This window comes from Vitis vinifera, chromosome 1, assembly GCF_030704535.1.
Source record: "Vitis vinifera cultivar Pinot Noir 40024 chromosome 1, ASM3070453v1".
Classification (NCBI taxonomy): domain Eukaryota; kingdom Viridiplantae; phylum Streptophyta; class Magnoliopsida; order Vitales; family Vitaceae; genus Vitis; species Vitis vinifera.
In genome coordinates, this window is record NC_081805.1 from 5,780,322 (window position 1) to 5,924,500 (window position 144,179).

At 36.3% G+C, this 144,179-nt stretch overlaps 10 protein-coding genes and 1 non-coding gene across 12 annotated transcripts; 3 read left to right on the forward strand and 8 right to left on the reverse strand.

The window, feature by feature from the left end:
• Nucleotides 1-1,561: 1,561 nt before the first annotated feature.
• Nucleotides 1,562-4,412, reverse strand: LOC100247341 (protein RGF1 INDUCIBLE TRANSCRIPTION FACTOR 1). The gene is made up of 5 exons (XM_059739200.1): nucleotides 3,967-4,412; nucleotides 3,369-3,638; nucleotides 2,307-2,462; nucleotides 1,970-2,199; nucleotides 1,562-1,791 (listed from the first exon to the last, which is right to left on the reverse strand). The coding sequence occupies exons 1-5, from the start codon at nucleotides 3,967-3,969 to the stop codon at nucleotides 1,752-1,754; spliced, it is 699 nt and encodes a 232-aa protein (XP_059595183.1). The 5' UTR covers nucleotides 3,970-4,412; the 3' UTR covers nucleotides 1,562-1,751.
• A 4,022-nt stretch (nucleotides 4,413-8,434) lies between these two features.
• LOC100242205 (protein POLLEN DEFECTIVE IN GUIDANCE 1) lies at nucleotides 8,435-18,598 on the reverse strand. Of its 2 annotated transcripts, none has more exons than XM_002281478.4 (11): nucleotides 17,652-18,579; nucleotides 16,684-16,835; nucleotides 16,200-16,303; nucleotides 14,344-14,432; nucleotides 14,109-14,182; nucleotides 12,078-12,228; nucleotides 11,827-11,994; nucleotides 10,895-10,992; nucleotides 10,681-10,803; nucleotides 9,386-9,454; nucleotides 8,435-9,108 (listed from the first exon to the last, which is right to left on the reverse strand). In XM_002281478.4, exons 1-11 carry the CDS (start codon nucleotides 18,283-18,285, stop codon nucleotides 8,902-8,904), a joined length of 1,869 nt encoding a protein of 622 aa, XP_002281514.1. In that variant the 5' UTR covers nucleotides 18,286-18,579; the 3' UTR covers nucleotides 8,435-8,901. The 2 variants fall into 2 exon arrangements, with proteins under 2 accessions (XP_002281514.1, XP_059595195.1); XM_059739212.1 differs by lacking the exon at nucleotides 8,435-9,108 and adding an exon at nucleotides 9,115-9,285 and having other exon boundaries at nucleotides 17,652-18,598.
• Nucleotides 18,599-20,027: 1,429 nt separating this feature from the next.
• Nucleotides 20,028-23,048, reverse strand: LOC100264487 (G-type lectin S-receptor-like serine/threonine-protein kinase At1g34300). The gene has a single exon (XM_002281487.4). The coding sequence runs from the start codon at nucleotides 22,628-22,630 to the stop codon at nucleotides 20,264-20,266; it is 2,367 nt and encodes a 788-aa protein (XP_002281523.1). The 5' UTR covers nucleotides 22,631-23,048; the 3' UTR covers nucleotides 20,028-20,263.
• Nucleotides 23,049-23,836: 788 nt separating this feature from the next.
• Nucleotides 23,837-26,643, forward strand: LOC100855035 (putative clathrin assembly protein At2g25430). Its single transcript, XM_003631121.4, has one exon. It carries the CDS (start codon nucleotides 25,034-25,036, stop codon nucleotides 26,405-26,407), a length of 1,374 nt encoding a protein of 457 aa, XP_003631169.1. The 5' UTR covers nucleotides 23,837-25,033; the 3' UTR covers nucleotides 26,408-26,643.
• Nucleotides 26,644-27,140: 497 nt separating this feature from the next.
• LOC100254201 (THO complex subunit 2) lies at nucleotides 27,141-89,891 on the reverse strand. The gene is made up of 32 exons (XM_010651016.3): nucleotides 89,521-89,891; nucleotides 88,867-88,992; nucleotides 84,954-84,995; nucleotides 83,919-83,978; nucleotides 83,758-83,820; nucleotides 83,117-83,197; nucleotides 82,496-82,567; nucleotides 82,342-82,389; nucleotides 82,148-82,216; nucleotides 81,860-81,993; nucleotides 79,013-79,088; nucleotides 78,379-78,572; nucleotides 77,454-77,534; nucleotides 77,033-77,240; nucleotides 76,683-76,925; nucleotides 76,505-76,585; nucleotides 76,277-76,396; nucleotides 76,121-76,180; nucleotides 52,763-52,890; nucleotides 41,874-41,970; nucleotides 41,650-41,778; nucleotides 40,327-40,430; nucleotides 39,349-39,529; nucleotides 38,828-39,009; nucleotides 38,098-38,704; nucleotides 37,778-37,882; nucleotides 37,094-37,249; nucleotides 36,910-36,990; nucleotides 36,309-36,776; nucleotides 33,798-34,967; nucleotides 27,952-28,250; nucleotides 27,141-27,528 (listed from the first exon to the last, which is right to left on the reverse strand). The coding sequence occupies exons 1-32, from the start codon at nucleotides 89,653-89,655 to the stop codon at nucleotides 27,459-27,461; spliced, it is 5,670 nt and encodes a 1,889-aa protein (XP_010649318.1). The 5' UTR covers nucleotides 89,656-89,891; the 3' UTR covers nucleotides 27,141-27,458.
• LOC104879144 (uncharacterized) lies at nucleotides 61,066-68,977 on the reverse strand. Its single transcript, XM_010650962.3, has 2 exons — nucleotides 61,207-68,977; nucleotides 61,066-61,167 (listed from the first exon to the last, which is right to left on the reverse strand). Exons 1-2 carry the CDS (start codon nucleotides 62,705-62,707, stop codon nucleotides 61,067-61,069), a joined length of 1,602 nt encoding a protein of 533 aa, XP_010649264.1. The 5' UTR covers nucleotides 62,708-68,977; the 3' UTR covers nucleotide 61,066.
• A 4,466-nt stretch (nucleotides 89,892-94,357) lies between the features above and the next one.
• LOC100259425 (uncharacterized) lies at nucleotides 94,358-103,560 on the forward strand. Its single transcript, XM_002285062.4, has 4 exons — nucleotides 94,358-94,746; nucleotides 94,880-94,962; nucleotides 103,092-103,147; nucleotides 103,247-103,560. The coding sequence occupies exons 1-4, from the start codon at nucleotides 94,575-94,577 to the stop codon at nucleotides 103,323-103,325; spliced, it is 390 nt and encodes a 129-aa protein (XP_002285098.1). The 5' UTR covers nucleotides 94,358-94,574; the 3' UTR covers nucleotides 103,326-103,560.
• A 4,919-nt stretch (nucleotides 103,561-108,479) lies between these two features.
• On the reverse strand, nucleotides 108,480-108,580 carry LOC132254674 (U6 spliceosomal RNA). The gene has a single exon (XR_009466977.1). It is a non-coding gene; the product is annotated as a U6 spliceosomal RNA (small nuclear RNA).
• A 4,144-nt stretch (nucleotides 108,581-112,724) lies between these two features.
• On the reverse strand, nucleotides 112,725-114,564 carry LOC100852659 (U-box domain-containing protein 21). Its single transcript, XM_003631201.4, has one exon. The coding sequence runs from the start codon at nucleotides 114,233-114,235 to the stop codon at nucleotides 112,907-112,909; it is 1,329 nt and encodes a 442-aa protein (XP_003631249.1). The 5' UTR covers nucleotides 114,236-114,564; the 3' UTR covers nucleotides 112,725-112,906.
• Nucleotides 114,565-120,536: 5,972 nt separating this feature from the next.
• LOC100249092 (receptor protein kinase TMK1) lies at nucleotides 120,537-125,377 on the reverse strand. Its single transcript, XM_002281516.5, has 2 exons — nucleotides 122,845-125,377; nucleotides 120,537-121,378 (listed from the first exon to the last, which is right to left on the reverse strand). Exons 1-2 carry the CDS (start codon nucleotides 125,129-125,131, stop codon nucleotides 120,852-120,854), a joined length of 2,814 nt encoding a protein of 937 aa, XP_002281552.2. The 5' UTR covers nucleotides 125,132-125,377; the 3' UTR covers nucleotides 120,537-120,851.
• Nucleotides 125,378-140,347: 14,970 nt separating this feature from the next.
• LOC100854462 (uncharacterized) lies at nucleotides 140,348-141,223 on the forward strand. The gene has a single exon (XM_010649221.1). It carries the CDS (start codon nucleotides 140,348-140,350, stop codon nucleotides 141,221-141,223), a length of 876 nt encoding a protein of 291 aa, XP_010647523.1.
• Nucleotides 141,224-144,179: the final 2,956 nt, after the last annotated feature.

Sequence of the window (144,179 nt, forward strand, 5' to 3'; positions counted from 1 at the left end):
GTTGTTTACACCATTGATAAACTTTCTCACTAGTCCTCCAAAATAAATCTCCTTTAGAAAAATTGGTTCAACACGTACTTGATTACTCATTTTTCTTATGTCTTTGGGTGTGGTTGTTAAGCATTCACTCACCGACTCGATCCACATAGATTGAATTTTCATTCTCTTGGATGTCTTTTTCTCGGCGGCGCTTTTCTCACAAAGACTGTCTTTCCCTTATTATTGGGATCTCGTCGTCTCATTTTCAAAGAGACTGATTTTTCCATACTTTTGACATTGTTTCAGCCACTCAATCCTCTGCCCAAAACCCCATTTGAACATTCTGAACCTAGCCTTCCTATTGGTCGTTTCTGCGCTCCAAATGTGATGTTGCCCATTGAGTTTTCTACCCAAACATCCACACGTCCAACTTTAATTAACAGCCCAACACCAACAAACCTAACAAGAACAAGCTCAAATATAGTGCGTCTCATTCAATTTATCTCAGGTCTCATTCAACACTCTCTACTATAATTATAGTGCGTCTTAGAGCCACCTTTCTTGTTGCTACTTTGATTCTACATTCTTGAATGAATAATCTAATATTCGACTTTCATTTTATCAGGGAAAAAGTTTTTCAAGGAATTCGCGTTATTCAACACATTTCCATCAATGATTAGATTGGAGATATTTCCACGAAGGGCCTCAACAGACAATGATCTCATAAAAGAGAAACATGTTCACAAAATTTTAGACCCATAAACTGCGCAAGCCATATAGCAAGATGCATCTCTCTTCCTTTTCCTGTTGTCAATACCCTGAATTGTAGACTACCCCTCATTTGCACCAGGGTGCACCTCCCTTCTCTTTAACCACCATCAAGTTTTTCATGGAGTGACGAAAATTAGCTATACTACCTAATCTTGGTAGTTTCATGTCTTCACCGCACAAAATGTCAAAAACCCATCTACTTTATTGGGCTCGTAGACTGGCCAGTAAATAGAAGGCATCTGGGCAAAAAAGTAGGAGAATATTCAGAAAAAAAAAAAAGTCGCAAAAGACGATAGTAAACAATCAGCAGAATGGTGAGTGTCACGTGTTCCTGTAACCTTCTCCCAACCCCAAACAGCTGCAGTTAAATATGGAGTTTTTACCCTGAAGCATGGAATGGAGAAATGAGAAACTGTCCAGTCATCCATGTGGAGCACACACATTTGATCCCTATCTTGGATTTGCTGTATAGCTGGATTCTCAGCATCCTATTCTCTCCCCAAAGCTTTGTTGCGGCACTTTTTTGTCTGCCACATTCACGTGAAAACATAAACAACACATTGTTGCCACAACGCAAGGAGGAGAGGACCCAGGAAAACAACCACCGTAAGACCAGACGAAACTGGACGTCATCACAGATCCGACAGTGTTTCCGACAAAGCTCTTAATCTGCTACCGTCCAAAAAAGTAGAAAAAAAAGAAAAGAAAAGAAAGCAATTGCCCATGCTAATCAAGTGAGAAACAAGCCATCAAGACTAAGACCCCAAGATAATCAACACCAATGAATACATACATCTGACAAGAAAACATTAAAAAATTAAAACTTTATTATAATGAAGAATATTCAATTCAACCATTAAGATACAAAAATTCCACCAAAGTTATATCTTATAACAATAGAACCAATCAGAGCTCTCCGGATAAATACAAGGATCGAATATCACCCATCTTCCCTGCCAATATTGCTACCACTTATGCTGTACACCACAAGGATTTAGTCTTTACCCAGACAATGTGAGGTTCCTTCTCCAGCCATCCCAACTAAACTCAAAAAGGCAGGCTACTGAGGAATGAGTTTTCTTCATTAAATTATAATTTATAGATTATTTTAGCTGTAGTTTATCATAATAATACTTTATAAAAGAAAAAAAATTGAAAATAGATAGAGAAAAGTTTGAGGGGAAACAAAGAACGTTCGACCCATTAAAAGAGAGGGGACCTTCTAGGAATGCCTTTCCTTTTGTGCAATTGCTTCTTTGGTTTCAATGCTGAACTTGTCTGGGTTTCAATCTCCATAGGTGAGTCAGCCAAAGAGGAGGACAATTCTTTTTCTTTCAAATTTACTTCCATGTCGACGCTTTCCTTCAAAGACAGGTGAGCAAATTCCTGAACTGGGTAAGGGACAACCTTGCTGTTGTGGTCTTTAAACTTCTCTGCAAATATTAAAACCTGAAATGTACACAATTACTGGAACGGTTAGAACTTCTAGATTCAACAAATTAGACTGCCATAGTAACAGTTGAATGGAGTTTGGCACACACTGTTTTGTGTATTACCTTGCATGCTATTGAGCAGAAGCGATTAGGGAGATCTTGTATATATCTCCCACAAGCTTCACATGATGCACCTCCTTTTGGTTTAGATGCTTTACAATCCTTGGATTGAGGACGAGGATTCAGATGAACAGCTTTTTCACCATTGATTTTATATGTCTGCTAAATCAGATCTATCAGTTAGTACAAGTCCTTAGTCAAAAAGCCAGTAGTAAAAGATAAAAATTGAAGTCATTAATGAAAAAATAGATGAACATGGCCATTAATAGAAGAACAATCATTGGAACTGGTGAGATCAAATACACCAAATCAGCATAAATTTAATGAATTCAACTTCGAAGCAATAAACCAATAAAAATTGAATATGAACTAAATTGTATGATTAATTCATTACTTAAAACACAAATAAATAATTACTAATGAAAGAAGCCCTGATAATTAATTGGAGAACAATAATTAGAAATATTTAGATGAAAATGCACCAATTAAACCATGAAGTTATTGAGTTCAACATCTAATTAACAACCAGGTCCAGTGGAACCAAAATGCATGGTCTATGGATTCAGTAGTTCAAAAAAGTAATCGAGAAATTAGCTATGGAGGTCACATGAGGAATGTATGATTAATTTGGTCACTAATATAAGAAAAAAGCCATAAAAACATGATGAAATAGTTTTAATAAAAGATTGATTTTATCATTATGCAAGCCAGATAATCAAATGAATTTGCACAAATTTTTAGTTTAGCATCTAAGACATTCACAATAAATCAACATAAAACCTAGACGGACCTAATAGATCAAAACAAACTAGAAGAAGTATTCTCAACTAATTTGATGATAACCAAAGAAAGGAGATATTAAATAGAAATTAATCTGAATTTCGTTCGGTATCATATTATGATAAAATATGCGTTCAGAGAAAATCAAAAGAACTTCAAAAATATTCAAATTCTATAACTCATCAAATGAGATGACAATATCTGACCATTTCATGAACACAACAAAAGAAAAGCCATCAATTCACAATTAGACTGAAAATTACGCTTCATAATTGAAAAAATAACCTGAATTTTAGAACAATCAAGATGCTGCTGCATGTCTTGAAGACGAACCACATCATGATAGACATATTTGCAGATCTTAAGGCGCCGATGGAGGCAATGCCCAGAAGAAGTAACACAGTGCTTACAGAAGCAAAGATTACAGTCAATGCAAAACACATTTTTTTCACTTTTCCGGAGATCACGGTGATCGCCGCATGTATCGAAGAACTTGCTATGAAGAAGTGTGCTCAGCCAATCTGCTTTATTCTTTAAAAGGATTCTGCATCCAACCTACAATACCAATTCACAAAACATAAAATAAAATTCAAAGCGTTTAAACACAAATAAATATAGAAAATCAAGAAACCGCAATAAAACCAGTGAATTGAAGTTGAAACGATGAAGAATTCAAGCAACAATCTTGGTTCGTTGCCGAGAAAAGCGGAGAAAACATTCAACTCAGTCTCATACAACAATTTGACTCAGCTGAATTCCAAATTCTCCATTTTCAATGGCTTATTGAACCGAACAACCTAGAAAATAATATTAAATTTGAATTTTCTTTCAACCGTTTTCTAAGCAACCAGACCGATTGAATTCAGAAAAATGAAACTCTCACCATTTTTAAATCTTCAAAGTTTTTGCAATTCTAGTGATTGATAAAGGAAAAACAGCCACAGAGGCACATGGAAATCAATGGCGGCGACTCGCTGAAGAGGAGGAAGAGAACGAAAATAGGAAAAGATTAAAAGAATCAATAAAATAATTAAAAGCGAGTGAAAATGGAAAGAGAGATCTCTCAATATTTCTTTCACGCATGTACTCTGCCCTAGGCGGGAAGGTGTAAACGCATCGCAGCCGTTAAATCCTGACTGACGGGCGGACTGATCGAGGAAGTGCTGACCGTCGATCTCATTACGGGCCCCGTTGAGAAACCTAGGCTCTCGATGAATGACACGTGGTCATCATGGGCCACCTAGATTTCCCGCCAACTTCAGCCAGACTTTCGTGGCCTCAGGAGTCCGTCAGTGAGTGGGCCAGCCGCCGTTCCGCATCTCCCTCAGCGTTTTTAATGTGATGCAATATCATCAGTTACTCCTCTTCTATTTCTGTATTATTATTATTATTATAATATTATGTATGACAACAATTACCAATTTTATTTATTTATATACTCAATAAATTCGTCTATAATAATTAATTACTTCCTTACTTTCTTTCTTCTTCTTTTTTCTTTAAAAAAAAAAAATTAATTAATAGATATTATCTGTCTCCCGTAATAAGAATTTAAAATAACAGATGAGATAATAGGGATAGGGTTCCATCACATCTGGGGTTGACATCAAATTAGAATTTGAAAAAGATCCGTTAAGAGTTTTCCCTATTTAATTTACCCTTCATGAAAATGAAAAACAATTATCCGACTTGGCTATTAAATTCCGGCCAAGTCTGTCAAAATCAACCGACCTGAGTCCATTCACATTTGACCAATTTCCCAATTATAGTTATTTATTTATTCTTTGTAATCCAGTGGACTCCACTTCTATTATTCAATCATAACAATGGCTTATCACAAAGCTTTTTTTCATGTAAGAGCAGTACATCTTTGACTTGAGGAATTAATTTTTCTCCTCTGAACATGCAACAAATACATCAAGCTTTTACTATTATTATTATTATTAATTTTAATTTAACCCACGCCGTGATTCCTGTTATATTGGGTTTTAAAGACCCTTTGATGTCTCACTGTCTCCTCCTGCCTGTGACCAAAAGAAGTAGCTTTAAGGGTGTGATGAAAAGATTTTTCAAATTTTACGGATGACCATCCAATTTCATAAAAGACCTTATCTTCAGTTGCCTTATCTTCTGGAAGCTGTTGGGTGGCGAAAAAAGTAAAATTAAATTACATTTTTTTTAAATAAAGTTTATTTCAGAACTGTTTTTTAGAAGTATTTTTTGTTTTTTAAAATTAAAAATAATAAAAAATATGTTTAATAATAGTAAAATAGAAAAACAAAAACAGTGTCAATAAAAATACAAAAAATGATTAAAATTAAACCATTTCAAAAAACATTTCAAGTTTCAAATATATCTTTATTTTATAAAACATCGTAAAAAAATTCTTAAAAATAAAGTAAGGAAGTAATTAATAATTATAGACGAATTTATTGAGTATATAAATAAATAACGCTTTTTACTTTCACTTTTGGGAGAATGGGGACTATACTTGGGCACGCATTGTTCGGTTGAATTGCTTGAGTGATGTTCAAACTGGCCTCGTATAAATTTTTATTTATTTATTTAATAAAAATAATAACCCAAAGGTCAATGGATAAGACGCGGCTTTTCTAATAACGAGCTCATTAAGGCATTGTTTGTGGCCGTTATTGGAAACACTTTCTTTTAAGGAATAGAAAAAAGTTTTTAATTAATTATTTCAATTAAAAATAGTTTTTTTAAAAAAGCATTATTTTGCGTGTTTGCATGCTTATTGATTTGAAAATATTAAGGCTTAAAAAACATTGAAAAAAACAAATCTTGAATTGGTTTGGTGTTGTTTTCAAAACCACCTCTTGAATAAACATTTTTTTTTAAATAATTATTAAAAATAATTTATAATTGTTTTCAAGAATAAAATTCTATTTTAAAAATTCAAACATAAAATTTAATTTTTTTAACTCATTCATAAATGTATTTCATTGTTTTATATAATGTAAAAGTTTTGAAGTGTTTTTATTTTTCTGAATTGTTAATCAAAATACAACTTCAAATGTATTAAACTTGTTCTTAAAATAACTTGTTTATAGACAAATTAAAAAAAAATAAAAAAATTGTTTTTTTATCAAAGTTAAAATATGTTTTCTTAATTAATTTTTTTTCTAAAAGACATAAAACCGATTTTAACCGCTAAACAAACCCTTAATATTTTCTAATTTTTTTATCTTTTATTTTGTTTGATAAAATAAGATTATATATATATATATATATATATATATATCCTTATTTTTCTACTTATATATAAAAATTAAATAATATAAAATAAATACAATAATTCCTAGATTCTGTTCAAAGTACACTCCACATCGAACACTATTGAAGGAAAAAAAAGAGTTTAAAGGAATTTAAAGTCTTTTATTTGTTATTAAATCTCTTTGGAGACTTCTAATAAAATATTCATTTAGTTTTCTTAGCATTAATATTATTCTTTCATCTTTTATTCTTTTCATTCTTTTATTTTATAGCAGTTATTAGCATGAGCACTAGGAGATAGCATAAGAATATGCGACTAAACTATAACAGAGGAGAACGATACTATAGCAAAGTAAAAAAATCTCATATTTTTTCAAATGTTTCTATGGTTATTAGATTATTAATTTTCATGATATACTCCATACTTTCTTAGAAAGCTATGTAAAAGGAAAAAAAAACTAATATATAAACAAATGTTAAAATTATAGGCTATATTTGATTATGAAAAATACTAAGAAAATAAAAAAATTTATTAAAAAAATGATTTTCTCTACCTTAAAAAATATAAAAGAAATTCAAATATATTATTATGATATATTAGAATATATCATCTATTAATGTAACATATTTGATTTATCAATTTATAAATATTATTTTTAATTAATATCATAATTTTAATTTATAAAAACTAAGTTAATCACTTAATTATAAAAAATTTAAAGAAACATAAAAAATAATCTTATATTATTATGATATATTAGAATATATTATCTATTAATATAATATATTTGAACTATCAATTTATAAATATTATTTTTAATTAATATCATAATTTTAATTTATCATTTTATATATTATTATAATTAATTTTATGTTATTTATAAATGATTAAACGCAAATAATTTATTATTAAATTATTATTTTATAATAATGAATATATATATATAGATAACTCCTAAAGTTAATCTAAATTATTTTATTAGTAAAAAAATTAATTCACTCTTACTTTAGAAATGTTATCTCTTTCCATTCAAGGGGCTTCACCCTTGTAAATTTAATTTTTCAAATAATTAATAATAATAAATAAAATAAAAATTCAAAATTCTTATTAAAAAAGTGATTTAATTGCAAATAATCAAGAGAAATGATACCGATCATTATTAGTTATTAGAAATTAATTTTCAGACGTTAAATTATTAATATTTAAAAATGAATTTTGCTATTGAAAAGACTAAAAATAAGATAAGTATAAACAATAAATTCAAAAACATAGTGAAAAAAAAAATTACTCTAATTCATAGAGTAATCCTAGTATAAAAAACAAAAAAATAAATTGATATTTGAGTTTTTTTAAATATTAAAAATATGAATTTGATTTAGGGTAAATAAGAAAAACATAAAATTTTATATGATGGTATAAAAACTAAATATAGATAATATTTGAATAAGAGATTAAATTATAAAAATAACATCACCCAAGTGCACAGCACATATTGAACTACTGGTAATAATGAAAAAAAACTAATTTTTTTTTTAATTTTCTTTTACTTTTCCTCGGCATTTCCTATTTTATTTGATGATAAGGCTAAATGCTGTTCCAACGAATCACACATTTGAACCTACTCAATGGAAGAAAGCTTTTTTCCCTTCGCAAAAGAGTCCAAACACATCACATAATAAGGCAGTGGAGACTCGTAGGGCTCTCATGCTGTGAATTGGAATCTAACGAATTCACGGTGTAGCTAAAAATTGGAACTCTAAACTGAAATAGGTGGAAAGCAAGGCGAGGAGAGAACAGCAATATGAAAGGACCCTCGTGCTCTCAATGCTTTCGAACATAAATTATAAATTAAAATATGAAAAGAAAAAAAAAAATGAAAGAAGAATATATTAAAATTAATAAATTATTTTTATATATTACTTTAAATTTATTTAAACTTTTTTATATAAAGATTATATAATAATTTAAAAATATAAAAGTTTAATTAATTTGATTCATTTTTTATTTTTCATGATAAAAAGAGAAAATTATTTTTCCTTTTTTTTAAAAAAAAATAAAAAATAAAATTGTAATTCTTTTTTTTAATCTTTACTTGATATTTTCCTAAAACCAAATATTAGGTAAAAGTTTAAAATTCATTGAGTCTGCTGTGGCTACATATATGAAAGAGCATAGAATCAGGTGGGGAAAATTCAATGAAGTCAACTTCCTCACCGTAACTCAGATTTGTTTTGAGAAATATCCTACTGGAGACATAAGCCAAGGAGAGAACCTCAAGCCATTTTTTCTTGTAGGCAGGAGAGCACCTTAAGCCGCAAAATTGTCGGGAATTGTAGCCCTGTAACCTTTTGTATACAAAGAGATGTTCTGGTACCAGCAACTGTAGCAAAATTGGAACGAGAACTGTGTGAAACTAAAAAATTTAAGACCACGTAGCAGGGAAAGCTCTGGCTTTAGGTTGTCAACATTTCTGCATCCTGCTCCAGGTCGAACATGCTGATCCCATGGAGATTTTGCAAGGAGGGGCAGCAGAGAACTGGGGAATCAATTATGTCCAGCTAGATAATGCATTTCTATCTTGTTTTAGTCACTGTGAAGATGGTGTTTTCGCTTCCGACATCTATTTACATACCAAGTGGCATGTTTTCTTAGGGCCAAGCCTATCATCATCTTGAGGCTTGCAAGCATGACATAGGTCATTGCAGATAAGAGGAGAATCCCAAAGACCCTCCATCGGAGGGGATTGTAAGGTAGATGAGCAGCATATACAGGAGTCAACACCCGAATGACCTGGAAGACAGCAAAATTTCAGTTTCAACTTCAAACGAACTGATAGAAAACATGATCAATGCAGAGACATTTTAGATCTGCCAATTCTGGTGAATGTATAGCCATTTGTAAACACCATTTTCTTCTACACAAAGCATATTTCTGACTTTCAGTACCTTCGTTCATGAGAAAATTCCTCTTTTGGAATACGAGGGGAGTCTGAATCAGTGGGTAAATAACAAAAAATGCAAAAGGAAAAGGGAGAGAGAGAGAGAGAGAGAGAGTGATTAGTACTTACCACACAAGCTGGAGCCAAAGGAATAAAAGTGAGGCTTTTCTTCCCACCATCAGTTTGAATATTCAGAGTCTGAGGGAAAATAAAAGGATCAGATATATCCAATATGTAGAGTATCCAGAAGAAAAGCTTAATGGATGTTGTATAGCCGGTACGAACAAGGGCAGTATACATAGATAAGCAACCATGCCACACAGCTAAGAAATCATGATAAATATCATTGGTGGCACCATAATAAGAACCATCATGAAACGAGATCTGGAAAAAGGAAAGTTGCTAAAAATAGACTTAACCACATTGATAAATTTATCTTACAATTCCCATTTATAGTTGTGTTAGTCACTTGCTTTTCACAAAGCACAGTGAAACAAGATCATGACAAGTATCCTTAACTGCACCATAATAAGAACACTAACAAGAAACAAGAACTGTGAAAAAGGAGAGATGCTAAAAAATTGATGACTTAAAACAACATTGATAAGTCTACCCTATAATTCCAATTTACAGTTGTTTAATCATCTGCTTTAGGCACGTCATATCTGCTTCTTCTTCTTCGGCATGCATTTAAACTTGAGCACATACAAACTCATCAATCTTTCAAACAGAAACAAGTCAATCTCTGATCTTCACACAAGAAGAATATATATTTCCATGTGTGCAAAGTCCACATGTAGTCTGAAGTGTATATTTATGTAAATTTTGTCCAAGGGCCCATCACTAGGGGTGGACTTTTGTAGGGTGTTTGGGAAAACTTAATGCTTTCTGATTTAAATAATGCTGAAGTCATTAAGTTGATTTGCTATGCCTTCATAGTCATTTTGAATTTTATGATGTAATATTAACTTATTTTACCAAATATACTTAATAGGCTTAAGGACTTAAGTTAAATCATTAAATTAGATTAAGTCATTAGGTTGATTTACCAAACACGCACTTGAGCCATCCAAGTCAGGCTCAAGAGGGGCATGCTCTGTTTTCCCGGCAACTTATCATCTCACACCCAGCCAATGGTCCCCCCAACAAGTAAATATAAATAATAAACTCCTAATTGTTATTTACTCTGTCCTTTTCCATTCAGGCAAACAAATGTTTGTAACCATCAAATGTTTGTAACCATCAAATGTTACACAGGATGCAAGAGTAACTTTGGTAATAAAGAATCAATTATTTTTAGAAAATAAAAACTAAGCAAAATAATGGAACCACAATCCAGGAACATGAGAAAGGGCAATGCTTTTACCATAGAAATCAATAGAAAATTTGCAAAGAAAAATAATACTCAATGGCTGGTGAGGTACCTGTTTGCAAAGGTCTTCAAGAAATTCAGAATAAGCAATGGGCTTTATGTCATTGAATTTGGCAATGAATGAATGTTTGATGATATCAATAGCCATTTCACAAATGTAAACCAGTAGAGCATTCTACAATGAGAAAATATATATATCTATTAGCAAACCAATAGGTTATGCAAGAGACATTTTTTATTTTAAAAATCCTTTCAGCTAAACTTACAGAGAGGAAGCTTTCAAACCAGGGACCCTCAGCCTCTAGAATATTTTGAGCTAAAACAAAGAGGACAAATGCTGAAATGTGGAATCGCTCCACTGAATCTGGTAGGGAGCAATTGCATAACAAAAATTATATGAGAACAAATGTGCAATAAGAGGCAATAAAAACAATTAAAAGCAAAAGCCTATAAAACAACAAATCATTGTAGCAAAAGTTGCATTTATGAGCTCTCAACCATTTAGTCAAATATTAGTTACAAAAAATTCAATAAGGACATTATCCAGTGCATATCCTGTTCCCACAATTCTCATCACATCAAGTAATGATTCCTCAATTATAGAATATTAACAAGAATTTAATTCAAAACCTAACAATTGTAACCCTAGTACTAATAGAAATATGCAAGTAGTCACAGCCACGCCTTAAAGGAATTATGTGGTCTTACGCTCACACCTGAAAAGGCTCACCACCCATTGAGTTATGGAGCACTAGATTCTCACAAGAAAACTGGTTTTCAAAATTTATATTTTGAACTTAAAAGGTTTTTCTTTATTTTAACACTTACCAATTATTCCACTGTTTGAGATATTAAAAAGGAATTGTGTGTGCAATTTACATCCTTGATCAAACTGCAATAGGGTGTATAGGTACAATATCAGCTAACAGAACCAAGAGTCAATATTGGATAAACGTGAATGATTTTTATGCATCCAATAAATTGGATAGTACCAATATCAGTGTCCAATTACATGAATATGTCTATTTATCAACACTCGAGGTGATGTTAAACAAGAGCCATTTGAATGAGGAAAGGTGACTTTATTTTAGTCATCAGAGAGTGTTAGACATTTTCAAAAGATAAGACACTGCAAAGAACAATATCATCAATTTCTCAGGAAGGCTTCATGAGAAGAAGTATAGAAAAGCCAACTTACCATAGTATACGATGCTGTGGATGTTATCTTTACTAAAACGTTTAAACACGTTGCTTTTTATCTCAGCAAAGTTATTTGATACCAGCAAAGCCAGCAAAGCATTATTATGAGCAATGATACAAGTTGATAAAGTAATTGCCTGAGCTAATAAGATGAATGAATGAACAAGTACTAATAGTTAAGGAGCCAAATGTGAAGATAATCTAGATAACAATGATAAAGAATGAGGATCAGTGCCAGACTAAGGATATTGGAAGCAGCCACTGCTAATGCTTGGTCAGAAACGAATCTCCAGATCCAAAATCTCATGTTTTCTGGTGCAGAATTTGCAAGTCCCTCTGCAGTATTGAATAGAGTCTGCAACACATCTCCACCAAAGCTTTGGCACAGTTTATCAAATATCTGTGACAGAGGTACAGAGAGCAGCATATATAAATTTTTAGCCAGGTTCTGTGAAACAAAAGTACAGATTGATCAAGAGATATAGGAGAACCATCTATTCCAATTCACCACAGGTGATATAATCAGTATGTGGATAGTGGAAAATCATTTTACCAGCAGAGAGGCAATCAGTGATTTTCTTTCAGGTCAATGTAGGACCTTCTCTAACAGGCGCTTATTAGGTGGCTTAGCAGACTATCAATTTCATGTTTATGGTGACAATCTTTTGTTAATTATGGCTAGAAGAAGGTAAAAGGTTCTGGCCTTGAATAAGCATAAGGAGAAGGTTTTTAAACTAGGATACCATAACTTTTAGGCACTTGTTAGAAACTTTCATGCAAGATTATTTAATTTCTAACTTGCCACTAACTTTATTTATCCTGCTTTCACAAGGACTGATAATATACCTGTTTGCTAGTACATAGGCACTCAAAGCAATTCTCTAATAGGGGAGCTACAAATTTTTAGTAATATAAGAATTGTTTAAGAACTTTTTAGTAATTGGGAGGTGCTCCCTTTCAGGTATAAGAGGTCCAAAATTTAAGCGTGACGCTTACCAGATACATGGTACTTGGGGAGAGGTGTATCTTTGATCTTCCATCTAGCAGGTCTCAATTTTATATATAAATGAATAAACAAATTGCCACTAGTTTCATTTTGTAATCCCACTTCTATTAGGAACGGTAATTTTTTATATTTTGATTTGGGTTCAAGACATCTAAATTACTTTTAGGCTCCATTAGGAACTCAGAAACAACCAAGGGAAAAACAAAAGAAGGGAAGAAATCTTAAATACTATTGTTTAGTTGTGATGGAAAAGTCGAAGTAATATGAAATATAGTAAAAATTGTTTGAAAACTTGAATATTTTCAAACCTTTCGTTGTTTGTTTTGAAAAGTGAATAAAGTTTGACTTGGGGTGTGTTTGCTATGTGGAAATAAGAGTGAAACTAGCATGGAAATGAAATTGAATCATAATATCATGTGATTTTTATCTATAATTAATACATATTTTTTTTCTAATTAAAAAAAAAATCATAATACCATGTGCAAGGTAGGAATCAAAATCCTAGTAAGAGTGGGGTTTTGTTTTCATAACAACAAAGTTTCTATTTATATTCTTATTTTAAAGAATAATCCAAATACATTAATGAATATGAAATAGATTTGGTTTTTCATTTCCATTCTTTATTCTGATGCTCTGAACATGAAATTAGAGTGAAGAAGAAAAATATTTAGCTCAAACTTGCCTATTTTTCTTTCATTTATTTTTCCCTTCCCTTGTCTGCTTCTTCATATTTTCAAAGATTCAAATGGAGACCTACCAAGTTATTTTAGAGAGCTTTAGATCACTAGACAAAAAATTCTTAATATGGTATAAGGCTGATGATCATGTAATCCTTGTCAATTTAAACCAATTTTAGGTTTATAACATCAATCTTTTCTAGAAAAGAAAACACCCTCCACTATAAAAAATTATATGTTTATCTGGTTGAAAATTTCAAATTTAAGAAAGTTGTTCATTTTAACTTGAATAACAGTCTTTTTGTTGCACACCCCTGTGAGTATATTATTTTCAGTTCTGGTATAAATTAATATAGTTCCTGTCTTCTTCAGAAATCATTCTAGTAATCCTCCTAATGTTCATTCATAGTAGTAAGGTAACACTATTCATTAAGCATTCCTCCTAAATATGTAACAGCAAGAATATACTATACATCAGTTGAAACTGAATGTTAGTTTCAGTTCTAACTTCAAAATGACTTCCTAGAAATCCAGCAAACAGTTAAGATGTTCCTCATACTTATTCATAGCTCAAAATCATGCAACTTAATTCCTTACCTCCAACACATTGTACACCACGTAGAGTTTCACTGTTCCTTGGCCACGAATCATGTGATATATAAGACTGATATCTGACGTACCAAAAAATCAAAAGGAAGTTAATATACTAAATTCCTAGACAAAATAGAAGCATATCATATCTGTGCTACCAAGCTATCAGACATCAGAATTAATGAAACAATAGAAGATGCAAAGCATATATATTTATAAAAAGCACATTTCCTTACTATACCTGTTTGTGATAAAAGAGCAACTCCACAAGCCATCACAACAAAACAACCAAAATCAGACAACTCTGCTGCAGAAGGCCTCTTGAACTGCCTGCCACAAGCATAGTTAGGTTATTTTGTAAATATTACAAGTCTCATGACTCAATCACACACTCAAATAATAGGTCATCAATTTCTCACATTCCTACAAGTAATGAACTCTTCCTCTATAAAGATTTTGACATACAGAAAGAAACAACAAATACTACCAGACTACCCAACCCAAATACATAAATAATTAGGGACGTCAGGGAATTCAAGCTATGGGTCCTTTCATTTAACATAAAGGAATGTCAATCCATTGCAACTCTTTTATTAAACATTCCAAAATCCAATTTCACACTGTAAATATTTAAAAAAACTACCACACCCTATATCAAAATCATGGATTCTTTCACCGGCCTCCACAACATTGTGAATGCAACCTGATATTGCCATCTTACAAGGTGACACTCTAGCTTGGCTAAGAAACAGGCTCCCTAACACACCAAATGTTTATATATTGGAATGCAATATACAACCATTGTTAAGATCTACACGCTCAAATGCTGCTATCATATATGGATGCTAAAGGGCCATGCCATCATCATCTTTCTTCAATTATTCAAAGACCATAACTTTTGCCACAACCTGCATCAAGTTCTTTCCTCCTTTTTTTGTCAATAGGAGATCATCAAGTGGAATACAAACTAGATCACTACCCTATTGCACTGCAAGCAATCAAGGAATTGTTGTTCAGGAATTACTGAAGCATCCATGTCGAGCATCCTATACCCATTTGGATGACATTCATGTGTCTATCCTCAATATAAAGGAGGAAAAGAATGTCTGATTGCTTACTATCTTCAACAACCATTAAGCATCTCTAACTATTAGCAACTGATATCAATTTTTCACAAGTGCAAGACTCAAGAAAAACACAAACCCTTAGTGTCTCTCCAAAAAGTACAATTAAATTATCGACTTGCATGACACAGCTTCATCAACAACATAAACCACTTGCATTTTGAACTTCCTCTGAAATGAACATGGACTCAAGATCATGTTTACCCAACCACCCATCAGACCTATCAATGATTTCACATTTTTGCCTAGCATCCAGCTGGTATCAAAATGGAAATTAGTAGTGAGCATGGTAAGAGGATTCAACTGGCAGTTCAAGAAGTCGGAACTCACAAGTAGATTAACCTGCTATTACTACACCTTTTTAGCTATCAGACTGCTTCAGTCTCCAGATACAGAATTTGCAAACACACCATTCTCCAAATCGTCAGAGTTCAAATCCAAGGTTTGACTAAAAATAAACATTTTTTGATAGGTAAAGGAAAATTTCATTAAAAGCCAAAGAGGCTAAAGAGTATACACGGAGTATACCACGGAACAAAAGAACAAAAAACAACAAGGCAACAAGTCTGTCCCTTACTTGGTAGCTAACCAGTCTACAAAATCAATCAAAGAGAAAGTGTGTTCCTCTATATACATCCTACCCCAATTCACAAAAGCGTACAAAATAAAAAAACCATGTCATACCTTCAAAGAAAAAGTATAAAAAACAAGCTACTACTCAATATAGCAGCTTGATGACATCTTCAAATCCCTTATTTTTATCCTAAAATTCCCCTCATAGATCAAAACTAAAGATGTAAAGATATATTCCTGAACACTCCAAATTAAATATTTCATATTAAAAGATTTTTTTGTTCCATTTGTTAAGTTTCCACATTGAGAGCACAAGTGAGAGATTCCCACAGAACTATTGCACTAACCAAATAGCACTTGCATCAAAAAATTCAAAATACTTTGGAGAAAGATAACTAACCTTGCATTTAGAAGCCTCCAGAGTGCCATCAGAATCCTTGTCGGCATGATAGTTAGCAAAGATAGGAATGAATCCAAGCAGACAAAGAAGCCAACATCTATAAGCTGCAACAATTTTATCACCTTTTGAGAATCTCTATTGCAAGAATGAATAAATGTGTGTGTGTGTGTGTGTGTGTGTGCACGTGCAACCTCAAATACACTACTCAATCAGTAAATGGTATTCTATATAGGAATTTCCTCCCCAAACTTCAATGACACTTCATATACTTAAAAACAAAGAAGGGCAAAGATTAGCATAGTGATACTATTCCTTGCACCATTGTGGCAAATAAAATAGGTCAAAACCCTGAGCTCCATAAAATTAGTCCAAATGAACTACCTAATGAATCAAACAAAACACCTATACACAAGAATAATGGACCATTCATGCATCAGGGAAGTTAACTTTCTCCAGAAGGCTATGAAATTAGATGAAAGATTACCAGTTCACATCTCCATGGCAGCCGGAAGATGGTATCATATACTCTTTCCCGTTCTTTCTCATTGCCCAGAGTTGTTGTGCTTTGTAATGAATTTCCACTGTACATTTCTTCCATAAAATACTTCAATGGGGACTTCTCCAAAGAAGAGGAGTCTGACATCAAAATGTATAATCAACAGTGAATGATGAAATATGAGAGAAAATTAACATTTGTGTTAAAAGAGGAAAACAAAGCCAAATATATGGGATATATAAAGGATATGTTCTCTCAAACTATCCATTTTGGTTGATAAGAACTTGTGGGAAAACAAAAAAAAATCTTAGAATTTTCATTTTTGGGACCAAACCAGAAAAAGTGTACGTTCACTTAACTATCCTTAACACAACTATTGGCTTAGATTAGTTGAGCTATTCATCTTTGAGGAACAAAAGATGCATAAAATAGAAGAAACACTATTTTATTTTATTTTATTTTTTTACTTTTGCTATTTTGGAACAAATAAATGAAGAGTTTAATTTTATACTCTTATTTCATAAATAAAAAATAAATAAATAAAAATAGAAATCAGGACACATTTGGTTGGTATTTCTTTACTAGAGGCATGATCTTAGGAGGACATGACTTCAATGTATTACACACAGGATTTGAAGGTGCATATTCATCATTCCCCACAGAGCCAATAGATAAATTTGAGCCTACAACCAAAACTGATAACATAAGAAGAGAGTTGAAGAGTTACAAGAAAAAAGGCATTAGTTCCACCTTTTTACTAGCTTTTATCAGCAAGACTGCCAATTTTTTCTATTGGCTCTATTACTTTGTTCATAAACTGATATTTGAGAACTTCAATTTCCATGGTACAGCTTCATGCCCTTAAACAACTACCAATCTTTAATTTCTAAACACCAAACACCACATACAATAATGTACTAAAATCTAAATGTAATAAGTAAGATTCATGTACTCACAGGTTGGATCCTCCACCATGAACCGCTTCCAATCCAAGGACTCTGCAGAATCCAATTGCTTAACAATGCCTCCATTTGGCTCGCCCCTTTGTTTCCCCGACGAACTCACCTCTATACCACTCTCCTCCGCGACATTCACATCAACCTGCGATCCCGCCACCTCCTCACCTCCACCACTTCCATTCACACTCCTCTGCCTCAACTCCGCTAGCAAATGTCCATCCCCACGCAAATTCTGAAATTCTGATTCCGGGACTTGGAGCACCGTACGGACACTCTCCTCCAACACCGTAACAACACTCTGCATGCTATAATTCTGATAATTTACGTCAAATCCATTAGGACAAGAGCCGTTTTCAAATACCACGCGTGCCGGATCATCAAAAACGGAGTCAATCCCTTTGTCAGTTACCGGATCTTCATCTATCGGACATGTGATCGTCTTCTTCTTCTTCTTGGAGCCTTTATTCTTTCGTTTCCTCCGATTGGTCCTCGATTCAGATGGTGAAACTCCTGCGTCCTCATGAATTGGATCTGAGTTTGATCTGTAAGACAAGGTTTCCTCGTCTTCAATGGAGTTGCTGGCACTGAGAATCTCAAACGATAGTTTTCTCCCGCCCCTTCTCAAGTCCATGGCTAGAGAGAGAACTAGGGTTTCAGATTCAGATGTTTTTGAACATGGGGAAAGTTGCAGTGGCTTGAGACATGAGTTATGCCGGTGTCTCTCTCTTCGTGATTTGTATGTCACGCTTCAATTTCTGCGCTGCGTTACATTAGGCGACAGTGGCTAATCTCACCTGTTGTTAAGAGTGAGTGATGCAACCCGGCGAATTATATGATGACACGTTGGCATCCCATCTTGTTGGCTGCCAACTTTTCCAATGAAATTAGACTACGACATGGGCATCTCCACGTGTCAACCTTGCCATCTAATACACGTCTCCCTTTTGCCATTCCACTGGGTGATCGAGATTTCCATAAGCTTCTTTGAACCCGAACCAATATAATAGTTTTTAAAAACTAATTAAATAAATTGAGGAATTGAAAATTTTGTATTAACTCAATATTAAAATTTTTAAAAATAATTTTTTAAGTATACAAGGAAAGTATTTTTATATAAGAGATTTTTCCTTTTTAAAGAAATTTGAATTTTAGAAAATGAAAAATAAAAATGGTATTTTGATAACTTTTGGCAATGACATTTAAAAATAAAGAAAATCACTTAAAAGTCAACACAACCACTCCAAGTCAGACAATCACTTTTAGTGAGTTGCTCTTAATATATATATATATATATATATATATATATATTAAAAACACTATCACATATCAAAACATTATGTTTGGCTGTAAAATTTTTGAAGAAACATAAGAGGGACAAAAAAAAAAAAAAAAAAGAGAAAAAAATTTTAAAATATATGTTTAAGCTCAATAAATTAATTTATAATTTATGTTAAATTTGTTTAACTTGTTTTAATTCTTTTTATATAAAAATTAAATAATTTAAATATAGATAAATTTCTTTTATGTTTTTTTTAATAATAAAATCAAATATAAGTAAATATGATCTATAACCATTCTTTTTTGTGATTAGCTGCTCTCCCAATATCTTCGTATTTTCATAGGAAACAAAAATAAAAAATCTTGGATGATAAGTTGAGGGAACAAGACAAGTATGATATATCTATAATCCCTAATATCGTGTTAGAGTATTCCAATTATAACATGGAGTTCGCATGTACCGCCATGAACTTAGTCTTAATTTGAATGCACTCTCATTTTTTTATTTTTAAAATAATAAATAACTTACTTGACATGCTTTCTATACTTACAACACTATATAAATAACAATATACTTTATATACTTACAACACCTTCAAAATTCTCATGTAGCAAATTCGCATACTCATAAGAGGTTGAGTTGGGGTCGTATATGAGCCTTAAAAACCTCTTTCTAAGAAAAAGGGTTTACCTCGATGTCTGTCTTATATGAGCAATTTAGATTGATTGGAAATTCAATAAAAGAAAGTGTGGCAAGTAATTCAATTGAAAGGGGTTGAACTTCACACTCAATCACATGTCATCTTATAGAGGACAAGGTTATGAAGTAAATTTGAATATTATTTCTATTTTTTAATTTTAAAAATATAAATTTTTAAAATGATTTTTTATACCTTAATTATTGTAAACAGTTTTTAAGGTCATTAGTTTTAAAAATTACTATGGTACAAAAAGCTTTCCGAAAAAGCCACAATTATAAAATTATGGAAGATAATGCAAGAAAAAAAAATTAATTTCCTTGTATTTGTAGAAAGTAGAAACACCCTAAAAACATGTATGTGAAAGCAGGGGAAAAAGTACCTTAATACACACGTGTGAAAGCATGTTAAGGATATTATAATTAAGTGTGGAGGAAGAGGAAGGATTTTCTTAAATTCCACTTATTTCTTCTAAACATGGTGATATAACGTAGGCTGACATAGTGACATGTCACAGAAACATGCCTAAATGAAAAATTACTAAGGTATCGTTTTCACAATTAAGTGGTCCAGGACCCCAAATTATGTGTCTATATATATATATATATGGAAAAGGACAACAAGGGTGGACCTCTAGTCGGCTAGGAAGAAAATGGTGGGCTTTTTGGGTTCCATCATCTCCACCGTTCCTTCAAGCATCTTAGCAACCTTCCCCATGGAAGGCCGCATCTCCGGTCGGTCCTGAAGACACCACATCGCCGTCTTCACCATGCGATCCACCATGTCAAAGTGCAATCGACTGTCGTAACAGTGGATGATCTGACTGTCCAGAATGTCCTCCACCCTCATTTCCTTGAACACCTTGTCGAAAGCCCACCTTGGGAAATACCAGTCCTCACTCTGCGTGAGGGAATCTTGGATTTCGTTATTCCTTCGCCCACTTACAATTTCCAGAAGCACCATTCCGAAGCTGTAGACGTCAGCCTTGGGGGTAATGGGATCCATCTTCACCCATTCGGGCGCCATGTACCCGCGGGTCCCTCGGATCCTTGACATGCTCACCATGTCTTCCTTCTTCTTCAGTTTCGCCAACCCAAAATCTGAAATTTTAGGGCAGAAATCGTCTCCCAGAAGTATGTTTTCCGGCTTGATATCGCAATGGAGCACCCACTCCAGACACTCCTCGTGGAGGTATGCTATCGCCCTCGCCACGCCCAGTGCGATTCGATAACGGATATTCCAATCTAGCATCGGGGGCCTACTCGGGTCCAGCAATTCATCCTCTGCATAATCCTCTTCGGATTTAAGGATTCCACGCGCGGGGAAGAGGAACTTGTCCAGAGAACCCTTTGGGACGTACTCGTAGACCAGTATTCGCCGGCCCTTCTCGGCGCAGAAACCCCACAAGCGGACCAGATTGAGGTGATGCATACGGGCAATGATGGTGACCTCTGCCCAAAACTCTGGGTCCCCGCCCGTCACATTTTTCAGGCACTTCACAGCGACGATGCGGTGATCAGGCAGTTCCCCTTTGTATACGTCGCCGAACCCGCCTTTTCCGACACAGTCGGAGAAGTCATTTGTCGCGGCCTTGAGCTCCGCGTACGTGAATCGTTTGGGGCCACCTGCGGGAAGGAATTCTAGGCCGAGGGTTCGAGCCATGTCTCTGTATTTGATGTATTTCTTGAGAAAAGCAGAGAAGAAAAGAACACCGGAAATGAGCTCCGCCGCGAAGAGAGTGCATATAATGACAATGTTCCGCGTCGTGGTATTGGATTCTTCAGGCGGCAGAGGGAGGCTGATCCGGACTGGGCATGTGGTTTCAAGCAAATCCGTCATGCCAGTGAAGTTGCTTTGATCAGATTCCGAATTGTCCACCCGCAGATACATGGCGGTCTCGGTTCCCGGAGACCAGTATCCATATAACAGCCGCTTGAGCTGAAGTACGCAATAACCCGATCCGTCATATTTGAATCCAAAACCTAGACAATCCCGGTTGGCTAAGCATTTGGATTCACAGATGGTAAAATTCTGAACACCCAGATTGTTTTGGTCGGCCCCGCCGCTGAAGTTGACGTAGTCAAGCCGGAGAAACTTTGTGTTTTGCGTCATCTGAATTTTCCTGTCGCATGAATCTCCCCTTTGCTGAAAACCGGGAGGACAAGTACATCGAGTAGAATTCCCACCATCGTTCATACATATAGAGTTAGCACCACATCTGCCATAAATTGTGCATATTTCTGGTACAGCCAGCCAAACAACAACCCACCCATCCACACCTCCTTGAAAACTGTAAACTCTCAAATTCCCATCATTGTCAAGGGTCAATCTACGCAACCAGGCAGCACCAAGATCCGAGGAAATTTGCTTCTCTCCATTCTCCTGCCACACGTTTCCATATTCGTCCAACTTCTGGAACGCATTAGCCGTACTCCAGTAGCTATCAGAATCGTTGAAAACCAGTCTCATGGAGTTCTTAAATTTATACTTACCGTTCCTTGAGACGAGCCTTGTACCATTTATCTGCTGATTTGGAAGAATAGTATCGGTCGGAGAACCAAAACTCGACCAGTCCCCATAAACCAGTACACCATCGTTCCTGAGGACCAGTTTGGTGGAGTTTGGGTTTCCCGTAGCGTTCCCCGGCCATAAGTTCTTGCCGGACGAATCAACAAGCCGGAGCTCACCGGAGGCAGTAATTGAGACGGTACCGTTGCCACTGACCGGGGAATTGGCGTTGGCGGACCAAATATCGGTGTGTACAGAGATATTGAGGTACCAAATTGAGAAGATATAGAGATTTGGAGAAGTGGGTGTCGGCCAGAACCCGGCAGCGAAGGTGGAGTTGGGAGAGAGAAGAATCTGGCCTTGGCTTGGTCGCCATGGGGAGTCTGAGGAGGAGAAGTTTGAGATGTTCTGTTGCGGTTGGGCCGACAACGGTGGAGGGTTACAGAAGAGGAAGGTGAAAATGAGCACAGAGCAGAGGAAGGGGAGAGCCATGGCTTTGGTTGGTGAGGTTGAGCCTGAGGAAGTTGTGTTTGATATTTAATGGCGGCTTTAGCGAATTTTATTGCATTGGCGACTTAGGGTTGACCTATGCTACCTGGTTTTCACTTCTTTTCCATGGGCTTTCCAACTTGGAACAGACAACCTTGGCAGGACTCCATCCAACCAATGGACTGAGAGGGGAAGAAATTTAAATTAAGATTTTTTTACCTTAAAATTCCTTTCATTATTTGTTTAATCTGCCAAATAAGATTAAATTGCCGGTTTGTTTTTAAGATAATGATTTTTTTGGTCAATCGAATTTGCCTAATTGGCAAAGGCCATACTAAAAAAATTGATTTGCGGTTGTACTCTTCCACCTAAGTATTTAAAAACTCAAAATATGAAGCTACTTGATAGCTCAATTATTGAGTAGATTGATGCCCTAACCGAAATTTGTCTTGTTGACTGCATTTTCTATCCAAACATGATGAAGCTGCAGGCAGTATACCCTTGGCCACACGGCCCTCTTCAGTCAATGAAATCAACGACTACTATTCACTGCGTCCGCCTCTGCGTGAAGGTAGGTGTAATCAGTTCAAAGAAATAGTTTTTATTTCCAATTCCAAGCTCCCACTCTATCTTGTCAATTTTTCTTTTTATCGTATTTATTTGGATCCCGCTATATTACTTGGTACGTATCGACATGATCAATTAAAAAATATCTTAGTATATATTTTGGATCTAAATTTTATTTATACCTTAATTTTATTCAATAATCTAAATTTTATTATATACTTTTAATAATTTGGATTTTTTTTATAAATATTAAATTAATACCTTAAAATTTTTCTTGTTTGTTTCCATCTCTCATTCCAAATTTAGTCTTTGATCAATCCAAAAAGAATGACATCATTTTAATATTGAAATTTGTTATGAGAAGTGAAAAAATATTAGTATTTAGAAAAGGGAAAATTTGCTTCTAAATATCACACATCTCTCAGTCTCATCCCACAAATGCTATGAATGGTAAATGGAAAAGCTATAGTGTGAATGCAATGAGAACCTTCAAATATACTTGTCATTTATGAATCAATATTTTTGCGGGGGTCTCTTTCAATCGTGTGTCTTCTAGACAATCCAGTCATTGACAATTATCAATCAAACTTTTTTTTTAATGGAAATCTACAAGGAGACCATAAAGAAAGTATTGATCTTCAGTAATGTTGCTCTGAAGTTTAGGATAAGTCATTAAATTGACGTTGGTGGAGGTTTAATTTACCTTCATTGAGTACTAATTAGTTTTCTGACAGAACAGTACAATTTAATTAAATCATGATTTTAGGCTCAAATCATAAGAGCATTATGTTGGGAGAAGGATTATTGTAATGCAACAATATCATTTTCAATAATAAAATTAACCCGATTTCACATAAGAAGAATGAGCTCAATATAATGAAAATCAAAATTGAGAGATGCTTAGAAGTATCAAGGTGATTAAAGTTTGACACTTTTGTCATTTGAAAATTATTACTACAAAGTTTAAGGTTATTTATTTATTTATTTTTAAATATTCTTTAAAGGTTATTGAATCCTTTAGGGTTCATTTAAATTTCATATGATTAATTCACGGAAAAATAGATAAATTAAAGTATAGAAATGTGGGTGATTAGGATTTAATAAATGAGGAGATCCTGCTACATTGGGAAATCCGTGGGTTCGATGTCTCGTTGGAACAGGATAAGGGAATAAAAGTGGGTGGGACATTCCACCATGAGTTGCTTGTACTTATGTTGCCACGTAGAGTAGAGACAAGCCTCTCTCTCGCATATGTTGCCTCAAGATCCACTAAACCAAGGATTAAAGTCGACTTAGGAATGATTCTAGTAATTATGTTTTCAATTTGCACTATCAAATTGAGCATCATACAATGATTGTTTCCCTTTATTAGATTTGATAATGTGAATTACTTGAATCCGGCTGTTTAATTTCGAAAAGTATGTTTGATTTACTTGTATCATCGTCTAATGAATATGAAAATTTTGATTGACGTCCCTTCAATATCTTAAAATTTTTGAAGGAGTCCTATTGAAACAACAACGTGAGAAGTGGGATTGAATGGTCAGGATTTGGGTAATAGTTGTGACATAAATTTTGGTTGTGAATTGGTGTTTGTGGATAAGCGTAACGCTCATATTCTTGATCGTATTTTTTTAATAGTGGGAGTGAGAATTATAGAATTCCTCTCCAAAATTGGAGTTGGTGGAAACAACTCTTTCTTGTAATTGTAGCTCCGATCCCACCAAAGCTCCACAGCTTCACAAAATTTTTGTCAGCAAGCAACTCTGTGGCGTTGTTATTTATGCTTCACACCGCCGAAGTCTCAGTTGCCAAATCCCAAAAGACTTGAGTCTCAAAATGCAGAGGAGAATCCGGCAAGTTTTCACTGCTTTGAGAGAGCAGGGCTGCGTGGGTCATGCTAAGGTTGCTACCATAGGAGGGTTCTGTGACCTCGATCTTGTGATCGTGAAGGCCACGGCTCCTAATGACTTGCCACTGTCGGAGAGATATGTTCATCAGCTTTTGAAAATCTTCTCTATTTCTCCCGCATCCTTCCAAGCCTTTTCACACAGCTTTACTCGCCGCTTTGGGAGGACTCGCTGCTGGAGGGTGGCGCTAAAGTGTCTGCTTCTCCTCCATCGCTTGCTTAGAATGGTGCCTCAAGACAGCCCCTTTCGGGCTGAACTCCTCTGGATTCGATCCAACGGCTTGCTCTCCCTCTATCCCTGTCATTTTAGGGACACTTCCTCCTCTTCTTCCCAGGACTACACCGCTTTCATCACATTCTATGCTCAACTCCTGGATGAAGCCATTGACTGCTTCTCCATGGATGATAAGGCCACTGAGAATGGATCAGAAGAGTTCGAGAGCTTATCGGATAAAATGAAAGAAATGGGGCGAGTCCTCGAGGTGCTGCCGCAGCTCCAGAGCCTCATCGATCGAGTGATGGACTGCCGCCCGACGGGTTCAGCTTCTCGTAGCTTCCTCATCAAGTCAGCAATGAAACACATCATTAGAGACAGTTTCACCTGTTACAGCACATTCCAGAGGGAGATTGTTGTGGTGATGGACAACCTCTTTCAGCTCCCATATCGCAGCTGTATCGCAGCTTTTAATATTTACAAGAAGGCAGCCGTACAAGCCGCTCAGCTCTGTGAGTTTTATGATTGGTGTAAAGCCGGAGGACTCTGTGGATCATACGAGTATCCCTTTATAGATAGAATTCCACATTTACAGATTCGAGCTCTGGAAAATGTCCTCCATGGAATGTGGCAGCTAACGGATTCGTCTTCATCCAACACGTCGTCATCCTCAATGTTGGGGTCTCCATCTCCATCTCCATCCAGTTTCACGGAAGATGATGGCGACAAACAGATGGTACGGACGAGGGAGATTGTGGTTAGCACTCGATGGGAGAAGTTTGAGGAAGATGAGGAGAAGCCCCTACTTCAGTTGGAGGTTAGCAATGCGAGCTGGGAGGCCCTTCTAGAAGAGTCCATTGTAGTCTCTCATGTCCCGCCAAACTACTTGTTCTGGAACTCCAATGGCTATAGCCATGTATACAATGATCAAATCAAGGACCCGCACGAAGATTCGCAATTGATGGATGGATGGAAGATGCAGATATATAATCCTTTCTATCACCCTCAAAACATGATAAATTATCATGGGTTGGAACGGCAAGTAGCCCTACAGAACCATGGAGACAATGAGAGTTCAGAAAAGGTCTAGTTAGGCTTACGATATCGAAGGCTGTTTCATTTCCATGACAATGGAATGGTTTGTTTGGCCAGCAACTAGCTAGATGGATGGCTTTTCTAGGAATGTGTTATACTGCATTTGTGTGTGAGCATGTGTACCAATTTTATTGATTAGTTTTTGGCACATATTTCCTATGTTCTTCTCCTCTATTTGAATAGTTTGTTCCTTTTGCTCATCTTCATGAGCAATAACAGTACATGATATATTATGGATTGTACCACCGATGCATTTGATTCTACAGCCAGTTTCCAATTTTTAGGTAGTGAGAGTGAAGCAGGTGATGATGCTTGCATCTCCTCTTGATTTCTGAAAACTCGAACCTCTTTTCCACTGTCACCACCTGATTTTTTTTTCCACTCTTGAGGCTAGCATTCCGTAGAACATACAGTCAAAAACTGAAGATACAGAAAATTTTCGTTAACCATACAGAATCTTTGAGACAGGAAACCAACTGGCACGCGTTATCTGCACAGCATTTGAGAAAACCCAAGTAAAAAATCGACCACAACCCACACAAAAACCCAAAACCCTGCATTTTCTTCCATCTTCCCCTTTTTGTTACCAATTCACGCACTGGCATTTGTTCAAGGAAAATGAGAATCCCCAGACAGGGAGATGAAATGACTACACATTTTCTGTTCAATGAAGCAGGAAAGCACTCTTACAAATATAGGACCAAATAAAAAAAACAAAAAAAAACCACTTCAAAACTTTTTCTTTACATTTTTGGTTCAATTCCTGCATCATACCACAAAAGAATTAAACATCCTCAAAATTTACAATTTAAATTAAATATTGGTACACAGGCAAAAATCAGTTCGATACTCCCCAACGAATCACCCCATAAATGGGCACCAACAGTGTAAAAGCTGGAACAAATAAACTGGATAGAGTTGGGAACATGGAAAGGAACCCCACAATAAGATCTATGCGAACAGCAAACAAAAGAATTTGGGGCAGTACCACAAATTCAGCAATTCAACAAGCAACTGGACATGAACAGAATAATCTCTTTCAAACTCTATTTCCGATGCCTCCGCTTTTGTTCAGCTCTCTGCCTCTTCTCATCATCCCACTCTCGGTCATACATCCTAAACAATGGAGATTAAGGACATGCAACATGCTAACATGATTGTCACACTACGAACAGAAATCAGATTACACTACGAACAGAAATCAGATTAAAATGGTCCTGCTTAGCCCTTCTCCATTTCACTTCTTTCCGTCAATCAATCGCACCACACAGCATTATAGAGGGACTTTAATAAAAAGCAGGGGTATATCAGTAACTCAACTGCTTTGCCTCTAAATTAAAAGCACCAGACACCCCTCTATAATGTCATGTGGCACGACCTGATTCTTTGAATCAAAAACCAAGAAGGCACCTTAAGGAGATGAGTCAAACTCTTCTAAAGTAGATAAATTGATTCGCACATCAATTTTAATTAATTCTCTGGTGTTAAATGTGTTTGTCTAATATAATCTGTGTATGCATGTATTTATTTTGAGGATACTGGTCAGCATCTCGGCGGGCCATCTTGCCAGTTACTTCTTTACCATGAATCCTCAGGCCTGGTTCATCTAAGTAACCTGCACGCTGGACCATGGCCCCTTTTCTATCTCCTCTTTCTCTTCCATCATATGCTTGTGACATGCTAATAGCAGGGGGAGGAGGTGGTGGGGCTGCTGGCGTATACTCCCCAGCTTCCCCTGATGGCATGTGCTCCCTTTTGAGTTTCCGTCTCTTAGAGGCGGCACTTGGATCCATATCCTCTTTCAAAAGACTTGCTTTCTCCCTCTCTCTGTCCTCTACCTACATATAGAAGTGAAAAATATAAGCCATAATCAGTGAGCCATACAAAAATCCACCACGGTTTGAAACTTAATATTCATATATATCCTTAACACAGGTGATACACATTGATTTCAGTAGTAGCAGCCCAGCTAACAGTGGCTATGAAGACTAAGATATAGCAATACATTCTAGAAGGTCTAAAATTTGAATGTTACAATATTATGCTGGGCGATCATCCATAATGTCATGTAACATTCTGGGAACTATAAGTGAGTATAATATCATTGCTAATATCTTACAAAAACCAGTCTATATAACTCGACAGTTCAAATTAATCATACCCAGTACACAGTATCCAATTTTGACTATTCTCATAAAGGCATGGAATGTTACATACAAAACATGTAGAATTGTTGGACCAGTTTAAGTAATTCCCAACAAAAATAATCTTGAACTATTATTTACCAAAGAGATAATTTACCTCAACGTTTTTTACAGATTCAAGGGACTATTAACCCATTTTATTTAACAAGTTCTCTTAGATTAGAGAGCATTTATGGGTTGGCTTTTGTTCAGTGTCAGCTCATTTACAGAAAAGGCATGTTCGGTGCTCAATGTCCAAAGCTATTTCTCACTTTTTCCCTGATGAAAGGTCTCTTTATTCAGGCCATTATGTTTATAAAAGAGGCTTGCTAAGGAATGGAAGACTAATGGGGTTAGCTTTGAGGGCTCTGGTTTTGGTGATAGGAAGGGATCTCTCTCGCTAGCATTTCGACGTTCAAAGATCATCGACAAAGCACTCTTGGAGGAAGCCTCCAAGTACTTAGCTTCCTCTCCTCACTTTTTTTTTTTCCTTTTGGGGAAGCGGGATCTTTCTTCTTCTTCTTCTCTTTGTAGGTTGGAAAGGGAGCTCACTACCACTGGTGGGGGGTTCGATCGTGGTTGTGGTATAGAGGTGGAGAATGTGGCCGCACTAGATTCGATGAGGATGATTTTGGTGGATGGGAGGGAGATGGAGGGTTTTGGCTCTTCGACTTTAGAGCTAAGGGTTGTTGAGGAGGCAACGGGGGTCCATTCGAAAGGGGAACTATGAGGCGATTTGGAGGAGGAAGCGGTAGTGGCTCCACTCTGTTGATCTTCTAGTTGTTTGGCTAAGTTTAGTAACTACTTAGGAATGCCAACGAAGGGTTTCGAGGGGGAGATTTTGACTTAGTTGAAAAGGACAAAAGAGGGGAAAGAACATAAGGGGAAGTTGGATGGTAGGTGGAGGAAAAAGTCCACGTTTTCAAGGTTTGAAAAAGAGTTGAAAAAACTGGAGTGTACAGTGAATTACCTTGGAGCAAGAGGAGAGGGAAAGGTAAGGTAGATTTAGTATGTTTACAAGAAACTAAGATCCAAGAGATGTCATGTGGTCTTGTCCGTAGTCTAGGAGTGGGGAGATCCTTAGACTGAGGAGTTTTGGACTTGAGGGAGTAGTTGGAGGTGGTGTGGTTTTTTAGGATAACAAGGTGTTGGAATTGGTTGGAATGGAAGTAGGAAATTTCTCCATCTCTTGTCAGTTTAAGAATTGAGAGGATGGTTTCAGTTGGATCTTTATTGAGGTTTATGACCCAACTTTAAGGATTGTTTCTAGGGTGAACGGGGGGGGGGGGGGGGGGGGGGGGGGGGGGGTTTATAGAGGGACTCTGAAGTGACCGTTGATGTGTTGCAGGGGATTTTAATATGATCAGGTTTCCTGGAGAGTGTAGTAGAGGTGGGAGTTTGAATTCTGAGGTAATTGAGGATTTAGAGTTGAAAGATATGTTGCTAATGAGGGGTCCCTTTACTTGAAGTGGTAGGTTGAATAATCAGTCAATGTCAAGGCTGGACAAGTTCTTAGTGATTGAGGGGTGAGATGTCGCTTTAGTGAGTTGATACAGTGTGTCCTTAAAACTTGTGTCTAACCACTTCCCTTTGATTCTAGATGGCAGAGGTCGGAGGAGAGGCCCTTCTTCTTTTAGATTTGAAAATATGTGGCCAAAGGTGGTGGGCTTTAAGGATATTCTAAAGTCGTGGTGGAAGGGATACAATTTTAGTGGATCCTCAAGTTTTATTCTGGCTGCAAAATTGAAGGGCTTGAAGTCAAATCTAGAGGATTGGAACAAAGAAGTTTTTCGCATGACAGAAGTAGGAAAGGCCATGGCTTTGAATCAAGTAGACTATTGGGATACAAAGAAGAAGACTGGTACCCTGTCCTTAGAGGAGATGGAAACAAGAAAGGAAGCCAATGAAGAAGGAGACACAAATACTAATTTTTTTCACAAGATGGCTAATGCTCATAGAAGGAGGAATTATGTGGACAGAATTACGATTAATGGTATTTGGATTCAGAGGAGAATGCTATCAAGGAAGGAGTGGTTAGAGTCTTTCAGTCTTTTTTGTCTGATCCTGGGGATTGGCGTCCCACTTTAACTTGGCTGTGGTATGAGATATTAGAGGCTCAAGGTACCTTAAAATTGGAGAAGTCATTCTCAGAAGAAGAGGTCTTCGATGTACCATTGGGCTTCAGTGGGGATAAAGCACTAGGACCTGATAGGTTTTCTATAGCCTTTAGGCAGTTCTCTTGGGACTTCGTAAAAGACGAGGTGATGAGCTTTAGTGATTTCCATGAGCATGACAATTTTGTTAAAAGCTTGAATGCAACCTAATTAGTCTTAATCCCAAAAAAATGGAGTGTTGAAGACTTAAGGGACTTTAGGTCTATTTGTTTGGTAGGAGGGTTGTACAAGTGGTTAGCCAATAGGTTGAAAAAGGCGGTTGGAAAGATGGCCTCTAAGGCCTAAGGGGCGTTTGTGGAGGGAAGACAAATTCTAGATGCAGTGCTTATTGCTAATAAAGCCATTGATTCGATCTTAAAAAATAATGTGTGGTATTTTGTGCAAACTTGATAAAGAGAAAGCTTATGATCATGTAGACTGGTATTTTCTTCTTGCAATTATGCAAAAAAAAAAAAAAAAAAGGATTTGGGGATAAATGAGTTGGGTGGATCAAGTGGTGTACTTTCACAACAACTTTCATTGTGTTGGTGAATGGCACCCCTATAGGTTTTTTCAAAGCTCAAGGGGCTTAAGGCAGGGGGATCCTCTCTCGCCTTACTTCTTTGTGATTGAGATGGAAATGTTTAGTGGCCTTTTGATGAGGGCAGTGGATGAAGGTTTTTTATCAGGTTGCAGGGTGAAGAGTAGGTATGGAGAAGGGGTTAAGATTTCTCATTTGTTATTTGCTGATGACACCCTGGTGTTCTACCAAGCCTCACAAGATTAGATGGCCTATCTTTGCTGGTTGCTTATGTGGTTTGAGGCCATCTCGGGGTTGAGAATAAATTTGGATAAGAGCAAATTAATTCATGTGGATAGGGTGGAAAATATTGATGACCTTGCCCTCGAGTTTGAATGTAAAGTGGGTAGCCTCCCGTCCACTTATTTAGGCCTCCCTTTGGGTGCTCCGTTTAAATCAATGGCAATATGGGATGGTGTGGAAGAGCAGTTCCAGAGAAGGTTGACTATGTGAAAGAGACGATACATTTCCAAAGGAGGAAAAACAACCCTAATTCGAAGCACTTGTCTAACTTGCCTATTTATTTTATGCCTCTATTGAGCATGTCAAGTCAAGTTAGACAAAGGCTAGTGGAGATTCAAAGGGATTTCCTATGGGGAGGTGGAAATTTGGAATGGAAATCACATTTAGTAAGATGGGAGATTGTGTGTTTTGATAAAAAGAAAGGGGTTTGGGGTCAAGTTTCTTTCCACCCTCAATAAGGATCATCTTTGCAGATGGAATTGGCGATTTGCAAATGAGAGAAGGGCATTATGGAATAAAGTTATCAGAGGGAAGTATGGGGAAGAAAGTGAGGGGTGGTGCTCTCAAGAGGTGAGAGAGGTGTATGGTGTTAGGTTGTGGAGAGGGACAAGGAAGGACTAGGATCTCATTCTCAGTGGGTAATGGGCGGAAGGTGAGATTTTGTAAGGATAAGTGGTGTGGGAACTCTCCTTTGTGTGCGTCTTTCCCATTCTAGTTTGCTTTAGCTGATTTCAAGGAGGCGTGGGTGGTAAATATTTAGGACTCCTCAGTTGGAGTGGGGGTGGGGGATGGAATCCTTGCTTCTCTAGACCCTTTAATGATTGGGAGGTGGAAAGCTTTTTGGTGCGGTTACATGGGAAAAGAGTGAGTGGAGATGTGGAGGACTTGGTGCTATGGACCGACACAAAGAGTGGCAAGTTTTCGGTCAAATCTCTCTACAATGCCTTAGAGTTGGGCGACTCTTTTTCCTTCCCCTCAAGTTGCATTTGGGCGACTCTACGGGTGCAGCCTATGATTAGCTTCTTTGCTTGGGCGACAACATAGGGGAAAACTTTGACATTGGATTTAGTTCAAAAAAGAGGTCGGGCCTTAGCAAATAGATGTTTTATATGCCATGAGAATGAAGAGACTATAGACCACCTTCTTATTCCTTTCTTTGGTCAAGGTGTCATGGGTGCGTCCTTCGTTGGTTAGAGAGACTCTTCTTAGTTGGCATAGTTCGTTTGTGGGCAAAAAACGCAAGAAGGTGTGGAGAGCAGCTCCTTTACACATCTTTTGGACAACATGGAAGGCAAGGAATAAAATGACCTTCGAAGATGACTTACTTTCAATCCAGAGACTAAAATATTATTTTATTTATCCTTTAACTTTAGTTAGTTTTCTTGATTAGTTGAGCTCTTTTTTAGGTTGTTTTAGTCTTATTTGCTTGGATGTTTCTTTTCCTCTTTTGGTCATTTTGACTGTGGGTGTATAGGTATTATATATCCTAAGTCATTTCTTTGGTGTCTTTTTTTTAAATAGATCTTTCACTTTACCTATAAAAAAAAATGTTTATAAAAGACTTAAAAGAGTTTGCCTGGGAGTAATTTTGAGAGAGGTTAAAAGCTCTTCCTAATGCTTGGAAACATTTTCTTACAAAAATTAGGTATTTGGTAGACTTGAAGTGATTTCAAGACAATCACTTAGTAGGCAATCCTTCCAAAAATCCTTTTTTTTTTTTTTTTTTGGTTATACAATTCATTACAAAAAATAATATCAAAGCACTTTTTTCAAGTTTATATCCCAAAACTAAGTGTCTGTTTGGATACGCTTCTTGTTTTTTGTTTTTAAAATAAAAAACTTCCATATAGAAGTAGAACATCTAATATAAAAATTATAAATTTATCTTATGTTTTAAAAATCACTTTAAAAAACTTTAAAATTTGGATACCTCAATTTTTCTTAAATAGTTTTTCAAATCATTAATTTTTCAATGCAAGTCTCTAAGAGTTCTTATATCTTATATAAAAGTTACCATTTTTTATTTTAGAAATAGAAAACAGGAAGTGTATCCAAATGAACACCAAATGATTTTTTCTTTTAAAAGCATTGTTAATCGAAGCACAACAAATAAAAGCACTTTAATGAGAATCACTCCCAAACAAGCTAACATCCTACATAATAAGCTTAAATAAGTACTGGCAATTCTCCCTAATGGTCATTGGGTGAATAAGTATCAATATGTACCTTTATTGATAAACCTTCCCGTTCTTCTCGCTTTCTCTCTCGAATATCATCTTCCCTCCTGCGTTTAGCATCATCTTGTGAGATCTCCTCAGATCGCCTTCGTTCTTTCTCTTCATGTCTTGGAGAAAGCCTTTGAGCATGTCTAGCAGTTCCAAACCGTCTATCAGCATCTTCATCCCTTCTACTAGCAGTAACAGATTGGGGGACCATATGAGGAGGTAAGGGTGGTGGGGGAGGCAAGCTTTGCCCATGGAACCGATCATCTGCATGAGATTTTTCTACAGATGTTTCACTGTAGCGCATCTTACCTCTGTCATCCTTATTTCTTTCATCCTTAACTTTATCAGTGAGTCTATCAAAACTTCTTTCACTGCTCCTCTCTTGCACTCTTTCAACTGAACGCTCCCTTCCATGTCTCTCCATTGACCTATCTCTTGATTTCTCTGCTATCATTTCATCTCCACGGGACTTATCAGGACGTTCCAATCTTTCCCGGTGGTCCCTTTCATATCTTTCACTTCCCTTATCTTTTAACCTATCTGAAGGCTTATCAGTGGCCCTACTGATACCTTGTTCATCTGTTCCTGATTTGTCTAGATCCACAGCATGACTTTTGTCTAATCGAGGATCCATGGACCTCTCTTTGTCAGAGAATCTAACTTCACCTTCGAAATCTCTCACTTCAGTGTCCCCTTTCCGCCGTTTATTTACTCTTTCTGGCTCTTCAGCAGGACTGGTTCTTTTCTGCTGTTTATCACCAGACTTTATAGTGGCAGAATTATCGTGCCTGGGAGAATGAATTGGTCGAGAAGAGGGGGCCCTATCAGAAACTTCATTACCATCATCTTTGACTGCAGAAAGCCTCAAATCAGCAGACTTGGAAGATCCAGACTCTGGTTTAGATTCACTACCATGGATATCTAATGATGTTCTTGTCGATTGGGTTGAGCCTTTACCCACGCTACCATCAGCCGTACCTGCGGAAGAAACATTGGTCACCCCACTTTGCCTGCCCTCTAACTGGTGAGCAGGGAGATCTCTGTCACTGGTGGAAGAGCCAGAAGTTCGGCCAACGCCTTTTCCAGATTTACTATCATCTTTTGCAACATCAAGTTTTGGTTGCTTTGTGAGGGAGCCGGAGGGCAGTGATCGCTTTCCTGTAGCTCTCAACTGTCAATAAGAAAATAAGAAATAGTAGAGAAAATAGAAAGATTAGTTAAAAAACAAAAATGTTACAAGAAACAACATACAACAATATTCATGATTCAAAAAAATTTAGGCCACAAAAGACCAAGAGGAAACATGTGAAATACAGGTTCACATATGGGAGATACGAGTCCTAAATGGTCAGGAATCCATATCAATACTCTACCAAGTTCAACTACAGGAACAATAAAAAATCCATTGCTTTCCAAAATGAAAACTGCAAATAAGCAAACCCATAGAAGCAGCAGAAATGAGAAATATGGGACGAAGAGGATAAATTTTCAGCATTTCCCATGATATCATAACAATTTAGCAGCTACACAACAAACTCAGACAATTACTAATGTAAATTTTCTTTTACTGAGATTCAAAAGTAATATTTTTACTTTGGGTCACAGGACATCTGACATATCCATTAATCGTTTTTGTAGGATCACAATAGTTGCCTGAGCAAGTAAAGGAAGCAGAAAACAGAAGATGGGAAGCAGAAGCATGGTTCCATAAATAGGGTAAGCAAGAAATAGACTAGGATATGTCAGAGAAGCATATTAGAAAGTAGCATTACCATACTATGAGAAGCATGTAGGATATTTGATATGGTCCATTTACCTATTTTTGTTTGTCCCCTGTTAAATATCAGTGAATAAACTTCTCAACACTAATATATTAGAAAAGGTTTAATGCATTTTGAAACTCCTAACCTCACAACTCAACCAACAAAATTAAGTGGTGCCTCATCAGTCATTGAAACTACTTCCCACACTGCCCTGGAAAACCCCAACCCTGCAGCTAAACCAGCCACTCCTCTGCCCACTCTCAATAAACATGGGGATACAAGTTAATGACGGTACACATGGAAGATTGAATATAAGTACAACTACAGCCCCAACAACTATCATGAGGGTCATCCAAAAACACATACTATACAGATGATTTGAATGGAACTTCGAGGGAAAAAAAAAAAGACTTTTGCTTCATATATTAGGCAATCTTCTTCTACTTCTTTTATGAGGGGATGATGATGAACTTGGAAAGTTAGAACATTCAAGATAGAACACACAAAGTTGGACATGGCACACACACTGAATAAAATGTAGTTTGTCAGTGGTTTGATGAGTTTCATTTCTTTACATTTGTAAATTAATGCACAATATTATCTTAAAAGAAAAAAAAAACAGAAGTTTTGATTGTCAAGTTGCAAAACTAGCTGCAAGTGGTGCCACTTTTATCAGAGGAAGAACTGAATGAAATAAGCGCCTCTAGTCATACAACATATTGTGTAAACAGAAACAGTCCAGAAAATACCTCGGATTCAGTTGATGCCCTTGAAGAAACTTTCACTGTGCTTTCATCCAATGTTCTATTTGTGGATTCATCCACCGGTCTTTGATTTTCCCCTGATCTGGATGTTCCTGTATGTGAAGCAGCTGAGGGCATGGATTGCTGAATATCTGAACCATTCACTGATGAGCCACCCTTAACTTTTGCATGCACTGGATCAGATTTCACAAGTGAAACACTTTCTGTTCTCTCCAACCTCCCATCTACAGTTTTTGCTCTTAATACCTGCTCCTTGACTGAATTCCCAGCATCTAAATGTTGGGTTCCAGATGCAACTGTTCTTCCTCCAGATGATTCATTCTGAAAAATGTTCAGGCCAGAGCCATTTGGGACAGCTACCAAATTACCAGCTAAAGACTTTGAAGCAAGCGATGGTGCAGGCTTCAGTTCAAGATAGCCCATGCCAAATTCTTCGTCTGTAACCCATGAAGGCTGCAAGTATGGAGGAAGTTTTACTACAGTCATGAAAGAATATATGCAAACTATAATTTGATTTGTTTATATTAAAAATTCCTATAACATATACAGGTTTTTTAGACACATTATTGTTTATAAACAAAGTTACCTTCCTCGCAGCTAAAGCTGCAGCAACACCTGTAGCCAACACCTTGAGATCCTCTCTTTCATCACTTTTAATTTTAGCTACCTAAATGGCAAGGAAAGAAAAAATAAGAAATGAGTAAATGATTACTTGGCACAACAATATAATATTTCAATTTAAAGCTGACCATTTCAGAAACAACTTTTACCCGTTTTTCAAGGTTAATTCCACTCTTTCGTGTAACAGGGAAGACGCTAGAAATTTTAGTTAACATTATAAGAGCATTTCGAATTTCCATGTACTCAGTTGATTCCAAGCACTGAATCAATAACCGTGTGATTCTTTGACTCCATTTCCAGTGTACCTTTCAGCAAAACAATAAATGAAGAGAAATGTTGAGCCAAGTGCTAGACAAGAAGGAAAAAACAAAAAAAAAAAATCAAGTTTAAGATTACTGGTTAATCAAAGTAATGGTTGTTTCACTATCACATATGGAATGAAGGAGCAAGAAGGTTTAATATAAATAACAAGCATGTGCAGCATATTTCATACACTATCACAAAAAGGTGCATGCAAACAAAGCTTACAGGAGTATACATTATAGACAGGACAACCTAGGTCATAACAAGTACATTCCAAGCCAAATCAAGAACACCACCACATGCAGCAAACAAAATCATATGACAACTTGATATGGCCAATGATGCAGCAAGAACTTAGTTCTATGGTACATATCTGGAAAGTTGGAAATTTTCATTTTAATTGCCATCATAAGGCTAACAATTATTAGGGAATCAGAATGTGAAAATGAACTGCTAATGAATCTATTCAATTCAACAAGGAAATTTCACAAAGGCAATATCGACTCTTAAGTGTCTAGGGGCTCACTCACCTTAATAAACTGGCCATATGTGACACGCTGACTGTTAGGATATCTATAATAGACAGCAAAGCCTGGCATGTTCCCACACTCCCGTTCATATATTGATTCATCACTCTGATGAAAAAATGAAGTGTTAGTCAACATGAAACTATCTTAAAATCTGCACCCAAAAAAAAATGAAAAAGCTACTCAAGTGATTAATTTCGTTAGATACTTCATTAACTTAAAAAATTCCAAGTAATACAAGAGATCTTAAATTTGCATAAAAATGACACAGAAAAAGGAAAGAAAATACAACTAGGAAAGAACAGTGTAAAATGGATAATAACCTTCCAATAGTAAGCAATCTTCATAGTCTCATACAGAAACCTCCCAAGTCTACCAGCTTCATATTCAGTACAGCAGCATATCATAGGTTGCAAGGTTTTACATATCAGAACATCAATGTGGTTGACTGTGTTAAAGAATGGTGTTCCAAGGGAATGAAGAGTGTGTACGAACATAGCACAATACACAGCATCGGGCATACTGAAAGTACAGCGAGGAAAGATACAGCGCTGAAGGAACTCCATGTTAATCTTCAAAGTATCAGGACAGGAACTCAACCACTTGTCCTTTTCACGGGCAAGCCGTCTACGGACAGATGCTACATTCTCCTCATGCTTCTGGAGTTCACTAGTTAAACGATCTAGAGATTCTTGAATTCTTTCCTTGTCTTTCTTTCTTTTGGTAATTGCAGAATTTGAATTATCAGAAAGCTCTTCTAGAGCTTTAAGAGCAGAATGCTGCTTGGCAATTTCAGACTCATAGCGATGTCTAGGAACATAAAGATCATAGAGTGTGAGACCCCAGAAAGTAGCATAGAGATCAGGAGAGAGGCTATTCCAGGCTTTTGATGGCAACATGGTACGTGCAGTATCAAGAAGATCTGACCACCTGCATATATTGATATATGCATATGAAGTCAAAATAGAAACAATCAGTTGGCAAGTAGAAGCAGAAAAAATTGTCAGATAAAAGCATTTCGGAATCTATGTTCATGAAGGATAGGAACATTACACAATAGGCTTCCAAGGAGGGCCAAGATCAAGAATCACTTCACCAGAAGAGTCTGTAGGTTCAGACTCCTTTTCTGCAGTAGACATATTTGTAGATTCAACATCATCTAAAGGCCAGAAGATATTAGAACTACTCCGACACTTGAACAGCCTCATCACAGGCCGATAAATTAAAAAGGCCACCTACATCAAGGAGGAAAAAAGAAACACATTATGAAGAAGATGCTATATTACTTCTTTTTTAATGGACCAATAATAGTATATATAAAAACACTAATATGAAGGATAACCCAAGTATATGGGATGTGCAATTAAGGTAGAGGCTAAAAGGAAGAATAGGAAATTAAAAGGTCAAAATATGAAGACGAACTGCTAAGGATAAATTCCCCTCAAAGAATCAATAGACCATGGGTAAAAAGACTTGATATAATAGAAACAAGCCACAAATTATTAGTTAAGTATTCTTAAATGCACACGGGCAGGGGGGAAGAGAGAGAGAGAGAGAGAGAGAGATGGATGTACCTCAGGATCAAGGTGGTACATGTGGACAAGTTCCTCCAGTGGGGGAATCAGCTGAGCATAAGCTGTTGCTGGTGTCACTGCACTACAAAGGAATTCCACATATTGAAGAAGGGTTCCATGGCATCTATCGAACTGCTCACTAACCATCTTAATGTATGGAGCATCCGCATTTATGAGAACACTGCATGCCATAATATGATCAGATAGTGTTTCCAATGGCTCATCAGCTTAACAGTAATACCATTCTCATAGCGATCAATTGGGCTGGTAAGCAACCAGATCCAATTACTTGGCAAATCCATATCCAGTTCATAAAGTCTATCCCTACTTATGAGTGACCACTGTCTTGTACTAATGCAGTAAATACTCAAGAAGATTTGTTAATAACAATTCTGTTCAAGCATAGATGGAAACTTTTACTATACTTCTTTTATTGCTACTCCTCCATTGAAACTCTTATTTTATCACATATAAGAAATTGCCTGAATTCTTTGGTAGCTTTTATAGAAGGAATTTATAAATTTTTGGTGAGGTACTGTCGTGCATCAGAGCTGTCCCCAAAAGGAAAACAGTGCTCCTCTTTATACATGTTTATTCTACTTAAGAGAACAAAAGAGAATTTCATGTTTGTATGATTGTATGTATGTCTTTGAGTATGTTGCATGTATATGATTTCCTTTTTCTAGGTCTTATGATTTTGTTAGTTTCCTGAAGGTCAGGATGGAGTTCAAGCCCCTAGGAGGACTTGATCACAGAAGGATTTTAATCCTCTCAACCATCAACAAGAACAGGAACAGGGGAAAATTGAAACAAAAGAAACATTAGAAATTGGATGTAGGTCTAGGTAGACCAACATCCAACCAAGAATCAACCAATGACACCCCTACAATTGACTCTCTCTTTATGTATACTTAAACAGGAGAACTCGTTAAGTGTACACCCACAAAACTCAGTAACCAAAAAAGTTATAAAGCTTACACAGAACGATGCTGAGCAATGAGCAATAAAAGGGGAATTGCCAACTTTGGTTCTTCTTTTGGAAGCAATGAATCCCTTAGTCTGTTAGTCGATTTGATCAATGCCTGCATGAACAGCTAGACATCAACATCAACATCTCAAAACCTCATTGCATGTCAAACAATAAATGATGTATCTAAATTTTCAAACTCTATACATATAGTACAGACCTTATGCCACATTTTACTATCATTGAATTTCAAAAACTGAAGTACAAAAAATAAATAAAAATGAAAAAGACATCATAAATTTGACTAGAGATGTCTTTTTTTATCATACAGACAATGAGCATGATGACAAGCAAGATATCTTACCCATAATATTTCAAATCATACTGCCAGAAAAATAGGATTCAGATTGTCACATATCTGATGAAACAAAAACAGAAAGGATGCTATGTGCTAAATTTTGTTTTTCAAGGCAAAATTCACAACAATGGGAACGTGGTACTTTAGTTCAAAGTACCGAACATTTTTTTAAAGTTTGGTGAACATGATTTAATTTGTAGAAAATATAGGGAATGATGGAACTATCAAGCATCTAAGAATTTCTAATAATTAAATGACCTAAACTCAAGCATACTAGGTACCTATTGGCAGGTAGAACAGAACTCCAAAAAACTATCCTACTGAGACACATTAGTTGATAAATAATTTAGACGTGCCATTCATTCACCAATAATTAATTTCACTCTTTAATTTTGCAAGCTTTGAATTTAGTGCTTCTTTGGATGTAGTTGGTGTTTTCTATTTCCTGTTTAACAGTTTATGTTAAAAAAAAAAAGCTTTTTTAAAAACTATAGCAAATTCCTGGCAAGCAATAGTGTTTATGGCACACCATTCAAAACCCATGCCAACAAAGTAAATAAAACAAGGCAGATAGAGTTAACCATGATAACAGAGGTGGCTGATGCAAATTTTTTTTTCCTTTTCCAAAATTCTGTTTTAGTTATTTCTCTGATTTTTTGCCCCTGAAATGCACAATACCAAATGCAGCTTATTCAAAATGAAAATTCTTTCTTTTTAAATATTTTTATGCTTCAAAACTGCATCCAAACAAAACCTTTGTTATTCAGAAAGGGTCAAATCATTTTCATTGATTACTAAATGATAGAAAAAACCAAAAGAATATCTCAAAAAATGAATAATACCTCTTGGTTAAGATTGATAGGAATAATGGGATTCAAATAGTAAATTGCAGGTTATTTCAATAAGAATGTATAAACTAATTTAATCTCCTTGAAAATCTGTTCAGCAACAATTAATAATCTAAGTTTGCAAGCACCTTGTTGTTTCTGGTTATCCCAAAAGAAGTAGCCTGATACCGGAGGGTCTCACTCCCTGCCATAGCATCCAACTGTTCCTCAGTCAGGTTCTCCGTGTACTGAACATTTGCCATCTGTTGGATCAGTTCCTGTACCAATCATGAGATTCCAAAAAATAACTGCAAAGTTTAGGGCTTAATGAGGTCTGATAATTGGAATAATCCAAATGTACAACAAGAAATACCTGCAAGAGTAATAGCTCAATTCCTTTTCCCTTTTTCAACTGATTCACAAGATACTGGAAAAGGCCCCTCAATTCCATTGATGGGTATTTTTTACACCTACAAACAACATAACGGCTTCATTAAATTTCAGGAAAGCAATAATTACAGGTGGTATATTTTTTATGAAGTATATATTTCACATTTAATATCCTGAAAAGAAAATGTTTATTGCTCAAGAGAACAAGTTTCTGGAGGAAAGTGTTTGCATGAAAATGCGGAATTGAGAAAGAGGTGGTTTTCAAAGGAGGGAAGAGGCAAATATATTGTGAACTAGGTAAGAGGAATAAGAAGAGGTTTGGGAGACATTACTAAGTCAGTTGCCTCAGCAGTGGGGCCTGATAGTACTGTTATCTTAACATTATGTTTGGAGTGAGGACTCGGCTATTTTTTTGATATGTAAAATATCGGTTTTAAAACAGCACCTACAAGAGGGGCATAAAAGTATACACGATGTGCACAAAGATGCCAAAAAGGCCAAAAAACAAGGTGAGGGGAGCGCAAAAAATTGCAACCACGCCTTACTTAGAGCCTAACTACTCCAAAAAATCTAACATGGACAAGGAGCAATCTCCTACAAACACCCTAACCCATTCCAAGAAAAAAAGCACACGAATGACTGTTTAATAGCTTGGTTCTCTCCCTCAATATTCTTGAATTTTCCTACTTCTCTCCCTCCATAATGTTCAGCATAAGCATAACCAAGCCTTTTTTCTCTTCTTTCCAACGAAAGACCCATGCCAACTCAAAAGGGGCACCTCTCACCAAGAATGCATCGCTCACTGCACACCCATAAAGGGCATAAGATCAGCTGCCACAAAATAGTTACTTTCAGGCAATGAAGGAGGATGCGATCGGTTGTTTGTTCTTCTTTGCACATATAACATCTATTTGGAATCATCAAACCTTCTTTTCTGATCTAGTCCAAAGTAAGGATCCTGCCTTGCATTACTTCCCATGCAAAAAAACTAATCCCTGATGGTCCCCAAGAATTCCGAACGGTGCCAAAAGGAAACACTTCCTCCACCCTTCCATTTGAAAAAGAGGACTTAATTGTAAAATTGTCACTCTTCATGTTCAGCCAAACCAAATTATCTTCCATGTCCCTCCCAATTGTCTGCTCATGCAGCAACCCAAAGAACGCTTCCACCCCCCTCTAACTTCCAATCATGAAACCATCCTATGAACCTAAGGTTCCAGCTGCCCCCCTCCCACACCTCAGCTATGCAGGCATCTTTAAGGGAGGTTATTTAGAAGAGTTCCAAAAATAATTCCCTCAAGGAAAAGTCATCACACCACTTATCCTTCCAATATTTCACCCTATTCCCACTACCCACCCTAAAAATCCATTCTACCCTTAAAAATTTCCCGCCTCCTCCCAATTGTCTTCCACACTCCCACCCCATAACCTTCCTTGATTCCTCTATGACTCAGCTATAGCAGTTGCTTTTCCAGAATGTTCTGATCTGTATATCAGCAAAAACCCTATATTCTTGACTATAATTGAAGGAAAACAAGATGCACTAGAATACCTAAATTTTCAGTCTACAATGGAATTTGAAATTGGAGTTTGTAGGAAATTTGATTGATTTGCTTCATGGGGGAGTATCATAAGGGAGTTGAGAAACCAAAGGAACTTCCTTTGGGGTGGGGGGGCCTTAGAGAGGAAGTCTCATTTAGAAAAGTGGGTAGTGGTTTGTTCCAACAGAAGAAAGGGTGGCTTGGGTGTTAGATGTCTTTCTCCTCTCAATAGGGCCCTTTTGTGCAAATGGAGTTGGCGTTTTGCAGTTGAAAAGGGGGCTTTTGGAAGCAAGTTATTAGTAGGAAGTTTGGGGCAAAAGAAGAGGGGTCGAGTACACGAATAGTTAGGAAGGGGTATGGTGTGGGTTTGTGGAAGGAAATTAGGGAGGAATGATTTTTAATGAGTAATAAAATTGGGTTCTTAGTGGGTAACGGGAGACTCTAAAGAGTGAGATTCTGGAAGGATAAGTGGTGTAGTGATGTTGTTTTGTGTGATTCTTTCCCTTTTTTGTATGTCTCGGCAGACTCTAAAGAGGTGCGGGTGGGGGAGGTGTGGGATTCTTTGGGTGAGGAGGGAGGATGGAATCCTCGTTTCTCAAGGCCTTTCAATGATTGGGAGGTGGATTTGGTGGAGCGGTTCCTTTCGACAATTCAAGGGAAGAGGGTATTTATGGACTCAAAGGATAGGATGCTTTGGAAAGAGACTAAGAATGGGAAGTTTTTTGTTAAGTCCCTTTATGGTGCTTTGGAGACAAGGAATTCAGTCCCATTTCCGTGGAGAATCATTTGGAGCCCTTGTGTGCCTTCCAAAGCGGGCTTTTTTGCTTGGGAAGCTTTGTGGGGTAAGGTCTTAACCTTAGATCAACTAAAGAGGAGGGGTGGACTCTAGCCAATAGATGTTTCCTTTGCCTTGTTGAAGAAGAGCCTATAGATCACATCCTAATTCATTGCTCTAAGTCTAAGGTATTATGGGAGTTATTTTTGCACTCTTCGATGTGACGTGGGTGTCAAAGGACAGCTGTCCACACTAGGACAGCTTTGCTGGTCAAAGGACAGCTGTCAAAGGACAGCTTTGCTGTCCACTCTTCCTTCCTTATTTTAGCCCACACTTGCTGTCCACACTTCTTTCCTTAATTTAGCCCACCCTTCTTTCCTTATTTTAGCCCACAATTGTTTCCTTATTTCTTCATTTATTATTTTGTACAGTTAGCATATATTTTTTGACAGATTATAGTTTACATGTATAGGGCTAGAATCATGCTGGAATTTATTTGCTTTTATTTTCTTTCCATGTAAAGCATCCTTGTAAAGTCTATATATAATATACAAAACTCAAGGCCAAGTATTCGGTCATTCACACAATATTTTGACATGGTATCAGAGCAAGGTTGCTAATTTTTCTTCCCTCAAATTCTTTTCTGTCTTTTCTATTTCGGAGGTGCCTCTCGTGTCTTTCGGTCAAGTCTGTGTTGATCCGTGCTGCACTCAGTATTTTTGTGGCTGTCGTGGGTCAGTTTTCTTCTGGGATTTTTTTTTGGTCCATCCTTTTGTCTCGGGTTCTATTTATTTTCTATGGATTCCGCACCTCTGTGTGTTAAGTTTACGGGCACAAATTATTCTACCTGGGCATTTCAGTTTGAACTTTTTCTCAAGGGAAAAGACCTTTGGGGTCATATTGATGGCACGGATGTTGAAAAACCATCCACTTTTGACAAATCTCAGGATGTTGGGACTTCTCCTTCATGGGCTGTGCTTGATGCACGCATCATGTCTTGGCTTCTTGGTTCAGTGGAGCCTCATATTGTCACCCACTTGCGGCCCCATCGCTCCGCTCAATCTATGTGGGCTTATTTGAGGAAAGTTTATCATCAGGATAACGATGCTCGTCGCTTTCAATTAGAACATGCGATTGCCATGTTTCAACATGGTAGTCTTTCCATCCAGGACTACTACTCGGCATTTCTGACTCTTTGGCATGAATATGCTGATTTGGTTACAGCGGATGTTCCTATTGCCGCTCTCTCAACTATTCAGACTATTCACGCGACTACCCGGCGTGATCAGTTTCTTATGAAACTACGTCCGGAATATGAATCTGTCCGCTCCTCTTTACTGAATAGATCTCCTGTTCCCTCTCTTGATATTTGTTTTGGTGAGTTACTTCGCGAAGAGCAACGCCTTAGTACTCAAGCTATTTTGGAGCAATCTCATGGCAGTTCCGGGACGACAACTGTAGCTTATGCTGCCCAAGGATGCGGACCACCTATGCATTCTAAAAACTTGCAGTGTTTTTGCTGCAAGGAATATGGGCATATTGCTGCCACTTGCCCTAAGAAGTTTTGTTCTTATTGCAAGAAGAAAGGTCACATTATCAAAGAATGTCGTATTCGCCCCCAGAATCGTCAGGCCCAAGCATTTCAGACTTCGGTTATTGTCCCTCCTGTAGCAACACACGACTCTCCTTCAGCTCCGTGCTCTGTTCCTGCACCTCCTGCACCAGATTACTGCACCCCAGAAATGGTGCAACGGATGTTAATTTCAGCATTATCAGCAATGGGGTTTCAAGGTAACAATTCTACTAAACTCTGGTACGTGGACTCGGGGGCCTCTAATCACATGACTAATAATCCCACCGCTTTGTGTCATGTTCGGCCCTACGCTGGTCACTCTTCCATTCAGACTGCCAATGGCAGTTCTTTGCCCATAGCTGCTATCGGCGATCCCTCTTCTAAGTTCACTGATGTGTTTCTTGCCCCTCAGCTTTCCACGAATCTTATTTCTGTTGGCCAATTAGTTGATAACAATTGTGCTGTTAATTTTTCTGGTAATGGTTGTGTTGTGCAGGACCAGGTAACGGGGAAGCCGATCGCGAAGGGACCTAAAGTGGGGCACTTGTTTCCACTATTTTTACCTGTTCCAGATTTTACCCCACGTTCTTCTATTAAGTCTTTTGCTTGTAATAATGTTTCAGATCTTAGTATGGTGTGGCATCGTCGTTTAGGCCATCCCAATACTCAGATCTTATCTCATGTATTGAACTCTGATTTACCTGGTAATAAGGATCGTTATTCTTTATCTCTTGAGTGTGATTCTTACAAACTTGGTAAAAGTAAAACTCTTCCCTTCCCTTTGCATGCAAGTAGAGCATCTCACTGCTTTGATCTTATCCATAGTGATGTTTGGGGACCTTCCCCAGTTAGTTCACATGAGAAATTTAAATATTATGTGACTTTCATTGATGATCATAGCAGATTTACTTGGGTCTACTTTCTTCGCTCTAAATCTGAGGTCTTTCGTACTTTCACTGAGTTTTTAGCGTATGTTGACAATCAATTTTCTACTTCTATTAAGACATTACGCACAGATTCCGGTGGTGAGTATTTGTCTACTGAGTTTCAAGCATTCTTGGCTTCTAAGGGTATTATTCATCAACGTTCATGTCCCTCTACTCCTCAACAAAATGGAGTTGCCGAACGCAAAAATCGTCATCTTTTAGATGTGGTACGTACTCTCTTGTTAGAATCTTCTGTTCCATCCATGTTTTGGGTAGAGGCTCTAAAAACTGCTACTCACTTGATTAATCGTTTACCTTCTCAAGTCCTCCATATGGAGTCTCCCTATTTCCGCTTATTTGCTAAGCAACCTAGTTATGATCACCTTCGTATTTTTTGTTGTGTATGCTTTATTCATTTACCTCATCATGAGCGACATAAATTATCTGCTCAATCTGTTCGATGTGCTTTCTTGGGATATAATATGTGTCAAAAGGGATTTGTTTGCTATGATCCTACATTACATCGTACACGTATTTCTAGGAATGTTATTTTCTTTGAAAATCAACATTTCTTTCCTGTATCCTCTTCTACTGTGTCATCCTCTTCTACTGTGGTCCTTCCCTCCTTTGAGCAACAGTTCTCAGATCTTCATCCAGTCAGTTCTCGCTTTCAACCAGGTATTGTGTATACGAGACGCTCCCGCCCACAGTCTCTTTCGGTGGCTCACCCGATATCTGATCCTACCACGCTCCAGATGCAGTCAGTTGCAGCACCTTCAGTACGTCGCTCTTCTCGAGTGTCTGTACCTCGGAATAGGTATGGATTTCCCTCTTCCAGTTCTGGAAATTCTATTTCAGCCCTTACTGCTACATTGTCCAAATTTGATATTCCCACATGCTACTCACATGCTGCTAAGCATGATTGTTGGCGACAAGCTATGCAGGAAGAAATTGCCGCTCTAGAGGCCAATCACACTTGGGACATTGAGCCCTGTCCTCCCACTATTGTTCCTCTGGGTTGCAAATGGGTTTACTCAGTCAAGGTCCGATCTGATGGAAGTTTGGATCGTTACAAAGCTCGGCTTGTTGCACTTGGGAATAATGAGGAATATGGTGTCAATTATGAAGAGACCTTTGCTCCTGTGGCCAAAATGACTACTGTTCGTACGATTCTAGCTCTTGCTGCTTCCAGTGATTGGCCACTACATCAGATGGATGTAAAAAATGCTTTTCTTCATGGGGATCTTAAAGAGTGTATTTATATGAAGCTACCCCCGGGATTGTTTCCCTCTCCGACTTCACATGTGTGTAAGCTTCGTCGCTCTCTTTATGGTCTCAAACAGGCTCCGAGGGCCTGGTTTGATAAATTCCGCACCACTTTATTACAATTTTCATTCAGGCAGAGCAAGTATGACACTTCCTTGTTTCTTCGGAAATCAGACATGGGTATTGTTGTTCTTTTGGTTTATGTTGATGATATTGTGATCACTGGTTCCGATTCTGCTTTACTTGGTCAGCTCAAAACTCATCTCTCCGAGTCCTTTCATATGAAAGATCTTGGGTCTCTCACATATTTTCTTGGTCTTGAGGTGCATCATAGTCCCTCTGGTATTTCCCTCAATCAACATAAGTATGCGAGTGACTTAGTGGCTACAGCTGGTCTACAAGGGACTACTTCTGTTGATACTCCCATGGAATTAAATGTCAAGCTTCGCAAAGAGGAGGGCGACTTACTTGCTGATCCCAGTTTATACAGGAAGTTGGTGGGTAGCCTTGTTTATCTCACCATTACTAGACCGGACATTTCTTTTGCTGTACAGCAAGTCAGCCAGTTCCTTCAAACTCCTCGTCATCTTCATTTGGCTGCTGTTCGTAGGATCATACGCTATGTTCAAGGCACTTCTACTCGTGGCTTGTTCTTCCCTGCAGGCAATTCTACTCGCCTTGCTGCTTATAGTGATGCTGATTGGGCTGGTTGTGCGGATACCCGTCGCTCCATCACTGGTTGGTGTGTGTTCTTAGGAGATGCATTGATATCTTGGAAAAGTAAGAAGCAAGACAGAGTCTCTAAGTCATCTACGGAATCTGAGTACCGGGCGATGTCTCTTGCTTGTTCTGAAATCATTTGGCTTCGAGGTTTGCTTGCGGAGTTAGATTTTTCTGAGACCGATCCTACACCTCTACATGCCGATAATACAAGCGTTATTCAGATCACGGCCAATCCTGTCTATCATGAGCGCACAAAGCATATTGAAGTGGACTGTCACTCTATCCGTAAAGCCTTTGAAGCTCGTGTTATCACTCTTCCACATATTTCCACCGACTTACAAATTGCTGATATCTTCACCAAGGCTCTCCCTCGTCATCGACATTGCTTGCTAAGTAGCAAATTGATGCTTGTTGATCAACCTGCATCAATTTGAGGGGGGCTGTCAAAGGACAGCTGTCCACACTAGGACAGCTTTGCTGGTCAAAGGACAGCTGTCAAAGGACAGCTTTGCTATCCACATTAGGACAGCTTTGCTGTCCACTCTTCCTTCCTTATTTTAGCCCACACTTGCTGTCCACACTTCTTTCCTTAATTTAGCCCACCCTTCTTTCCTTATTTTAGCCCACAATTGTTTCCTTATTTCTTCATTTATTATTTTGTACAGTTAGCATATATTTTTTGACAGACTATAGTTTACATGTATAGGGCTAGAATCATGCTGGAATTTATTTGCTTTTATTTTCTTTCCATGTAAAGCATCCTTGTAAAGTCTATATATAATATACAAAACTCAAGGCCAAGTATTCGGTCATTCACACAATATTTTGACAGTGGGTCCTTCCTTTGTCAGATAGAGGGATCCTCCTTGGTTGACATGGTTCCTTTGTGGGCAAGAAGCGTCAAAAGGTGTGGAAGACAACCCCCTTATGTCTCTTTTGGACAGTTTGGAAAGGAAGAAACAGGATTGCATTCAAAAATGAGGAGTTTGCAATTCAAAGGATGAAAAATTCTTTTGTTTATAGTTATTGGTCTTGGACTAAGATGTTTATAGACGAAGGACCTATATCTTTAATCGACTTTTTTGATTGGTTGAGTACTAGATAAGGGTGGATGAGTTTTTTTGTATCCCCTTTTCTTTTTGGGTTATGCCTTGAGGTGTCTCTTGTATACTCCTTATATGCTTTGGTGTGACTTTTGGGCGCCCTTTATTCTTTATATATAATATACTTTTGCGTTTTTATTTATCAAAAAAAAAAAAAGAGAGAGTTGAGAAACCCATCCTTTGGAACTGATAATACAAGAAGGGTCTTTTTTTCACTTCTTTGATTGAGGGTGGAACAGGTATCCTATGGAAATTTAGTGTGCCTCTACTCGTACAATGATGTCTCTAGTTGGACAATGATGCCAAATAAAATTCTTACAATTGATAAATTGGTGAAGAGGAGTTGGTCCTTAAAAAATTGCATAAAACGTGTAAAGATGAAAACAATAATCAGATTAAAAAATAAAAATGCAAAGATAGAACTGAAGTACCAAATAGAGACATTATAAGAGAAAAGTAAATATCATCACATAGCATAAAAATTTATCAGCATAACTACCAATGAATGTTATCATCGCAAAGCCTAATGATGAAGCTCAGGTTAATCCTTTGATTAATCCCAATTTTGCTCATAAAAACAGCTGTAAAGTGAAGAAGAGTGTTGTGGACCCGGGCTCCAAATAGACCATATGTTGACTCATGAAATTTATAAATCTAAATAAAGTCTGAAAAAGTCACTAAAAAACCTAAATGTATCAAATAGAAACAAATAAAACATTCATTTCAGAAAATTTAAGAAATAATAAAAAAGTAGAAAATATTTTTGATAGGACTTAACACCTAAAGTCCTAATTTGAGACAGGGTCATTTATATTTGGTTAAGCTTCAAGGTGTACAATTCAGACATGAGACAGGCCTTAACACCTAAAGTGACTAAAAGCCCAAGTTTGTCACAGGACAATTTCATTAATTCCATCATGTAACTCTCAACCTTTCCAGCATCACCATAACCCTCAAGGTGTAAACCTTAATAGTCATCTGAAAACAATGCAACAAAGGCATCAAGAAAGAAATATCAGGGAAAAAGTAAACAAGACCTGGACAAACTCCATAATAATCCTTAAAATTATAAAAATATCATAATGACATGTTAAATGAAATGTGACATGGACATGCTACTTCAAGACAAGCTAAGCATTAACTTCAACAATCTCTTTATGTTTACAAAGAGTAAGTTTTATTACTTATGTCAAAAAGCAATTGGACCAAATAGTGCATGAGGTGTGATGGTCATTGTGAAATGAAGTAAAGCAAAACTATTTGAGTTTCAACCAAAAACAAAAACAAGAGTTAATGTACACTGAGTAGTCCTGATACCCTTGGGAACTTTGGCAGATCAACGTCAAGAAAACAATGCAGCTCTCTATCTTCTGAGTGTTGGCTCCACAGAAATTTTGATTCAAAAAGTCATCATTCTCACTTTCTATACCACACAAAATAAGGCAAACGAAGAAGCATCCTACAGCACCTCCTTTCACCAAAAGGCAGGCTGACAACAGCCATGAATGGATTGCACAATCATGAATAAGGCAGGATATATGAAACAACCAACATCAGCTTAAAGAAGCTAGAATCAAACTAAGAACAGCACCATCCACCTCTTCTGATTTAATAGTGCACATCTCATCACAGTACAATCACTTCTCTTCAGCTTGATGGATGCTAAAAGTTTTACCAACAAGAGTCGATCACACCAAAATATTTTTCCTGGAATCTTCCAGGATGAGCAATTACTAACAGAGAGGAGCACCAAGAAGAAAGAAAAGAGTACCAACAAAAATCCTCTACTACTTGGGAACAACCACCTTCCATTGCCATCCACCCACCAAAACCTAAGCTCTGCATGGAAAAAGTAAATCTTCAATTCCTAGTCATTTAGTTTCCAGCAGAAAATGAGCATCCAGTCATGTAGTCCACAGTCCAACTGCAATATTTTTGCCAAAGGCAGTCTTACTCCAAAGCATAAGTTGTCAGAAAATTTCACTGTACCTCTGTTTCCCACTACCAATTTCACACCCATTATAAAATCATAAATACACGCATGCCTCTCCACAACCACCTTCAGTACAAACAGGTCACTAGATAAAGTCCAACTTGTTCCCTCCATGGTTTTGACAGATGTGCACACCATACTCATAAGCTATCCATCTCTGTACTGCCACCTACCATTTAGAGTCATGTAAATGGCCCCAGAAAACCTTCCATTTTTCATATAGAAATGATCTTCCACTAAACAAGTGATATCATTTAAACATTCTAAAGGTGCTTTTTCACCATCAGTAAAAGAATAATTCTGATGAAAATCACTTCCCCCTCCTTTCTCTGATAGACATTGCCTTTTCTAACAATCTCCTATCAAAATTGTCAATGGATAACATATAGATATCTAACTGCAGCCTGGCCCAAATGGCAAGCGAAGAGAAGACACTGAGCGTAATCTGTCCTTCCCAACCAGGAAATCTCCAAAATCTGCAATCTCCATAACATCTCAGTTCCAGTCATCCTGCTTATGGTGAGGCTAATCTGCAACCTGGAAACTGGAATAAAGCACCTAAGAAACATACTTCTAGTTCTACAGACCATGGATAAAATGTGCATAGTAACTCCAAGACACATCAGTACTTTGAATATACATGAAAGATTACTTATGTAAATATTATGAGACAAACAAAGGGGAAAAATGAGGAACATTGTAATAGATGCCTCAAAGGAATTAGTGCAAATATAAACCTACACAGAAGGACAATAAAGCTTAGGAGCCCATGATTGAGAACTCATAATATGCGTATAAAATTTTAAACAAGTTTTCTAAGTAGTACAAGAATGAAAACAACAAACAAGGAAATAGCACATACGCATATAGACAAATGCAGGATAACGAATAATTTCCAATATTAACATGTTGAGGTGGATATGACAAATAATATGCAACAACACAAGGTCTTGCAAAAAAACAGATACATACAAGTGACCCCAGAATGAAGCCAAAGATTGAAGCCAGTCCGACAAATTAAGTCCGTCATCCTTTAGTTTGTCACGACCACCTTGTGCCAGGCGCTCAATCACGACATATTCCAGAACATCATACTCAAGCTGTAGGAACACATACATTTAGTGCAAAACAACATAAAGATAAATAAAAAATGAATAAAAATAACAAAAAGAACAGGCATGAGCTGGAACCAGTCATCCCAAATAAAATTAAACATCACAATTACAAAGCTTGTGCATGGACAACTTCAAAGAATGTCATACAGCATGCGCATATTTGCAATTGATCAAAATTTTAAAAAATAATTGCATAACCACAACCGCAGAACAAAAAACTAAAACATGATCTATACTTTAGAAGCTCCTACATGAAATCTAGTGAGATAAAACCTTTTTTTTTTTTGGAGGAAAGTCTCAAGATGATCCCAGCTCCAATGAAATAATGCAACCAGGCAGTTATATCAGCACTAAAATGAGCCCAACTGTATGTTGATAAGTATCAACTTGAAAATTCACCAGTTGAGAAAATTTTGTGTTTTTCAACAGTAGAACCACATGTCCCATTTGTACAGCTAGCATTAAACTCCATTGAAGTTTTTGAAAATGTTTTATCTTACTGTTTCACAAGGATCCCATCTTGTAACTTCTTCAGTAAACATTCATACAATTGATCTCCTAAACTACAAGATGATTCTGAATTTAAGGCCTGAAATGGTAGAAAATTAAGATGAATATTGTGCACATAAGCAGTAAATTAAAGATGAATCTCTGTATATGGGCAGTAAACTGAGATGAATTTGTCTATATGAGCCTAACCAAATCAGACATGGAAAGGCATTGTTAACTACTGAATTCTTGAAGTGTAGACAGATGGGAGAGAGTGAGCGAGAGCGTGACGGCGAGGAGGGTGAAGATAATGCGGTGCGGTAGTTCGAAGAAGAAGAAAGGGGAGCAGCTTCGTAGTGGAGTCCAAGGTGTTCAAGCTCGCTTTAGAAGAGAGAAAAGGAAAACCCCAAGTCTTCATCATGGAGAGAAAGAGAGGGGTCTCGTCTTGGGTCTGGCTGGGTCCGGAGAGCTTAGAGATCTTCTTGGAGGGTCTAAATCATTGCATTAAGGACAAGAAAGAAAGAAAATGGGAGGTCTTATTCCCTGTTGCGAGGTGCGAATAAAGCGGGGTGCTTCCTCCAATTAGGGGTTGTCGATTCGGAGAGGAAGTGGTACAGTATTTTCATTCTGAAAGGCAGAGGAGAAAAAGGGGGATGGGTTTCTATGGCGGAAAAATTACAACTAATGGGAGGACCTATAGGCAGAAAAGAAAACAAGCAGGAAGAAAGGGATTTGGGGAAACCTACATTGGAGAGATCGTACGCGGAAGTGGTGAAGAGACCGAGAGGTAGTGATAGAAACTCAATCAGAGTGGAGGTACGAAGGGAGGAAACCCACAGAAACCTACGGAAATTGGAACATTGTATTGTTGGGAGTTGGAACCCTAGGTCAGTTAGAGGAGAGGATTTGGAGAACCTGGGGAGATTATTGGCAAATTCTTAGGGGTTGAAAGGAAAACTAGGGTTGGCAAGATTGGAGAAGAATAGGGTTTTGTTGGAGTTTGAATTTTTGGATGAAGCCAAACGCGTTCTCTCTTCAGGGAAGTGTTCGATGGGAGGGCTCCATTTGGGACTAGAGCACTGAAGTCCTAGGACCCGCTGTCGGGAAGAGGAGGAGATAAGAAATGCAGCCTGGGTTAAAATTGTTGGGCTCCCAATTTCGTTGTGGGACCCGACCATTTTGAGAAGAGTGGGGGAAGAATGCGGTGGTTTCATTGCAATCGACCCTCAGACGGAGAAGTTGGAGGAGGAGCTTCAATGGGCTCGGATCTTAGTAAAGAAGAACGGAGAATTCTTGCCGAGTGTGCTGGAGATTGGAGTTGAGGAGGACGTTTACTCCCTTGCTCTTTGGTGGGAGCTCAGACCGTCTTTGAGGAAAGCCATGGTGGACAATCGTGAAACGACCGGACGAAAAAGTGGTGAGGTTCGAGGTGATGACTCCTCACGCGCTAGTTCGCGCGTGAAGGAAGAGTTGGGAAAAGCACGGCTCGAGGCGCTGTTGCTGCCAGTTGATGGGATGGGTGCACAAGAGAGTGGGTTGGGCCGAGAGGTGACCGCAAACTGTGCCCAAGGATCGGCAACCCGAGCCTCCTTTGAGGCGTTAGTGTTTGGGCCTCCATCGTCAGGCCCAATCATGGGCTCAAAAGAATTGAAGAGGGCTGGTGGGCTTTTCGTGCAATGTCCTTCAAAGGGCCTAAAGCTAAAAGGAGTTGTGGCTCACACTGCTGGGCCAAAGGCTGGGCCGTCGACCAAGTGGGGTGGGCTGTAGATGTGGACTGTCCAACGCATGTTGGGCTAGCTGATCTGGATGAGGTCAGCCCAGTTAAGTCCACGTCCCAGGCCCTAGACAGAGGCCCTCAGGAGAAGGCCTGTCTTCTGGACTGCAAAATAACCAGAAGAGAGTACTTCTCAGAGGTAGAGCCTCTCGTTTCCTGGGAGACAGAGAATCTGAGGAAGCAACAATTGAAAGTTACTCACTCAGTGACAGACAGGGCTCTTGTCGAGGAAGCCTTGAGGTATGGGTCCGTTCTAAATACGAGGGGAAAAAGGGTCTATGGGTCTTCTCATCTTACTTCTTTTTCTTTTGATCAGGCTCCAGAGGGGGAGTATTACGATCATTCTGGGGCTTTAGGGGAGGAAATTCGGATTGAGAATCAAATGCGATTGACAGCTGAAGATGGGCCTGAAGAAGATGGCAATGGCTGCTGGGATTTGGTAGAATTTAATGGCGTCAGTAACAAGGTTAGGGGTGCGGAGTGGGAGTTAGCTATGTCCGAGCCTCAAGATTTTAGAAACGAGAAGGAGAATAGATGGGAGGAAAGTAGCCTGGCAAAGTTCAGCCACTTTTTAGGTTTTTCGACAAAGGGTTTGGAAAAGGAAATTCTGGGTTTCTTGATCAAAATTAGAAAGAGACGGGAGAGGATTCATAGCAAAGAGCTGGTGGAGAAGTCAAAATTCGAAAGGGAGTTAAAGAGGTTGGAGTGCTCAATCAATTATGAAGGGGGGAATAAGCAGAAAAGCCCCTTACTGGGCAAAGGGAGTCAGATTGCAGTAGCCCAATGAAGCTAAAGTTGTTAAGTTGGAATGTGAGGGGAGCAAATGATAGCTCCAAAAGGAAAATTATCAAGACTTTCATAAGGAACCAAAAGGTTGATTTACTATGTATTCAGGAGACAAAAATTCAACCAATGTTGGAGGGTGTGGTCAGAAGCTTAGGCTCGGGGAGATTCTTAGATTGGAGGGCATTGGAAGCGGATGGGGCTGTGGAAGGTATCTTGATTTGTTGGGACAAAAGGTCTTTGGAAATTTTGGATTAGGAGGAGGGCCAATTCGCCTTATCTTGCAGATTCAGGAATGTGGAAGATGGGGTTGTCTAGGTGTTTACGGGAGTCTATGGGTCGTTCACCAAAGAGGAAAGGGAATGCTTGTGGGAAGAGATTTGGGCGATTAGAGGAATTTGGGAAGAGCCCTTGTGACTTTAATATCACCCTCTTCCAAAGAGAAAGGAGCAAACAAGGGAGAACAAATTCAGCAATGAGGAGATTTGCTCAAATTATCGATGATTTAGGGCTGTTGGATCTTCCACTGCAAGGGGGAGTGTTTACTTGGAATGGGGGGCTCCACAATCAGTCCTGGGCTAGACTGGACAGGTTTCTTGTGTCTCCTAGCTGGTTAGATCAATTCAGTGGTGTTCTCCAAAGCAAACTGCCTCGGCCCATCTCTGATCACTTCCCTGTCCTTCTAGAGGGTGGAGGGCTAAGAAGAGGACCCTCTCCCTTTAGGTTCGAAAACATGTGGCTTAAGGTTGAAGGCTTTAAAGATCTTATTCAAAGTTGGTGGAGGGGGATTGAGGTTAGAGGCAGTGCTAGCTTTAGATTGGCTGCAAAAATGAAGGGGATTAAACAGAAATTAAAAGTTTGGAATAGAGAGGTGTGGGAGGTTGGAGTGCAATAAAAATTCAGCTCTGCAGCAAATGGAATTCTGGGACTGGGTGGAAAGTGAGAGAGGTCTGATAGTGGAGGAAACAGAATTAAAAAAGGAAGCAAAGGAAAGCTATAAGAAGTGGGTGTTTTTGGAAGAGACCCACTAGACACAACTCTCAAGGGAGATCTAGCTAAGGGAAGGGGATAGAAATATGGGCTTTTTCCATCGTATGGCAAATGCCCATCGTAGAAATAACTCCCTGGATAGAATTAAGATTAATGAGGAGTGGCTTTCAGAGGAGTAGGAAGTGAGGGAAGGGGTTGCTAATGCCTACCAGCAGATGCTTTCTGAAGATTCGGGTTGGAAGATGGATATAGGGAGGCTACAGTTAAATTTTTTTTTTTTTTTTTTTTGATAGGAAACGACAAAGGAATATATTGATAAAAAGAAGGTACAATTAGAAGGATGAGGAATCCTCCCAACAAAGAGAAACAAGACTACAAGTAATCAAATATAAGAAAGTACAAAAAGAGAAAAGTAGACACTCTAGTTACACACCGCTAACCAATCAAGTTGTAATATCTTAAGAGGAATCCCCTTAAAAACCTTAGAACAAAAAGCCCAAAAAGAAGTAAGAAAACAAATAGAATCCCAAAGATACTCAGAATTCCTTACTTTATCCTCAAAAATCCTTGCATTTCTTTCCCGCCACACCACCCACATTAACGCGATGCACGCGTTTTGCCATAAAACAATCCCTCTCTTGGAAGATCCAAAACCATTAAAATTACTAGATAACATGTCAGAGATGCTCCTTGGGGAAACCCAATCCATTTTTACTGATTGAAATAATCTATGCCACAACCCCATCGTCAAAGAGCAATGAAGGAAAAGGTGATCTACTGTTTCTCCATGTTTCATACACAACTTACATATGTCAGGACTAAGTGCTTTGTAGGGTCTTCTCAATTGTAGCAAGTAATTAGCATTAACCTTCTTGTGAGCCACCAACCAGACAAAGGACTTGACTTTGAAAGGGACTTGAGCATTCCAGACAAACTTGGTAGGGAAAACTGGAGGCGACTCAGAATATTGGGATAAGGCCAGAAAGAAAGATTTGACTGTGAAAAGACCTGAAGGAGATAAGGACCAGGATCTCTTATCTGGAACCGAAGGTGATATGTGTAGACGATCAAAAGACCGCATAAGGCCCTCTAAATCTTCTATCTCAGAATCAGAAAGATTTCGAAGAAAATTGAAATTCCAAGAGAAGGGGCGGGTATATCCAAGAATTGATGAAATAGGAGCATTTTTATCCGTGACTACGCTAAGTAATCTTGGATATTGGACTCCCAAAGGTTGTTCCCCCCACCACAAGTCATCCCAGAACCGAATTCTATCCCCATTACCTACCACAAACCGAGTAAACTTGGAAAACTCTTGGAAGACTAGTGCAATGGCCTTCCAAGGACAACGATGAGACCATCTAACTATGTTGTTGGCATCCCAGCCATTGGAGTGTGATCCATAAATGCTTAAAATAACCTGATGCCACAAAGTTGAACCCTCCCTAGGATATCTCCACAACCACTTCCCTAAAAGAGCGACATTCCTTATAGATATCTTTCCAAAACCCAATCCCCCTCTCGATTTCGGCTTACACACTACGTCCCAATTAACCAAATGGTCTCTTTTGCCTTCCCCTACGCCTGACCATAAAAAATCTCTTTGCATTCTCTCAATTTTTGCTGCCACAAAGGCAGAAATCTTAAACAAGGAGAGAAAGTAACATGGCATATGGGTGAGACAAGATTGAATGAGGGTTATTCTGCCTCCAAAAGATAAATATCTCTTCTGCCACCCATCTAATCTCCTTGATATCCTCTCAATCACAGGATCCCAAAAGCCACACGCCTTAGGATTCCCTCCCAAAGGAAGACCCAAGTAAAGTATAGGCCACCCAGAAGCCTTGCAGTCTAGCATCTCGGCCAACCTAGAAAGGTGATTCTGCTCAAGATTAATACCATAGATATTGCTTTTGTCAAGATTAACTTTCAAACCGAAAATATGCCCAAACACTAGCAGGACATTCTTAAGGGTCATCATATCCTCCTCCCGAGATCTGGAAAAGAAAATGGTATCATTTGCAAATTGTAAATGGGAAACCCTTGTTCTGTTCCTACCCACCCTGAAACCCTCCAAGACGTTTCTCTCCTCAGCTTTCAATAACATCCTACTCAATACATCTGCCACTATAGTGAACAAGAACGGTGATAAAGGGTCTCCTTGTCTTAAACCTCTAGATGCCTTAACCCACCCTTTCGCATTACCATTCACCAGGACTGCAAAAGAAACCGAGGACAAGCAACCTCTCATCCATTTCCTCCATCTAAGACCAAACCCTTTCATCTCCAACACATGATCCAAAAAATCCTAACTCACATGATCATAGGCCTTTTCAAAGTCAATTTTGAATACAACTCCTTCCTCCCCTGATCTTCTTTTCTCATCCACTATCTCATTGGCTATGAGAACTGCATCCAAAATTTGTCTCCCTTGAACGAAGGCTCCTTGAGTAGAATGGATGGTCTCGTGAAGTACCCCTCTTATGCGCCCTGCTAACACTTTGGCTATTATCTTGTAAAGACTAGTGATCAAGCTAATAGGTCTAAAGTCTGAGATTCTCCTTGACATGCTTTTTTTGGGTAACAGAACTATAAAGGAAGCATTGGTGCTTTGATTAATAATTCCGCTCCTATGAAATTCTGCAAACACTTTCACTAGATCCTCCTTTATCACTTCCCAACAATCTTGAAACACTACAATGGTAAAGCCATCCGGGCCCGGAGCCTTATCCCTGTCCATCTGAAAAATAGCCTTAAAAATCTCTTCTTTAGTAAAGGGGGATTCCAACCTAAACGCACTCTCACCGGATATAGGGGACCAATCTAAGCCTTCCACTCTCCAAGGCTCTCCAAAAGGACTCGCGTAGAGCTTTTCAAAATACCTTAAAATCTCCTCTTTTATGCTCTCTGAATTATTCATCATTAGGCCATTTTCATTCTCCAACTCCTTAATGAATTTCCTATTTCGCCTGCCATTGGCCATCTTATGAAAAAAATTTGAGTTACAATCCCCTTCTTTTACCCATTTCACCCTAGCTTTTTGTCTCCAATGTATTTCTTCCCTCAAAATCAACTCCTCTAGCTCCTCTTTTCTTAAAGCTCTTTGGACTAAAAGTTCATGGGATAGGCCCCCTTCTTGCTCCAAGGAATCAAAGTTAACTAAATCAGATAAGATATCTTTTTTCCTTTTACTTAGCTCTCCAAAAGAAGCCTTATTCCACTCTTTCAATTTGGCTTTAATGAACTGTAATTTCCTCATGAACTTGTGCCCTTCCCACCCATTTCCTTGAAACTCCCTCCACCATCTTCCAAAACTCTCCTTAAAACTAGGATGTTGCAACCACATATTCTCAAACCTGAACGGCGTTGGACCCCACTTGAACGGATTAGTTTCCAAGACAATCGGTCAATGATCCGATGTCCATCTTGGCAGTACTCCTTGAATACTTTGACAAAATACTTGTTCCCACTCATTTGAGTACAGGAAACAATCTAATCTCTTGCATACTGGATTCTCTTGCATGTTTGACCAAGTAAATGATGCACTCCTTAAAGATAAATCTATCAATTCGCAATCTCTTATGAAATCATCAAAATCCTTCATGCTTGGGGTTAATCTAGAACCGCCCAATTTTTCTGAACTTCTCCTTATGACATTAAAGTCGCCGCCCACGCACCAACGCGGATAAGCAAGCCCAACAATGTCTGAAAGCTCCACCCAAAAATCCTTCCTGAGAGCTGAGCTGTTTGGGCCATAAACTGTAAATAGCCACAAAGATTCACAACCGTCCAATGCGAACTTGATTGAGACCGAAAAAGAACCTAACACTACCTCCTCCCTGCACAATTTTTTAGCGTCCCATATGATCAAAATCCCACCCGAAGCCCCACTTGCCGGAAGGGCTGCCCAATCCTTATTTCTGGCTGTCCAAACACTACCCACGAATCTTCTATCACACACCTCCTTTTTTGTTTCCTGAATCATCACTACATCCGGCTTTTCTGATCTTAGAAAATCCTTAACCACCCTTCTCTTTTTCTTTGAACCCAAACCCCTGGTATTCCAACTGATTATCTTCATGTGAAACTCTCTGACCCTAATCTCCGAACCAAAACCAATTAGCCTCACAATCCTGTGGAGCATCTGCTCTTCCTCCTGGAATATACCTTGATATCCAGAGTCTTTAAAACCTCACGTACTTTTGCCATTTTCCTAGGGGACAGTCCTTCTATTTGGAACTCGCCCGAAGGAGAGCCCGCAATACCTCCCAAGTTAACTGTAGCCTTACTGGACTCCTTGAAAGGTGATCTTAAATTAGCTGAGAGAGAATTGACACTCTCAGACATCTGGTAAGGACAAGCAGGCTGGATCACCTCCATTTCCATTTCTAAATTAGGGATATCAACAGGAATTTGACCTTCATCGTTGACTTTTTTGAAAAAAAATTCAGAGTTTACTCGGTTTTCCATAGGTACCAGAGATTGAGAAACTGGGTCGGGAAGCATGGGGGTAGAGGGACTCAGAATGTGGACGAAAGGATTCAAGAGGGATTTAGTGAAGCCACTAGAAGGGGGTATATATGGCTGGGTGGACTGAAAAAGTGAAGGCGTTACCTCCAGAATTTCCGCAACCATCGAACCACAGTTCCCCATCAAGCTAGGCCCTTTACCTCTGGTTTCTGGCGAAGAAGGCTTAACCATGACTGCTGAACCACGAGAATCAGACCCCACTCGGCCCAAAACACCTTCCATATCTTCGTCGGATGAAAAATTGTTCAGATCCGCTTCCTTTCTCGGCGACAAATCCCTTTTCCCTAAATTCTTCTTGCGAAGCCTTGGAAAACACGGAGAAAAGAGAGGGCTTGCATTTAATCCTCTGTTCGCCTGAGATTCGGCGCCTAAATCGTCTGTCTTTGGGTCCTTTTCGCTGTCCACCTTGATTTTTCCGCGCGAAATGGGCTCGTTGCTGCACCGGATACCTTGTCGGTGCTCTGAGCTTGGTGGAAAGAAGGTTGACCACAGCTTCCTTGAACCGTATAACACCTTCTTCTTTGCTAACCTGCTTGACTGAAACTCGAAGAGTCCAGGAGCTGATTTCCCTTTTTCGATTGCAGAAGATGAGTCTTCTTCTTCCTTGCGTAACGTTGCCACAGTCTCAACTGGGGTAACCTCTTCTGGGCTTAGGCCCAAGCCCAGCGGGCCTTTAAGCTTGCAGCCCATTATAACTGCACTTGGATCAGGCTTTGCCAGCGACTGGGCCTCCCTCTCACAGGCCCGACAGCCCACATAGGCGATAGCCTCATCTTCTCCGCCCCAATCTCCTCCTGCTTCTCCAATCCCGTCCATCCCATCTGTTGACTTATTTGAATTCAAACGAGACTGCAACGGGAGCTGGCAGCCCTTACCCCTTTCTCCCTCCTTCCTTTGTCTGCTATCTTCCCCGACACGATACCTTCCCTCCGCCGTTGATCTGCCACACTCCCCTCGTCTTCCTCCACCTGTCCCCATGTGAGAAGCGACAGCCACCCGAGTCGACTCACCCTTTTCGCTGCCTCTCCGTTTTTCTTCGTCTCCGACCACTACGACGACGACTGTAAACACCCAATCCCCATCAGTCACCTCTAACATAGCTGGAAGGATTGCCCTATCCTTCATTACGATCTTTAACCTCGCCCTGTTGAGATCGAATAACTTCAGCGTACGACAATCTTCTTCAGGTGAACCTCCGACCATAGGTGAAATGGCAGCCCCGTTAATTCGATCCATCCTTCTCTAAACTTCCCGTCTATTTCCGCATTTTCCTTCGGCGACCATCTTCGCAACTGAATAATGTTCCTTTCCCTAACCCTTAACTTCCTCAAATCATGGAGAAATATGGCTTCCTCGATTGTTTCAACGAAAAATACACCCTTTCCAATTGAAATGGGTACGATCATTACAACGCCATTCTTCCCTAAGCTTCTCGCCACCAATCTTCCAACCTCAGCCCAATTCTCCCTGTCAAACTTGCTTTCACATACCACAGCTCGCACCCACCTCCCCACTGGAACTAGACCACCTCCTCTTGGTCCTTCGTCACTGTCTTCGCATAGGATCTGTGCATCGAGCCCACTTTATTGTGAGGCCAGCTTTCCCCTCTTATATTCCTTCCTTTTTCTACTGCATTCAAATAAGGGACCACCAGCATTGTAGCTAACGCTTTTTTTATATTCTCCCAACCTCTGCCCTTGTCACCCTCAGGAATGATCAGAACGGAAGGTTTTCTGTTGGTAGCAAACTCCGAGATCCTTATGAACCTTCCATGGTTGTTGAAGCCAACTTCCAACAGATGAGCCCTGCATTTTCCCCTGAATTTTTTGTTGAAACCCATATGACTCTTCAATGCTAAGGCTTTCGTCAAGTATTCAACCAACCACCCAACTGCTTCCTTTTCAAAACCTAATGCAAAAACAGAGCCTCTACTTATCTCTGTCATCGAACACCATTCACCTCCTGCTCGCCTTCCAACCTAATCAAGAAGGTCTTCCTCTCAATCAAGACCTTCACCGTCTTCCTCTCCACCATTCTAGCTTTTGCGATTTTTCCCCCTGTAATGAGATTCTTCATATGGTAGATTTCATTTCCCTGACACCACAGGGTCAAAACTCAAAGACAAACCATATGACAAACATGCATATGTGAGGCTACAGTTAAATCAAATCAGCCAACAAGAAGCAGAGAATTTGGAGATTCCTTTTCAGAGGCTGAGGTTCATTCAGCTTTGATGGAGATGAATGGGGACAAAGCCCTTAGACCGGATGGCTTTACTGTGGCTTTTTGGCAAAGCTGTTGGGATTTCGTTAAAGAGGAGATCTTGGAAATGTTTAAGGAGTTCCATGAGCAAAGCTCTTTTCTCAAGAGTCTTAATAACACATTCCTGGTTCTGATTCCTAAGAAAGATGGGGCTGAGGACCTTGGGGACTTTAGACCCATTAGCCTATTGGAGGGGCTGTATAAATTGTTGGCTAAAGTGTTAGCTAATAGGCTCAAGAAAGTGTTAGGAAAAGTGGTCTCCCCAACCCAGAATGCCTTTGTTTTGGGAAGACAGATTCTTGATGCTTCCTTAATTGCAAATGAGGTGATAGACTCGTGGGAGAAATGAAAAGAGAAATGGCTCATTTGCAAATTGGACATTGAGAAAGCATATGATAGCATGAACTGGCAGTTTTTGTTTAAGGCGTTACAAAAAATGGGATTTGGATCAAAGTGGTTGGGTTGGATGTGGAGCTGTTTATCTTCAGCCAAATTTTCAGTCCTGGTTAATGGGGTTTCCAGCTGGTTTTTTCCCAAGTACTAAGGGGCTTCGCCAAGGAGACCCCCTATCTCCTTACCTCTTTGTGTTGGGGATGGAAGTGCTGGATGTTCTTATTAGGAGGGCTGTTGCTGGGAGATTCCTCTCAGGGTGTTGTATCCGGGAAGGTAGAAGGCCCACTCTGAACATCTCCCATTTATTCTTTGTTGATGATACAGTTGTGTTCTGTGAGGCTAATAAAAAACACTTAACTCATTTAAGCTAGATTTTATTCTGGTTTGAAGCTACTTCAGGTCTAAAGATTAATTTGGCCAAAAGTGAAATCATTCCAGTTGGTGAGGTGGATGAGATTGATGAGCTGGCAGTGGAGTTAGGATGCAAGGTGGGCTCCTTGCCTTCTCAGTATCTGGGTCTACCTTTAAGGGCTCCAAACAAGGCTCATTCTATGTGGGATGGGGTGGAGGAGACTTGTGCTTTGGAAACGGCAGTATATTTCCAAAGGTGGAAGAATCACTCTCATAAAGAGCACATTGGCTAGCATGCCAATCTATCAAATGTCTCTTTTTCGGATGCCCATGATTGTTGCTAGAAGGTTAGAAAAAGTGCAAAGAGATTTTCTTTGGGGAGGGGGAAATTCGGAGAGGAAAGCTCATCTAGTTAATTAGGAGGTGATTTGTGCGGCTAAGGATAAGGGTGGGTTAGGCTTAAGGAAGCTAGTCCTCTTGAACAAAGCCTTACTTGGTAAATGGATATAGAGGTTTGCTTATGATAAAGACAATCTTTGGAAACAAGTGATCATGGCGAAATATGGGCAAGAGGGTCTTGGTTGGAGGACAAAGAAGGCTAATGGGGCGTTCGGAGTAGGGGTTTGGAAGGAGATCTTGAAAGAAACTGAATGGTGTTGGGATAATATGGTGCTCATAGCTGGGAAGGGCACCAAAATCAGATTCTGAACTGATGTTTGGTGCACTGGTACAGCGCTGTCCCAAAACTTCCCTCATCTCTTTGCAATGGCTGTTCATAGGAATGCTATGGTGGAGAAGATATGGGACCAGAATTTTGGACAAGGAGGCTGAAACCTAAGATTTTTTAGGGATTTTAATGATTGGGAGTTGGATATGGTAGGGGACTTGCTCCATGGTTTGAGGGGTCACAGGCCTTCCTTGGAGGAAGACTCGGTTTTTTGGAAGGGAGGAAGAAACGGACAGTTTAGGGTTAAGGAAACGTACAGCTTGTTGGCCAACCCCAATGACACCGCATTCCCGACTAGTTGTATTTGGGTGGATAGAGTTCCAACCAAAGTGGCGTTCTTTGCTTGGGAGGCTACGTGGGAGAAGGTGCTTACTCTTGACAGGCTCTAGAAAAGAGGATGGCAGCTCCCTAATTGTTGTTTTTTGTGCGAGTGTAAAGAAGAAACTGTAAATCACATTCTTATACACTGTATAGTGGTCAGAATCCTATGGGATATTGTCCTTGGGTTATTAGGTGCTCAGTGGGTCTTTCCAGAAACTGTAAAGGAGGTCTTAACTTCCTGGAGAGGCCCTTTTGTGGGGAAGAAAAGGAAAAAGATATGGAAATTCATCCCGTTGTGTGTTTTTTGGGATGGTTTGGAAGGGGAGGAATAAATTAGCTTTTGAGGGAGGGGGGGGTGTTAGATATTCAGAAACTCAAGAATTCTTTTGTTTGTAATTTATGGAGTTGGGCTAGATTGTATATTGGAGAGGAGTCTCTCTCTCTTATAGGCTTTTTGGAGTGGTTAGCATCCACTTGAGGGGCGGTGAGGCTCTTTTGGCTTTCTTTTTTGTTTGTGAGGCCTTAGCTACCTTGTATACCCCCTGTATGCAGTGTGACGTTTTGCCTCTGATTTAATTCAATTTTGTCTTACTTATCAAAAAAAAAAAAACTACTGAATTCTTGAATAGTGATCCCCACACCTCCCACCCATTTGATCCTGTTGCACCATCACAATGGCCTTGATGAGCCTTTCAGAACCATTAGCTTGGTGACGGGCTTTTACAAGATCATTGTTAAAGTAGTGTCTAAGCACTTAAGAGGACTTTTACATGAGACCATTCATTTTTCTTAGGGAACATTCAATGTTAAAAAATTCTAGATGCAATATTAGTGGCCGATGTAGTAGATGAGAAAAAATGTTGAAGAGAAGAAAGGGTGGCCTTTAAAATTGATGTCAAAAGATTACGACCATGTGAAATAGGATTTTAAATCATGTACTAGAGAGAAAAGGTTTTGCAGCAAGATGGAGATCTTGGATTTATGGATGCTTATTGACAACTAACTTTGTTGTGTTAATTAATGAGTGTGCGGCACACTTTTGCCCTTTCTTTTCAATTTAGTGACTAATATCTTGAGTAGATTGATGCTTAGAACACAACAATGGGAGTTCTTAGAAGTCTTTTCAATAAGTAGACCTAGAGTGAGGGTAACTCACAATTTGCAAATGACACCATCTTTTTTTTTTTTTTTCACAAGCTAGGCTACTCAACTTGCAAAACTTTAAACTAATTTTGATGGTGTTAAGCGAGGTCTTCGGGCTCAAGATAAATTTGGACAAGAGCACTTTGTTGGGTATCAATATGAATCAAGACCAAGTTCAAGCTTTAGCTTCCTTATTAGATAATAGGGTATTAGAGTGATCTATATCCCACTTGAGTCTCCCCCTAGAAGGGAACCCAAGAACTATTTCCTTCTGGTATACAGTCATAGAAAGGCTTTCCAAAGGATTAGAGGTTGGCAAAGAATCTATCTTTAAGGGCAGAATAACTCTTATTAATAGTGCCTAACAAAAGAATGCACTTAAGTATGGACAATGTATACACAATCACCACAAGGCCATAACAAGTGGAGGGGTACACAAAAAACAACCCTCATCCACTACATTTTTTTTTTTATAGGATCCTCATCCACTACATTAAGCTCAATCCATCGATTAAGTCCAACATAGACAAGGAACCAACTCCTATGTACGCTCTAACCCATTCCAAACAATTATACATAAATGATTGTTTTGAGTGCTTGATCTACTTTTGCAGTATTCTCAAAGGCTCACCTATTTCTCTCTTTCCATGTAGTCCAAAATAAACTCTTAAGCATTCTTCCTCTTACTCCCTACAAAAGATCCATGCCAACTCAAGAAGGCCTTCTTTACTAAGAAGTGCATCATCCACTCTATTCCAAACAGAGCAAAAATCAACTACCACAAGATCAGTGCTTTCAAGTAATGAAGGAGGAAATGATCCATTGTTTCTTCCTTTGCTTTCCACTTATAACATTGGCTTCATACACCCCATGCTTTTAAGTTGGTATAATGTTACCTAAGCGGCTTCCCAAGCAAAAAAACTCTCTCACCAAAGCCTAAGAATTCTAAACATTTTGCAAAGGAAGGTCTTTGTTCTTCCAGTAGACAAAGAAGAATAAAGTGATTTAACAGAAAAAAGGGAACACTTAAAGATCCGCCATGCCAATTTATCCTCAATGTTCCAATCAATAGACTACGATTTCAATTTCCTAAAACAAGCCTCCACCCCCTCTAACTCCTAATCATGGAGTGAACTTGAGAGTCGAGGTTTCCAACATCCTCTTTCCCCCTCCTAATCACAAACCTTCACTACCCAAGCATCTTTGGTGTTGATTATTGAAAACAAAGCAAAATAGTCTCCCCAAGGGACAAATCCCCATACCACTTATCCTTCCAAAATTTCACCCTTCACCCACCTTAAACCCAATCCCACTCCTTTCAATCTCCCACCCACTTCTAACTACCTTCCACACTCCCACTCCATACCTTTCCCTAACAACTCTAGAGCATCATTCTCCCTCTTCCTCATCATGCTTCCTTATAATTACCTTTTTCCAAAAAGAATTCCTCTCTATGGCAAATCTTCAACACCATTTACCTATAAGTCCTTTATTGAGGATAGACAACCTTTAAATGCCCAGCTGATCACCTCCCTTCTCCTCTCAGCCTCTTTCGGAACTTCTGGTTTCCAATAGCTTTACCAAATCTTCCAAAACAAGCTTTAGGAGATTGTTTCAGGTCATACATACCTTTCACGATCTGCATATTTTGTTAGCCTTGAATCTATTATTGAACCCTAGAGGTGATTCTATGTAGACCTCTTCTTCAAGGTCACCATGCAAGAAGGAATTCTTAACATCAAATTGTTGCAAAGACTAACTAGGATTAGCTACTAGGGACAATAATACTTTTTTTAAAGAGAACTCATCTCCTTACCTATAGCTATTGGCAAATTTAAGTCTTCAAATACTTGTTACAAAGGAGAATGACTAGGATTAGATTCAGTACCAGTCACAAGTTTGGATTCTTCGGTTTGCGTTGGAACAGGATTAGACAATCTTCTCCTTTAGTAGACTTGTAGTGGCACGATAATATTGCTACCTTTTTTCTCATTCTCATCCTTGGGTTCAAAAGAGTTAGCCTTTTTTTTAATAGGTAAATAGGATAATATTTAAGAGCGCTAGCAAAAGGCACAACCAAGTACACACATGGTATAAAAAAAAACCCTAAAGGCTATCAAGAGAAAAAAGGGCAAAGTTAATACAAACCACCCATACAACAACCAAACCCAACCCCCTAGAATACTGGTTAAACCTTAAGAAGGACAAGAAGCTGCCCGAGAACCCTTCTGAAACCGCAAACCATCATCCAATCTAGGGAAGAAGACCCCAACCTCAAAGTGAGAGATTTGAACCCCAATTGCTCCTTCCCCCCCCCCGCCCCCCGCCCTTTGTCCCTTGACTAAGAGAGGAGAGTAATTGTAATTCATGAACATTCAACCTTTCAAATTTCACTCTCCAAATGAGAAGACGAAGATTTCCTACTTCATCTTGATACCTTAACCCCACATCCTTTTCTTAACTCCATTTTCCTCAAAAAAGCAATGATCTCCTTTTCAAACACCACTGGCAACCCCGAAAAACTAGTGAAATCAGCAAACTTACTGAGTATAATTGCAGAGCTAAGAAAAGACTTAGCCTTGTAACAGTGGATTTGATAAGTATGAATGTAAGAAACGAATTTGGTAGATTGGATAAGCTCAAGTCGGTCTCATCCTCATTTAATGAGATTCCCTCTCAAGATTAGGATCAATGAAAAAGGGTCGATGTTCAACAAAAGTAATATAAATAGAAATGAAAATTTTCTTAGAATTAAGGTGATAACATTTGCATTGTTGGTAAATGACCAATGAAGACACATTTAAGAGCTCAAGGATAAAGTTTACCACAACTTTGAGCATGAATATGTATAAAGGAGACACGTCCGAACACATTAGGTGAATCCTGCTTAAGTCACAAAAATTAGGAAAGAATTCAAAGAGAACGCTTACTAAGGCTTTGTTTCCCAACACTTTTGAAGGTAACCAATTGATTAAGCAGTAATTGATACCGCTATCCCCCAATATGATTTAGGCGCACTTTTCCCAAATAAGAAGGCACAAGTTCCCTCAAGATGGCGACAATGTTTTCTTTCTGAGACTCCATTTTGTTGTGGAGTATTGGTTCACGATGACTCATGTTTTATCCCATCTCTCTCTTGTTAAGAGGATAGAGAGTAGAAAGTGATTTTTCCTATTGTCAAATCTAATATTCTTTATCTAACATAAAATCGGGTATGATCATCTTGTGAAAAGATGAGAAAACAAAACAAACACATTTTATTTTTTTCAAAAGATATAATTAAGTAACACAAAAAAATGCATCAATACAAGAAACAAACCAACATGCTCCAATGATATTTGGAATCTAAGAGGGTCCCCAAACATCGATATGAACTAATATAAAGGGACAAGATGATCTATTATTAATCAAAGGAAAAGGAACTTCATGATGTTTGGACTAGTGACAAATGTTAAAATGAAAGTCATTAACATGTAAATTCCAAAATAATAAAGGAAACATAGTCTTTAACAAGAAAAAACAAATGTCTTAAACGTAAATGATGTAACCGGATTTGGACTTTATTTGATGAAAAACTTGAAAGATGAGATAAAACATATGTGATCATTGCCATTGTCACACTCATCAACAAGATAGTAAAGCCCCTCTTGTTCCCTAGCATGATCATCCTCCCCATATCTAGGTCCTGACAAACACAATGGGATGGGAAAAATGTTACCTTGCAATTTAGTTCTTCGATAACTTGAGGAATTGACAAAAGATTTACAAAGAGTTTAGGGTAATGGTCCCTTGTCCAACCACAAGAGCTAAAGTACCATCAGCTACTTTGATTTTTTGGTTCCTAAGACATGGGTTGTAAGATGAGATATGGTGAGAGTTGTAGGTCATATGATCGGTAGCACCTGAGTTTACAACCATATTTTCATACCAACAATCTTTTGAGGAAGTGAAACAACTAGTCATGTAGTACTTACTTGCTTTGGCCAAGGCGCATGATGTGTTGTGTTTATCTAGAGAGGTGAAAAATCTTTTAAGTCTTTCAATCTCTTCCTTTTTAAGTCCTTCAAACTTTAAGCTATTGAAATTCTCATGGTTCAATTTCTCCTCCAAAAGTGTTATATTTGCTTGGCATTCTCATTGTCGAAACTGCTATTTGTTCCGATACCACCATTCCTATTGAGGGATTGTGGTTTTCCATGTAAGTTCCAACACATCTCCTTTGTATGCCTTAGTTTCTTGCAATGAACACACAAGAAGTTATCTACAATAATTTTTGCTAGGAATTGGCCTTCTTAGAGAGGCCGAAACTATAAGGGCAAACCCTTCACTTGTTAGAGAGTCCAACATTACGCTTCATCTCCCTTCTTCAACCCTTATGATCATAATCCACACTAAGTCCAACTAAAAATTCAAATATTCACCCTCATTGAATAAACTTAAGAAACATAGCAACATCCTCACCATTCTTCGTTTTAAGATTTTGATAATAGTTTAATTCAAACTACAATCCTTTCATAATATTATAGTACTAAGTTACGGATAAAGAACCTTACTACAGAGTGAATCTTAGCCTTTATCTCGCAAATATAGGCATCATCTTGGACTTTGAATAGGTTAAATTTTACTACCTCCCAAAGTTTATTTTTCGTGGTTAGGAACATACACATTCCATTGATTTCATGTTACATCATGTTCCATAGCTAGGACATGATCATTGAGTCCTCATCCCAAGCATCAAACTTGGGATCATCTTCACTTGACATTGGTTCAATCAAGTGACTAGACTTGCTTTTTCCCTGCAAGAACGAGTGCATATGTTGAGATCATACCAAATAGTTTCGGCCATTAAATCTAATCGAGGGTTCAAAGTTTTGATATTCACTTGTAGGTGGTTGGCTATGGAATGCAGTGTTTGAGATCCAATTTTCTAAGGTTTTCAACATAGTGGACAATCAAATAGAGACAAATCAACAATAACAAAGGCTGTTGAGAAGAAAAAATGTATTTTTTATCGGTAGATACGCAAGATATATTAAAGGCACTTATTAAAAGGAGCAACAAAGTACACACAAAGTATACGGATAAGGTCAAAAGGCAAGCAAAAGAAGAAAAAAGGAAAACAAATACCCACCACCCTAACCACAACCAACCCCTTAGAAGACGAGAAAGCCCCTAATAGGAAGACCTACCCCCTAAAAGATGGGAAAGCCCCTAATAGGAAGACCTAAACAAAATAAAAACTGCCCACTCAACCCCAACAAAGAAACCCCTTTCGGGATAAAAAAACGAAGAAGTTTGGCTACAAACCCGAACCATTGGACCCTATCCTCCCTCCTCTTTCCCCTTGCAATAGACGGTGAGGCATTGTAGTTGACCAAGCACTCTAATTTTTGGACCTCCCTCTCAAACCGGGATGAATCCAAGGGGTTTACTCTCCCCCCCTAACACTTTAACTCCATGCCCTTTTCTCAATTCCAATTTCCTAAACAGTTACTGAGCTTGGCAAAGCTACTAGGAAGGCTATCAAATCCCCTCCCCCCCACCCACCCACCAACCAAAGTCCCTAGGAGAACCCACCTCCTCATCCCTAACCTCCAAACCCTTACTAAAGGCCCCGACAATTCCAGCAAAGTGCCATCTTGTAGCATCATCTTTAAGGGTTAGTATCTAGGGGTCAAAAGTCTTGAGGGAGAGAGCAAGGAAGACCTAGGATGTCTATTTGCCTTTGCCAACAGAACTTTGTTAGTGATCACTACACAAGATTCCACCATCAAAGTTGGGAGATAACCTCCTCTCTCATCCACAGTGCAATCGTTGCACCCTTCACGCCTCCGAACCACCACAAGGGATTTAACCAAGGCCTCAACACCAAAAAGCTTTGGCTCTAGCACTTGGGACTGCTCTCGCCTCTCATGCCTCTCAGTGGACCTTCATCGTCACCCTAAATCACCATCACATGAGCCTCTTCAAAATGGACAAGCCTTAACATGCCCCTAACATCTCCATCCCTGCCTCAATAAGGCCACTCCTTTTTTAAAGCTTAAAATATCCTAGGCTTGGCCCAAACTTCTTAAACCTCCTGCCCCAAATCCAAACTCCAAGCATGCCTCAAACTCTCCCAATAGGCCTCAAAGAGGAGCTGGGTTTTTTAACCTTATGGCCCCAACATCTTCATTGTCGACAACAATAAAGGTTACTTAAGGTGGAGAATAGAGGCAATGAAGACCATTAGAAATCAGAGGTTACAAAGAGCACCAAGGCAAAAATATAAGAAAACTCAGGGAGGCTTTGAGACCATGTTAAAAAAATAATAATTTTATTCATTGGATTTCTGACAAAATCATACAACATTTATAGTGTACAATCCTACAAAATTAGGAAACTAAACTACATGGAGAAAGTTAACTAATTCATAGAAATCCTCTATCAAAAAATAAAATAGGAAATATACAACTATTCAACTCAAAAACTAGAGAATTATACAACCATATAATTCCAAAAATCAGGGAATGAATTCCCTAGTGTTTTCAAACAAATTTCAATAATTAGATAGTTAATTCCTAAGTATCTTCAATCAGATTAGTCGATACCCTAGAACTTTGAAAAAAACATGATAGGTCTCATAAACTAATATATAGAAGCAAGTCATAGTAACGCACCATTTAATTCACTTAAAGCCAAAACTCATTTTATCTAAACCTACCAACATGAAATCTCAATTAACATTGTCAAATGCCTTCTCAATATCCAGCTTGCAAATGACCCCCACTTTTGAAACTCTTTAGCCTTAAATCAATAACTTCATTTTCTATGAGGACCAAATCCAAGATTTGTCTACCCTCCATAAAAGCACGTTGAGTAACGGAGGCCACCTTGCCAACCACCTTTCTCAATATGTAAGCCAAAACTTTTGTTAGAAGCTTATAAAGCCCCTCAAACCAAACTTATTGGTCTAAAGTCTTTTAAGGCTTACACCCTTTTTTTTAGGACTAGCACCATAAAAGTGGAGTTGATGTTTCTTTTAAAAGAGCCTAGCTCAAAGAACTTAGCATAGAAACCCATCACTTCGTTTCTCATAAACTCCCAACTAAATGCCTAGAAAACCATGGAGGTCACATTTTAATGTTTGGGATGCCAATACTTTTGTCAAGTGGTCACATCGTCGTCCCTAGAAGGTTATTGCCCCAATCTTATCTGATTATTGTCAATTAACTCGATTCTCTACAAGTGATAGTTTAAAGATCAACTTTTGGGAAGATACTTTTTATGGTGATTCCCTTTCGTATTCAATACTCAAAACTTCTTAGGGTGCCAAGGACAAGAGATTTATCTATTTCTACCATTTTCGTACCCTCCTTCCTTACCCCATCTTGGAATTTTACACTAAAATCTCATGGATCAAGAAATTTAGGAATATGCCCCATTGATGTCTTCTATAGCCCATTTGTATCTATCACCTTCCTACCCAATAAGGGTTCGGTCTTTGACCTCCTTAGGTTTGTTCTCAATTAGGTCTTTCTTCAGAGCTTTTTACATTCATCCATTTCTATTCCTTAGAAATCTAAATTCCTACCTAAATTAAAGTTTTTTGCATGGCTGGTGGCTAGTTTAAGGGTTAATACCAATGATATTAGAAGCGGAGGCCTCTCAAAGCTCTTAATCTGAAGTGGTGCATCGTGTGCAAGGAGAGTAGTGAATCAATTTATCATTTTATCCTTTATTGCCCAAAAGCTTTAGGCTTATGGCATAGACTATTCAACCTTGCTATGATAAATTGGGTACCATCGGGTACAATGGTCGAGATGATGACCATTTCCTTCAAAGGCTTTAGGGATCATGCTAAAGGGAAGGCTCTATGAGGTATTACAAGCCTTAGTTTGATTTGGTCAATATAGTGGGAAAGAAATGTAAGGAGATTCTAGAATGTTAGAGAATTGGGGATGCAATTTGGGACTTGTTTTAAACTTCATCCTCTCTATGGGCCTCTACTAGTGAGGCCTTTAGAGACATCCCCTTGAGCTTTATATTACTAGATTGGCAGCTTATATGCAAGTCAAGGAGGTTAGGCGGAAAAGATCTAAAGTATTCATTTTTATAGGTACTCGTTTTCCACTAATCCTTAACGAAGGATTCATATAATCCTTTTAACACATCTCTAGAAAAACTCTCAATTATGGTCAATGCCAATTGAAGTAATAGTCAAGTTGAACTTCAATGGATGTTTTTTGGGTACTAAGGGAACTTGGGATTGGTGTAATGACTAGGGATCATCAAGGTTCAGTAATCAAAGCCTATTTTGAACAAATGAGGGCTTTACCATTGAGGCTGAGGTTGTAGTGCTACTAAAGGGCTTGTGCAAGCAAAGGCTTTAGGCTTTTATCCAAGTTTGTAATGGAGGGGGATTCTACAATTGTCATCTCAAGGGTGACTAAAATGGAAAGAGGTTCATGGAGGCTTAATAGGTGGCTACACCAAATATCTTATATCATTACAAAGCTAGAACGATCAATTTGATGGGTTCCTGACTTAGCTAACCAAATTGCAGATTGTGTAGCTGAAAGGGGAGCAAAGCAGTTCGTATATTTTGTTGGATATTATTTCCTCTTTGAGTTGCAATTAGTGATTGTTCAAGCTTTGCTTCAATTTTTTTACCTTTTTGGTTGTTTAGCTTGTTAAGGAGTCCATCCCTTTTTCTTGATCTGAGTTGTCTATTGTGGAAGGATGTCTCGCCCTTCTTGATCTTTTCTTTTTTTTTTTTGGTAATTGACGAACCTTCCGTGGTCAAGTCCTTCAGACTCTCTATTGGGACCCAAACCTTAAGATGCTAACTGCAACCACCACAACCAACATCAGGTAATCCAGGGTATTCAACCAATAACAAAAATCTGACCCAGGACCATGCACCTCTACCACACATCCTGGCAATTTCCCTAACCAACTGTACACCCTAACAAGTGTCCTTCTAGATCTTTTCAATTTATAGAAAAGATTGATTGTGTTTCTGATATTAAAAAAAAAATTATCACAGGTCCAAGTCTTGGCACAAACATTTGGTGGGGAAAGGAATTATAGAAATAATAATGTAAGATAAAATAGTAGAAGTAAAAAAATGGACAAAAAACTCATCAATAACATATTCAATTATTACAACTTTCATATGAACATTGTAATCAGTAAGCTCCCACCCAAACCCACACTCAGAACCATGAATTACTCGAGTACAATGCCCACGTAAAAGATATCCATCCCATGACAAATTCAAACTCACAGCAGAGCAACTGGGATATTAAACCTCAAAGGCAATCTATCATTTATGAGACCACTTTCTATCATGCCATCACATGATTTCTGAAACAGTCATGGGAATGAGAAAGAGAGAATGATGAAGATAACAATCATGAACATGATGATGAAGGAAACTCCTTAGGAATATTACAGAAGAAATTTAATACCTGCGTCAAATATTTGAAAGCATCTACAACAGGAGTAATCATATCCCTGTATGCCTCAATCTGTAGATAAAAAATCCAGGAGAATATTATCTTCTCTGAAGTAAAAAATTTCAAAGCTGTCAAACAATTAAATTTTCTTCCCCTGTAATATAATACCTGATGAACAATTGTTCGAAGTACAGTCATTGGATTGGCATGAGCTAGTTTTGCTACCATCCGACCCAGCTGCTTTAGGTTTTCCTTCGCAAGCCGTTTCAAGATCCTTCTAGTGTCCAACTGTAAACAATAATAACAGAAACAGATGCACTTAAGACTTATGGCACCAAGCTTGCAACAAAGATACTGTTAACGGAATGACATCCTTAACAGAGAAAAACATTATACCTTGGCTGTTTGCCTTGCAGCCAAAACCACTGGAATGCGCTCATCATCTTTTTCCCATTCACCATATAACCGATACCGCACCTAAGCATCCAAGATCATCAAAGCCAGATTGACTACCATAGCTAAAAAATTATCAATGGAAGTATCAAATAGCTTGATATGGTAAAGTAATGCCAACCTCGTATGGGAGGAGATTCATTACTTCCCAAATCTCCTGACAAACCGCTGGATTTGCAGGTATCAACTGCAACGAAGGAAGTAGACATGTTCCCAGGGCTTCCTCAATTCTTGACCGAGCTTCCTTTAGGTGCAAACGAGGAACTCGATTTCCACCAACACCAGATTCAGGGTTGTAGGCTCCATCACCACTTCGTACAAGCTCAAGAGCAGACAGGTAATAACCTCTCAATACTCGACAAACCTGCTTACGAAGAAACCAAAAACACATATCACAGTGCCGTAACAATAATAACCATAATTCAAAGTCAACTTACAGCTTACAATAATGTTGAAAACAAAATAATGCACCTTCTGCAGCAATATAGTATCACGGTAGAAATAAGGTCCAACACAAGCAAGCATCTGAAAAAGTTCTTTAGGAAGGTCAATGAAAGACCTATTGACTGATGAATTTGTTGTCTCCATTAAATCAGAACCAGATGAGGACAACCCAAAGCTTTCAAGATGTGCTTGATGAACTATACCATATGCTGTAGAGATTGATTTTTCAATGAGCCTGGACATGTATACCACAAGCTCATTAGAAAAGATAAATAGATGCACTTCCCATATCAATTCTAGACTTGTCTGAAAAGAAAGTGCTTGAACTTCACACAAACAATTTTTATATGCCCAGGCCAACACAAGAACCCACACACCCACAAGTACACATAAAAGCTATTTTAACTAGATTCGCCATAAAATGTAAAATATGATACATGAGATTTACCTTAACAAGCCATTGCAAATTTCAATATGTGCCACTGGATTAAGTGGTGAAAGACGATCAAATAGTATATGAGCATGGTACCTGACAAAGGCAGAATACAAAACAAGATATCTTAAAAGAGGTTCGCAAATATTAACTAGTTAAATCATACTAGAGGTCAAAACAATACCAAAATAAGGTTCCAGATTGGTTTAATCAATGTTGGTGTTCTATGAAACAAGCATAGAGTTCTGCCACGAGACTACAAAACATGCTTTAAGGATGGAAGATTGACCTACCTTTTTATTAAAAGATAGAAAGAGGTGGCAAAATTTGAAGACATATTCAATTGTTTGGACCTCACAGAACTTTCTCAGGCCCTGATAGTGTGCATTTTCAATCAAATGCGTACGGTTCACAGGGCAGTAAAAGTATAACTTAACAAAGACTGTCAATTGCAAACTGCAAGTGCATCCAGTAAGAACAACATAGTACTGTATACTACCAATAAAATATAAGGAATACCTCAAGACACGCAATTTTGAAAACCATTGCCAAGCAAGTATACCACATAATCATAAAGGTTTGACATCAATACGATGTTAAAAATCATTAAAAAAAAAAAAGATAATTGAGGGAAGATGCAAACAATTTAGGACTGTGGGTAGATTCACCAAGGGAAAAGTCAGGTTCCTAATAATTAGCTTGCATGCAGTGGTGCAATACTCTAAGTCATGTACATATCATCAGAACATGAATAAAGGGAATTGAAGTCAACTATTCCAGAAAAACAAGCAGCAAATTTAGCAAGCAAGACCAGAATAATCAGTGTTAAAACATTTTTAAAATTTCCATCTATAAGGATATCCTCATAGATATAGAAATTAATAACAATAATAATCTCTAGCTGTATCCAAATCATGATTCCAATTAGGATTTAACTTACCAGTCATCCACAGCAAGAAATCCTGTAAGCAACCCCAAAGTCTGATTATTTTCAAGCTCTGAAGAACGCTCTGCAACTGCCTCAGTTTCCATGTCCAAAGCAGCAAAAAGATCTATTGTGACATCTCCTTGTTTCTCATCCTCCATGAGATCCTTTCCAGTAGCAGCCAGATTTATTTTGCCGATTTTGTTGGCCTGTCAGAATAAATGAAAGACAAGCCAAAAAAAAGGTGCAAGCATAAGTTAAATTAACAGAACTCTCACCTTAAAACATTTCAAAGAGGCTTGTCAAGCATCCATTATAAAAAGAAACAAATGTGATAATACTATAAACAGCCTGTGTCATCAAACCTACCTCCATCCACCAAATAGAATAAAATTTGTATAGACACTCAAAACCATATGGAAAAATGCCTATAAAAAAACCTATATGGAAAAAAGGAAGAACACAGAATAATCATCTGGCAACACTGAGTCCAAACAATGAAAGCGTGAACAGATTATGTACAAACGCAAAGAGTTCCTCTTAAACAATTATGCAGGAGGAATTGCCACAGCAAGAAACAGGGTTTGAAATTGAATTACATACCAAATCTAGTAAAACATTCTTCAAATTATCAGAGTGTTTAACATACCTCATCAAGTCGCTTAGCAGAAAAAACATTATAATGCTCAAATGCCTCTTCATCCTTGGGAAGTAAATGTGCATATCTGTAACAGATAAATACCTTTGAATCAAGAATTAAAAAAAAAAAAAAAGGTATAATCAGGTCTAATATTATAGGTCAACCCAGAGGGAACAAAGAAAAAACAAATTAATAAAGATATATGACAACCGACAAATCAAAGGGCAGGGTGAAAGAGTAACACCATAGCCAACAAACATAGCATTAAAAAGTGTCGAAAATGAACTACACCTTGTCACAAGCAAAAATTAAGATTAGCATACCAAAAAGGTACGTTACTCACATTTAACACAGTCACAACACCAGCAAAGTCAGATTAAAATACTGAAGGCATATATTTCAATCCTCCAAGATGCAAAATATCAAACATTCTTAAAAACACACCATTGCTTATGTTACTACATATAAAATAAGTCATCAGAGAGATGGATAAGAGATCCTTCATAAAAGAGGACTATATGAGAAAAGAGAGGCAAAAGGACCACAGACTTTTAAGGGAGTAAAATTTACCAATAAAGGGAGAAGAAGCTACTCCTCCTCCTTTTGGTAAACACATAGGCTTCCTGATTTGCCAATCTAGACCTCTACAAGGAGCACTCCATCTCATTACAGAGATCCAGAATCTTTGCCATCCAGTGGTGTCATATCTCAATGACCCTCTTTTACTGTGGAATATTAGCCATAAAACTATTGTTGAATCTCCCTCCACCAAAATGCAAGAGATTCCCGACAATTTCGCCCCTTTCAGGCCTCCCAGCGAAGCAGAATCTCAGCCTCAGTGGCTAGCCCATGCCCCACAAGCTCTGAGAAAGACCTAACAATTATACCTGAAGGCCTCTTTGCCCAAACAATCCATCTAAGAATGGTTACACAAGGAACACTCAACAAATTTAAGCTCAAGGCTTCCTTCTACCAAAGAAATCTACCCTAATCTGATGGCCTCCACCCTTCAATGGGAAAAGGAGATCAACCCTCTCCAATCCAAAAATACAATTCCGAAACATACCATAAAAACTCCTTGATGATAAACATGCTAAGAGTCATGAGATAGAAATACTCTTCCACTAGTCAAACACTGATCTCATCATTTCCTCAAAGAACATGACATTTATTTCAGCATGATAACCCCCTAAGGTGACTAGGCTTGCCCCGTCCACAATGCTCTCTGTCTGGAGTTTCCCCCTGAATCCATCAAAGGAAATAACCAACAAATCATCAAAGCCTCTGAAAGAAATCCATCTAATCCCTGTTAAAGGGAACAACTTATAACTGACGTAAAAACAAGCAATGGAAAAAAAAGGCGGTCCATGAATCCCCACCTTTCAGGCACAAAAAGCAAACCCAGATCAAAAGCTCCCTGAGTCTTTTCAAACTGGAGCATCAGCAAACTGTTTGTATTCATCATGTTATTAACCATTATTAACCATGAACCAGGCAAGGCTCCGAGATTGATAGCAGTTTTAGCTTACCAACATATTTGGCTTGAGTGAAGAAAATAGAGTAATCATTTCTTGACAGTGCATCCAAATTAAAAAAAAAAAAAAAAATCAAAATATAAATAAATAAATAATAAAAATAAATCCACGGCAATACAATTCTAACACCTCTTGTTCAAGAGAAAAAAGTGCTCCAAAGAAACAATAGAAAGGAAGAAAAGTCATCTATTTCAGGGTTACTTGAGTTCATGTCTTCGAATTAGTTGTAGATTAACGATTCATGGTCACTTGATTTCCTGTCTTCTAATTAGTTGTTGATTAACAATTGAAACCACAAACAAATGAACAAAAGTAGTTTGTTAATTCAGGTGCAGTCTAAAAATAATATACAGTTCCAGCATCACAGATGTGATAATGACGCCCAATTTCAACTAACTTGAAATACAACCCACCAGAGAAGCTAGTTCTTTCACCCTCTTGCTTTTTTCTGAATGCAGCCAAAAAGGTATAACAATTAGAAAAATATTATCATCATTATCTGCCATCATTCACAGCTGACAAATATATCAAGGTCAACTTAAGAGATCACCAACATTTGAAACGAATAAATATTACTAGCTGGTAGATATTGCAAGTGTTTGAACTTCCAACTAAAATACTGATCACTAAATCACTGAAGACAGGTCCTATTAAACAAAATAATCCATGATAAACATAGTCCAGTAAGCACTTCTTAAGATGAGGGAGAGCATAACAAGATGTCTATATGTTACAGATAGCCTTTTTTTCTTTGGCGTGGGGCAGCAGGGGGGTGGGGGTTGATCTGTCAGGAGGGTTAAGCAGTGTAGACAGCAATTGTTTTTTAACTTTTATTTCATTTTATTTTCTATAGGCAGTATAGACAGCAGTTCTTCAAATCTCACCCCAGGAAAACTCTCTGAGTGTCATCATCTAAAGCAGCTATATTCTAATTGAAACTACAGGAGATTCTGATACTCCTCAACAGAAAATTTATGCTTATGTATTCCTAGTTTCATTAGACATAGCAGTAACATTAATATTCTCCGCTTCATGTCCATTATCCGACTCATCAAAACGAGTGATCATAGTTTTCCCAGGCAATAACAATCGTCCAGTCAGCTTAAGTACAGATTTATTTGACATTGCTAAAATATTTTGTGCTTGGGAACCTCAAAATTGGCAATCTAGATAGTAATTACAGTTCTAGAGAGTTAAGTTAAAGGAACAGGTACCTCAACTTGAATACAGGTCTAGAGAGTAATTACCAATTGTTTAGGAGAAAATGGAACCAAAAGAATCCCTATACTACAAAAATCAAAAGATTGTACAGAACACTCACATGCTATCAAGATCAATAAACTCTTCCTTTACCAGCAAAGCTGTCAGCTGATAGAGCCCAGGTGGAACACGATTATTAACTTCCATGCGCTGATAATATTGGTATTTAAAACCAAGTATTTGTGAAGCATGAGACTGAAAGGTTGAAAAGAAATTAGCAATACATACAATAAACAAATATACCAGTTTACTGGAAACTGACAACATTTTTTTTTTATGAATAAAGAGAAATATATTAAAAGAAAAGAGGCACTTCAAGGTACTGGAAACTGACAACATAACTTCATACCTTGGGGAAAATAGGAATCAGGTCCAAGAAGACACTGTTATCAGGCTGATGTTCAAAACACTCCAAAACCTGAGGCATTGAAGGATGATCAACAACCATATACCAATTCTAATCATCAAATCCTTCACAATTGAACACATACAAGAAACATCAAAATAGGCACATCAATTAGAAAAATAAAATTTACAACTTACAATATCAAAGACACGGTTTGGGTCCAGATCAAAGTGTCCAATTAATGACTGCAGAGATTATAATAAAAATAGCAACAAGAATAAAATTTCTATTTGTGACAATTAGAGACAGGAATGGAATAAAATAATTGCTTGTAAAAATTTACATCAGAACCTTAATAATGCCTATTGTTGCTGCTGATGCATTTTGACTTGAAGATTCAGAACCTTGACATAGAAGGGTAACCTACAAATCCACTGACAGTGAATATCAGATAGAAAGGCCCATAATTATAGTTTTACACTAAAAACAATTGTATACCCAGGGTATTAATTCCTCATGGAAAAGAAAAAGCATTAAAAGATTCTCAGGCTTAATGATTTTATTAGCTCAGAGGATGTTCATATCTCTTTTATTACATCAAAAGCCAGAAAGCAGATTAAGGTCACTATATTGAGCCTGTAAGGCTGCAACTATTATCCATATTATACACTGTTTCATGATAAAAGAGAAACTTCAAGCCTAGAGCACCCAATCCAGAGCTAGATACAAAAGTAAAGAACATAAATTTTTGCATGCATATGGTAACCAAAGCCTCTTAGATACATTTATAAATGAAAAATTGATAAGAAGTCATCTCCATCCTTAGAAAGTATCCAATACAATTCAACAGAGACAAAGAAAGCAAAAGAATATTTTTCTTAGATGATTTATCATCCTCCAGCATTGCAAAAGAAGACCAATCAATGAAGAAATTGATGGTAATTAAAAGAAACAGTCTGGAAATGACCATACCAGCTTGGAATAGCCCTCACTCTCTTCCCTAACAAGGTTGAATTTTGTCTGCTGATAAAGAAGACGAGTGTTTACCCTAACCTGAAATCGGAAGCATAAAAACATTAGCAGCAGATAGCTGAAGAAGATTGACTATCACTCCGAAGTGGAAGTTTTATCGATGTCTCAGAAAAGATCTATTTAGTCTAAAATAACACACACACACACACACACATATATATATCTCATTATCTTAGTTATGCATGTGAATGTACATGAATCTTTCACTCTTTTATTGAAGAGACCTAGGATGATAAACAAAGAAAAAACTACTATATTTTGATTAGGATGCCTCTATAAATAACTAAATCATCAAATATTTATGAGTTTACAAATATCCAGTTAAGATAATTTATTATGAAGAAGATATGAACTGCATTAAATTGTGTCATGGTGACTGTACTGAATGATGTACTAAGGCATTCAAAAACCTCAGACCAAGAAGGGGAAGGGGGTTATAAACTTCTCAATAACCCATCATGTCACTTTGAGACCACAAGAAATCACAAAATAAGGATCACTTCTTGTTGGTCAACATTTTAAACCAAATGACCATTGTCAGAATATAAAAATAAAAAAAATAAAAAAAATCATCTGCGTACCTCTTTATTCTTCAACTCTTGAGCCTTTATTTTGATCATTTCAGACTCCCAGAGGAACTCTTCCTACCATATAAGAACCATATTTATACCAATAACCAACAGTAAAACATAAAGAGCAATCATAAAACAAAATAGAATAAACCTTAGATAAGGAGATTCACCTCACAGCGCTCTTGGAAAAGCCTCAATGGGACCAAAGTAGATTCCACTAACCATTTTGCCTAGAAGGAAGAAAAAGAAGCAAGATTAATAAAGACACGTAAGAAAATAATAAAGGAAAAAACAAAAATACAAGGAAAAAGAAAGAGCGGAAAATGAACAATTACAAATCACAAGGTGCTACTCCAGATGTTACACGTCATGAACAAATATCTTTACATCTCTGATTAACTTTATTTTGCAAGTCATCTCTGATTGCACCTTCTCAACTCTCCTACTCAAACTATAGACAAATTGTCAATATGACATAATTATACCCTAAGTGCCCAAACACACTCTAGAGAACATAATGGAAGAAAAGAATGGATGCATTTCACACCCCACAACAATTCCATACACCTACACTTGTTCAGGGAAATCCAGGCATTCGTCTATGACCAACTCACTTTTTCAGAGAACCAAACCCTTGATATTTCCTCCAAACCCAAAAGGCAATAATCATTTTTATATAGCCCAATAAGAATATAAACTAAAAAATGCTTAAGAGGAGGCACACCAAAGTACACACAATGTGTACAATAGTCATCTAAGCTAAACAAAGAAATAATAAACAAAAAAGATTATCTCCTTACATGAAACTTAACCACTCTACAAAATCAATCACATTGGTCATCTATGTACGTTGCATCCTAATAAGAATCCAGTCAACCTATTTCTATGCCAAACCACAACCCATAATAAAAATGTGGCCTGAAATCGGAGGTGCTTTAAATGAGATAAAGGAATCCTGAAATTGGAGGAGCTTTAAATGAGATAAAGGAATAGTACACAATTAAAATGCGCTTTTTCCACTAGGTAAATGATAGTCATACAGTATAAAGCAAGGCCCCAAAATAAACCTTATGGAAATAAAGCTAGATAATTTTTAAAAAAAAATGTTTAAAATGTTGTAGTCATTTTTCTGAACCAGGTGAATAATATATACAGATTCATATGAACCATAGAAAAATAAAGAATTCATTGCATTAAATACTAACCAATTTAATAAGACGAGCACGGTTCTCTCCAGGCATTGTAAGCTGCAAAATAGGAATAGCACATGCATAAGTGATATACAAAAGTTCATCAAAATATGCCCCAGCTAATATTGACCATGTCAAATAGAAAAAACATTGAAAAGAAGATAATAATAATAATAATAATAATAATAATAATAATAAAGCAGAAATAGAAAAATCATACATAAAAGAGTCATGATTTTCTCGGCAAAGGTAAAATAAGGCAAATTTAAAACACGGTCTGTGGACAGGAAAAAAAATTGCATCTAAAAATGGGGAAGTCAAGGATGAACTTTTATAGGTACATAAATAGCTATATTTAGAAATAATGATCCAAAATTAATTATATGGTAAAAAGGATAAGTACTAATACGTATATGAAGATGAACATCCTAAAATCCTACTCATACAATTAAGTAAACCTCAAACACAAAACTCCTTGGAATGAGAAATCACTGAAAGGATCATTCCAACTGAACCTTCCCCAAAAGTTCAATAGAAATTGGAAAGGCAAGCACAGGCCATTTTTCTCTTTCATAACGATTCACTGAGAAAAGCAAGCTATAGGCTCAGCCAGCTTCCAATTGTATTGAGAGCTTTGATCATAACACAAAAATAATGATACCACAAAGATGGAGATGAGCCTTCAAGGTTTACTCATAGGGGGAACCAAGAAAATCCAAAGTCAATTCAATCTAGAGTATTTGAGTAATTCATGTGGACCATTTGGTATCAAATTTAATAGTAGCTATTTATTGGAATCCTAGTAAAATTTAGAAAATCTTCTTTGATGGGATTAAACTTCTATTTTGCAAGAGTTTCCATTTTCTTTTAATTCCATTATTTAGTAATATAGGGGTATTAAAAAGAGAATTAGTGTCCTGCAAAATTTCAGTAAAAGTGATCCTCACAGTTCTTAAACCAACATGACTCTAAGAAAATCCCCACTTCCACTTCCAACAATTGTAACACCCTATTGTCCCAAAACACCAACACACCACCTAAGGATGGTCATTAGCAAATAGATGTTATCTTTGCCAAATGCATGAAAAATTCATAGATCACATCCTTCCCCACTGTGTAAAGACAAGGGTTCTATGGGAGATATTCTTTACTCTTTTTGGGGTGTCTTGGATGCTTCCTTCTTCGGTTAGAGCTATGCTTTTAGGTTGGAATAGTTCATTTGTGGGCAAAAAGCACAAGAAAGTTTGGAGAGCAGGCCTCTTATACATTCTTCAGACAGTTTGGAACGCAAGGAATAGAATTGTCTTCAAAGGCAACGTGCTTTCCATCCAAAAGCTAAAAGGATCTTTTATTTGTTTTTTTTGGTCGGAAACTAAGATGTTTGTAAAAGATGGTCCTTCACCTCTAATTAGTTTCATTGATTGGTTGAGCTCTTGTTGAGGGTGAGGGTGTTTTTGCACCTCCTTTTTGGCAACTTCTTTTTTGTTTGAGTTATGTGGGGATGGGTGTTTTTATCTTGTATACTTTGAGTCGCTCTTTTAGCACCTCTTTTTAATATATACTCTTTTTTATTTATCAAAACAAATGGTCTTGGATCTAATCCACTTTAAGGGATAAAAGGATGTGCTGCAAGAAGTTACCAATGGCACGTCCTCACCAAAGGGCCTCCACCTTCAAAAAAGACTTGGCTCGATACACTTAACTGCCATGGGCCTCTAGCAACTTATTGCCTTAGAACCCATTTCTACAAAGCCAAACATAGCCCAATCCCTTGCAATGCCAATGTCATTTGGGCCCACCTTATCAAGATCACCCTTGTTGCACTCAATATGATACACTAGAAAAGGAGAGCACACCACACTACTAGGCCCAACCCCCACTAGTTTGCAAACTTCTTAAAAAGATGGGCCCACTACTCCTTTTGCAGGATGTTTTTAGCCCTTAAGTGTCATATTTTCTCCCCTATTCTCAAGCAACATGTCATTCATCCTTACTCTCCCACCAACACGTGAAGGCCCCTCCACTCCTTCCCTCACTTCTAGTGCTCCTTAACCTCACTTTTAGTGCTCCTTAACCTCACTTTCGTTCAACCAAAATCATCCATGGCAGAATCTCCCACCAGAGTTGAATGGTGAAACTCAAAAGCCTCACAACCACCACTTGCAAAGTACCTAGGGCCTTCTTCCCGTCAATCGAACAAGGATCCTTGCCCACTGCATATTACACCAATATGCCACATCCTCATCCGCAGCCATAAAACCAACCATAAGTGTTCCCAACCCTTTTAAAAAAAGTTCATTTCCCCATAGATGAAGTAGTAACACTACTAACCCCACCCACACTTCTTGGGCACTAACTCCATCCCTAAAACAACCACCTTCTCAAAACCACCTATCGAGATGTCACCTCTTCCCCTTGAAAAATACCAACCCCATCTATAGCACCCTTTCAACATCAACAACTTTCTTGAACTCAAACACAAAAAAGGAGCCTCTCGTCAATGCCACATGGAGGTTCCCCCATGAGTGTCAATCATACCTTGCCCAAGTTTTCAAAAAGAATAGGTTTGGAACCTTACTTGAGAAATCACTTTATCTACCCATGAGACATAGCTAAAGGTGTGCCATATTATTATTGATTTCCCTCTTCCCATTTGAATCCACACCACTTCACCCACAGTAACTTAGTCGCAACTCATCATCTCTGCTTATGAAATACCCTTGCTTAGGCTTCCCTTGCAAGGGAAGATTGGCTACCTTAGCATCCTACCCAATCTCGTGCAAGGAAGCTATCCTAAGCTCCTTAACTTCATAGCTTGAACCTTCCACCCCCTTGGAAGGCCTCTCTTAAACTTTATGGTCGTTGCTCTTTTCTTTTCTTCTATTGAACATACAGAACATTGCAAAAAAAAAAAACCATTCCTTATGGCTATGCATTTCCAGCTTCAAATTCTTTTCTCCCTCCATCGAAACTTTCCTATAAGTTTTTAGCTCAATGTCTTCACGGAATTATTCTACCCCTCCCAACAACAAGGCAAGACCTTGCTCGCCAAACCTGATCCAAGATGAGAAACATCGACCCCTCTCCTATACCTTTCCCACCACCTTACCTTTGACTTTCTCTACAAAAATCATGAAGGATTTTAAATCAACGCCAAAACGGCATCTACCTCCATTCAGAGCCATTCAAAAAGATCCTGTGTACCCCAAACTCCACTTTTCTCCAAAGCTAGCTTCATGTCATGAGGCTAGGGCATCCAATTCCTAATAATTGTTCAAATCAAAATTAAAATACTTCCTGACCCATCGAATTTATTAAAACACTACCTTCTATGTGAGGAAGCCATATTGTATGCTTCATCTGTTGTTTAAGACTTCTAACTAAATGATAATTTCCAGTGCTTGATTAATCCAGGACATTCTAAAAACTGTTTCTAATAGTCTGAAAGAATTTGTTTAACTATTTTTAAAAAGATAGTTTTATTTATGGCTGCCTATAACTTCTATAAACAGAATTTGCAACCTGCCCAATGAGAAGGTTTCTAAACTTACTTCCACCCATTTACCAAGACATAAGCCAAACTAGAAATTTGAATATTTAGCTACTGAGGACACTGAACAGAAGAGAAGATGATAAAATTTTGAAATTCATGCTATAGGTAGTTTTGGTGTCTAAAATCCAAAGAAAAGAAATAGAAAAAGAAAAAAAGAAAAAACCTCACCCCAACCAAATATTGGTATTAAAGTCAGTGTAGTGTAGGTTTTTTCACCCTATGGTGCCAAATAATAAAGATTCAAAAAATAAATCCTTTTCTCCGTCAGCATTCCCTCAGCCACCAAGCAAAGCTTTGAGTCTGATGAACCAAAAAAAAGGAACAAGAAAGGAGAGAGAAAGATGGAGTATAGCGTGAACGAAAAGGATAACTCACATCTAGGGCCATTTGTGTAACAATGTCTGCAAAATTGGAAGCCAATTCTTCATCTGCTTCTTTATCAGAAAACTCGACTGAATCCAATGCCACTTTGCACTTGTGAAGTGGTAATTCACCGCGAACCTAACAGAAGAGCATCCAAATCAATTTTCAAAAAAATAAAAAGAAAAGCAAAGAAAAGAAAAGAAAAACACACACAATAGACAGAAAACGATTGCACAAATTCTCCATTTGCTTCAGCCTTCGTTTTTTTTTTTCTTTTCTTTTCTTTTCTTTTCTTTTGGAAAAAATAAGAAATCGACAAAGAGTGAAGAAATTTTTTAGTCTTTCTCTGCTGTGAATTGAAGCAGGAACCTCCCAGGCCCACCCCAGCCCCTTGGCACTTGAGCCAGGCCTCAAGAGCAAAAGTTAATGAACTTCTGGTTCAGAGAGAGTTAACACGAAAATTTCCAAGGGTATAAATACCCCGTTTGATTGATAACAAAACACAGAAGAAGAAAAATAAAAAATAAATAAACAAACTAGGAAATATTAGAACTCCACCTCCAACCCAAACGCAGCATCCAAAAAGTACACATATTTCTAACCAGCAAACCATTTACTGGGGAAAACAAACAAAAAAAAAAGGACGAGAGGGAAAAAGAAACGAACCAGGGTAGAGCAAAGCTCGTAGAGGAAGCGGAGCATGGGAACAGTACCCGAGACTTTGAAGCTAGGGTTTCCACTTTTCCATTCCCGAAGACAGTCATCTGTGACATGTATGCACTCTATCGGTGGAAGAGACATTTCTCAGAAAAATCGGAGGGGAGGAGAAACCCTAGCGGTGATTTAGAGAGGAGAAGGAGGGAGTGGCAGGGATGTAATTTGGGGGATTTCCATATGGCAAGATGGAGAAAATACTCGAATCGTGGGTTTCAGGAGACTGTATTCGGGATTTGGAACCTTGAATTCCTCATTGGCTCCTAATCTGAGCCTGTCAGATAAGCCGATGTGGTGAATTAAAATTCCATAATTAATTAATTTAAAATTAATAAATTAACTTCTTTACCAAAATATTTGTCATATAAATAAATTGGTCTAATGCTCTTTTTAAAGTCTTTGGCTGTGGTATTAACTTTAGGTGCGTAAGAATCAGTTGTAAAAAGCAATTGTTAAGTAATTTCACCCACTTTGTTTCGGAATTAGGTCTTTTATTTTGAAGTATTTTTGATAGCTTCAATTGATTTCTTTCATAATTTGTAATTACATATTAGGCCTAGATAAAAATTAACAATCAAGTTGGAATTTGATTGATATAATAAATGTCTCTATTTGATCATTTGATTCCTTTGAGAATGAGTTTGACCCGAACCTCAACTTCGATCTTAACTTGTATTAAATCTATACTTAGACTTGACATATATTTTGCATGGACTTACGTTTTTTTTCGTATCTTGGACTTATATTATAATCTATTTGACAGTAATTTCAAAAAGTGTTTTATATGAGCTCATATTTTTAGGTGGTGTTTGTTTTTTGGATGAATAAAAAAAGTCAAGTATTTTGGTTTTTCCTATTTAGCTAAAAGTAATCTGTTGATATCGTTCAACATAATTAAACTGAACTTATTGAGAACAAGTTCACTTTAGTTATGTTGAACGATGTTAAAAGATTACTTTTAACTTAATAGAAAAAACTAAATATTATAACTTTTTCTATTCAGTTAAAAAACAAACATCACCTAGTTTAAAAAACAAAATTTACGAAACACTTTTAAAATTTTTAAAAAATCACTTAATAGTATTTTCTAGAGTAACACTTTGGAGGTGATTCTTCTATAAACACTTCGATTAAAAACATTTTAAATAGAAACACTTTGAAATGCACTTTTATATTTCATTTGGCAATGTTTCCGTTCAAAGTGTGTTTTAGTGAAAGTATTTTTTTTCTACAACTTTTTGAAGATAAACATCTATTAAATTTTCTCCAAACAATACTGTAAGTTATTTTTCAAATTTTTAAAAATGTTTCATAAATTTTACCAAACACTCGGGGGTTTGTTTGGCAATTATTTTCCATAACAATTTTCTATTTCCCAAAAAAAAAAAAAAGAGGAAAAAATATTTAACAATCAAAAACTAAATTTATTTTATTTTTTAAAATAGTGTTTTTATAAAACAATTTTTAATTATTTTTTATTAATTTCACTTTTTTTTAGTATTATTTTAAAAAATAATTATATAAGCATGTAGATTGATTAAAAATAAAACATTATACATAAAAATTATGTTTAAAACATATTTAAAAGTATTAAAAACAAATTGAAAACATTTTAAGTTTCCACACTGATTTTATTATACAAAACATCAAATAATAGTTTTCCAAAATTATTATCAAAAACAGTTTTTTATAACTATTTTTTAAAACACTTTTAAAACTAAAAGTGTTTTTACTTGAAATATTTTTAGTAGAAATATTTTCTCTTGAAGTGTGTTTACGAAAATCATTTACTAATTGTTTCTCTATAAAATAATATAAATGATTTTTTAACCCTATAAATAAATTTTCAGATTTTTAAAATTTTGTCAAACACCTAATTTTTTTTTTTCAAAAATACTTTTTAACCTAAAAGCATTTCTTATAATCACTATTAATTCTTCCACACTACATGTGATTTTTCAAAATTTTAAAAAGTGTTTTTTAAATTTTATCAAACATTTACTTTTGTTTTTCAAAAACAAATTTCAAACTAAAAAGAGTTTCTAAAATCCCTATCAAACAAACTCTTAGACTTTGGGACGGATTAAGCTTTTGGGTGTCTCGAGTGTGAGTTTAAACATAGCATGTCTTTGACGGCCTTAAATCTTAATTTAGCTCACGTTTCACTCACGACATGAATGTTTTATATCATGTTAAGAAAATGTCTTAAACATGATTTTCGCATCTTCAAAATTAATATTCTAAGACTTGAAAAACTTTATGAACCCTCTCGAGTTTTCTTCAACTATTTTCAAGCATGGAAATCTTCTCACATCTACCAGTGCATTGGAAGCTAAAACACCTCTTATTGAATATTTTTTATTGGTTATAAATCAATTAACATTTTAAGAAAACATTAAATGGTTTTGACCCTTAAAGTTTTTATTATTTTTTAATTAAACTTAATGTTTAAGAAATTTGAAAATGCATATTCGAATGCCCTTTAATTTATTAAATTTGATGGTATTTAGTTGCTTATATACACCTTTTGTGTTTTCCCTCAAAGGTGCTAAGATGGTTCTCACATACTTCTTCAATTTCGAAAAGCCTCCCATTTTGCCTTTGACTCGAAGTACTTCTTACCATTTGTAAGAATATTTTTTGACACATACTACCTACACAAAAGATATGAGGAGATTAAAAACACATTTCTAGTACATTTACTAGAACAACTTTCTTATCGAGGATAACTACTCTTTGAAGGAAGTTTTCATGCATCAAATTTCTTAAATTTTGTAAGACTCGTGTAATTGTCATTTTTTTTTACCTCAAGATATGCAAATGCAATATCAAATATATACACTCTATCAATGTTACACCAATTACTTCAAGTAAAGACATTTGATATTCATTCGTCTTGTAAGTGTAACCCATAATCAACACCGTTGAGAAGATTGGTAACAAATGAATGGATCATGGGTGTCCACAAACAATAGATCTATTATACGATTATTATGGTCGTTCATTTCATGCCATTTGATGTAGTTCAACTGCATTAACTTGCTTATCAACAGTTGCATTTGTGACCTCCCACCATATTCAATTATTTATGTTTATACTGTACATTGTCAGTAATTCCCAATGTGCTATAATTAAAATCATATATTTGCTTTAAATTATTTAGTATCTCTTTTAGTTTAACATTACTTTTTGACAATTCAACTAAAATATTAATTTCTTATTGGACTTAAACGATCAACAAAATAATATCCTTCAAGATATTATTGTCCGATACGGTTGTGTTCTTTACATTTAACATACAATATACTATTATCATCATTTGACAAATTTGCACTTTTAGGAGTAAATATACACCCACAGATTTTCCTCTCTATTAGTCTTCATTTATCTTTTTTTTCTCTCATTTATTCTTATATTCAATGTTAGCCTTTGTCGAACCTTTATATACTCCACTTCTTTCACAAGCAAAAGCATTTGTAGACTTTTTGTCCACAAAGTCCATGTATATTAATTGCCAATTATAATAATCATTCCATTTCATTTATATGGTCTCTCATACCCATTAGAACAATGAGTCATTTTTTACGTTAGATTATGTCCATTATGAAGATACTTAGGTAGTATATCATTGCCAAATATTAGATTAAATTGATTTTCCCTAGGTTTCGTTGGCTACTCTTGTACAAACTTCGCTTATCTCTTTAGATTATCTGGCCTAAGATATGTATTAAGAGGTATTGTTCAAATTAATTTATTTATTTATGTAAAAAACTGAGATATAGTCGGACATCCTAAAAGATGTTTGTGTCCTTAAAGGTGTTTGAAAATACAACTCCAAAAACACTTTTTGAGGTCACTCAATTTTTAAGCTAAAAAAAAAGTAGTAAAAAAAATATTAGTCAAAATTTTGAGGTCACTCCCTTTTTAAGCTAATAAAAGTAGTAAAAAAGAATTAGTGAAAATCATACCTCTACACTTCTCAATGAAGACATGGAAAGAGAACCAATAGAGGGGGAAAAAAAACAACTTTCTTCATATCATTTGTTAGGATTATGAAGACATGGAAATAGAATAGATGAAATGAAAAAAAAAAAAAAGAAGAGGAAAATTGGTATGTATTGACTTTAGGAATATGTTTGGTTTTCAAAAAAAAAAAAAAAAAAAAAATGAAAATAGAAAAGAAAAGTATAATGAAAGAAAAGAGTGAATTAAAATAAAAATAGATTTAAAATTAAATAATTATTTTTATATATTACATCATATTTATTTAACTTATTTTAACTACTCTATGTAAAAATTAAATAATTTTAAAATATATAAAATTTTAATTAATTTATATTAAATTTTACTTTCTTTAATATTTTTTGATGTTAAAATCAAACATAAAAAATATTTTTTTAAGATTATGTTTGATTTTTGAAAAATTTGAGGGGTACAAGAAAAAGAAAATATAAAGGTAAAATAGAAAGAAAAAAATGAAAGAAAATAAAAATAAATAAATTATAACTCAATAAATTATTATTATTTATTATTTAATATTTATTTTAAATCATCAACATATTTAATCTTAAAATGCACAAGTTTCTATGTAATTTTAATTATATTTAATTTTATTTAACATTTTTCAACCAAAGAAATTATTTTTTTTAATATTTTTTTTGAAACAAACATAACATAATGTTTTTTTTTCTTTTCATAATTCCTTTCCGAACTACTTTTGGTTTTTTCCAATACACCATATTTTTCATTAAAAAAATAAATCATGATTACAGTGTAGAGAATATGGGCCGATTCCAAATTCAAAGTGCAGCCCACTCTCAAGGCCTAGACAATAAAGCTGTAGAAGTGCCGCGAGGCAGAAGAAAGCCCACCGACACCGAGGGATTGGCTTCACAAAACACATCTTCACGCGTTGCATATCGGACGGAGGTGTTTCTCTGAAAAGTTGAAAACAAGCTGCAACAAAGAAGACACATCAGAGGAGAGAAACAGATAGAGGGGCAAACATGGGGTTACAGTGGATGGTACTTGGCTACGTCGTGGCGGCGGAGGCTGCAATAGCACTTGTCATAACACTGCCATCACCAAAGCTCGTGAAATCTCGGATCGTCTCTCTCGTATCACTTCTCCTCAGTCCCCTCGCCGGCGTCATCCCCTTCGCCGCTTTCCAGCTTCTAGGCTCGTCTCCGATCCGCCCTCAATCTCCAATTATCTCCAATTTATAGGATTTAGGGCACGGAATTAATTGAAATGAATGTCTATTACGATTGTGATTGTCATTATGTTTATTAGGATAATGACTGTGTTTCAGATATCTATTGGAAGAATGAGCACCGACTGATTTGTACGTCGGAAACCTGCACCGCAGGTGAAAGAGATCGATACGAGAAATCGGTATGCTGTCTTTTTTGTTTTTGTACATTTGGTTTGGGATTTCTGGTTACTTATTGAAAACTTAGAAGATTTGCCCTCTATATAGTCATATTTAGCTTGTCTGACCAATGCTAGTCTCAATAGTTTGCTTGGTACTGTCTGCTAGTTACAAGACTAATGTCTCCGCGAAATGGACGTTTAGTTCACTTTTTATTTTTATTTTATGTCATCATCCAAAATTGACCAGATTCCAACTTCTTTTATTTCGTTGGGCTGGGTGGAAATGACAGCTTAATTTAAAAACCTTGAATCTTGTTATAAGAGAAATGCAAGAACTCATTTATTTCTTTTACTTTTTGTCAAATTAGTAAAAATAATTACAGAATGGCTGGAAAATCCCCTTTCCTCCCATTTTGGCTGAATTTCAGGTACTACAATTTAAACTTGATTTAATTGGGTGCCTTGTGCGAGTTTGAATTTGGCTGTCTGTATGCCACCAGTTGCTTTGTATTAAAACCATAGTTATAAAGTAGGCATAAATAGGCACGTGAAGAACTTTTTGGATTTGTATGCAATTTTTTTTTCCATTTTTTTTGGGGAAAAATAACATTCAACAAAATTTTCTTGTTGTTGATCAATCCCAACTATTTATATGGGCAGTGGGTCTGATGAGCTGTGAGCAGTGATTAGGATATGTGTGTGAAACTGATCTTAACTGCTAATCATGTTCAAACTGTATTCTGCATTGTTTTTACCTGAGTATAATTCTCAGGAGATTCCCACAGCTACCAGTGAAGTTCCAGTTCGCTGGGTTGTCTACCATCTTCATTAAGTAGGACAACAAGTGGGGGCATCAAATCATGGATGTTTCTGCTACAACAAATCATACATTCTATAGAGGAGAAGTTGATTTGTAAAAGAAGGGAATTCCTCAGAAATGTCCATATTGCTATTTTCAATTCAAAATTGTTGATTGTTTTGAGATCGTAGTTTTAGTAGGAATGTCATAGAAACAGATATTTGATTAGGCTGGTGTTGGCTTTTAGAGCTTTCTACTCTTTTCTGGTCTCAGGGGGGTTCAAAGGCTTTCCTTACTAGAGTTGTTTGGAATCCATGGGTCCCAACAAGAGTTGTTTTTTTTGTGCATGGGAAGCAGCTTAGGAAAGGATCCTGACATTAGATTGGTTGAAGAGGGTGGGGGATGTTTTGAAAGGATAAAGGCAGTCTTGAGGCATTTTACATAAATGACGTGAGGCATAAGCCTCGAGGTTGAACAAGGCAGAAGCCTCAACTTAAACAAATAAATAATAAAAAATTATCAAAAAATAAAAACATACTCATAAAGTCACAAAAAAATTGAAGAATAAAAAAGACTTAAGCTTCATAATTATAAAATTAATAATATACTATACTATTGTTTGTTATAAAAAAATTAATTATTTTTCATTGTTAATAATTCTAATTTAGTTACTTTTTCCAACATAAAATTTAGCCATCTCTCATGGTTTTACAAAATAGTTTTCAATATTACTGATGCTATCACTAGGGTCCTCCAAGGAATATAATCATATCCAATTTTTTATATTATCCTCCCCAATAGTGTTAATATCTACCCATTCTTCTTTTTAGTCTACCAATTGTAGTGGTATCGTTTTTTATCTATCAATAATTAGATTATATATGAGATCAACCACTAGGACAATCAACAATTCTCTTATTCTTCTCAATCTCTCTTTTTCGCTTCTATTTAAAATGTTAATTGAAAGTTAAGTAAATCCTCATTTTGTAAAAGGTTTAACCAAGTATGGACCGAACTAAATTCAGGAAATTTATATTAGAAGTCCCCAAAAGCAATAGATGATAGAACCCGTTAAAACTCATTAAATATTGAAATTTAAGCCTCTTATAAAATATATAAGAAGAGCCCATAAAGGTCGAAAACCGTTTGAATATATGTGGCTTAGCCCTCAACAGCTTCGCGGAGAAAATCAAAGAGTGGTGGTAGTCTTATAATTTCAGGGGTAGCCCTAGCTTTGTGCTCTCTAGAAAATTACAGGCTTTGAAAAGTGATATGAAGAAGTGGAATAAATAGGTGTTCGGGAATGTCTCAGCTAGGAAGGATTCGGCTCTGGAGTTGATAAACTATTGGGATAGTATAGAAAAATTAAGACCCCTGTTTGAAGAAGATAAGATAAGCCAGAGAAATGCCAAAGATGAGTACAGTCACCTAGCTATTTTAGAAGAAACTTCTTGGAGGCAAAAGTCAAGGGCGCTTTGGCTGAAGGAAGGAGATAACAATACGGAAATGTTTAAGGAACCTCAAGTAAGAAGACCTGATATGGCAACTGAACTCTTCAAGAGCATTGACTCAACGGACAGAGGTCTTAGAGGGCCCTTTTTTGGAGGAGGAAGTGACCTCAGCTCTAGCAGATTTGGGAGGTGACAAAAGCCCTGGGCTAGACGGGTTTTCTTTGGCTTTTTGGAAATTTTGTTGGCCTACAATGGGTAGAGAAGTGATGCAGTCTTCTGAGGAGTTTCATGTGCAGAATTCCATGACTCATAGTCTTAATGCAACATTCTTAGTTCTCATCTCTAAGAAAGAAGGGGTAGGTGACGTGAAGGACTTTAGACCAATTAGCCTACTAGGGAGCCTTTATAAACTTCTTTCAAAAGTCCTAACTAACAGATTGAAAAGGGTGATGGGCAAAGTGGTGTCAAATAGTCAGAATGCTTTTTGTGGGGGGTAGACAAATCTTGGATGCTGTTTTGATTGCAAATGAGGCGGTTGATTCAAGGAAGGGTAGCTCTGATGCGGGTTTAGTTTGCAAATTGGATATAGAAAAGACTTATGATCACGTTAGCTGGAAGTTTCTTCTTTCAGTCTTAGAAAAATGGGTTTTGGCCCCAAGTGGAGACAGTGGATTCACTTCTGCATTTCTGTGTGAGAATGGCGGTTTTGGTTAATGGTAGCCCCACAGATTTTTTCCTGACCTCTAGAGAGCTATGGCAAGGGGACCCTCTTTCACCCTATCTTTGTGTTGGTGATGGAGGCTCTAGGCAATTTAATTGCTAAGGCTGATCAAAGAGGGTTTATTAGGGGCTTCAAGATTGAGGGCAGAGGGGAAATTGAGAATCAAGTTTCACACCTTTTGTTTGTTGATGATACCCTTTTTTTTCGTGACGATGATGTAGAGCAGCTGAATTTTTTTTTTTTTTTTTTGATAAATGAGCGCAAAATATATTAAAAAAGCCCAGAAGGTCGCACCGCATACAGGTAGTATACAAAGTAGCCACAAGGCCAAAAGCGCAAAAATAGGAACACCTCACCAGCCTTTAGGGAGCTGCTAACCACTCCAAGAAGCCTAAAAGCGAAGAGGACTCCTCTCCCCTATACACCTTAGCCCAACTCCATAAATTACAAACAAAAGAATTCTTGAGAGCCTGAATAGCCAAAGAGCCCCCTCTAAAAGCTAACCAATTTCTTTCCTTCCAAACCGTCCAAAAAATATACAACGGAATGGAATTCCATATCTTTTTCCTTTTTTTACCCACAAAAGGGCCCCTTCAACAGAATAACGCCTCTTTGACCGTTTCTGGAAACACCCACTGAACCCCAAATAAGGCAAAGACGATCTCCCACAGGGCCCTGACCACTGTACAGTGTAAAAGAATGTGATTTACATTTTCCTCTTCACAACTACACAAAAAACAATGATTAGGGAGCTGCCACCCCCGCTTTTGTAGCCTATCCAACATGAGGATTTTTTCCCAAGTAGCCTCCCACGCAAAGAAAACAACTTTGGTTGGGACCTTATCCACCCAAATGTTTTTTTTTGGAAAAATGAGGGGATTGGGGGTTGCCAGCAGATTATAAGCCACCCGAATCCGAAAAATATCAAGACCCCCTCCTTTCCATAACACTGAGTCCTCCTCTGAGAATATCCTGAAGTCCCTTAGCAAAAGAAGCAACTCTTCTATTAACACCAGCTCCCAGTCATTAGAATCTCTAGACAATTTGAGATTCCACCCTCCTTGACCAAGGCTTGGGTCCCACACCTCATTCACCGTCGCGTTACTACAAACCGCCAAGGCATAAAGCTGGGGAAACGCTTGGGACTGTGCTGCGTTGCCGCACCAAAGGTCAGTCTAGAACATAACCTTAGTCCCCCTCCCCACCCTGAACTCCATGTTATCCCAACACCAGCTTGTCTCCTTCAATATCTCCTTCCAAACTCCCACTCCAAAAGGACCACGGACTTCATTAGATCTCCAACCACATCCCTCCATACCATACTTCACCCCGATTAGAGCAGCTGAATTTTTGGAAATGGATTATCATGTGTTTTGAATTGGTGTCAGACTTGAAAATAAATTTGCAAAAAAATGAAGTTATTCCTATAGGGGAGACAGTGGATGTGAATAGAGCAACTTTTCTTTTTGGGTGCAGAGTAGGAAAGCTTCCCACATCTTATCTAGGATTACCCCTTGGGGCCCTTAATAAGCATTGTGGTGTTTGGGACTCAATTGAGGAAAGGTTTAAAAGGAAATTAGTTGTTTGGAAAAAACACTACCTTTCCAAAGGAGGAAGACTTGTCCTTTTAAAGAGCACTCTTTCAAATCTCCTTATTTATTTTATGTCCCTCTTTGTTATTCCTAGAAAAGTGAGAATTAGATTAGAGAGAATTCAAAGAGACTTTTTATGGGGAGCTTTGGGAGAAAGGAGCAAGATCCACTTGGTAAAATGGTCAAATGTGTGTAAGGCTAAAAATTTTGGAGGCTTGGGGATAAGAAGATTGCATAGTCTCAATCAAGCTTTGCTAGGCAAATGGCTATGGAGATTCTTTGTTGAGTGTGAAAGTTTGTGGAAGAAGATCATTTGTGGAAAGTTCGAGGAGGTGGAGAGGGGTTGGACTACTAGAGTGTGGAAGGAGTCCTTTGGGATGGCCCTTTGGAAGGACATTAGAAAAGGGTGGGAAGAGTTTAATGCTAGAACTTCTATTCGTATAGGAAATGGTAACCGTACAAGCTTTTGGTGGGGCATTTAGGCGGGAGACTTCAAGCTAAAAGATGTTTACCCTACTATTTTTAGGATAACATCCCATAAAAATGCTACAGTTGCAAAATCTTGGAAAAGAGAAGGGGATGAAGGGGGGTGTTAGGAGGTTCATTTTAGAAGACCCTTCCAAGATTGGGAGGTATAGTAGGTGACTCGCTTTTTGGGTTCTCTTGACCTGTTAAAAGTGCAAGAAGGTGAGGACACTTTATGTTGGAAAGAAGATAGGAGAGGATTGTTCAGTGTCAAGCCTTATTATTGTTCTCTAAGTGGGGAGACTAATTTTGTTTTTCCTGGGAAGGAGTTTTGGGGATCCCGTGCTCCTCTCAAAATTTGCTTTTTTGCTTGGGAAGCTGTTTGGGGGAAGATCCTAACTGTAGACACCTTAATGAAGAGGGGATGACAAATGGTCAATAAATGTAATCTTTGTAAAGAGAGTGAAGAATCGACCGATCACATTCTGATTCGTTGCGCTAAGACAAGAGAGCTTTGAATCTTTTTATTAGCCCTCTTTGAGGTGACTTAGGTATTTCCAGATTCAGTAAGAAGTTTCCTCCTTCAATGGAAAGTTAAGGGGTTTCAAAAGAAGAATAGAGTAGTTTTGCGCTTGGCTCCTATTTGCTTATTTTGGTGTGTTTGGAAAGAGCGTAATCGAAGAACCTTCAAAGATGAAGAACTCTTTTACTAGGGTTTAAAGGATCTCTTCTTTCAGACTCTTTTTGAGTGGACAAGGGATTCTTTGGAGTTGGATTTCCCCTCCATGTTGATTTTCCTAGATACTCTTTGTTGTGGTTAACCTTGCTTTGTTTTGTTTGTGTGGTCTTTCTTTGTTTGAGGTGTGTTTGGCTTGTTTTTGTGTATATAGCCTGTATACGTAAGGCGCACCCCTTCCTTTTTTGGTGCTTATTATTGCATGTTCTTGTTGTCTATAAAAAAAAAAAAAAGCCTCAAAGCTATAAGCCTTGTCGGGATGAGGCTTAACCCTCAATTACCCTAGCTGAGGCTATAACTGCAAGGCTAATTTGTAGAACCTCGCCTTGAGGCAAGTCTCGGGGCATAAGCCTCAATGGCCTTTTAAAACATGGGTAAATAGATGCTTTATGTGTAAAAAGGAGGAAGACTTCATCGACGATATGTTTCTTCATTGTGTTATAATTGGTTTCCGTTGACAATTGGTTTTTTTCCTTATTTGGGTCACAGTGGGTGATGCATTCTTCAATTAGGTTGATGTTGCTAAGTTGGAATGGGGCTCAAGTAGGGAAAAGGCAGAAGAAAGCTTGGTTAGCTGCCCCATTGTGTCTTTTCTAGACCATTTGGCGTGAAAGAAATCGGAGGGCATTTGAAGATGTGGAATTATCATATCAATTGCTAAAATCCTCTTTTTTGCTTTTCTTTTTGAATTACGTTAGGCACCATATAGAAGGAAAGCATCAATTTTATTGATTGGTTAGAAGCTAAGTAATTGTTGGGCAGGTTATTTTCTTTGTTTGCCACCTTTCTTGGTCATTTTCGCTTGGTTCTCTTTGAATACTCCTAGTGTACTTTTAAGCTTTTCTGTTTTGTACCACCCTTCTCTCTCTCTCTCTCTATATATATATATATATATATATATATATTTATATTCTTGTTGCTTATCAAAAAAAAAAAAAAAAAAAAGGAAAAAAGAAACAGATATTTGATTAGGAGGAAAACTTATTTTGATTTAATATTAATGGAAATAACCATACTCATGGATGAGGTTTGGACAGCAAGTTAGTTTAGAAGGGTAACAAGTTCATTGAATTTTGTAAGCTTGAACTAATGAAACATTTGATTTGAAGACTAGGAGTTTCTTTTCCTTTTTATTCTTCATTTTCTTTTTTCTTCCTTTCTCTCTTTCCCTTATTTATTTGACATTTGATTATCAGCAGTTGATGCTGAGGCTTTCTATTCTCATTGTAGTTCTTAATTTGAATTGTGGATAGTGATTGAAGAGTGCACTTGTGTGGAGTGAGTTTATGCTGTGCATTAGCTCTGGGAGGGGCTTCCTTGACTGGGAGCAAGAGCTTACAGGGTCCTTGTTGCAGCTTTTAAATGCAATGCACATTCATAGTGTGTAAAGGCCAGATTGCTATGGATGGCGTCTTATAGAAGGGCTTGTTCTTAGTTCATACTATAGGATTTTGGCTTTCAGCCAATCTCCTCTTTTCCAGGCAAGGAGATTTGAGGTTCTAAAGTGCCATCTAAAGTTAGCTTCTTTACATGAAGGCTGGCTTGGGAGAAAATCCTAATGGCTGATCAACTTATGAGATGTGTCTGGAATATGGTTCACAGATGCTGTTTGTACAAACAAAGGGAAGAAACTGTAAACCATGTCCTTATTATTATGGTGTGCCTTTTAATTTGTGGTCTTTGGTTTTCTTCCATTTTAGGGTGTATTGGCTCTATTAAGGATGGGTAGAGATTTTTTACTGTGTTTGCATGATAGATTCAAAGAAAAGAGTTGCAAAGGAATATGGAAGATGGCTCCATTATATTTGTTTTGGACAATATGGAAAGAAAAGAATAGAAGATCTTTTTTAATGGTTTAGAGTAGTTGATTTTAGTTGTAAAGAAAGCAATTCCTTACTAATTTTTATTTATTTATTTATTTTTGGTCTGAACTTTCTGTGATGAATATACACATATTTGTTGATAGTGTGCCTTGCAACTTGTGTGCTTGGGTCAGGTCCCCTTTTTGTTTGGTAGTCTTTGTAAACATATGCTATTTCTTATTTGCGTATCAAGGGGGAAAAACGATAGCCAGCTCTTTAGCCTTTTGGGTGCATGTCAGAATTCTATTGTGGTTTTTGGACTAAACTGCCTTGACATAAACAAACCTTGTTAGCCTCGCTATAGTGGTCTATCCTAAATTATTCCAAATATTTTATGCACCCAAATTAAAAGGTTAACTCATTTGATCTCCTGAATGAGATCAATAAAATATAACTAGATCAACTCATTGCCTCTCTCCATGGTTGTTGAAAAGCAAGTGCATTCCAGTTTCTATACTTTTTTTTTCTTTTGCGTTTATATATGTGATTCTGAAAGTAATTAAGCACTTCCTGGTGATGTGCAGATTTACAAAGCTCAAAGGAATGCTCTTTTGTGTGGAGCTGCATGCCTTCTGTACTGGTATTTGATATGCCCTCTGAGCAGTCTTATCTTGTGCTTCAGAATTTCATTCTTGTATGGTTTAACACTTACAGGTGGTGGCTTTGATTGTCCATGCAGGTCAATCTGCGCCATTTGTAAATATTACAAGAAGATTCAAAGTTTAGAGGAAGTCGAGAAGAAATACAAGGATCAGTAGCTGTCCTCATCAAGGCATCCTTCTTTAGACTGAGGTGGAGAGACTGGTTAAAGTACTATTACTCTATAAAAAAAAAAGATATTGACTGAGATATCAGGATTGTTTTGGACTTGTGTGCCTATGGTTTTTATGTACCTGCTCCTTTACATGTAGAAATTATTCTTGAACATGTTTGAATATCCTTGCTAAACATGCTTCTCCACTTAATCCTCTTGAAAAATTTATTTTGTTGCCAGTTCTCTCTATTGGTTGAGTGTGTTGCATGAGAATGACATCAAAGATACTGGAACTATCTGTACCGATTCCAAAAAGTATGAATGATTCCATTAAATTCCATGCCTTTCTTTGGCTTAAGGGTTGAAATTTTTATCTGAAGAGGCAAAATAGAAGACATAGCAAGACACCCAAACCAACAAAAACAAAATGGGAATAACAAGGAAGCATGGGGAAAACCTAAAAACCGTAGTTTACTTGGAACAAATTCAAAATGTTATCTGCAACATGGCCCATTTGGTACATGGAAAGAGATAGGTTAGTGATAAGCCCTTTAATCTTGGGTGTGGTGCATTGGATATAGGCTTATCTAGATTACTTAATTTTTTCTTTTTTTTGATAGGCTTATCTAGATTTCTTAATTGAAACATGAATAAGCCAATATCATATTTAAGATCTCTTTGTTTTTACCCTACAATGTAACAATAGTGAATTAGAGTTTTCTTAAAAATGGAATCATATTAAGTCTCAATTCATTGTTTTTGTACAATTATTTTTATGTTTCTCCAGGTGAAAAACTAAAATACAAATGGAAGAACTGTGATAATTTTTTTGGATCACTAAATGTCTATTCTAGGATGGAAGTGTACTGTGTGTCAGATCATGAAAGGCCAGATTGGATAGTTGGGATATTAGCATTTTATTGTAACACTGGCACTCAAATAAGTTGAGAGACATTTTCACTCCTTTCAGCTGATGTGAAGTAATTTAAAATCTGTCTTTATGATTACAATACAATTAAATAGTTTAGACACTTCCATCTTCACCCTCACCAACTTACCAAATCATTGGAAAATGAAATTGTAGAGTGGATTAATATTTGAAGTTTAATGCTTTAGAATATCACTGTACATCCACTTCTTGATTGTTATTTTCCGCTTTTGAAAAAACTGTGCTGTTGCTCTCCTAGAAACTTTTCTGCTTTTCACTATGTTTACTGAAGTTGATAAACAGACACAAGCTTTATGTTCCTCTCATTTAGTGATTTGAGTTGTTTATTATACCCAAGGCCTAAAATAGAGAAAACGGACCTTTTGATAAAGTTTCTAACATGACATGCACTGATCTCTGAGTATCCTTTGGGGATTATAGTTAGCAGAAAGTGCTAGTGGTTCTCCTCTGGCATAGATTGATTAGCTCCGAATTAAGGTGACAAGCTTTGTTTTTTCTTTTTTGAACAAGGGTACTGAAGAAACAAAAGAGAACAAAATAGGTTTTATGGAGAATTAGGATCCAAATACTGCCCTTCTGGTTTGTGTCTGCGGGGAAAGTTAAAGCCTTCTTTCTTAAGGAAATTCTCAGTCTGACATAAAACCTGATTTTAACCTCCACCTTCTCATCTTTATATTTAACTAGCCTTCATAACAATAAGCCTTAACCTTAAACATCAAGCTCATTCAATCATTAAGCGAAAACAACCTTTCTGACTGTAGCAATTAGAATCATTCATCAAAATTAAGGTTTCTTCCATTAATCAATTTGAGTTTCCTACTAACTTTTGGTTTCATATTATAACTTAGCATTTAGCATAGCAACCACCAATCTGTTTGTCATCTGCTGAGGAAAAAGAAAAAAAAAAGGGAAATACCGAGAGACTTTAGTCACATGGAGGGTGGTGTGGTTTCGCAGTGGTTTCTGCTTTACACTGAGTTGCTGTGAATGATGTTTCTTCTACTGGCCTGCTAAATATCAGCTTTGGCCCTTCAGGTATGAATTAGGACAATGAACAACAAAAGAAATTGGTGGCTCTACTAAAGATAATAAAGTGCACACTGCAGAGGTAGATTTTACCATAGTTGCTGCAGTGAACATGGTATGGGGAAAAGGGATACGAATTATTTGAATGATGATTGAGGAGAACTTTGTGGGTCTTATTTTACTAGTTCTTTTTGGGTGATTGGCCCCATAAATTGATGTTAAGACGACCATTGCCATATTTGAAATTGCATAAATTTCTTGTAGTCGGTCAAAGATTGTGAAAATGAGCCGAAAGTTTGATTTGCCTTTGCCCTTTCGTTCAATGGAATAAATCTTAAACCTACCGTTTTTCACCGAGGTAGACCGTTAATTTGAATTTCAGGTCCTAAAAGTCACTAGCACTGGTCGGAATGGTTGTTAGCGTATGATGATTGATGAATGCGTATCTTCAAAGTTGATGTGTACGTGATTCAGCTGGCTGACTTATTCAATTTGCTTTTCGGTTTTCCCTACTGCGGACTCAACTATTAATGATTCCGTTCATTTTACCTGTGTAGTCTACTATCGTTTGAGATTCCAAAGCAGCCGGTCTGAACCAAATATTCAACTTTACTAAAGTGACCCAGAAATGAGGAAACATATGAATGAACATAGCTACTTGCATCAAATTTGGCACGCAAAATTGACTAGAAATGAATGCCTAGAAGACATGCCACTGTCCATTTTTGTACCGTCCAGACTAGGTTTTGTCTAGTCAAGAATATGGTTTGAACCCACTGAATGCAATTATGAATGCCCTTATTTCATGATACTAGTTCTTATATTTCCAAAACACCACCCATAAAAGACATATATAAAGAGAGATGAAAAAAATTATTATCTGTTTCGCTGGTCAATTTCTTCTGATCGGATCGGAATTGGTTATGGTGGAGAGGTTGGGTTCTGGGTTAGCCTCCCGGATCTGACCTACTTCAGACCAACTCCATTTATGGCTTTTCGGTGGCCATTGTTTTTAGGGACCAATGGATGAATAAAAAGGTCAAACTCATCCACCAGGTTTCAAAGCCATGTGTATTTGAAGCTGAATTTACTTGGGTGAGTGGTTTTAGAACTGGAAGCGTAACCAGTTTTGACCCAGATTAAGCCAAAAGCAATTGCCAGCTACTGCTGTCATCAATAATGCCTCTACTTTCCATTTTAAAGCATTGGACCTTAAGAAAGAAAAACAAAAAGAAATTAGACCAAACAGATTTCGGCTATTGCACGATGGCTCAATTTTCCTTCTACAATGGTGACTTTCGCAACCATCTCTCGTCTCCCAACCAATTCAACTTTAATTTCTAAATTCTAAGGGCTTTGTTTATTAGAAAATTTAAAGAGAAGCATAAGAATTAGAAAATAAAAAATAAATTTAAAATTAATAAATTAGTTTTAAATATATTTAATTTTATTTCAATTATTTGATGTAAAAATTAAATAATTTTAAAATATACAAAATTTTAATTAATTTTATATTTTTTTATAGTATAATTAAAAATGAAAATTTATTTTTTATTTTTTGGAATCAAACCTATCTAAAGAGATATGACACTGAAATTTAAGTTTAAAAAATCAATCTTGGAACAGTTCCACGACATCATATCTTTTCAACCAGTTATCATTTTTTTCTCTCTCTTCTGGTCATCGTTCAAATATCTTCCGTAACTCCTCCATGGTGATTGATTAATTGAATTCTATATTATTATACTCAAATTCTGAGTGCAATGATCCAAAAATAAAAATAAAAAATATTATGGACAAGTTCAGGAATGTGAATAATTATAAATTTTTTTTTTTTTTGAAAATAGCTTCAAAAAATAAATTTTTAATTTTTTTTTTATTATAATAGATGTTTGTTTGGAAAATAGAAATATTTTAAATTTATTTTTATGTTTTTAAATATAATTTTTATATGTAATATTTTATTTTTATATTTGAATTATTATTATTTTTAAATAATCTAAAAAACATGAAAATAATTAAAATATATTATAAAAAAAACACTTTATTTTCTAAACAAACTTTTAAGAAATTATTTTTTTTATAAAAAATTCCTTACTATATTTATTTTTGAAAAAAACTTCCCAAATATATTCTATTTACACCAATCATCAAAGAAATTTAACATAGACAAACGACCCAACATATCACATCACAATCAATTAAGATTTCAATAATGTTTCATCACATATTATTCCTTGTTATCTTGTTGATATGATAATTTTTTGAAAATTTATACAAAAATCCCTTTTTAGTCTAATAAAATGCTTTGTTTTTCAATGAAACGTGCATGAGTGATCCCAAATTTACCCCTTCGTTTAAGCAATGAAGACTTTTGTGTCATCATATTTATTAATATTAATATCGTATTTCTAGTCCTCACAAGCATGAAACTTGTGTACGAATTTTTGGGATTTAAATCACCTTCAGTAAGGCTATATGAGAATCAATCTAGAAGAAAAACTACATGTGAATTCACATGCACGGTAGATGGCTTTTCCCGCTATGACCAAAGAAATTTAAATTTTGGCCTAGAGAAGTAAGTGCTCTAGACGGTCAGTGTGCAAGCTGCACGGAGTGGTTGGATCATTTATGCACAAAATGTGGTGCATAAATCTCAGTGGTCAAGACTCGAGAGGGTTATAGAGAGAGAGAGAGAGAGAGAGAGAGAGAACGCTTCATATATTGCGGCCCACCAGCTCACAGTTCTTGACCATTGAAGGTTATTGATTTTTACAGATAGATTGGCACGCTAAAGGCTTGGAGATGTTTGTCACTGAAGGTCATCCTTTCTGATAGGATCTAAGACATTCTCTTTTTCATACTACTGTGTATGAATCATGAAATAGAAACTAATGTTTATATGAGAAAGATGACTTCGACATAACCAATCAATCAAGCAGCGGCCAGGATCATAGAGGGGACCATTTTGCTTTTGAAATTCTCCTTCTCGGTGGACGGAGTTGGAAACTTTCCCCACTTCGTTATCATAATCACTTCCATGTCAACGTAATATTTTTGTTGTGTCCCTCTGATATCATAAGCAATCTCATGTAACATAATATTTTTGTCGTGCCCTCGAAATTACGGGTCAAACAAACACTATTTATAAAGTCAAATAAACTTTCGTATCCAGATCAGAATCAAATCTAATACCATTTCTCGATTTGTGTGTATCGTTCGTGTACGAGTCATGCTAATATTCTTTGTATCGATTCAATTTTATTGGAAATGAGTAACCACATAAAAATTATCTTTGAAAAATTGAATTAAAATTATTTTTTGACTTTTGATTAGATTATTCAATTAAAATTATTAGTTAAAAAACTTTTCAAAATTTTGAAGGAATGGATTCACAGGATTATAATATTTGACGCATTAGAATAATATATAGAGGGGCCCATCAGCTCGCAATTCTTGACCATTCAAACTCAGGATGAAGACACTGCAGGTTATCGATTCAAGTATTAGTATAGTGATGGCTCACAGTATTCATGATTTTTACAGATGAGTTGGTATGCTGCAGTCTTGGAAATATCGTTTAGGTTATCCTCTGGATCTCCTTTCTGAATGTGATCACGACTTTCTCCTTTCATACTCCTGTGTATGACACATGAAATGGAAACCAATGGTTATTATGAAAAAGACAGGAAAAAAAGTATGTTTTCACATTAATCATAAAATGAAAACTTTAAAAATATATACCATTACCTAAAAAAAATAAAATATTCCCAGTCACCGGTACTTAATAATCCATTAATTAATAAAAAAAAAAGAAAAGGTTATAATAATAAAACTATCGAAAAAATACTTTTAAATTATAATTGTATTTTCTAAAATACAAAATCTTAATATATAAAAAAGTTAAATATATAATTGAAAAAAAAAAATTATTTGGAGGGTGCTATCTCCTAAAACTCCTATGAGGTAATCAAAAGCTCAGTTTAACTCTTATAGTGTATTTGACAGTAATTTTAAAAAGCATTTTTGATATTTTTAATACCTAAAAGATAAAAAATTTTAAATATAAAAAATATTAGAAACACTTTTTAAAATCACTATCTTTTAGTTTTCTAAATAAAATATAATAAAACTGATTTTAGATTCACAATACAAAAAATAATACTTACTTTATAAGGCAATATCTATATCATTAAATATATTAATTGGATGGTCAAAGATTTTACTTTTATGATATTTTTAGTTTTAAAAAATATTAATAAAAAAAATATTAAGAGAAATGATAAATATAGGGAAGATGAGTATATATAATTAAAATTAATTAAAATTTATATATATTTAAATCATTTAATTATTAAATAGACAAAAACAAGTGAAATAAGAGTAACAAATAAAAACAATTCATTAATTTATATTTTTTTATTTATTTTTATCATATTTTCCCTTTTTCTACTTTTCAACGCGGATATTCATTTTTTCATAATTTTTTCTTAAATTTTTCAAAAATCAAACATAGCTTTAATTTAGGTTCTATTTTATGTTTATATATATATATATATGAGAATGAAAACACACTCTAGAAAAGAAAAAAAGGATAACAAAGCCTATCGGTGAGCAGGGACCACGATCATAGTAGGGGATATTTTGCTTGAGAAATTGTCCTAGATGGGCAATGTTTGACGGCATGGATTCATGGAACATCACATTTGATGCATCCCAGAAGAATATATAGAGTGAAGAAGCCTTGTTAGATGCCACGCTCATAGGTACTTTTCTTAATGACCCAGCTCGATCTAGATGGATAGATGACGTGAGTACTCTTTTGATTAATTAGTCAGTCAAACCGAATAATTGTCAGGGCTAAGCCCTTAGAGTAACATTGCTTGACTGGAGCCCTGAGCAGTGTGTAAACCGGGTCGGTGGAATTGTCAGGGCTAAGCCCTTAGAGTCCTGAGTGTCGCCGTGCTTGACTGGAGCCCTGAGCAGTGTGAAAACCGGGGTGGAAGTGTCGAGGGCTAAGTCCTTAGGGTCCTGAGTGTCGCCGTGTCGTTGGGGAGCCTTTAAATTATTCTTAAATTCTTGGTCGTACATGAAAGTAACGGACGTTTCTCGGGACTTTTCCCTTCTGTGCGTGGGGTTTATTATTTTAATGGAGACTCCATAATTCACATGATCATAATTTGAACAAAATTTAGAAGGAAGCCTTGCTCCCCACCATGGTAAAGTTACGTACGGTCATGAAATCATTTCTAGTTTTCAGATGAAAAGCATCTTTAATTAAAGTGTAGCCACTAATATTTTTCATGATTATTAGTGGGATGTTTAAATATTGGTATAGAAAATCCGGAAATTGAGCATTAGGCAACAGGCATGCAGGATTCGAGCTCAACGTCCAATATTTAAGGAACCAATTCATATTATAAGGTAACCCTAACATCAGTCCCTATTGGGGTCATGTGATATAGTTATTAATTTATATCAAGCTGCCTTCAAGTTTAAAAATAAGTAAAAAAATAAAAATAATAAGATTAATTATTGGTTTTTAGTTATTTTATTTATTTTATGAGATAATATAAGATAAACTAATGATCATAATAACCTGAATAAAAAATGGGTGAAGAAATTGGGGAATATTTTGACTATGGTTGGAAAGTATTCTCAAGAATAATCTTTTGCTTTTGAGAAAAAAAATATAAAAATATATTTGGTTGCCAATTGTTTTTAAACCATATTTTTGAAAATTATTTTGAAGATAGATTATTTTTTTTATCATAATATATTTTAATTGTTTCTAATTGGTTTAACTTATTTTTTAGGATTTTTTCAATGACTTGCTTTAATTTAAAAAAAAAACTATACAAATGTGAAACTTATTGAAAATAAAGTACTATAAATGTAATGACCTATACCTAATTATATAAATATAACAATTTATACTTAATTATATAAATATTGTCCGTTTTGGGTTTAAAGGGGTTTTTATGGTTTTAAAATGTATCTACATGATTAAGAAAAACTCATAGATATATAATGTCAGAAACTTTTTCCCTTCTATCTAATATGGAGACATCACAAACACCTTCTTATGAGATTTTAAGATCAACAGACAAATACCATGTACGAAACCAAATAAATCCTTATATCGGGGTTAATGATCGACTTTGATACCATTTATAATGATCCACATTCAATCATATAAATATTTTTCGCTTTGAACCTAAATGGTCCTAACGACTTTAAAACGCATCTATATGATTAAAAAGAGCTTATATTTATATAGTATCAGAAACTTTACCTCTTATCCCACATAACAATAAAAAATATTTTTAAGAATTATTTGAAAACAAAAATTTTAAAACATTTCAAAGGTTTCAAATAAAATTTTATTTAATAAAACATCTTTTTAAAACTTGTTTATGAAGAATTGTTTTTTAATAATTATCTTCAGAAAACTGTTTTGATAACTCCCACACACCCCATGCCTATTGATAATATAAAAACAAAGAACGCTATGTTGACCAGTGAATTATTGGTCTTCTTTGTCCACTTGAAATACATCCGTTCCAACCTCTTAATTATGGTTCCATTATTTACTGCGGGGTTTTCCTCAATCTATGTATCCTTCCTTGGATTAATTTATTTTGCAAAAAAAGGGCATATTTTACCATCTTAGGTAGCTGTTGGAAATCATACACATGTTACAGATGGGACACCTTTAATAACTAAAAAGGGCGAGACGAATTCTACCATAGAAACATAGTTGTTTGTTTGCAAGTCACACTTGGCAACTCAACTTTGATTCATAGAATTGGGGCAAACAGTGCCCCACGGCGGACATGGGGGCTGTCTTAGATACAATATTCTGCCAAAAAAAAACAAAAGAAGGTTTAAAGAAAGATCTCCAGAGACAGTTAACGACAATGAATTATAGCCAGCTTTAGTGGGTTCCTCAGATTTTGTTAGAGCTGTCTGGAAAAAAAGTGGTCCCAAGTCTGAACTCTTGAGCCCAATAACTCAATTATTGATGAACTCTTCATCCAAATGTTGATCCCAAGTGGAAGATGGTACTAAGAATATATTTTTCTTAATATTACTTATGAAAAATTTATAGTGTGTTTGATATTGATTTTTAAAAATATTTTTAAAATTTTTAATAGTTAAATGATAAAAATTTTTAAACTTTAAAAAAATTAAAAATATTTCCTATAATTATAATCAACCCGGATTCCGATTCGGCCTCAACCTGACACAGATTAGTCGGAGGACAAGATGATATTTCTCTAATAACAGCGTCCTTGAGCTAGGCCATTATTGAAAAGAAATACGTAAAATGACATATCTTTGGCAATGATTTATTATCCGTGGTACAATTTCTCAAATTAAGATTAAAACCAGTTTAACTGAAACATATATATCAAGCACTCGTCGCAAACCAAGAGAACTTCGAAATCACATAATAGACCTTTGGGCCTTCTTGCAGAGAATTATTTGTAAGAATTTCAATGGCATTTATCCTAAGTATGTTTCGTATTTTGTACATTGAACTGTAAATCATGAGAAATACCCTTTAAACTTCTCTCTAAAACTACTGATTTTGGGTATTGGATTGATCAAAAAGGCCTTTTGAGATCCTTGAAATCCATCGAGTCAATGCACTCCAACCTCTCCCTATGAATGTTCAACAATTTCAACAACTCAGTCGCCTTCTCCTTTGTTCGGTCAGAGCATCCAACCTGTAAGAGCAACAAGAGCTTCTGAAAAGCACCCACTTGAAGAGCTTCAACAAGGACGCTTCCATCTTCCCTCTTCTCATTTTTGCTGAGCTTCCAAAGGATGGAAACTGAGAACTCGGTAGCCAAATCAGAAACGCGCAATAACTTCTTAACCAGAACAGGCATGGTTAGAGCATGGCCGTAGGCCTTTTCCCTCCCTTCCTCGCAGCCGCAAATGCCATCAAGAACACCCAATGCCTTCTCGCATACGCTTTTCTCAGAGTCCACCAGTAGTTCTAGGAGCAGCTCCACTAACCCCATCTCGACAAACCTTACTTTGGTATCTTCATTTGAAGGAGATGATGAAACCATATGGAAGATGACCACCAATGAAGTTTTTGTTGCAGTAGGGCAAATGGGCTCTTTGACGAGCTTCACCAACGCTTCTTTCGCTCCTTCTATCTCAGACAAAGCATACACCTTTCGTTTATCTGAAGAAAGTAGCTCTTTCAATGTCGAAACAGCGTTTCCTCTTGCTGACAAATCTCCAGACTTCAAAAGCCATACCAAACAATTCAAAGACGCGGCTGAGCTAAGGTAAGATTTGGCTTCTCCATCAAGAGGAGACATCCAAGTGAGAGCCGCCAAGATATCCTCCAAGACTGCAACATACTTATCGAAAGAGGCACTCGAGAATGCTTCAAATGCAGCTGATAAAACACCAGCAGCCCCATTGATAACAATGCATCGCTTGTTGCGCTCGCTTTCCTTCCCCTTTGACTTCATCTTTGCCACCAACTCCCGGCACCCAGCTTCATCCTCTCGCCGATAAGCCATCTTAAACTTGGAAAGCATATCTGTAACCTCGACAGAACTCAAAGGAATTCGAGGCGTTGGGATCCTCTCAATCCCAAAAGACCGGTTCTCGACACACCAATCCTGTATCATCTTCCGAATTGTGTGATTGGGTATCGGCTCCAGACTCCTCAACACCTGGTTGGTAATGGGGCAAGTCCGGTTTCCGGCTTCAATCCACATCTCGATGCTCTCACGATCATATGTGATCCCTGTGGACAATGTAACCGGATCTTTCATCAAGTCCAGAGATATCGGACACCGAAAATGATTAGGAGTAGTCAATTCCATGCTTCCAATATCATCTTCTGCGTGTTGCTGCAGCTTGGCTGCTCTCCGCCCAGCTCTCCGCCTTCTCCAAGAAGAAATCATTGCCAATAACCCGTATGAAAATTTAGGTAATTAGTTCGGAAACGAAGGAAATCTACAAGTTGTGGTGTTGGGTTTGCGTTCAACAATTGAATAAACTGATGATAATCTTAGGAGGGCATCCACAGATATATATATACACACGCAAACATACACGTACAGCTGTGCTTTTCACGCGTTCAACCTTCAAAACTCGGGAAAAAAATTTGAAATATAAAAGGGAAAAGGAAACCGTTCAAACCATGGACATAGTAAGAGGGTGGGGAGAGGGTTTTTTGAATATTGACCGTTGAAAGTTTGAAATGGTAAGCTGAACGGAATGAGTTTTATGAACAGTGATGGAATTTGGAAAGGAAGGGGTTGTTTATTTATATTTTGTTTTAACAAATCAAAAGTTTGACTCAGGGCGTCAACGGGGGGCGGTGGACCGACCGACCTTTGGGCTTGCGCCACGTCATGCGCGGAGCTTTGCTCCTACCCGTTTTGACGCGCACTTTACGCGACTCCGACACTCTGTCACGCTGCCCAAATTCTTTCATATTTTTTAATTTGTACGCGATTTTAGAATTGTTACCATCCAAATTCTATTCGTATTCTTATTCCTATCAAGGGAAGGAAGTAATTGAATCGTTGGCTACGTTAGCATGAAACATGAAAAAATAGGGCATAAACTAGAAAGGAATCTGTTTATTTTCAAACGAAACTTTCAACATAAATAAAAATATATATAGATATATTTCATAATGCTTTCAAAAATCAATTTTTAAAAATAATTTTATGATATTTTATAGAATAAAATTTTATTTAGGAATTTAAGATATTTTTTATTTATGAAAATATTTTTAAAAATCATTTTTAATTATAATATCTTATTTTTTAATCATTATTCTTATTTATATAATTATTTTTTTTAATACAATTTATATTTAAGAGATTAATCATTTATATTTTGATTTGGATACTGAAGCTAAAATACAGAAAAATTAAAAGAAAATAGAAGGAAATACTAATAAAAGATAGAAATAAAATATAATTAAAAAACTTACATATATTATGAAATTACGACTTGACAATTATATTTGAGAAATCTTTTTTTATTCCACAAGTAAAACCCATATTTGATAATTAAAAATTATCTTTTGTTGTTTATTTTTAAGAATAAAAAGTATGATATTTTTATAAAATATTTTTTAATTATTTTATATTAAAATAATTTTTAAAATATATTTAAAAATAAGTTAAAAATATTTCATATTTTCAAAAAAAATTTTGTTTTATAAAATATTAAAAAATTATTTTTTAAAACTGTTTTAAAAAAACAAATAAATACTTTTATTTTTAAATAAACGAAAACCTTTTAAAAATGTATTAAATTCAAGCATAACATAGATTCTCGTATTTTTTTTTACTTGTCAAAATAAATTAGCTGTTCTATTATTCTATAATAACCAATGTTTTAAAAACCGAACCGGTCATTGAACCGGAAAAGTTACCGGTTCACGGTTCACTGGTCGGACCGGTGGTCGAACCGGTTGAACCGGTGATGTCATAAATATATATTTTTATATATTATTAAAAATTTTAAAAAATTATAATATTATTTTTTATATTATTATTAATCAATTAAATATAATTTAAAATAAAACAATTAAAATTATATTTTTTTTTAATGATGAACCTTAACAAATTCAAAGAGTATCATAGTCTAAGGTAGCATACATTCAACTCAAGCCATGGTTTTGATTTAATAAAAATTACGATGAATTATTAATAATTAATAATTATTTATATGGAGGAATTCTCTCGCTCGAGGCATCAAAAAGGCCTTTTATGTTTTCTGAAGTTGCCCTCCCCTCCAGGCGACACAATCCCTAAAAGGTAAAAAATCCCTACTTTCCTCTGCCACTCTCAATCCTTGCAGTTACTAATCTAATCATGTTTTTGTTTTTTTTTTCTTTGCAACCCCTGTTTGATTCGCAAGAAAATCCATCCCCCATTTGATTTCCGGGAAAATTCATCCTCGTTTGATTTCCGAGAAAATCCATGCAAAACCCCCAAGGAAAACCAACAAAATTGTATTTTTTTTGCTCCCTATGTTTTCTGGATCTGTTCTTGGGGTCTCTTTGCTTTTGTGCGAATGGATTTAAATTTCACGAACCCTAACCCAGGATTTTTGAGAAATATCGCCAAAATTTTTTGATATTTCAAACACTGCCGGCAACAATGGGAACAGCCGCGGGGGATGGGGGGTTGAGTGGCCGGCGACGGGGCTTTGCAGCATTTTGGGGGAGGGCTTTCCAACGCGTGGGGGCTGCTGCCAGCGGGACGACACTCCAGTGACCGGCGACAATGGGAGCAGCTGCGCGAATGCTGGGAGGAAAAAAAAAATTTGAGCCGGACGGTTCGAAGGGAACCGGCCGGTTCGTCCGGTTCGGCGGTCTGATCGTCGGTTCGTCCGGTTCGATTCCGGCTCAACCTCTTTGCGGGCCAAATGGCCGGACCGGACCGGAATGGTGACCGGTCGACGGTCGGACCGGTCGGACCGGCCGGTCCGGTCCGGTTTTTAAAACATTGATAATAACACAGGTAGGAATTGACAACTAGCAAAGATATGATTTCTTTGTACTTGTCTTGGGTATGATGGTGATGGTCTAAGATAGGTGGCCTAACCCATTTAAAATCAGGATGGCCCCATCCCTAAGGGCATAACACTCGATCCCCTTGATCTCTCACAAAATGGGAAGTGGGTGGGAGTCTGTCATAAATCAGGGACCCTAACATTGCTTGTGGTGTGGTAGGGTTTTCCCTCGAGTTTTGATAGGGCAGCTGAAATTTGTTAAATCCGGAATTCAGGGCTGTGGCTTGACTTTGGCCGTACCTAATTGCCTAGTGAATACTGAATAGTAGGTAAACAATTTGTCCTTCACAGATTTACAACATGAAAATTTGAACCATGACCACACGCACAGTCCAACCCTAATTGAATACCGCGTTGAAAGTAAAGGGGGTTTTGGTGCGGGTCAATTTGATGCATTAAACAGGGGTTGTCCTCCAGTTCTACTTCTTCCTAGGTTTTGCGCCGTTCCAGGTCTGCACGTAGGGGAGGAGTTGAGGCAATTTCCGCTTTGGCGCTTTCATATTTCCACTAGCTAACAATGATAACAAATTCTAGAGTCTCGACTTTTGAGTCAAATTTTGTGCCTAGTAAAGTAGTTTTAAAAAATAATTTTTTAATATTTTATATAATAAAAATATATTTGAAAATTGATATATTTTCAATCGGTTTTAAATATTTATAAATTTGTTTTAAAACTAATTTTATATTTAAAAATAGTCTTAAAAATATTCTCTAAAGTGTTTTGTGTTTTGTGTTTTCTTAATTTTTCTTATTTTTTAAAGAGAACAATTACTTAGATTGATACTTAGTCTTTAATATTTTTTAATTTAATATTTAAAATTTTAATCACTTCCATGGCTTTTAATAGCTTGTTTGCGATGGTTTTTGTTTTTGGGTTTAATTGAAAATTAAATTTCAAATAAAATTAAAAAATTTAGCGAGTAATATTAATATTATAAATTTTTTATTAAAATTAAAAATAAAAATTGAGTTTTTATAAAAAAAAAAATATATTTTAGCTCATATACTAAACATTTTTATCATAAGTTTTATTGAGTAAAATAATTAAACAAACATTAAAACTCTTATTAAAAAAATTTAAAAGTATTCAAAATCTTTATTTGGTTTGTCTTAATATATACGGCAATAAAATTAAACAATAATAAAGAAGTTATTAAATTGTAATTGATTTTTTTATTTTTTTTTGTTTCTTTCAAACTTTTCCACTTTGAGTAAAGCCTTGAACAACCTCAAATTATGTCATGAATCATGACAGACTGAGGAATGAAAATAGAATATGGTTTTGATTTTTGGAAAATAATTTCTAACCAAATTGAAAAACTTTAAAGAAATTCTGAAATGACGTATTAAAAGTAAAAAAAAAAAATAGTCAAAGGGATCGCCGCGTGGTTACGAGTGGGCCGGTAGAGCCTAAGCCCATTGATGGAATTTTGAAGGGGCCTTCCAGGCCCAAAATTGACTTTAGACGAAGAATAAACTAAGGAATATTAGGGTCCAACTCCAACCCGTTCGGAACTCAAACAGGACCTTGTGGCAGATGTTGCTCTCAAGTGCCAATTCACACATTCACACAAAACTCAAGTTTCATTCCTTGGGACTTCGAAATTTCTTGCGTGATGCCCACTTGGGCATACGCCAGAAATATCAATAAACCCGATTATTAAAATTGCTCAAGGTAACCCTTTTTTGGCTTCTAACATCTACATTTGCTTGACACGTATCTCCTTTCTATTTTCTATTTTAGCCCGACATTTGAAGGAACTAAGAGATGGAGAGTTAAAATTTCAATTTATATATTTATTTATTTTTTCCAAAAAAGATATATAAGGTCCTAAATTTCTAATACAGTATGAAAGTATACTTTTTTGATGGTATGATTATACGTAAACTTATGTCTTACTTATTATATGATTTGATTATTTTATTTTATGTCGATTTTATTTTTTGTATCTTGATTTTATTTATTTATATAATTGTATCTTTATTTAATAATCTAAATTTCGCTTTCTTTTTTCATTAATATTTTTCAACACATAAAAGAACCTATGAATATGGTTGCCCTGGAGGGGAGGAGAGGAATGTCCCGGGGGGCGGGGCGTGGGTTGCACTCATCATGAATGGATTGAGCATGCTTTACCTAAAAGCACGTGGTGTCCCAATGCCAAGGGTGTCGGGTGTTGACATGCTGAAAAGTGGAACTGCCTTTCTGGTCCTTCAACACAAATTTGTATCCCTGAAACATGGGCTGTCCCATCCAAATCCTTTAATTTATTTTTCAATAGTTTTTTTATTTTTTATTTGAGTAAAAATAAAAAAAATATTTTTATGCTTTTTGTTACTTAAAAATTGTTTTTAAAAACAATTGGCTTTATTTTGAAAAATAATAAAATGTTTTTTTTATTTGTCAACATCAAAATGGGCACACTGTGAGATACTCAATTGGAAAGCAAATTCACGTTTTTACACAACAAAAAAAAGTAAAAGATTCATAATATTTCTCATAAAAGGGGTTGAGTGCATTTTCCATGATTGATTGGGTCCTGTATATCGGTTGGCATGAGTCATGACTAGTGACTAGACTTTGTTAGTTGGAAAAAAAGTTAATTTCTTACCTCATCCTCATCCACTTTCATCATTTTATTACCAACTCCTGATTTTAAGCCACCACCCAATATGATGTTTTTCAAACCACTATTATATCACACGAAGTGGGCGGCTTTCCAATTTTTAGCCTCCAACATCTTCATCATCCACACATCAATGTTGTCATGGTGCCACTCAAAATAATTAATTCACGTTGTTTGTATTCTACTTTTATTTGTTTACTGATTTATATCTTGATTCCATTCATTTGTACCATCATTTGGTAATATGTTAAATAATTTGGATAATTTGTTTTTCCTACACTAGTAGCAACCTCGCCGTGAAGGGCAGGGTGAGTGCCAATGTGCCGTGCACCCATGATGTGTGCAAATTGTCATGACCACCATGATGCGTCTTCTACGAGACCAAACCGCTTAACTTTGACCCGTCACATGGTCCAATAAAGATCATTACCAGACGTGGAACCCACGCCTAATCACCCAAAATCTCATTTAAGAATAGCTTCAATTGAGTATGAATTGAAAAAAAATAAAATTAACCGGATAATCCGGAGAAGGAGCAAATAATTCACAAGTAGACATGATGACCATGAATCATGCAGAAAGTGGTGGGCACCTAGGAGTGATTGCTGGGGGTGGAGAATATTCGAGTGGGAAGTGGGTAGGCATCTGAATGTGAGTTCTCTCCCTTTATCGTCTATTTGTGGATTGGGTTGAGTGAACAGAAAATTTGGCATATGAAACAGACATGGGTGGGTTGGTTATGAGCTGTAAAGATGGGGTTGGATGTCCTAATCTCTCAAAACGTCACCATTTCCCTTGGGTTTACTTGTGAAAAGGGCGGTGGTGGTCGTGGCATCTCTGCTATATCAAATCCAGATTGGGACATCACTCATGCCCACCAACTCGCTACAAAATCCATTTTTGTCATTTTGATTCAATGGTTATGGTTGCCGTACTCCCAACGAATTGTCCCAAGGCACCCAACACATGGACCATGGTCATTATCAACAATTATCAACTCTACAGGCAACAATAAAATTAAAAAAAAGAAAAAAAGAAAGAAAAAAAAGGAAAACCAATGTTATTGCATTGGTTTCATTTCCTCAGTCAATATAACTAGGAAGTAAATATCAAATCCCTTTTATATCTGTTTTCCAAACTTCTAAAAAACACAGAGGAGACTACAAAGAGAAGACATCTCCAGCAAAGATAAAAGAAAGAGAACAAACCTTACAAGAACAAACGAAGAAGAGAAAGGATGGAGGAGGAATGAACAAACCCAGCATCTCATAACCATGGACAACAACTCCACTTCCGCTAGTCTTTCTAACCATGAGCTAGAACTCTGCTTCCAATATTCTTTCCTCAACCATGCCTACCGCCCATCTGCAGATGTAAATGATTCTGCAAACCCATATGGTCGAGTGGGAATGCTGGTCTGGGTATTATCAGCACTGGCAATATAAGATGATGAAGAATCCAATTGGCTACTTCCTTCGAATGCCTGCCACTTCTTGAGCGCCTGCGGTAAGGTCATATCAAGGTCAATTCCATACATGTCTTCGGAATCTAGATCAGCGGGTTTCCAGAGCTCAACAAGAGATGAAAGCACATTGACAGCATGGCTCATGTCTGGTCTTTGATAAGGCTCCCTAGCACAGCAGTGGCCAGCCAGCTCGGCAACAGTGCTGATACTGGCAAGGGTTTCTTCATCAAGATCAATTGTCTGGTCGATGGACTTCTGGAATGACTCCTTGTTAATTTGCATCCTCCGAAACCAAGTGACAAGATGCATGCTCTCCTCGGGCTGAGTTTCATCAAGTGCTCTTCTTCCTGAGATAATCTCCATCAGAATCACCCCAAAGCTGAACACATCAACCTTGGTAGTTACTCGTCCCGTTACTGTCCAGTCAAATGCAAAATTTCAGTCAGTGCCAAGAAGAGGTTTTGACTAATTTACAAGAAAGACAGCATTCCAATACCAATTCATAGCTTGAACTTGCTGAGGTATCTACATTCAAATTGGTTCATCATTATCAAACATTCACACCAGCATTTGGACACCCAACAGGAAGGGAAATTACGAGAAAAGAGAACTTCCATATTGTTGCCTACAGCTCTTAAAAATAGATCACAAAGTATTGATTAATGGGTGTAATTCACACCCATACTAAGAATGAATCCATCAGTAAAGTACATTAAATAATGACAAACTTTTCTTGCAACCTCAAAAACTGTCCTACAGCTCCAATGTAAAAATCTTTCAAAAGTTAATGAGAACATAGTAATATACACAATCAAAATGCAATGTAGAACCAAAGAAAGCCATCCCAGAATAATATACACAATCAAAATGCAATGTAGAACCAAAGAAAGACATCCCAATATATTTGGTTTCATTCTGCTGCATTCAGTAATTATTTGTCAAAAAATAAGGATATTATTACTTAGAGCCCATGTTGTCAAAGCAACAGTGAGATGCAAGAGTGTGTTTGACAGTGATTATGGGAAGTGTTTTTAGCATTTCAAGTATTAAAAAGACTAAAAATAGTTCTCAGAATCACTACCAAACGCACTTGAAGTTGAATACAGGAGGCTTTCAGCCTGTTTGATAGTGTTTGGCAAAATTTACGAAACATTTTTAAAAATTTGAAAAATCACTTATAGTGTTTTGTGAGAGAACACTTGATAAGCGATTCTCCCAAAAACACTTAAAAAAAAAAAACACTTCCACAAAAAATATTTCAAGTAGAAACGCTTTCAAACACATTCTTCTCATTAGGTTTACCCTTTTTAGTTCAAAGTGCATATTAAAGTCCCATCTGTTAGCTCAACACACATGATCTATCAACCAGATGGTTCAAGGAGCTACTTCATGGTTGGCACTAATGAACTGGTTATGGAACTGTGTTCTTGGTTATCCAATCAGGACCCAGTGGGCAGATAGAGGTTCCCAACTCTGTAACACTGGTTTTAAATGTCATAATGGAAAATAGTTGTAGCAAGGGAATACCACTAAATTGTAAATGATGAAACAAATTGCTTCTGGTACTTTCATAATTTTGGAAACCTAAATGCAGAGTCTGCTAACTAAATGGGTTCTAAAGAGCCTCATTTTTTAATATGTAGATTCTCATCCTTGGTACTTTTTCTTGTTTTCTATCCCAGTTTAATGATGTCTTCAAATGTTGTTTTTATGTTTGCATGTTGTTTACATTGCAAACTTAACATCAAATCAGACCTCTCCGCTTGTGTATTGATTTCAATAAGCACAACAAACACAATTTTTTTCTATCTAAGCATACAAAAATGACAGAATGATGTTGAGAATCCCAATCTAAAAATGAGAAAAGTCATCCAAAAATTACCTGCATATTCTGGTGCGAGATACCCAAAAGTTCCTGCTAGTCTTGTTTCAATTGAGGCTTTCCCTTCTGGGGCAAGACGAACCAATCCAAAATCTGCAACTTTAGCCCGCATATCATCCCCAAGGAGAATATTGGAGGGTTTAAGATCCCTATGGATGAAACTCTGATGGGCTAAGCCATGTAGGTATTCAACACCTCTGGCAACATCCAAGGCAATGCTCAACCTTTTCATCCACTCAAGGGGTTTCATCCCTTCCTCCTTCCAATTAAATAGGTGCCTACTAAGAGTCCCCTGAGGCATGTATTCATAAACAAGGAGCCTTTCATTTCCATCCAAGCAATATCCTAGAAGTGCAACCAAATGCCGGTGTCTAACCTTGGTAAGAACAGCAATCTCAGATTTAAACTCTGTTAAACCCTTCTCACTCACCACTCCGGATTCCATCCTCTTCACTGCAATCTTTGTCCCATCATGCAATTCCCCCTTGTATACAGTTCCAAAGCCTCCTCTTCCCAATACATTTTCTTCACTAAAATTGTTAGTCACATTCCTTAAAACTTGAATTGAAATTACCATGCTTCCAGCCTCAATCATTTGGATGTCACTAGGCCCACTACTTGCGTGACTGTAAGTTTCACTCCCTCCACCATTAACACTTGAATTAGCAATTGTGATTTTAACAGCATCATTATCTGACCCTGAATGACGAGGATGAATCACCATTGTGTTTGGACTCTGCACTCTCCCAAAGTGCTTTTGTCTTGTTCTATAGAAACAGAAACCTACCAATCCAATCAAGAAAACTGCTCCAACAGAACCAACAACACTACCCACAATCACTACAGTGTTAGATTTCTTGCCGCCATTTCCAGGAGAATCTGCATCAGGTGAGGTTGGTGAGTCTGGAGGACCCCCAGATGGAGTTCCTGGATTTGGGTCATCACCACCCTCTTTTCCAATATCAGGATTACCCTCAGTTTTTACAATGACATTACTCCTAAAATTTGGTATTTGGCCATAAAGTTGATTGTTTGAGACATCAAGCTCCCTAAGGTTCTGCAGATTCGTAAGCTCCGCTGGTATGGTACCCGTGAGATTATTATCAGCAAGAATCAATTTTTGCAATGAACCAAGAGTGGAGAAGTTTGAAGAAATGGTACCCGAAAGACCCATTTTCTGCAAATTAACAACTGCAATGCCTCCATCATCACAAGTGAGTCCAAACCACTGGTCACAAGGGTCATTCCCTTTCCAATTCTTGGCAAGACTACTCGGGTATCCCATGGATTTTGCAACCTCAAGTAATGTATTAACGGTTTGACTACAGGGACCAGGTTCAGGCAAACAAAACATGTTCACCCCCACCATATCCGCTGCAACAGAACTTGCGAATTCCGGCATGGGTCCCTGAAGCAAGTTATTGGTCAAATTCACCGTTTTAAGAGACTTAAGGTTCAGTAAGGTAGATGGAACAGGACCCGTGAATCCATTATCCCTCAAATTCAAATCTTGCAGATTCGTTAAGCTGGAAAAATCGGGCAAAGGACCTGTAAAACTATTCATATTCAACCAAACCTGTGTCAAGGATGTCATGTTCTGTAGCACTTCAATTGTACCATTAAGTTTGGAGGCACTCTCTTGCCCATTCAACCACAAAGTCTGAATTGAAGAACCAGAGAAGCTGGAAGGCAATCCACCTTCCAGAGAATTAAAAGCCAAATGCAAATCCGTCAAACTAGGGAACGCTTCGAAAATTTCAGGAAATTTTCCAGAAATACCAGCAGAATTAGCAGAGAAGGATTTTAGTGAACCAGCCGCCTGAAGACTCACCGGAAATACCCATGGAGAAAAGGGGTTGTTGTCTAGAGCCACGGTTTGAAGAGATGTCATTCCATCGAAGAAACCAGAGGGTACGGAAGTGAAATTGTTGTTGCTGAGTAGGAGTCTCTGCAGAAGACTCAACCTAGACAGACTCGGCAGTGGCCCACTCAGTTGGTTGTACTGCACCTCCAATATCTCCAAGGCAGTGAGGTCGGTCAGATTCGAGGGGAGACTACCCTTGAGATTCTTTCCTCCGATCTGAATCCGTGTGACCCGTCTATCGCCATCGCAGCTCACACCGTCCCATTTACAGGGGTCGGAGTCGGACCACCCCAAATCGGAAGGCTGGTTGAGATTCTTCTTCAAAACCTGCATTACATCGGCATCCCCGGAACTGGACTGAGACTGCACGTTAAGGGTGAGGGCGAGGAGACAAACAAGAACCACACAAAGCTGGCCCCGCATCTTCCTCCAGAAAATCAGACCAAGAAAACTGAAATATCGGATACGGCGGTGAGCGAGTAGTGATAAAAGAAACAGGGGGAGAGAGATTTCTAGGGTTTAGGGGGGCATTGCGTTTGATTGACGGGAGAATTGGAGAAGGAAAGAGATGGAAAACGGAAGCGGGTGTTCTAAGAGAGTAAGCGGCGGAGAGGGAGAAAAAGTTGTGGGGAATTTGTGTAAGAGAAAGGGCGTATTTTGGAGAAGAGGGAAATAGCTGGCACGTGTGGGCCCACTCATTTTAAAAGCTTCTCTGCAAACTGTGGGCCCATCTACTTCACACTACATGCACCCAGTCATTTGCCCATAAAATCATGGATTTCTCTTTAAAAAATTATTATTAAAAAAAGAATAATTTAAAAGATAAATAGAAAAATAATTGTAAAATCAAGCCATAATTTCCTTTATAAAAAAAAAATATATATATATTACATCATCACACTCCGAGTGCCATGTTTTTTTCCTTTCCTTTTCTTTTTCCCTCCAATTTTCTATTTTTGATTCCATTCGGTTCTTCTCGAATATAAGGAAAAAATATCAAGAAAATCCGCTACTCCTTCTGTCAGTTTCTAGACTAATTAAGCATTCAGTTTGTGCCAAGTGGTCTGAAGACTCTGAACTGAAACGGATTGAACCCATCTTGATAATGGTTAGTCAGACCACGAATCAACTTATCAATTTTCTAATGATTATTTTAATTTCATAAAATATTAAATCCTTGATAGGCGGGATGCGATGTGAGGGGGTGTAAGCCTGTAAGGCGAACATTCGGGAGTATGTCTAGATTTTATTGTTTAAATAATATCTACTTATGATTAGTTGACCAACAGACGTGTAGGGTTATTACTTAAATCTTTTTTTTTTTTCCTAATAAGAATAAATTAATATTAGTTTAGTCACCGAATGCGCCTGGTCATCTTTGATTCATCATGTGTTTGCAGGGATTTTTATTTTGATGACAAGTCTACATATACTCAATTAGGTGACGTGTGCGAGGCCGGCGGTCCAGCTGGCTATTTATTTATTTATTTTTCTTTTCCGTGTTGTGTTTATTATTACTTGATTTACTCATCCTAGAAAGGGAATAAAACCATTTTCAATATAAAAAAAGAAAAAATATTTACTTATACAGCTAATATGTTTTGGTTTGGATATTTCCTGCACAATCGAAATCTTCAAATTTGGAAAACAATCTCTCAAAATTTAAATTCTATCGTTTTACCTATGGGGAAGATCCACGTAATAATGCTTGCATTAAATGTAAACACACCCCCCACCACCCTTTTTTTTTTATTTTTTATTTTTTTAAAAGAAAAACATTTTCTCCAACCTCCTCCAATCCACCCTAATTTCTTTTTCTGCATCCTTATTTATTCCAATTCTAAACCTAAGCAAATCTTTGAACATTTTTTTAAAAAAAAGAAAAAAAAAGAAAAAGGAAAGGAAGCAAAGTAGAAAACAATTTCTAAGGCTTTATTCAGTTGGTATTTTTGAAAATTGTTATGAAAAATAATTTTCGAAAACAGTTTTTCATGTTTTTATAAATATAATTATGTTTAGGAACTGAATTTTAAAAAACAATTTTTGTTTTAAAAAAATAGCAAAAACATGTTTGATTGAGTTAATAAAAAGAGTTTTTTAAAACCAATAAAACAAAAACACATGTTTGTAAGTTGTTTTTATTTTTAATTGAGTATTTTATTAAATGAACTAGATATTGTAAATATATAAATAATTTTTAGATTTATACTTCATTTAAATTTAAAAACTTATTTACATCATATATAACTTTTCTTATACAAATGATTATTTTATAAACATGTGTGTGTAACTATATTTGATTCCAAATCACACGTAAATACAAAAGACCTTTAGGCTATGTTTGGTTCCCGGAAAGTACAAAAAAAAGAAAAAAAATGTTAAGAAAAATGATTTTCTCATGTTTGGTTGTCCTATGAAAAATATCAAAGAAAATCAAATATAATTAAAACTAATTAAAAACTTATGTATTTTTAAATTATTTAATCTTTATATTGATGAGTTAAAATAAATAAAATGAGTTTGAAGTAATAAAAAAAATAATTTATCAAATTTTAATCTATTTTTTTATTTTCCTTCACTTTTTATTTCCTTCTACTTTTTCTTTGTATTTTCTTTCCCTCGCATTTTCCCTCAAATTTTCCGGAACCAAACATAATCTTAGAGATGACAAACTTCCTACAAAAGTCTCCCACCAAAGAGTTGGAAGATAAACCAATTAGTTGAGTAAGAAATCTCCTTGAAAGAGCAACCTATTTTTGTAGACAAGTAAAAAACTTTCCAAAAGAAAGATCCCACTTTCCAAGGCCATTTTTTCTACACGCGCATCCAATTCAATTTCTTTCAACTCAACCCACTTAGAAAAGGGAACCATTTTTTCTACCAGCACATCCAATTTAATTTCTCTCAACTCAACCCACTTGGAAAAGGGAAGTGAAAGAGGAATAAGCTCTATAACCCTTAGAAGTTGTTGGGGAAAATGGACCAAAAACAAAAAGGATGGGAACATACTGATAAAATCTCCTTCTATTCCCCCAATGAGCTCTACAAATTTCAAAATCATAATGACTAAGGACTTTCATGCACTATTCAATGACAGCTCATATGGGCATGGTGAGATTGAGGAGGTTGTGTATTGTTGACAATTTGATTTATCTTGCTCTGAGAAACCATTGTAGAGAGAGAATTTAGAAAATGTAAGAAACGGAAATTTGTATTTTAATATCAACCTAACATTTTAATTATTTATCCACATTTAATAAGGAACTAACTATGCATGAACCATAACTTACAATATCTACTCTTACATTGAAATGAAATGATAAAGTGGTTGTGCATGAATTATAACTTTATAGTCTAGGGTTCGATTGAAATGAAATGATAAACAGAAGAAAAATACTCAAGGTAACACCTTATTTGGATTGACTAATTCATTGAGCAACGAAGAAATGTTCTCTAAAGCATTTTTTTGAATGTCCATTCCATAAACACAACCCTTGCCTGACTCATCAACAACCATTTTGAGCATTGCTAAGATATCATATCCATTGCCATTAACGACATCAACAACTGTGTCTCCTTTTTGGACGACATGCTTTCATACCTTGGTAAAAAATGAAAATGCCAAATTATTCCAACTCAAAGCACCATAATCAAATAAAAATAAGGCACTATGAATGAGAGAATGAAGCCAACCATTGACTTAGCAATGATGGAGAACCATACCTAGAGTATATGGTTCTTTGCTTGGATTAGACCATTGCTAAAGGAAGATACTTTTCTTCTTCGCCTTTTGATTTTCCAAACTAAGTTCGTAACAAGTGTTTAGGATATGATGGGTAAAGAAACAAAGAATTGGAGTACCAACCAAGAGCCACATGGTTAGTTCTCTTAATCAACCACCACAAAACTGATGAGATAATAAGCGAGTGTTCTTATGCTTCACTTAACAACTAAATTCTATTATAATAATTCCCTTTAGTGGGCTCATCAAAGCAACTAAGAAAATTTTTGTTCTTACATTAGTGGGTTCCAACTTCATATTAAACCCCAATAAACTCTCCCCCAATTCCTCATTAACGTAGAAAGTTTCACCTCACCAATTTCACATATTTACCTTCAAATAGACATATCATAGAGAACATTACAAATGATAGAACTAAGATACAACTATTAGGTTCCCAAAATGTTCTATCGGGTATTTTTCATTCTTTCTCACATCTCTATCAACTTTGTATAGTTTCTATAAGCACATCTCTATTTCGTGACTTTTTCTTCAAATGACTCAGGTAGAATATTTATAGAGATATTCCTAATAACTTTTCTTATTTTATAAGAAAATCTAATATTATAATGATGTATCAACTAAGAAAATATTTTATATAATATTTTTTTATAAAAAAGAATTTTTACTAATTAGGAATTTGGAACACTTTGCTACATCATATTCATAATTTTTGAGGTAAAACCTAAATTTCTTCTTATATAGATAACTGAAATTTGAAGGTACTAGACATGTGGTTTGGGAGAGGGTTAAAGGTTTTGGGTTAGATAAATCCCTATACTCAATTAATTTTCTTTATAATAGATACTTTTGATCACTTATGAGTTCATAGATTTTTTTTTATATATTTAGAGGTTTTTTTTATGTTAAATCTTGGTGTCATTGTTTCTTAGTCTTTATCTCTTCTTTTCATTGGTTTATTTTAGCGTATGAAATTTTCATTGATTTAATGTGTTGGTTTCTTAAAAAAATTGGTTAAATTTTGATCATTTAATATTTATAATAGTGTAAAATAATTTCTAATGTGGTCTTGATGTTAATGAATATGTGAAAATGTATTTTTTTGAATAGTTGAAATGTATTGTAAATCTTGGTTGGAGACCGATGACACATTTGTATGTGGATTATATGGACTATCATGTTGGGAGAGTATCGACACATCCATTCTTACTTATGCATTTGCTTACTTATCAATGAAATTGAAAAAAAGGACAAAAATAATAAAAAAGAAATCGGGCAAGTGATTAACATTATGGGAAATCATATCAAATTGATTTGAAAAATATTCATTCATCACTCCTCTAGATGTTATCGATAATTGAGATTCATTTACAGATATTTTACTATTATCTTAACTATTTAGCTTTATTATTGATTTATAATTACAAAAAGTTGTTAAGGTTTAATAAATGAAAGTAAAGAAGAAAAACAATTTGCACCTTACACATGCTGATGATGGATTTTTATTTAATGGAAATGTGTTTCTTGAAAAGTTGGTGGAAAAATTATTAAGATTTATTAACTTCACCCAACACTTGCTGCCCACTATGAACTGCATCCATTCTTATGGTGTCTGATGATGATTCATTAGTTGTATTATCTCCTTATATTATGGATAATTTTTTATTCCAAATTGGAAAGGTTTAAGGGAGTCAGCATCAAAATGATCACTCATTTCGTATCAAGAAATTGAAGACAAGAAATAGGGAAGATGAGACTTATGCTATTTTTAATTTCAAAGAAGTACTATGAAAAAAAGTTTAAAAAAAAAGTGATTTTTTTTACTTGATTTTACTTTGTAAAATATGAAAAAATAAAATTAATTAAAAAATTATGCATATTTAAATTTTTAATTTTTATATAAAAAATTAAAACAAGTGAAATGAATTTAAATTAGTAAATAAAATAATTTAAATCATTTTTTTTTGAATTCATTCTTTTCTTCATATTTTTTTTCTCACTTTTTTTTTTATATATTTTTTTTTGGAAATCGAAGATAACTTTAAGAAATATCGATTCTTTGTGGTTGTGGGTATAAGTAAGAGATTTGGGGCCTATTTGGTAACTGTTTTAAAAAATAATTTTAAAAAATGGTTTTTGAGATCAGTTTTTAAAAATTATTTTATAATTTTTGTAGAATAAAAGTTTATTTAATTTGAAAACTTAAAAATGTTTTTAACCTATTTTTAATATTTTTAAATAATTTTTATATTTAGTGTTTTATTTTTAATTATTATACATGTTTGTATAATTATTTTTTAAAACAATTCTCCAAAAATAAGTAAAAATAATATAATTTTGTTCCAATAAAAAATAAAAAATAGTTTTTGATTGTCAAATATATTTTCTGTATTTTTTGTTTTTTTTTAAAAAAATTATTCTAAAAGACAATTTTCTTAAAAAATAATATAAAATAACTAAAATATATTATCTAAAAATATCTTATTTCCTATTGAAAGAAAAAAAAGATTTTTTGTTTTCAAAATTTTTTTTAATATTTTTTATTTTAGATAACATTTTGAAAAACGTGACTTGAAATGTCGCAGTTTTAACACAAAAATGCTCTTCCATTACATAGTGGAGTTCGAATCTAATTTTAAGAGCTGGAGTCAAGATGCTATTTCGTTTGCGTATGGGCATTTAGTGCCGAGTCATGTTACAAGAATAAAATAAAAGATGACCGTTCAACTCGGTGTTTTGAGTCTTTTTAAATTTTCAAGAAATTTACTTTTCTTCAGAGTTCAGATATAAAAGTTAGGTCCAGGTCTATTGACTTAGGATTTTCTTATATATTTCTAAAAGCCTTTCTCCTACAATTTCTCTTTTTAAGAAGTCAGGCCTTAGTGATGATATTTTCAAAATTCTGCAAAAGATATCAATCAATAAGCCAGACCTTGGTTTCTTTGGTAGAAAAATGGTAAAATTGTACAAAATTTGGAGTATAAGCCTGGCCAATCACACTGGATCATATCATTAGAAAGAGAACTTCAAAGTAAAAAATGATTTTTACAGAAATAAAATCTCACTAATAAGTGAGATTTCATTTAATCTTTAATATGAACTATTTTTTTTTTCCATTTTTTACAAGTTGTTTTTAAAAAGATTTTTCAAAAAATATAAAATTAAAAACTTGTTTGGATAATTTAAATCCTCTTTGATTTATTATTTTAAAATTTTACGAATTCTTCGTAGCCGACCTTTATCCTTACTACCTTCGTTCTTGCATTCCATTCTAAATTAGGAGAAAGTGTTGGTGGAGATACTTAGAGAAGGATAAACATCCATTAGAATTTCAAATATGAAGTATACAATATTTAAGCTCATGTTTGGCATGTAGTAAAAATGAAGAGTGGGAGTAGAAATCTTATTTTTCTTCTCCTAAATTTGAATAACTCAATTAACAATGGAAATTGAATAAGTGAGATTTCATTTAATCTTTAATATGAACTATTTTTTTTTTTCCATTTTTTACAAGTTGTTTTTAAAAAGATTTTTCAAAAAATATAAAACTAAAAACTTGTTTGGATAATTTTTTTTTAAAGTATTTTTAAAATTTTGATTTTATAAAATGAAATTGTGAATTTATTTTTCATCATATAAACTAAGTTGAATTCAAATCTTATTAAAAATAAAAATAATTTTTTGATAAAAAATTTAAAAATAAATCTTTTTTAATACAATATGAATAGTATTATTATAATAAAATCATAATATATATACCATTTTTTTCTATACATAATTATATTTTTTATTAATTTTTTTATTAGAAAAATAAACTTCAAATAAAGTGACACTTTGTATTAAATTCATATTAAGGTTCAACAATTTTTAAAAATAATTTGGAACTAAAAAAATATAGTGATGAGAATCAATAAACATTCAAGGATCCATTACATGTTCTAGTTGGGCCTGTTACTAAAGCAAGATCCAAGAAGATCAAAGAAGCACTTAATGGGCTAAAAAAGAGATTTGGGCTGATTCTAACGTAGCACATTCCAAGCTTGGCTCAAAGGAAGATGAAGGTATAATAAATTTAATCCAAGCTATTGGGGGCTAATCTGGCTTGATTGGGCGTGATTTATGGTGTGGATTAATGATTGATTGACTTTCTAGCTTCATATCAGTTATTTCCTATTCTAGAGCTTCTAATTTCAGGCTAAATCTACCTTAATTTTAGGCTTTTATTATTTAGAACGTTTTTTTTAGCTATTTTCCTATTTTGGATATGCTAATTTCAGACCAAATCAACCTTTATTTAGGGTTTTAATATTTAGTAAGTTTTTTTCATGACATATGAATAGCATGCACTCATTGTAAGAGGAGATAATTTTTATTGAATAAAACAATAAAAAAAGGTGAGGCTTTGCTATTTTTTTGGTTCTTCAAGAACTGTGAACTTCTCAAGGATTCTTCCTTGTGGCGTTCAACTTTATACCTTCGGGTCATGATTCCATTGTAATCATTGGGTCAAGGTCTGTTACTTATACTTTTGGTTTGCGTTTCACTTATAAACAACGGTTAGGGTTCTATAAAAAATCTATATTTTTGTTTTCTTGGGCAATTATTCCAATACTGTTTGTTGGGTCTCAAAGCGTGTTGATTGAGGTTTGCATCATTTGGTATTAAAGCACATGATCTAAAATCAGTTTTTTATCCCTTTATCTTTTGTTTCCTGTTATCATTCTATCTTGTTCCTTTTGTGTTTTTTATTCCTCGTTCTTATTTTTTTGACGTGCACTAGGTTAAAATCGTGCACCAAGCTCCAAAAAAAAAAAAAGATATATATATATTGTGTGTAGTTTCAATTCTCTCAAATCAAAATATTATTTTCTTTTGTCCTCTTCCTTTGATTTAGTGTTTCTGTCATATTTTCTTGCCATTGGTATTAATTTAAATAATACAAGTTGAATTTCTTGATCAAGTTTATTAGTTTAAATAGAACTGAAAAGGGGAAGCTACGAATGGAGATAGGCAAGAGAGTGTGAGACTAATATTGGGAAAAAGCCAATTTAAGAGTGAAACATGAGTGTAAGTGCAAACACATGAGGGAGTGTTGTGAGGAATTATTTCTAACATTTTTTTTGTAGTTTCAAAAATATGTCTTCCAAGGGCAAAACATCAAATAAGGAAGAAGGGGAGGAGTCATCCCTCATGTTGTAGGCTATACAACAACAGTTTGAACGCATGAAGGTGGTGTTTAATGATATTCGGGATCGGATGGATAGGCAAGACGTTGTTATTGCTTCTTTGCATGAGGAGCGTACCCAAAAAGCCCATAATGCTAGAAGGCAAGGAAGGTGTGCACGCGTTGATGATTCTGATGACTACCATGAGGATGAGTTTGAAGATGAAGAGGATTAAGCTTCATTGAACCATTAGGGCAGGTTTGCGCCAAAGGGAGAAAGGCGTGGTAGAGGTTTCCAAAGAGCTCTAAGATGGCAAGATGTGACTGATAGAAACCTAGGAAACATCAAAATGAAGATACCATCGTTCCAAGGGAAAAATGTTCCAGAAGTGTACTTGGAGTGGGAGAAGAAGATGGAGTTCATCTTTGAGTGCCATAACTACTCCGAAGAGAAAAATGTAAAAGTAGTTGTGATTGAGTTTACTAACTATGCTATTATATGGTGGGATCAACTTGTGATGAACAGAAGAAGAAACTATGAGAGACCTATTGAGACATGGGAGGAAATGAAAGCCACCATGAGGAGGCAGTTTGTCCCTTGTCACTACTATAGGGGCTTGTATCAGAAATTACAAAGTCTTATTCAAGGCTATGGAGCGTGGATGACTATCACAAGGAGATTGCCATGATTTGAGCTAATGTAGAGGAGGACAGAGAAACTATTATGACAAGGTTTCTGAATGGGTTGAATCGGAACAATGCCAACGTGGTGGAGTTACAACACTATGTGGAGTTGGAGGACATGGTGCACATGGCAATAAAGATGGAACGACAGCTTAAAAGGAAAAGAACTCGGTCATTTCAAAATCCCGGCTCCTCTGCTTCATGGAGGCCAAATGAGAGGAAAGATGAAAGGCCTGTTTGTTTAGTGTTTTCAAGAACTGTTTTCTGTTCTTGAAAACAAAAAACACCAAAAACTTGTTTGGTTGAGAGAGTCATTTTTGTTTTTGTTGTTCCCCGTGTTCTCAAAATGGCACTGTTTAGAGAACAATAAAATGTTGTTTTCCCCGTTTTTTTACTGTTTACAGAACAAAATTAAAGAACAAAAAAACCATCTGTTCTCCGTGTTTTTTTTTTTTTCTTCCCGTTCTCATCTCTTCTCCAGCACAGTCGCGTCGCCTCTTCTCCAGCATAGTCGCGACATCTCCAACAAGAAACAAAGGTAATTTCCACATATGTTGAAGTTATTTTTTATAGATCTAGTAAAATAGGCTTTTTTTAGCAATATTTGTTGAGGGAAATGTTAGATATGGGTAAAGAGATATCGAATGAGAATTGAGCTTTTTTTTTTTTTTTTTTTTTATCACCTGCTGTTAGTTTCTTTTTTTCCCGTTTATATTTTCCTGTTTGGATGCTGAGAAAAGTGGGGAACGAGAATGAAAATAGAATGAGATCTGAGTTTTTTTTTTTATCACCTGTTGTTAGTTTTTTTTTTTTTTTTTTTTTTTTCCGTTTATATTTTCCTGTTTGGATGCTGAGAAAAGTGGGGAACGAGAATGAAAATAGAAAAAAAAATTCCTGATTTTTTCCCGTTTTGATTTTTCTTGAGTTGTTCTGTTAAAAAAAAACAAAAACCTTACTTAAAGACATGGAAATCAAACGGGAAAATCCAGGCTTGACGGGTGAAATACCTGAGGGAAAATGGAAAAAATGAAAGAGAATCAGAAGAAGATGAGGTGTTGAATCACCAAGAACCCTTTCTCTTTGTAGATCTGCTCTTCCTCTCTCTCATCCAGACTCTAAAGCCTGGTTAACCTCTACTCCAAAGTCGGTGGTGCGTGCGTGGAGAAACAGAGGAAATTTGGCAAGGTAAAAGGCACCTTGCGAAATTTTCGCAAGGTGAATTACTCATGATGCGAAGTGCCATATTTTCGCATCATGAGTAAATTCACCTTGCCAAATTTGGCAAGGTGTATTTTCACCTTGCGAAAATTGCATTTTGGCAAGGTACTTTGCCTTGCCTTGCGAAATGGCTATCTCTTTGTTTGTGCTCGTGTTTTCACTTGAAATTCAAGCCTGTAAACTTCCAAAATCCTTGCTTTAACTTGTCCAAGTAGCTCCTTCATCATTTGGCATGCTTGAATTGATTCATAAGCTGATAAAAACATGTAAACTTGCCACAAAATGATTAAAACCAATTACTAAGAACCTTAATGAATTAATTGGGTTAAATGAATATGATTACTACTCAAAGGTGCTTAAAACCATTATAATTAGGTCTATAAAATAGCACTTTTTGGTAGTAATCACCACACCTCACCAAACATCTTGTTTTGTCATAATCCATTTTTCCTATTTTTTGTAGCTTGTTTGTATACTTGTCTGATTTAGAAATGCTATGGTGCCCAAGCAAAGCTACTTCTTCCCTTCTTCCCACCTTCCGATTTCATGAAAACAAAAATAATTAAAAAATTATAATAAATTAAAAAATAAAATCAAAATTATTAAATTATTTTCTATATATTACTTCAAACTTATTTTAATTTTTTCTGGTTATCCTTGTATATCTGGATTTTTGCCACCATATCGAGGTGAGCGATATCATTTACAAGAATATCGGGGTAGACATAATCAACCTATCAGGTATAAAGAACTTTTTAATTATAGACATTCATCTCTTCGGAATATTATTGAAAGATGTTTTGGTGTTTTAAAGACCCGATTTCCAATATTAAGGATGATGCCTTGTTATAAGCCAAGTAGGCAACCATCAATTGTTGTTGCATGTTGTACCCTTCATGATTGGATTCGTCTATCAACTCGGAATGATCAATTGTTTAGAGAATATGAGGTAGAAGACCTTTCAATTGAAGGTGAAGAAGAGAGCACAAGTAGCAGAAACCATTCAATTGATTTATCAGATGAGAGTGCAGCAGCTATGGCAGCTTGTAGAGAACAAATTGCTGAAGTGATGTGGGCAAATTATATTAATGTCAATCCATGACTTATCTTATTTTTAATTTTAAATATTTGCCAACACTTTAGTGTTTTGTTAGAATTTATATATATTTGTTAACTTAACTAGTTCTCATTAGTGTTACGTGATGTTTGTTTTAATTTCTAATGATTAAATATTGCTTATAAATTTAATTTATAATTGTAAAAGTAGGATGGTGATTACTACTCAAAAAGAGCATATTTTAGATAATAATTCTCATGATTTTCACATCTTTTGAGTAGTAATTATGCCTAAAACACTCAATTAACATGTTTTTTTCCCTTGCAAGAGTTACTAACAAGTTTTATGAAGTTTTGGAGTCATTTCAAGGTATAATTTTGATAAATTGGTGACAAAAGAGATTAATCAAATTGAAGAAAACAAATAAAGTTGATGATGATCCAAATGCATAATGAAAGAAGCAATGCAATCAGTTTAGATTGGGCTTTGGAGCTTAATTGAAGGTGGTGGAGATGGATTAAACATGAGCAAATGAGAGAATTTGCAAAGAGGAGCCGAAATAGCATGATTTTCGATTTCGCATGACCATGCGAAATGAAACAGAGAGGGTGTGGCTGCAGCACATGAGGAAATTGTGAAGAAGTGATTTCGCATGACCATGCGAAATTTTCGCACAGTCATGCGAAACGCTCCAGAAGAACGAAATTCCAACTGATTGGTTCTCCACTTCGCACCATCATGCGAGATCACTAGGGGCTCGTGCGAAAGTGCATCCTCTCCAGATTCCTTGATGAAGAAGCATCCGGAAGACCTCTAAAAGGTTGCCAAGTGTCCTTTTTACCTTGGCCTATAAATAGAAACGAGATTTTCTCATTTAAAAACTTTTGATTCATTTTATAATTGTAAAACTTTTCATACTTCTTCTCTCTATATAATTCTCCATTTTCCTTCAGTTTCTTTTATTTTCTCGGTAGCCAAACATGTCTTGTGAGATCAAATCTCCAAGCATGAGTGGCTAAATCTCGTTTTTCTCGGAGGAGGGAGGATCTAGAGGCAAGATCTATGGTGAATTAGAGAATTGAGCTTGAATTGCTAAGGTAATTTGATCCAATTGATTGATTAATTGAAATTTGGGGATTTTTCTCTTCAAATTGTCTTGGATGATTACTACAATGCAAGCTAGGTAGATTCATCAAATTCTTAATGCTAGATTTGATGAGATTGAATAGTTGCATTGTGTGAATCATTGGAAGATAATTTAAGATGAATTGAATATATGATTCAAATTGATCTCTTGGATTAGATTACCTAATTTGAAGAGAAATTAGATCTAGATTTAAAGCTAAATCAAAAATCGGTTTTGATGAAAATTTAGGTTTTCAATCTAACTTGATGAAAATTAGATCTTAACACCTATTCACCATGGAAATTGCTCTCTAGAAAATCCTAACTCCGAGAATCTCACATCTTATTAATTTTCTTCTCTTTTAAACTTCATTTTCAATTCAATTTGAATACATTGTTAATTTGGAATTTTATCATGCAATTTCAAGTTGATTTCACTTTTTCACAATCATTTCTTATCATCTCATTCAAGCCTTAATCACCAAGAATAATCCATCCTTGTGGACGATACCTAAAAACCACTATGCTACAGTAGTTTGTACTAAAACCACTTTTTGATCGGGTACAAATTGCTATAGAAGAGTGAATTAGGTTATAAATTTTGTTTTGATCCAATAAACGACAAAAATACGAGCGATCAAAAATGGCGCCGTTGCCGGGGATGGTGCCAAGGTGATTGAGGCATTTTCTTTGGTGAGGATTAACCCTTGCGATCCACATCACAAGATTGGTGAAGTTCTCTTTACCGATTCTCCATTTTTTTTTTCCATTTTTTTTATCTTTTTTTTTTTTTTTGTTCTTTTTGTTTTGTTTTGGTTTTTCTTAACTTGTTTTGTAGGCTCTCCATTGCATGCTACATTGAGAATAAAACTCAAGGGAGAGATTGAAAAGGACTTATATTGCTAATCAATTTTGGTTTGTGATCCAATTGTTGAGGAAATGGAAAATCAAGGGGAAAATCAACAAACTCAACAAGGACCAAACAATGGCAATTCTCACATGTCTAGATCAATGAGAGAATATATGCATCCTCAAAGGATAGGCATGGGATCATGTATAGTTCTTCCTAATGAGCCTATTGTGATAAAAACTCACTTGGTACCCCTTCTACCTCAATTTCATGGAATGGAGAATGAGAATCCTTATACTCACATCAAGGATTTTGAAGAAGTTTGTCATACTTTTCAAGAAGGGACTGCATCCATAGAGCTTATGAGATTGAAGCTTTTTCCATTCACATTGAAGGATAAGGCTAAGTTGTGGTTCAACTCATTGAGGCCCCAAAGCATAAGGTCATGGTTGGAACTACAAACAACCTTCTTGAAGAAATTTTTTCCCATACATCGTACAAGTGGCTTGAAGAGGCAAATTACCAACTTTGTGGCATTGGACAATGAAAAATTTTATGCTTGTTGGGAAAGATATATGGAAGTAATAAATGCTTGTCCTCATCATGGTTTTGACACATGGATGTTGGTGAGTTACTTCTATGAGGGCATGTCACCAACTATGAAGCAATTGCTAGAAACCATGTGTGGAGGTGACTTTATGAGCAAAAGTCCCAATGAAGCTTTTGAATTTTTGAATTATGTGGCTGAAATATCAAGGTCATGGGATGAGCCACATGAAAGGGATTTACACAAGTCCAAGTCTCAAAGCAATTCAAAAGGAGGAATGTATATGTTGAATGAAGATGTTGATCTACAAGCTAAAATGGTAGCTTTGACAAAAAGGCTAGAGGAACTTGAAGCTAAGGGATTTCACGAGGTGAATGCAATATATGATAATCCAATTTACATGGAGCAATGTTCTAGTTATCAATCTATAGAACATGAAGTGAGTGATTGTCCTACAATACCAGCCATGGGGGAAACACTTGTTGAGAATCATCCAAACATGTCATGGAATTATGAACAAGAGCAATTTTCTTCAAGGCAACACTCACAAAGCCAACAATTCATGGAAGACTCTCCACAACAAGTTTCTTTGGTTGAGCAAGCTATTGTAAACTTGAGTAAAATTTTGGGAGATTTTATTGGAGATCAAAAGAATATCAATACTCAAGTAAACCAAAGGATAGATCATGTGGAGACATCTTTCAATCAGAAATTTGATAGCTTGCAAACCAATCTCACATAAAGGATTGATAATATGCAGCTTGCTATTTCTAAACTCACAAGCATGCATACGGTGCAAGAAAAAGGAAAATTCTCTTCACAACCCCAACAAAATCCAAGTGGAGTCCATGAAACTGGAGAGACAAGTGAAAGTTCTATTGAGAAAGATGAAGTCAAAGCAGTCATTACCTTAAGAGGTGGTAAGCAAGTTGATCAACCTATGCCAAAACCAAAAGAGAATAAAGGAGAGGAACAAAAGGAAAATGTGAAAGAACAAGAAAAAGGGAAAGAGGTGAATGAGGATGATAGATCAAAGGAAAATGAGATTGTTAAAGAAGAGGTTAAGAAGAAAGATATGCTCTTAGCTCCACCTTTTCCCAAAGCTCTTCAATCCAAGAAAGGGGTAAATAATGCTCCAGAAATTTTTGAAGTTCTCAAGCAAGTCAAAGTCAATATACCACTCCTTGACATGATTAGACAAGTTCCAGCCTATGCCAAGTTTCTTAAGGATTTGTGTACCATAAAGAGAGGGATGCATTTGAAAAAGAAAGCTTTCTTGACTGAACAAGTTAGTGCAATCATCCAATGCAAAACCCCAATCAAGTATAAGGATCCGGGATGTCCAACTATCTCGGTGAATATTGGCAACACTTTTGTGAAAAGAGCACTTTTAGACTTGGGGGCAAGTGTGAATCTTCTTCCTTACTCGGTATATAAGCAATTGGGGCTTGGAGAACTAAAGTCTACTTCCATCACACTTTCATTGGCGGATAGATCGGTTAAGTTTCCAAGAGGAATTATTGAAGATGTGTTGATCCAAATCGATAATTTCTATTATCCAGTTGATTTTGTGGTGCTTGATACGGAACAAGGAACTAGTGGACTCAACCATGTTCCTATTATACTTGGCCGACCTTTCCTTGCCACAGCAAATGCATTGATTAATTGTCGAAGTGGGGTGATGCAACTTACCTTTGGTAACATGACAATTGAGCTGAACATTTTTCATTCATGTAAGAAGCATGGTACCAAAGAGGATGAGGAACTTAAGGAGGCTTATTTGATTGAATTGCCTATGGAAGAGCTAGTGAAAGAAAAGGTTGAAGATAATTTTTCAAAACTTGGTGAAACAATTTCCAATGAACGGATTGAAGTTTGGAGGATCAATGAAGAAATTCAACCTTTGAAGTTAATGAAATGGTCTTTCAGCTTCAAGAAAGTGAAAACCATGAAGCATGGTGTGCACAATAATCCAAAGACCATGAAAAAGAAGCTCAAGGAATGGCATGACCAACTTATTCAAAAGAACAAGTTCAAAGAAGGCTATTTCAAGCCACATATTTTTCCGAGAAAGCTTAAGTACCAAGGAGTTGGTCCATTCATTGTTTGCAAGCCATATCCAAATTGAGTATTGATGCAAAGGTTAATGGGCTTAGTCATGTCAATGGCTAGCTAGCCCAATGGTTTCTCATTTCTCTACTTTCCTTTGAATTTTGATTTTTTTTTTCTCTTTTAGTTTCCATTAAATAAATCCATCTCAATTTTTTGATTTGTGTTTTGAAGGACTTTCCGGATGGATGGAATGCATGAAGCAAAGGAAAAAAGAGTTTTAATGGCCCAACACCAGTGTGCATGTTCATGCCAAAACAGGGGAGTCTTCATGCCAAAACAGGGGAGTCTTCATGCTAAAACAAGGGAGTTTTCATAACTTCAAAAATGTGCAAAACGAGTCTCTGTCCCAGTTGGCATGATCATGCGAAATTTTCGCATGACTATGCGAAACTAATGTGGATGACTGCAGAAATTACGTGCATGTGGACCATTTCGCATCAACATGCGAATTTTCGCATGATTATGCAAAAATTCTATTGAAGGCCACAATAAGATAGAACTCTCTTGACCAATTCATATGTACATGCAAATTTCCGCATGATTGTGCCAAATTATTTCAAAAGAAGAAAGTGGTTGCAAGGCATTTCACCTTCTTGTCTAGTTTGCACACTTGTGTGAAATTTTCAAAAACTCCATGAGAATCATTGACTTATCATTGAAATTATGTTTTCTTTGGACATTGTCATCATTTATACCTTGATTTTACTCCATACATTGTTTCTCTAACATAGTTTTTTTTAATAGATTTGTTTTCATATTTTCTTCTCTTTTGTCATTCATATCCAACAATTCTCATGTGTGATCTTATTTTTGTTTTAGCTATTGAAGCTGAAATTCATGAGAGATTGAGGTATCTTCCCTTCCTTTCTTTATATATTTTCATTACACATTGAGGACAATGTACAAGTTAGGTTGGGGGGAGGGTTAGAAAGGAAGAGAAGGAAATATGTTGTTAGTTTTGTTAGTTTCTCTAGATTTTTTTTTTCATAAATCACATTTGTGACTTATTTGGTGAGATTTTTTTTTTGAGATGACTATAGCATTTGTGATTGATAAATGAGCAAACCTAACTTGAAAAAAAGTTGATTTAGAGTACTAGCTTATTTGCTTGATCTTAGAAGATTTGTTATGTGAATTAAAGTTGATTTGACTTTGAAGTCTTCATTTTCCAAAGGGTCATTTCTATTTGAGTCTTGACACATACTGTGCACTCTAGACCCCGGATATAAGATGAAAAACTATTCTAACCTTAAGACTTAGACTTAATTATCTTGTAACATTGATTACTCTTGAATTGAGTTGAGACACCTTAAAAAGAGGCCAATGTGCCCAATTGAAAAAAAAAAAAAAAAAAGTTGATGAATAAAAAGGTTGAGTTATGCTTGCCTTGAAACCTGAGCAAGGTTCGAGGGGTATATGGCCCAAAGGTCTTTAAAGCCTGGTGCCCTAAGCCATTTTGGTTGGGAGCCACCGACCTCAATGCTTGTTGCATGGGTGGATAGGTAGAGTATGAACTCAATTGTAGGTGCTAAGGTATTGGATCCTAATTTGAGGAGTCCGGGGTGAAGTCCGAGAAGTTAGTGGCTAGTTAAATAGTCCTATAAACTTGGTGCCCTATGCCTTATGGTTGGGAGTCATCGATGAATCCCGGCTACATGGACCATATACTTGGAGATACCTTTAGCATTGCACTCCTACAATAAGTCCTTTGAAAATAAATAAATAAATAAATAAAGATAGGTGCTCAAAAAGAGCATATTTTAGATAATAATTCTCATGATTTTCACATCTTTTGAGTAGTAATTATGCCTAAAACACTCAATTAACATGTTTTTTCCCTTGCAAGAGTTACTAACAAGTTTTATGAAGTTTTGGAGTCATTTCAAGGTATAATTTTGATAAATTGGTGACAAAAGAGATTAATCAAATTGAAGAAAACAAATAAAGTTGATGATGATCCAAATGCATAATGAAAGAAGCAATGCAATTAGTTTAGATTGGGCTTTGGAGCTTAATTGAAGGTGGTGGAGATGGATTAAACATGAGCAAATGAGAGAATTTGCAAAGAGGAGCCGAAATAGCATGATTTTCGATTTCGCATGACCATGCGAAATGAAACAGAGAGGGTGTGGCTGCAGCACATGAGGAAATTGTGAAGAAGTGATTTCGCATGACCATGCGAAATTTTCGCACAGTCATGCGAAACGCTCCAGAAGAACGAAATTCCAACTGATTGGTTCTCCACTTCGCACCATCATGCGAGATCACTAGGGGCTCGTGCGAAAGTGCATCCTCTCCAGATTCCTTGATGAAGAAGCATCCGGAAGACCTCTAAAAGGTTGCCAAGTGTCCTTTTTACCTTGGCCTATAAATAGAAACGAGATTTTCTCATTTAAAAACTTTTGATTCATTTTATAATTGTAAAACTTTTCATACTTCTTCTCTCTATATAATTCTCCATTTTCCTTCAGTTTCTTTTATTTTCTCGGTAGCCAAACATGTCTTGTGAGATCAAATCTCCAAGCATGAGTGGCTAAATCTCGTTTTTCTCGGAGGAGGGAGGATCTAGAGGCAAGATCTATGGTGAATTAGAGAATTGAGCTTGAATTGCTAAGGTAATTTGATCCAATTGATTGATTAATTGAAATTTGGGGATTTTTCTCTTCAAATTGTCTTGGATGATTACTACAATGCAAGCTAGGTAGATTCATCAAATTCTTAATGCTAGATTTGATGAGATTGAATAGTTGCATTGTGTGAATCATTGGAAGATAATTTAAGATGAATTGAATATATGATTCAAATTGATCTCTTGGATTAGATTACCTAATTTGAAGAGAAATTAGATCTAGATTTAAAGCTAAATCAAAAATCGGTTTTGATGAAAATTTAGGTTTTCAATCTAACTTGATGAAAATTAGATCTTAACACCTATTCACCATGGAAATTGCTCTCTAGAAAATCCTAACTCC

Bases quoted from the DNA above. Each gene is read 5' to 3' on its own strand.
- LOC100249092 (XM_002281516.5), bottom strand. From the start codon at position 125,131: ATGCGGGGCCAGCTTTGTGTGGTTCTTGTTTGTCTCCTCGCCCTCACC. The intron at 121,379-122,844 runs GTAATTTTTGGA...TTGACTGGACAG, and splicing joins TCTCGCACCAGAATATGCAG to TAACGGGACGAGTAACTACC.
- LOC100259425 (XM_002285062.4), top strand. From the start codon at position 94,575: ATGGGGTTACAGTGGATGGTACTTGGCTACGTCGTGGCGGCGGAGGCT. The intron at 94,747-94,879 runs GCTCGTCTCCGA...ACTGTGTTTCAG, and splicing joins CGCCGCTTTCCAGCTTCTAG to ATATCTATTGGAAGAATGAG. The intron at 94,963-103,091 runs GTATGCTGTCTT...GGTGATGTGCAG, and splicing joins GAGATCGATACGAGAAATCG to ATTTACAAAGCTCAAAGGAA.
- LOC104879144 (XM_010650962.3), bottom strand. From the start codon at position 62,707: ATGGATCGAATTAACGGGGCTGCCATTTCACCTATGGTCGGAGGTTCA. The intron at 61,168-61,206 runs GTATTGCGGGCT...TCCAAATAGAAG, and splicing joins GGCTACAGTTAACTTGGGAG to GACTGTCCCCTAGGAAAATG.
- LOC100247341 (XM_059739200.1), bottom strand. The intron at 2,463-3,368 runs GTTATTTTTTCA...CTGATTTAGCAG, and splicing joins TTGATTGTTCTAAAATTCAG to ACATATAAAATCAATGGTGA. The intron at 1,792-1,969 runs GTCCCCTCTCTT...TTTTGAGTTTAG, and splicing joins AGGAAAGGCATTCCTAGAAG to TTGGGATGGCTGGAGAAGGA.
- LOC100264487 (XM_002281487.4), bottom strand. From the start codon at position 22,630: ATGGCTCTCCCCTTCCTCTGCTCTGTGCTCATTTTCACCTTCCTCTTC.
- LOC100242205 (XM_002281478.4), bottom strand. From the start codon at position 18,285: ATGGACTTGAGAAGGGGCGGGAGAAAACTATCGTTTGAGATTCTCAGT. The intron at 14,183-14,343 runs GTATAGTAAGGA...TTGGTACGTCAG, and splicing joins TGCTCTTTTATCACAAACAG to ATATCAGTCTTATATATCAC. The intron at 10,993-11,826 runs GTAAGTTGGCTT...GCTCCCTACCAG, and splicing joins CCACAGCATCGTATACTATG to ATTCAGTGGAGCGATTCCAC.
- LOC100852659 (XM_003631201.4), bottom strand. From the start codon at position 114,235: ATGATTTCTTCTTGGAGAAGGCGGAGAGCTGGGCGGAGAGCAGCCAAG.
- LOC100854462 (XM_010649221.1), top strand. From the start codon at position 140,348: ATGCATTTGAAAAAGAAAGCTTTCTTGACTGAACAAGTTAGTGCAATC.
- LOC100254201 (XM_010651016.3), bottom strand. From the start codon at position 89,655: ATGTCTCTTCCACCGATAGAGTGCATACATGTCACAGATGACTGTCTT. The intron at 82,390-82,495 runs GTTCTGATGTAA...TAATCTCTGCAG, and splicing joins CAACAATAGGCATTATTAAG to TCATTAATTGGACACTTTGA. The intron at 78,573-79,012 runs GTATGTTAAACA...TTATTCTGACAG, and splicing joins CTGCTAAGCGACTTGATGAG to GCCAACAAAATCGGCAAAAT.
- LOC100855035 (XM_003631121.4), top strand. From the start codon at position 25,034: ATGCAGAGGAGAATCCGGCAAGTTTTCACTGCTTTGAGAGAGCAGGGC.